Genomic DNA, 138,861 nt, shown 5'->3' with positions numbered 1-138,861 from the left:
CCCATTTAATAATATTCATTTTATTTATTTTCTTTTTAGATTTTTAAAGAAAAAAGTCAAATTATAATTACATTATATACTTTTTTTTTTTTAAAGAGACATATAAATTTAATGTTACTTTTTTGCTATTATCTTAAACTTTTATCTCATTTACCACTTAAAGTTTGGTATAAATATATAGAAAAAATACAACCCAATCAACCCGCCCAACTTGGGTTTAATCTAACCTTTACCTAATCTTAGAAAAATGAGGTTAGGATGGACTTGGATTGAGTATCCCGGGTTAGAAATCAGGTTGGATTGAGCTCGGGTTAATTGTTTCATAATTTGAGTTGGGCTTGGATTAGCCATAAATTAGGTCTAGTACCATTCAAGTTTGAAAATATGTGGTTGTTTCATCCAAATTTAAAGTTTTAGCCTATGGTGGAAAAAGTTTCAAGTTGAAGGGTGAGAAGATCATAAATTCACGAAAAGACTGCAATATCAAATCAAAATTGAAAGAATGGAATAAGATATCTTTTACAAACTTGAAGGAGAGGAAACAAATCTATCTCTAGAGCTTTTAGCTCTTAAGGCTTTTAGGAAAGGGGACTTGGAGGAGGTGCATTGAAGGTTTACTAGTAGGGAGGAGTAGAACTAGAGTGTCACACTTGCAGTTTGCAAATGACACCATCTTTTTTTCAAGAGTCAACATGGAAGATTTGCAAAACTTTAAGGTAATCTTGATGGATTTTAGGCACATTTCAAGTCTTAAGATCAGTTTAGACAAGAGCATATTATCCGATATCAATATGAGTCAGCATCAAATTATTGTATTTGCTTCCACATTTGAACGTAAAGTTTTTTAGTGATCCTTAATCTATCCACATCCTTTTGGTGGTGAGGATTTCATTAAGGAATAGAGTCCTCTTAGGGAAGTGGCTTTAGAGGTTTCCTAATCTAAGTGTTGCTCTTTGGCATAAGGTAATGTTGAGCATCTGTGAGACACACCCTAATGGTTAAGAGACCAACATTCTAGTCAGGTGGATGCATCGGTATCCTTGGAAAGCCATTGCACAGTTTTTCCAGGATTTCTTAAAACATACTTGCTTTGTGATAGGTAATGAGGCAATAATTTGTTTACAAGAAGACTTGTAGTGGGGAAATCAACCCCTATGCTCCCAATTTTCTAATATTTTTAGGGTTTTGACAGCCTGAAATACTCTTATTTCATCTATCCTTGGTCTCTGTTTTCCTTTTTCTTGGATCATTTAACTTTTGTTATAACCTTACTGATTTGGAGACAGAGGACCTTGAAAGACTTACACCCTCTGCTTTCTCCTCTCTCTCTCTCTCTCTCTCTCTCATGCACTAGCTTGGGAAGCTCCAAATTAACTTGGTGCATGAAGAGGGCAGATTGTAACAATTCCACAGCCAAACTTTTGGATAGAGTGAGACTCTTGGTATGATGGCCAGGTGAAAGTTTGGTTGACTTGTGTCCCCACTAGCCAACAGTGCTTTTTGCCTTAGTAGTGGGACTCTGCCTCTTCTTGGATAGTATTATTCAAGGCATAATCCACGGTGTGACCTGTTGATCCAGTGGGAGCATTGAACCTCCAACCAATCCATGAGTATGGCACTTGTGCACAATAATTCCTGCATGTTGGCTATCGGTCATATCTTGAGTTCATGACATCACTGCTACGAGTAATGGTATTTCTCTGACTGCCAGTTAGTATGGCTTTTGGTGATTAGATCTTGCTTGTAAGCTGGATTCCTTACTCTATTGAATTCCAGAGTGATAAATAGAGATCATTTTTTTTATAGGCCTGACAAATAGATATCGTATTGCTGACCAGAAGTTTAATGATGATCTTCAAAGTGATTGAAGATGGAAAGTAGTGTGGTGCAGAAAGTATTCTTTGTTACTTGTGCTCCAGATGTCCAAATGATCTATTGGGTTCTCAATGCAAGTCAATTTAATGATCAAGTTTCAACCATGCCACAATTGAATTCCATAAGCAGACACGTTTTAAGTGGTGATGAGTTACACTGACATACTTTCATAACAAACTGTCTGTGCTCTGGATTAAAGAAAAATATATGTTCATCTTACATCTGATAGAAGACATCACCAACTCTATATTTCTTTACTCAAACAGAAATATTACAATGTCAGAACTTCTTTTCCCTGAACTCAGCTATAATTGCATCTTCCTAATTGTCTTCTGTTGCAGGAATATAGTAGGCCTTTTCTTAATCTTGAGATCTAATTATTTGGTTGCTGATGTTATATGACCAGTTACCATTTCCAATGGACTGCCTTTATGCGGATCCTGACCGCAAGGTATTATATGTTATTTTAGCTTGTGATCATTTGTTCAATTTCTTCTCTTGATGATTGTAACCTCTGATGGGCACTCCTTTTGTTTCAGGCCTATGATGTCTTGGGCTTATACTATGGTCTTTCCCGTACACTATTCAGCCCAGCCAGTGTAAGTATTCAATCTTCTGGGGAAAGAAACTCTTTGTTTTTTTGGGTGAGATCTTATTTGCATAGCATATAAATTTTTTCCTATATTAAACGTGATACTACAGGCTAAGGTGTTTTCAAGATTTGAGTCACTGCAGAAAGCTCTGAAAAACTATACTCTGGAAGGCACCCCAGATGATAAAAGTGGCGTCTTGCAACAGGTTTGATTTAGCAGTGGAGTCCTCAAAAGAATTTATCTGAACTCATACTTGGATCCTTGAATTTGTTACACAGTCCTTATGTATGTAGTTTTGATTTGTTTTTATCAGGGAGGGATGTTTGTTTTCAAAGGGAAGCAGTTGTTGTATGCATGGAAAGACGAAGGAACAGGTGATCATGCCCCTTTAGATGATATCTTTGATGCCTGTTGCAGAGTTCCAGTAGCATGAAGCTTAACCGCATATCACCCTTTGGGATGTCTGATCCAGTGAAGTGAAATTTTGCCATGATGTTATTCAAAATATTCAATGAGTTTCTGCCTCGTGTAGTCACGCAAATATTCTGCTTTCTGCATAGCTGGTCAAATGTTGTATTATTGAACACAATATGTTTGTAAAATTGCAATTAAATGTATAAGATAGTGATACCTGTACCTTACTTCCAGGCTTCCAGCAATGACAAAGCAAATTGAAGTCTAGAGCTTCAACTCCCTTATCTCCTGTTAGCATTTGAGTCGAAATTCTCTTGTTCTTTTTCAAAAATTATTTGAATCTTCATAAATTACTGTAAATTTAATTAATTAATTATTATTGTTATTTACCAAAATCGCCAAAACGGGTCATTTACTTTGGGCCACTCTTCTGTAGTTCCTTAGATTTGGCCGAGGTACGACCCAAAGCCGAGACCCAAATATTTATTCACTTGGTCGGCTCAACCAACGCCATTGAGATGTGGACTTCTCAGACCCAGAAGCAACACGTGTACAGGCCCACTCCGAGAGTTGCTGCTGCTGCGTTTCTTATTTTCTCTCAGTGGTCTGAAATTTGAAGCAACTGCGACTCGGCAAAACCGGTGTGAAGAAGACTGAAACGATGGCTGTGATATCATGTGCGCAAGCCCTACAATTTCTACAACCTCGGAATCTTTCTTTTCCACCATCTGGCCGGCTCCCATCCCAATTCCCCAGGGTTTGCCATGTTAAGACTCGAGTTTCCTTTAAATCAAGGAAAACCACTGATATTACACCCAATCTCCTTGTAAGAGCTTCTTCTTCATCTTCCGATTTCACATCCACCATCGGTGAAATCCTAGGTGAAGTTAGCATCTTCACCGCCTCCGGCGAACCCGTGTTATTCAAGGATCTCTGGGATCAGGAGGAGGTAAACTTTATTCTTATGCTTGATTTTCACTATTACTAGCACCATCTCTTATCTTTTTAATTGTTGAACTTTGCAATAGTTATGAAAATCTTTTCAGTTTGTGGTTTTACGGTCAATACTAATGATTATATTGTGCTTGAGTAATAGGATTTCTTTACAAATCTGATTTTAGGTTTATCTTATTGATCATTGTTAGTGCCAACGGGAGCGCTAAGCTTCCATGTGGTATCTGAAACTTTGGAACTCCCACTCACAGCCAAAATAGAAATTAATAGGCTTTTGAGGTTAAATAATCTTGCATTCAACTGAAATTTTTTCATCCACTGAGAGTATATTTGGCAAACCAATTTAATGACTTAATTTAAGTCATTACCGTATCTAGTAAAACTGAAAACTTATATGAATTTTGCCAAATTTGCTTACTTAAATCTTATTATTTAGTGATTACCTTAATTACTGAGGTTGCATGCTAAAATTAACAATTTTTTAAAACTATTAACTCATCACAGTTTTCCTTATTAATCATCAAGTAATGCCTTGATGGGAGAGAAACAAAGGAGAAAAGAGTTGTTGGTTATGATAGAGGGTTGTAAGAAGTTGAGAGTTTCAGGGAATGAAGACACAAAATTATTTTGGATTTGGAAAATGTACTTTCTTTTGACTTATTACTTTTAAGTTAATTTTGATTTTAAATAATATTATTAAATTATTGTTCTAAACGTACTTAATATGCTTGATGATTTAATTTCAGTCATTAAATTATATTCACTCATTATGTAGAACAAAAGGGTATGGAAAGAAAGTAGTGGAGCACTGATTAGGTCTCTATTGGAAGGAGATGAGATGGACCCTAAGGAGTGATGAGATGCTTTATTTGTATATTCCCATGTGGTAGTATTCTGATGTAGATGTCTTCTTAGAATAGTGGAGGAGTTCAGTCATATACTGTTTGATCAGTTTTTGTATTTTTTGGGGGATTCTTTATCCTTCTCATATCTTATTATCATATTTAATACATATTTTGTTTATATATATATATATATATATATATATATATTAAGATAAATGGTAAGAGATTTTTTACATTACCATTATTATTATTATTATGAATACTATATGAACAGCTGGGGTCTTCTTGTCATTGTGAAACTCCTCATCCAATTTTCCTCTCTTCCTATCTTTGTAATTGATCGTATTTTAAACCATAAAATGTCTGTTTGGAAATCTATTTTTAGAAACCAGAAGCTCACTTTGATGTCTTCTGCAGGGAATGGCTGTTGTTGCACTTCTAAGGCATTTTGGATGCCCTTGCTGGTAAATAATTTCCACCATCATTTAATGCAAGAACTATTGTTATTTAGAATGCAAGATTTTGTTGCAAGTCTTATGAGTTATGACTCACTTTTTGTGCTTTCTTTGGCTTGCATTTTGAAGCTGGGATCTTGCTTCTGCTCTAAAAGAATCAAAAGAAAGATTTGATTCAGCTGGTGTGAAACTAATTGCAGTTGGTGTTGGTACTCCTGACAAAGCCCGTATTCTTGCTGAGCGGGTATTCTTTTTACCTCTTTGACTGTTAAATGAACTCTGCCAGAGGAAGTTTATGTTTTTAACTAGTTGAAGTTAAATTTTTATTTTGTGACATCTAATCTGAACTACTTTACATTGTTGTAGTTTATGTTGTGTTCACATTTGTTATTATCCCTTGGTGAATGTTACTATAGAGATTGAATATTTGGTTTAATTTTTGAACTAATATTTCTTTAGAACCATATTTCAGTTCTTTCGTTATTTGCTTTCATATTATCATCCTGCAATACCCAACCCTATCCGCTCCCACCTTGCTGCTACCATATCTATGAAGGAGTTTTAATTCTACAACAAGCTTGCCAACACCACATGCATCCTGTGAATTTGTGTTATCAGGAAACAAAAAGAAAAGGCCTTGGCCATGACTGACTTTAGAGACAGAATGACACCTATCTTATCCCCTTGTAAATGTACTGATGAGATGATATCACAAGCTAGTGTTATGATTGCAGTCAGGAAGCATGTGCTCAGATATGGTCAACTAATTTCACTCCATGTAGTGGTCTCATTTAATTGAGAAATCATCTGCCCAAAAAATCAGCATTATTGAATAATATTTGCCATTTGATTTTATTCAATTTCTTTGAATGGTTGAAGCACATTTAGAAACCTTTTGAAGAGGGAAGAAAGATTGGAAATCATTGTTCAACCTCCCTTCTTTTTTTCTTTTCTGCATCAAATTAAACCTCATTTAATCAACTTAACTTTTTGCTGGTAAAAGGTTGGTGTAGGGTTGTTGGAGGTTCCAGTTTCAAGTCTTAGCAAGGAAAAAAAAAATCAGCATAATTTTTTTCAAACATGTCTTTGATTGTTTAATAAGTATACCATCTGTCCTGAACATGATGAGCAATAGTTGAGAACTTGCTTCGTAACTAGAGGAATGTTGTTTTCAATTAATATTACCAAAATGTGTTACTATTTGCTGTATGCTTGTAGAATTTCATGGTGAAGGGACACTTAATCTTTTAGGTCGACACTTAATCTTTTAGGTCAACATTCTAAAGTTTCGAATAGGTTTTCAGTATTTTGTTTCTTTGTTTATTAGACAAATAATGGTTTTTTTAGTGTATTAATATGGCCATGTTTGTTTTTAATAACATAAATTTTCAGTTTCTTATAATTATTAAAAAAAAAAGGATCATATCCTTGTGTTGTGGCATCATGAATTCTGTAGGTTGATGTTTTAGACACCTATACACTTGGCACTCATGCCACATAGTATGCTAGCACTCTCCCAATGAATGATATTTCTGCTTTTTAAAGATTAGGACTGGGATTGTTATCAGTTTTCATATTCTTCATTGGTGCTTTGTACTTGCCAATCCGAGGATCACAATGTTTACACTCCAAATGGCAGATTTGAAGAAAGTTAACATAACACCATGCTTGTTATCTTTGTGATTATTATATTTATTTTGTCTTTTGTCAATTAGATCTGTCATGTATTATGGATTCATTAACTAATCAATTGCTAAGACTTGGACACCAAGTTACACAACAAAATTTAATTATGATGTTGAAAGAGTTTGAATACGAAAGGTAGTGTGGTTGGAAGAAATTCTTGATTTTTATTTTTTTCATTCTAGTTAGGACATCCAAGATTTCAAATGACCAATGGGGTTCTGATTGCAAGTTGGATTTGTGAATAAGTTTCATCAATCTTAAACTTGATTGACATCTGTGGCAACTATGGCCTGCTTCAGATGTGTTTCACAAGTCACATGGACATACTTCCATAACAAACACTATTCTGGTGCAACACAAAAAATAGGATGGTCTTACTTCTGACTCAAGACATCTAGACCTCCATATGATTCCACCAGAAATCTTGAAATGTCTGCTAACATTTTTTTCACCAGATTCAGAGCTATTTTTGCATCTTTCTAATTGTCTCTTTTATGTGGACCACTTCAGCCCTTTTCTGGATCCGCAGTCTGATTTGTTTTTTTCCTTATGCTTTATGGGCAGTTACCATTTCCATTGGATTGCCTTTATGCAGATCCTGATCGCAAGGTGAGATATTTGTGATTTTAACTATGCATATTTTTTAAATTCTTCTGTTAGTGATTTAAAACTCTGTTGGATACCCCTGTTTCAGGCATATGATGTTTTGGGCTTGTACTATGGTTTTGGCCGTACATTCTTCAACCCAGCCAGTGTAATTGTTCTTTTCTTCCTTCTAGAAAGAAGTTATTTATTTATGGTTTATCGGACACAACTTATTTGCATGGTGATGGTATGTTCATTTACCATGATATAACAGGCTAAGGTACTCTTGAGATTTGAGGCTCTGCAGAAAGCTGTAAAGAACTATACGATTAAAGCCACTCCTGATGATAAAAGCAGCGTCTTGCAACAGGTTTGATTCGTCCTCTCTAGTACTCAAGGGTTTGTATGAACTCGATATGAGGTCCTTGGATTGTATTACTTTGAGTACTTATTTGTTTACCTTTGATTTGTTCTTATTAGGGAGGGATGTTTGTTTTTAAAGGAAAGCAATTGGTGTATGCAAGGAAAGACGAAGGAACAGGTGATCATGCTCCTCTAGATGATGTCTTTGACGTCTGCTGCAAAGTCCCAGTAGCATGAAGCCTAACTGCATGTTTATCTTTGTGAAATGAAAATTGGCAACAAAGTAGTTTAATTAGATTTTATGAGCCTAGTGTAATGGTAGTGCAAATACCATATGGAACCACATGTTCTGCGTTATGTGTAGATAGTCAAACGGTGTGTACTCAGCAAAATATGATTGTAAAATTGTAATTTAATGTATAAAATAGTGCCCTCTATCTAAACTAGCTTTTTCAAGAGAGAGTTTGTTCTACATAGTCTTTGGCCAAGTTTGCTTGGCTACGATGCATATCGATAACGTATCCTATTCTCCTATGTTGGTTTAAGATGAAATAAGATATAAGTTATCACATCACTTATTATATCCATCAAGTATGGGATGAGTGTTTAGATGTATCATCTGTCTTTCTTTTACTAATTTTTTCAATAAGAGTTTGTTTTTCGTAGTCTTGGATCGAGTTTGGTTGGCTAAGATACATATCAATAACATATCATATTCTCTTATGTTGATTTAATATGAAATAAAATATAAATTGTGAAATCATTTATAGGATGATAAGTGTTAAAATATATGATTCACCTTTCTTTTTATATCTTTTTTACATGGGATATGATCCTATGTTTAGATCTAAGATATATGTATATTTTTCCATTCATTTAAAAAAAAAAGTTATATTATTCATTTTGTAAAGCAAGATATTTTGATTAAATAAAATAATTTTTTTTTAAAAGAAAATAGTTAAAAAAAAATAGATATAAAATATGACATAAATAATATTATGTACAAATTATATTATTTGTAAATTTTAAATGTTTTAATCGTGAATATTATTAATAAAGAAATAAAAGGTTATTAAATCATAAATTGTTGAACAATTTTTTAAATTGTAAATAATATTAAATAAGAGAGATCTTATTTTTTAAAATAGCAAATATTGATGTGTAATGTAATTTTTATTTTAAAAATTAAACAAATATTTTCAATTTCATTTATAATCCTTATAAACAAAATATAAATATGGTGTAATATACTTTCATTATACATAATATAGCATTTAAAGAAATCCTAAGATATCATTTAAAAAAATGGTACAATATTCTTTTCTTTAGGCAAACCTAGCTTCTAAGAATTTGCACCACTTGATGTTTTCTCCCAAGTTATAAGTTACCTAGCGGAATCCATCATAAAATGGGGTGACCCACACCCCAAAAAGAGTTCTCAATGTTCTAAATTTCTGAGCTCACAAATTTTCAATCAAGTCATAAAGGTACCCAGAAAGAGTTTTTGCGGGTTGGGTTGAGTCCCATTGCCAAGATCCATCTTGCCAACGCCAGTCAGAAAGTTTTCGGATATTGGACTTGGGCTTTGGACTTTGGGCCAAGTTTCAGGGGCTAGGCCGGGTTTTGATTCTCAAACTCTGGGCCTGATTGAGTAGCTTTTTGGGTTCATAAAAAGGATTTAACCAGCTTTAATTGCGTTTCTACAAAAAGAACAGGCATAGTGCTTTTCTCTATGGAGGAATTTTGAAGGAAAAAAACTTGGGCCTGGCCCAGGCCTCCGGATACAGCTGAAGGAATCATGGCTGCCAAGCTCCAAATATTCTAGAATTTATTTATTATTTATTTAGTTTATTGTTGAAAATATACTATAAAATAAACATAGACTAAAATTTTTAGATCCTCCCTTCTCTGTTAAAATAGGAAAATAATTATTGGAACGCTGTAAAAAAAAGAAAAAAAAGAAAAAAAGCTCAAATCTCTGTTAAATTTGTAGAATGATACCCCTTTATTTTTCTCTTTAACAAACATTTTTCTTTCCACAGAAAGGCGCCGTACAAGCTAGACTAGAGGCCCTAGTCGGTGTCCAAATTCAGGATAGGATACATGAGGCGTTAACAGATACCATCGCCGTATGAAACTCGAAAGTAGCAAAGGATGACTTAATTTACAAGGCAGAATAGAGGGCAAATGAATGGAGGACTAACCAACTAATCTATTGACTTTTGAGGGACAGCTAGTTGATGAAGCAAATTTTCTACACTTCATAATGATGGAGTTTGGTTGAGTGATCAAATGTTAAGGTTCTTTGAATCAAGTGACTTTTCTAGTCGTGCGTTGCAGGTTTTGTTGGAAGGATTCTAATTAAAATATGAGAGGTCGTCCTCAACATGCACCCAAGTTGAACTGTAGACTGATCATATCCTTCTTTTGTAGCTTTTAGGTGAAATATAAGACATATATGTGTAAGCTGGCTACCATGTCATGGTGTTAAATCAGTTGGGTGGCTGTCCTTTTCAATACATTCTGAGTCAAATATGCCCTACACACTCTCTAATGAAAAAGCCCTAAATGCCATAAACAGTCATCTCCCTCGGTTTCTCATTCTTTGTGCTTCTTGTGAAAGGCAAAGCAAAAGTGGAAATAAATTAATCCATACATCCAGGGCCATTTAGCAGACATGAAAGGCACCCCCCAGCAAGCTTTGTGTCCAAGGTGGGTTGTGAATTGCTATGGGGTTTTGGATTCTTCACTGAAACAAACCCCACCAACCCCTATATTAGATGTATTCAATTGTTTTACAACATAACTTTCTCTTCCTCTCACTCTCTTTCAGACAATAGAGGGGTCCAAGGAATGTGGGTATTTTGGTGATTGGTTTGCCATGGCTCAACACTCGATGGGGTTAGTGTTGCTCCAAGCTTTTCCTCTTTTTCTTGGATGTTTTCTCTCTTTGTGATACGAATCCTAGCTAGGCCTCTCCGGCAAGACAAGAGGGAGGAAAAGGATCTTATCAGAGTAAAGAAAATAAATGATTAAATAAATAATCTATTAGTAAACATTCCAAAAAAAAAAAAAGGGAAAAGAAAACTAAAAAGGGTATGCATAGATGTTGCACTGACCAAAGTAGCCCTGGGGAGAGAGAGAAAATCTAAGGTGAATATGACATGACACATATGGGATAGAGAATGACATATCAGAGACAGTGAGGGAGAGAGAAGTAGAGACTAGAGAGGAGGGGAGGAAGGTAAAGGGAATTAAAGAGAGTAATGAGGTTAGGAGTATGCAGAGATCTACTGGCTGGCGTATGGTAAATGGGGAGGGACACTTTAATGGTGAGGAAAAGTATTGTCTCTCTCTCTCTTAAAAGAGTGCCACAAGCCCTAAAGACCTTTTGGTCTCTCGTGCATACAGTAGTCGCTCTCATTTTGGTTGCTATCCATCCTCCACTTTTTTCCTGTTGACCCCTGTTGGCCGTTCTTGCGATCTTATTTAGATTTTGTTTGGATTTTATGTTCCCACGTGAAATACCAAACTGCTCCTTCCTCATTCAATTCCCATTATTCCTTTCCTACTTGTACATTTCTTCATTTCTTTGTTTTCCCTTTTCCATTACCATGATTTCTTATTTAGCATAGTACTCTGGTTTTCATGGAACTTGTGCTGTTCGTTGCAGGATTTGAAAATGGTAAAGTGAAATTGATGCAAAAATAAAATAAAATAAAATAATTGATTCCACTCTTCTGTATTATGAGCTTTGGGCACCTAATATTTACTAGTGGAAGCAGCTGGCTGAGTTGGCAGGATGATGAGCTTGATCTGTCTCCAACTAAGAAGCTCATGGTTTAGCCCAAAGACTATAAATAGATGGGGTCTCTGCCAAAGAGAGAAAAAGACTCTGCTTTGATGTAAACAGACGCTACAGCACTGCCAGATTGGCTCTTGTGGCTTTGTTCAAATGGACTCATATTTTCTTACCAAATACGAAGGTTCCAGACTGCAAGATGGCATCCCCACATCACACAAACGGCCAGAAGCAAAAACAAGCCTACTATAGCCGGCTAATATTTGATCCAGATAAATAAGTATATGCCTAAAGGCATATTCTGAAGCATACTCTTAAAACTATGAACAAGAAACACCTGGAAGGTCCAAACCGATCCCTCTGATTCTTATAAGAATCAAGAAATCAACCATGGTTACAATTAAAGAAACATGAGTGACCCTAAGGTTGTTCTAGTCACCGGCTGCGCCAAAGGGGGCATTGGCTTTGAGTACTGCAGGGCATTTGCTAAGCAAAATTGCCCTGTCTTTGCCTCTGACATCCCACAGCGGATGGAGGACATGTTAGAACTCTCTGAAGATAAAATTGAGACACTCGAGCTTGATGTCTCGGCGGATGAAAGCGTGGCATCAGCAGTGAACACTGTTTTATCCAAGTGTGGACGCATAGACATTTTGGTCAATAACGCAGGGATAGGAAGCACTGGCCCTCTGGCTGAACTTCCATTAGATGCAGTTAGGAAGGCTTGGGAAATTAACACATTGGGCCAACTGAGATTGGTGCAACAAGTAGTGCCTCACATGGCTGCCCAGCGTAGCGGAATGATCGTAAATGTAGGGAGTGTGGTTGGGAAAGTGCCAACCCCTTGGGCTGGATCATACTGTGCCAGCAAGGCTGCAGTGCATGCTATGTCAAACACTCTACGTGTTGAGTTGAGGCCATTTGGAATTAACGTAGTGCTAGTGATGCCCGGGGCCATAAGATCAAACTTTGGGAGTGCTAACATGGAGAAACTGGGAAACTGTGATTGGAAGCTCTATAAGGAATTCAAGGAGGCCATTGCAGAGCGAGCAAGGGCTTCCCAGAGTGGTAAAGCAACAGATGCTACAGTTTTTGCCAGACATGTTGTGAAGAAAGTTTTGAGTCCTAAACCACCAAAGCAGATTGTATTCGGTCATATGACTGGCTTGTTTGCTGTGCTTTCCTGCTCTCCCCTATGGGTGAGAGACCTCTTCTTCTCTACTCGATTCAATCTAAACAAGAAGGTCTAAATCAGTTTCTGTCATCGGTCGGAATGCTTTAAGTCTGGCTAATTGCTTTTATTTTGTACCAAGGCACAAGAATGAAATCTGAGGCTTATGATGGCTGGAATTGGAATTGTTGTCCTAAGGTCTGGAGTTTTGTTTCCCTTTTTCTTATAAATCATCGTTTGTAAAAGGGGCATAAAATTTATAATAAATGGGTGTTTATTAGAAAGAGTAGACATTCATCATATTTTTCTCATAATAATAAAGGCATTTACTATACTGAAAAATGAAGTTATTAAGGATAGTCCTTTTCTTATTCATGTCTTGTTACTTTTCAAAAATGAGCCTAATGTCACAGGATGTTTCAAATGACCCTCCCCATGGGCTTATATAGGAGGAGGGAAGCTTCTGGAGACTCCTGGAGCCATCTACACTAAGCTATTGATGGGAAGAGTGTGGAAGGTTCTAGAAATGCCTAGAGATGTCCACACATTTCTACACCATGGTGGAAGGCATGGGAGGAGTCCAAGGCTTTCTAGAGACTTCTAGGAAACTCTTGTATATTCTTGTACATAGGGTTGTACATAGAATAGGGTAGGATGTTCTAGAATATTCTTGATTTGTAAGGAACCCTCCAAGGTTCTAGAGAGTTCCCTTGGTGCCTATAAATAGGTGAGGGCCTCATTTGGCCAGGGCACCACCCAAATCACTTCCTAACCAAGCAAGTGAGCATCCAAGCACTTGTAAAGGCTTCTTTGAGTAATAGAAAGCTTCCATTCTTTAAGGAGTTGCCTACCAAGCTTCTTAAGCTTTTGAGTCGCGAGTGTCTTAGCCGGGTGAGTTAAGTATTGGGAGCAAGGCTGACTTAGCAAGATCAAGCGTCTTGGCTTGTCTAAGTGCCGCACGAGCTTAGTGAACGACTAAGTCCGTGACAAGTGGTATCAGAGCGCGGTTACGAGGTGGGCATAGCAAAGGAAGCATGTCGGGTTCCAACGTGGAGGAGACTAGTGAGCAAACCCGTGGGAGGGAGACCGAGCCTACTGCACGGGGCAGGGGCAGGAAGGATAAATCTCGTGATGCCGTTGCCAACATGGAGGCAAGGTTAGCCAAGGTGGAGCTAGCCATGGCGGACACTCGGGAGGGGTTGGACTTGATCGAGCAAGGCATGGAGAAGGGCTTAGAGGATCTAAGGGAGCAGATCCAAGACCTTCGTGAGAGGGTGCTAGTCTCACAAGTTCAGCCAGTGTCGCACGAGGAGTTTGTGTCCTTCCAAGGAAAGGTCTTGAGCATGCTTGCTAGCATGGAGTCAAGGATAGAGGCCTTGGCCACTAGAATGGAGTCCCGAGACCAGGAAGTTAGGCAGGAGTTGGCCATCTACAAGGCTGCTGTGTCGGCACGGGTCATGGCCACACAGGAGGCATCTAGGGTGGAGGTGCCGAAGCCACATAGGTTTAGTGGCAATCGGGATGCCAGGGAGTTGGATAACTTCTTATGGCATATGGAGCGATACTTTGAGGCTATCGCATTGACGGATGAGGCGGCTAAGGTAAGAACTGCAACTCTCTACCTTACTGACACAGCTACTCTATGGTGGCGTCGAAGGTTTGCCGATATGGAGAAAGGCATTTGCACCATAGAGACATGGGAGGATTTCAAGAGGGAGATCAAAAAGCAGTTCTACCCCGAGGACGTGGCTTACCTGGCTAGGAAAAACATGCGGCGTCTTAAGCACACAGGCTCAATACGCGACTACGTCAAGGAATTCTCTTCGCTCATGCTTGAGATTCCTAACATGACTCAAGAGGAGCTGCTATTCAACTTCATGGATAACCTGCAAGGGTGGGCCGAGCAGGAATTAAGGCGCCGAGGTGTTCAAGACTTAGCCACTGCTATGGCAGTAGCAGAATCTTTAACGGATTATAAGAGGGGAGACTCCTCCAAGGTCGAGTCTTTGGAGGATAGCCACGCCATGGGTGGGGGAAACGAGGTTCCAAGGGACCACAATGCTCCTAAAAAGGGATCAGGCAAGACGTCTAACGTCCGAGAAGGAAGGGATAAGGCGGAAAGGAAGGAGTTTACGCCTAAAATCAAATGCTTCCTATGTGACGGACCACATTGGGCACGGGATTGTCCAAAGAGGAAGGCGCTCAGTGCCATGATCGAGGAGAGGGAGCAGGAGGACGAAGCACATATGGGCTCAATGCAGCTACTAGGTGCCCTCCAATTCAACCCGAAGCCTAATACGCCTGAGACCTCCTTACTAGCAAGGGTGCAAGTAAAGGAGGAAAAAGGGGAGCGAGCTGAGGTAGCCCGCACGCACATGGAAGAGGTCACCAAGGGAAAGGTGAACTCAATGGGTAAGAGGAAGCAGCACTCCAAGCGTCGGAAGCGCACGGGTCTGCATCCATCTGCGGCCTCACGGGAGAAGGAGGTGAAGAATATCCTAGCTGAACGGATCACTAGGAGACAAGGGGTCCCTCCTGTGGTAGAGTACCTAGTCCGATGGAAAGGACTACCTAAGAGGCGGGAAAGCTGGGAACATGCAGATGCCTTGAGAAAATTCTGGAAACACATTGAGAGGTTTCAGAATGAGGCAACGACGAGGACGTCGACGGCATCGGTGGGGGAGAGTGTCACAGGATGTTTCAAATGACCCTCCCCATGGGCTTATATAGGAGGAGGGAAGCTTCTGGAGACTCCTGGAGCCATCTACACTAAGCTATTGATGGGAAGAGTGTGGAAGGTTCTAGAAATGCCTAGAGATGTCCACACATTTCTACACCATGGTGGAAGGCATGGGAGGAGTCCAAGGCTTTCTAGAGACTTCTAGGAAACTCTTGTATATTCTTGTACATAGGGTTGTACATAGAATAGGGTAGGATGTTCTAGAATATTCTTGATTTGTAAGGAACCCTCCAAGGTTCTAGAGAGTTCCCTTGGTGCCTATAAATAGGTGAGGGCCTCATTTGGCCAGGGCACCACCCAAATCACTTCCTAACCAAGCAAGTGAGCATCCAAGCACTTGTAAAGGCTTCTTTGAGTAATAGAAAGCTTCCATTCTTTAAGGAGTTGCCTACCAAGCTTCTTAAGCTTTTGAGTCGCGAGTGTCTTAGCCGGGTGAGTTAAGTATTGGGAGCAAGGCTGACTTAGCAAGATCAAGCGTCTTGGCTTGTCTAAGTGCCGCACGAGCTTAGTGAACGACTAAGTCCGTGACACTAAGGTGTATTGCCTATTTATGATGTGCATAACTTGGTAGCTTTCTTGGATCACCAAACAAACTGTATGTTAACAAAATCAATCAATGACTAATTTATTACACATAAGAAAAGGAAAAAATCTTTAGCCTGGATGCTCAGATCTGTCAGTACCTATTTCTTGGAAGACCTTAGGCTTGGAAAAACAGGATCCAGCAACTGTTAGGTTGTACTTATACATAAGACAGGTTATAAACTAAGCAATTGGAAGCCTCAAGGTCAAAGGTTTAGAGAGAAAATATAGAAGTTCAGAGAAATGGGGCCACGAATATTTTGATTCTACATTCGGCTTCTCTTTTCTTATTTTGGAAAAGCCAAAACAAGAAAAGATGAGATTGCATATCCCTGTGGGAGTGATCTCCATAAGCCCATTCATGAAGATTATGCATTATTCCATGAGACAATTGTGAAGCCCTTTTCTTGGTACGTATCCAATTAGTGCTGAGTCCCTGTATCACAGCAAGACCAACTCTTAGGGAAAATTGAAAGTTTTGGGTCAGAGGGATTGAACCAAGTTCAGCCTGCTTTGGCATGGCCAAACGTCTTTCAAGTTACAAAGAAACGAACATACACAGAGGGCAAGGCAAGTGATGGGTGATGAAGGTATTGGTGCCCCAGTACCAGAAGGCATAATGGTCCTTGAATGGTAAAGAGGTTTGAGGGAAGCATATTGGTAGTAAAGGGGGTTAGTGCCTGCAGGCCTATTAAAAGCAGAAGAATGGAGAAAAGAGGCACCACCAAACCCTCCCTCATCCGCTTCCCATCAAAAGGATGGTGAAAATGAAAAAAAGCGTATGTGCTAAGGCAGCACAAAGCCCTTTTGCTAGGCCATGCACTATTTCTGGCAAAATTAAATTGGCCTCTAGCGCTCAGTGGATTTACTCATCATTACTTCAATCAAAAGAGGGTCTCCTCCACATTCTCTCCCCTCCACTTGGTACGTCTTTCCCTCCCAAACTCCCCACTCTCTTTTCAAACCAAATCATTCCCACTAGAAAATCTGTCTCCACCAACTTCCTCATGCAAAATTACATGCAACATTTTCAGATCATTTTGGATTCCATGTATAACAAAAGGCACCACCCTCTTAATTTCATAAAGTGGGAATGTTCAATTCACCAAGTTCTTGGGAAACTCATTTCTGCAACCACCTTCACAGAAATCCCATGTAAAATGTTTCTAAATCGCCTACTTTAAAGAAACCAATATACATGCCAAATCTCCAAAGAAATAAATTTTTCCAGAAAAATATAGAACTCACTGTTCAGGGCTTGCCTCTCAAAGACGGATGGATGCCTTTTACCACTGGAAACATCTTCAAACTCGACCAAAACAAAAGTACAAAAAAGAGAAATTCAAGTGCGCCTTGGTCATTCTTTTAAAATATTCCAAAAAGAGAGAGCCAGGCAATTTACTCTATTTGGAGCTTTGATTATATGGTAGATCACAAAATGCACATCCCATAGAAAGCAAGTTTTTCGAGGGCCCTCGAGGCTTTGACTCATCATTTTTTGGAACATTGCAAGTTTGAAAATCTTGTGCCTCATGTGAACTCTCACTTATCATCATCCATCATCCATCTGGATAAATTAACCCAGCAATCTTTATCCCAATTATTTTTGCCCTTAAAAAATGGACCAGAGAATATCAAATCCTGCGGCAGACCTCGCATGAGGCGGCCCTCTTCTTTATCTTTCTCTATTGTTGAAGTTTATCACAATGACCCACGTCTCCCTTTTTGTCTACAACAAGGTGTGTTGACTACATCCTCATCCATGGCTGATAAAAGCAAATTTAAAAGATATACTCTGTATCTTCCACATTAATAATTTTTTTTTTTTTCTCTTTTTGGACATATGGATAGATTATTCCAATGGGTTTTAAATTTGATGGGAAACGTGGTTTGGTTTACTTTCAAAAACACAAAAAAAAAGGAGAAGCACGTTGGGCCACATCTGTAGTCTGTACACACCACTGTATTGGGGTTGCTGTGGTCATTTTGCAGAAAAGGCAGAGGGTGATATGGTAATCTCGTCCATTGAACTTTTTCCTTTTTCTTTTTTTCTTTTTTTTTTTTATATATTTTTAATTTTCTTTATGATTTTTGTTTTGCTAGTCTTCTCTTTTTAACTTTTCTGCTCAAAAGACAATACGCATGGGTACTTGCATTGAATTGTAAATGGTCTTTTGTTAAAGTAAATTTGCATGCTCATATATTCCAAGTTTATTTTTCCATGCCTACTATTAGATGTTTATCACAAATGAAATCATTTTCTACTTACATAGAAGAAAGAAATAATAAATTTAGGTGCTTATTGGGAAATCACAGCAATATCTTGAGCAGGGTGAAGTGGGGAACTAAGTCCATGTCGGCAAATTTGAAACGGCGTCATCTAGCGGTATGGAGAGAGTGCTGATAATACCGCAGATGCAGATACTTATCCTGGGGTGGAGTCGCAAATGCAAAGTAATAGGTCCAGTACAGGAGCAGGGTGTGTACTGTGGTGAAGTGACTGCATGGACAGTTTGTCTTCTGCCCCCCCGTGAAATCTATAGAGGGGGTCCTGACTCCTGAGAGAGGGTGAGGCTGTAAAAAAAATAAAAATAAAAAGCAAAACCAGTTCTATGTTGTAAGTTGTAACTTGTATCATGTTAATATGGTCTCACCCTCCCCATGGGGCCATACCTTATTCACCAGCTCATATATGTTATTGGGCATTAAATTTGGAGGATGGGGGAGAGACTGGAGAGAGTTTGGCTATAGTTCAAGGATTTTGTAGGAGGTGCTTGTGAGTATTGAAGAGTGAAAGGGTGAGTCCATTTGAGAAAAAAAATAAAAATATGAGATTTCTTGGATTCTATGGTGTGAAGGAGAAGGGGTTACTCTTGCTAATCTTTTTACTGCATGTTTGATATTTAGAAATGTGTTTATTAAGAAAAGAAAAAAAAAGGTAAGGAGAAGGAGCGGAGGAAAAGCAAAAGAAGAGGTCTTTCTCATACACAGATCCCTATGGAATGCGGGAAGGATGCCCAGCATTGCTTGCTGGAACTCATTCTTTTTGTTTAGTTTAAAGGAACTTGCTTTGTTCTCTTTAGAAATCTTTTCACAGAGAGAGAGAGAGAGAGAGAGAGAGGGCGGGTGAATAGGCTCAGGAGTTGGGCTTCGCTTAGAGGGAAGGTTAGATGTGTTCCAATGAGTTCTGCAGCTAGAAAACAAAAAACCCAGTTTCAAAATGGAGGGAAGCAAAGAGATGTTGGAATGATTAGATTATTTGTTTCCCAATGATTGAGCTGTTGCCTTGCATCAAGAGAAACTTGCCAAGAATCTCCCCTTGTAGGTGGAAAGAAGATGAAGTCCTTGAGTAATGATAGCAACAACAACCACAACAATAGCTGGTTGGGCTTTTCTCTCTCTCCTCATATGAACATGGATGTTCCTTCAGACCCTCATCACCATCATCAAACACAGCCTCCTCCTACTCTTACAGCTGTTTCTACTCCAGTCTCAACTGGCTTTTTTCCTTCTCCTTCTCACCTTAACTACTCAGGCATTTACTATGGGGTTGAAGGAGAAAATGGTGGCTTCTATTCTCCCTTGTCTGTGATGCCACTCAAGTCTGATGGGTCTCTTTGCATAATGGAAGCTCTCAGCAGGTCACAACCGCAAGGTTAGCTTAAACTTCTATTGCATTCTGCTAATTTTTCTTTTCTTTTATTTTTTGGGTTCAACTCTTTTGGGTTTTCCTTAGTACTGTGGAACACTACTTTCTTACTCTTCTCTGGACGCTTCTGTCTTTGACTTTTTATACGAAGGGATGGTGCCAACTTCAACTCCGAAGCTGGAGGACTTCTTTGGTGGTGCAACCATGGGGACCCATCACTATGAAAGCAATGACAGAGAAGCAATGGCTCTTAGCTTAGATAGCATGTATTACCATCAGAACCCTGAGAATGAGCCCAACAGTCAAAATTGCCTGAATCAACTTCAATCCAACTCCCGGCAGCAGCAGCAGCAGCTAATTCAACTCCAACAATACCCATACGTCTCTGGATTTAGAAGCCATGAGATGTTCCATACACCACTGGTGGAAGAGACCAAGGAAACCCAGCTTGCAGCAGATGGCAATCTCCAGCTCCCAAATATGGCAGACACTGGGCTGCCTGGCATGAAGAACTGGGTTTCCAGGAACTATCCAACAAATGAATCACTGGAGCACAAGATGATTGGTTGCATGAGTGACAATGGAGGAGAATCTGGGTCTATGAGTACAATGGGGTATGGGGATTTACAGTCTCTGAGCTTGTCCATGAGCCCTGGCTCCCAATCAAGCTGTGTTACAGGTTCACAACAAATCTCACCGACTGTGACCGAGTGTGTGGCTATGGATACAAAGAAAAGAGGTCCTGACAAAGTGGATCAGAAGCAAATTGTTCATAGGAAATCCTTAGATACGTTTGGGCAGAGAACCTCACAGTATAGAGGTGTCACAAGGTTTGTTCTTGCCTGTTTCTTTAATCCCTTTTATCTTCTTTTTGTTTCATCTAGGCGTTATTTCTTAAACTGGGTTTATTTATTTATTTGGTATTAAAAAACATCTCTTTCTTTGCACCTTATTAATTTATCCTCTTTCTTGCATCACCGTTTCAGATTTCCTACGCTTGTGTTTTTTTCCCTCATGTTTCCCCCTTTTGCCTTCCTTGTTTTCCTATCACATCTTTACCTTCTTTTTTTTTTTCTTTTTCCTGTTTTATGTCTATCAGGCATAGATGGACAGGTAGATATGAAGCTCATCTATGGGACAACAGTTGCAAGAAAGAAGGGCAAAGCAGGAAAGGAAGGCAAGGTTAGTGTCATGCCCTAGGAAGTTCTTCTGTCTCTGCAATTTTTTGTCATATTTTGTTCTTGCCCTAACGACTGGCGCTTGTTTCTGATTTCTATGTTCTTGCTTTCCGGGGATGTCATTCAAATCAACGTTGATTTTTTAATTTTCAGTTTATCTTGGTAAGCCTTCTTATAGAGAGGTTCAACATTTAATCATACACCCCATTCAATTTTTCATCATCTCATGTCCTGAAACTGATTTTAGGGGGTTATGACATGGAAGAAAAAGCTGCAAGAGCTTATGATCTGGCAGCACTTAAGTATTGGGGACCTTCTACCCATATCAATTTCCCGGTAATAATTTGAACCCCATTGGAGTGCAGTGATCTGTTGGTTCTTTGCAATTGAAATGCAGTCGTTTGTTTTTTGGCAGTTGGAAAATTATCAACAAGAACTTGAAAATATGAAGAACATGACCAGACAGGAGTATGTTGCCCACTTGAGAAGGTAAATGCTTCGCTCTGTTCATTGTAGTATGGTGTCTTGATTTGTACGCTCCATTTCATTTCTTTTCTTAATCTATCTTCTTTGCAGGAAAAGCAGTGGCTTTTCTAGGGGGGCTTCCATGTATAGAGGAGTGACAAGGTCTTACTATTATTTTCTGCTTATGTCTCATCTTGTAATTGTATTGTCATGTTCTCTGAGAGAAAAGGCGAAAAAAAATCCCCTGAAATCTCTTTCCTGCTTCGATTCTTAGCAGACATCACCAACATGGACGGTGGCAAGCTCGAATTGGCAGAGTTGCAGGGAACAAGGACCTTTATCTTGGGACATTCAGTGAGTTTTTTTTTTTTCTCAATCTTTAGTTTCCTGGGCAAGAACCTTTCATGCCATTGTTACGTATTGTGGTTGTGTTCTTCACTCATATTCTTAAATCTAAATTTTAACCAAGAGAATAAAGAATGTGCTTTATGATCCACAAAAGGCTAGTCTTTATCTCGTCTCCTTGAACTCGTGTCTTTTCAGTCACTGATGATACACTCCATAAGGCTGATCATGAGCCACTTTGATGTCGTACGGGGTTGGAATTTAGTGAGACCAAGCTTTTATAAGGCTGATCTTTTCAGAGAGAGTGTTCATACTTTAATCTCCAATTGAGGACTTGTTGTTGCCCTTATATTCATATTTAGATCTTATGGAAGTGGAGCTATTTCCGTTCTCGGTAAACTTACATATCCAAAAAGCTACTTCTGGTTCTCATACTACTGGTATTTCAGGCACCCAAGAGGAAGCAGCTGAAGCCTATGACATTGCTGCAATAAAATTCCGTGGGGTAAATGCCGTAACCAACTTTGATATAACAAGGTACGATGTGGAGCGGATCATGGCGAGCAGTAACCTTCTTGCTGGAGAACTTGCTAAGCGAAACAAGGACATGGAATCCACCAGTGAGGCTAAGAATCTCAACCCTTCTGTTCATACCAGCAGTGGGGAAGCCATTCTCTCCCAGGAGAACAATCAAAGTGAATCAGGATGGAAAATGGTGCTCTATCAGTCTTCTCAACAATCGAACTCCTGTTTGAAACAGCTTGATCAGAAGCCACTGAGTTTTGATCATTACAGAGCCCCATCTTTTCCGGTGGCCCCACACAATCTGATGGGGATGGACGCTATGGGTCCAGCTCAGCAAGAGGCTGAAGACTCGGCCAAGATGGGGACCCACTTGTCAAATGCTTCCTCATTGGTGACTAGCTTGAGCAGCTCAAGAGAAGGTAGCCCTGATAAAACCAGCCTTCCTATGCTCTTTGCAATTCCCCCATCAGCACCCAAGTTCTTCGCCACTCCAGCAAATACTGTGAATTCCTGGATCCCGTCAGCCCAGCTGAGGCCTGCAATCCCCATGCCTCACATGCCTGTCTTTGCGGCTTGGACTGATGGCTAAGAAACTTGTGTTTTGGCAAAACTGGTAAAAGTTTTTGCATTAACAAAACATGGGTGGAAAGGGAAAGGGAAAGAGAATGGTTTCATGTTGGTTTTTTCTGAATTACTGGTGGAAATTGGGGGGTTAATGGGGGTCAAGGGTGGGACCTATTGTGAACATGGTTCAAAATTTTCCAATCTATCCTTTTTAGCCGATCTTATGAAGATCTTGAAAGAAATGGTGGTGGAAACTTTAGAGGGGATGTTGATTGAACTCTTATGAAATGATTTCGGCAATATGGGAAAGCCCCAATTCATAATTAGATTCAGCTTTACTGGTCCTATTAAGTACAGAACCAGCTCAGTGTTCCCCCAATAATGCAAAGATAGTCTCTGCTCTGAGACTTTGACCACAATATCTCTGGCATCACCAGCACTTAGTTCTCCATCTCCACAACACCATCATTGCAATTTTCCTTTATTATCTTAGCTTTCTCCAAAGGCAAAAGACATCCCATCCCCATTATTCAAAAAAGGGTGGGAAGGGAATTGTGGGGCTGTAGATGGATTCCCATATGAAAACTTTGTGGTTTAATTTATTACTTAGTGACCCATAATTACTTGGATTTTTTCCTGTTATATTGCCCAAAGCTTTTCTGCTGAAAACCTTTCAGATCTTTCTTTCTAATCCCACTCACACCAAATCAATGATGGCTGAGCATAAAAGCAATGCCATGTCCTAATGTGGGGTGTCCTATTTACCAATCAAACAAACCATCTGTCGCACGTGCAGGGTCTCAAAATCATTTTCTAACCTCGTGCGATTTGAACTATGTTCTCTCAACGCAAAAGAGGAAAAGCTAGGAGAATGTTTTGAAGCAATTTGATTTTTAGCTTTTCCTTTCCATTTTTTCTATTAGGTGATCTAGATTAAAACAAGTCATCATGAGCTAGTTAGTAATTCCCTTGATGCTAGACCTGTTGTGCAATTCTGCAATCCAGATCAGAATGACAGTAGAAAGTCTTGACGGCTCAGTACAAACATGCATGAGTAAAACTAGCTTGGTTTGACACTCTGCCCTACACAGAGAGCTCAGACTAACTCCTTGTCACTGTTTCACAAGAAATGATGAAAAAAATCCAAATATTACAGGAAATAAGCAGGAGGTCAGGGCTCTATGAATCCCATTGTGACCCTGGGTAAACTCACTTGTGGGTCCAGTGGTATTGGGTTTTTGGTACAAGTCGAACACTGGTAGCCTTGGGAATTTGGCTAAAGCTATTCGAAGTTTGGCCATACCCCAAGCAAATACTTTACATGTCAGGACTTACGTATCTATATCATCATCAGTTCCAATATTAAAATCAAGAAAAGAAATGCTGGAGAAAAAGGTCGTCTGCAAGTTTTGCCTGCCAATAGGTAGTTGCATATCTAGCCAATATGGCACCCACCAAGCTGGCATTTCACTAATTTTTTTGGTTGCTGGCTGGCATGGTACATCACTTGATTGATTTTGTTGTTTAGAGAGCAAAACTCCATGGCGGGAACGAAGGAAGAGCTTTCCGCCATGTCAATTGCTTTAAAATTTTGGTCGAGGCAAGTGGTCCATGATGAATATCATAATACCAGACAACCCACCTATGAATGATGCATTTGTGAAAGTAAAATGAGTTCGTTTTTATCATCCTAGTCACAGGATACATTATCAGTGATGGTTGGTGGTGGCACACTATTTACAAGAGATGAATGGCCTTTGACGGGCAAAGTTAACTTGGGGAAATGTTTTTGAGTTCACAAGATTGTCAATTTCTCAGTACAAGACTAAAGCACTTGTGATGATTTGTCTTGTACATATAAACTTTTTTTTGTTTTTAACTGTGTAAATATTAATTTACTTTACTTACGATCATGTAGATATGAATACCGCTTTGTAACTTCAAAATATATCTATAAAATTAAAAAAAACTTTTATATATATACATAATATTAGGAATATTTTCATAACACCCATCTTATCAATCAATACAAAACACCAATGAGCATTACCCGACAACTAAGATATACCTTTGATCAAGTGAAAAATCTTTGAAAGAAAGCTTTAGCAAATTCTATCTAGAAAAAGAAACAAGGAGACATGCATGGGAGAAAAAATGCGCGCATAGAGCATACTACTACAAAAAAGAACAAAAATATGTTAGAAAGGTCAAAAGGGATAGCGACTTCTTGTTGAAAAAATGCAAAGTTGTAAGAGATGTTTGTCACTTATTACAGAAAGTTTGAGGAGGTTGAATAAAGTTTCTTCAAATATTTGGGTGTCACTTCAACAAAATACGCAATTATAGTGTCTTGCTCTCGTCTACCGAATGAAAATTGTCTGCAATGGGTTACATCACCGAATATGCTAGTTCGTGTAACGCCTCTTCGGGAAAACAAGGCCATTCATAACCATTGTACTCAAGCTGTAAAGACTTTCAAAGACGGTTTGTCACGAATTGAAGAAATTAATCATGGAAACGTCGGTGCAACTTTTCTTGGATGATGGGAAGGCTACATGGTATATAGCATTTAGAAATATGTTCAAGGAAGAATAAAACTCGTGAGTTCATTGTCACATTCCAATTACGCTTGAGACCCTTTAACAGTGAATATGAAGTACTAAATCTGTGTAAATGATGCTGCTTTAGTACGATAGAATCATGACTAATGGACTGGATCAACAGTCCCAGCGACTAAAGTTAAAAACCAATCCTGTTTAGGGATCTTCATGACAGCATATTAACAACCAATGAGCATTATAATCCCATATCGTAATGATGATATTACATGCATCTGAAATATTTCCCCCTCAATTGACATGAGAGTCTTAATAATTAATATATACTATGACCTTTTCAACTGCTTTAGTCACTTTGATTGGTATGCTTCATGATATATATAAACATGATTGACAATCACTGTCCCACCAGATCATTGAGATCAGCTTAAGAAATCAATATTTCTTTGCACTCATTTTTCAGTTAGAATATCACAATCCAAAAAAATTATAGAATTAAGAGCAAAATCGTGTTCTCCTAACAAACCATACTTAAATTCTTCTGATTTCACAAAGGTATTATGTGACCTGCCATGGATTCTTGAGAATGGAAAAGGAAAAAGCTTTCGACTTTGACCATGTTGAGTTGGGCACTAAAGCTTTGAGCACCAACCCAATCAGCCCAGCTGGAAACTGTAAAGATTCCCTCTGTCATTGACTTGAGCCAAAAATAAAAGGAGTAAAGCAAAGGCAAACAACTAAAAGTAGCAGGTGATAGGCTGTCAATGGGTTGGATCATGATACAAATCCAAATCCAATCTGTTTAACCCAATGGGTTGAATCATGACCCAAGTCTTTGTAGACTTGTGACTTTTTTCCTCAGCCCATAGAAAACCCAGTCTCCATTTTCCATGCAAGGGTCTGGGGCCAATGGCAATCTAATCGAGTGATTCAATTATTTCCAAATTTCTTCATCAAGTGAACATTACCCAAGCATCTTTTATACAATTTCAAAGATGTTAATGGGTTAGTTAAGATCATAATTAATTAATTATATATGTTATTATAAGAAACAAATGATGCTCTAATCTTAACAATTTAATGTGCAAATCAAGTTATTATCCAAGTAAAGAGGTAAAATGATTAAAACATATGAACTATAGTCTTAAGCTCTCAAGTAGTTCTAATTCATTTTCTTCTTTTCCAAACTATATTCTTTTAATTTTATTGTTTGTTTTTAATATTTTTTTAAACTCCTTGTGACATATCATATAAGAAAAAAAAATACTATTCATGGCAAATGATGGCATTAGATGACTTTCTGAAATAAATTAATTTGTGCTTCAAATTGATTGACAAAATAATTTTTACAAGAAAAAGAAAATTAAACATATTTTCAAAAACCCATTTTAAAAAATACTTGAAAAAATTAATTTTCGATTTTAAAAATAGAAATATTTAACAATCTAAAGTAGTATATTTATTTTTTTTAAGTAATTGAAAAAAAATCAATTTTAATATCTGCCAACAAATAACTCTTGCACTATCTTATGATTTCATGATTGTTGTGATAAAAATGATGAAAAATCAAAAACAAAATAAGGTCAAGCATGGAGTTTTTATTTGAGTAGAAAAGTGACCACAAGGTTGTGAAATAATAATAACAATAATGATAATAATAATACCATCACAGAAGCAGTTGGCACTTGCAGTGGCAAGGTGACTAGGTGAGGGGTCACACAATTCACCTGTTTGCTTTGGCCAGGTAAAGAAGTTCTCTTTGTGTGTTAGCCACCCTCCAATTCACAAATTTGCTTTGATCTGTAGAAGTTGTGTTTGTTGGAATCTGGTTTCTTTTTCACATTGTATGCGTTAAGGGTTTCTCTTACTGTGTAACTCAAAGGCATATTATGGTGGTGCTTTGATGACACACCCATTTATGGAAGAAACATCACAATTGGGTCTCTGCAACTGCCCTTTTTCTGTCTTTAGGAAGCTATTTGAGTATTGAATTTGAAGCTCTAACAACTCTCTCTTTAGCTTTTAAAAGAGGTTTTGTGGGTACCAAGGATTCAGTCTTATAATTGCTTCAACCCCCATATTAGCTTCATATCTAAGAAATCCAACCATGCCTTGAGTATTATTTTTGTTTCTTGAAGAAACAAAACTGAATCCACTTCTTTGTTTTGGGTGTTAAACTGGTGCCATTGTATTCTTCTCTATCTTCTTTATGCTCTGAAAGGTTCACTTTTCTTCTTTAATGGGCTTTATTCTTTATATTAAATCAATCACTCTTGTGTTGTCTTAAATTGATCTTAGGTTAGGTCTTCAGAAAGTGGGAGTTCACTAGCTGGAGGTGTTATAGATGTAGATTAGGTAATATGCCTTGGCACATTGGATTCCACCTTGCCTAAGGAAGTGCTGCAACTGATAATTTCTTTTACTTTAAGCTCCTCTTGGCTCTATAAAGCTGCCAAAGTTTCTTGTTCCTTGTTGAGTCCCGCAAGAAATTCTTTACCAGGTAACTCAGTCAAATCCTCTACTTTGGTTTTATTGAATTTGTTTTCTATCAGAAAGTCATAGTATCAGTTTCGCTGGGATTGTCCAGATTTGCTGGTTTTTTGAATTGGGGATTCTGTTTTGTCAAATAGGTCAGGCTCTATTGGTCTGTGGGGTTCCATTTTCTAAGGTGGAAAATGGATACTGATGGTAGTGGTGATTCTGGTTTTGAACATAAAGATGGGAGCCTTCTGGATTGCCCATCGTTGGGGATTTTCACATCTCTGTCATCTTTAAATGGAGTAACTTCAATCTTCACTGGTGATTACGACCCACCTGTTCCACTAGCACACAATGCAGACATTATAGGTCTTCCTCCCTTGAAAACTCACGATCAGATTGATGATTTATATGCTGGTAATGCACTAGAAAATCAAGGAATGAGTAGCACTATCCACCTCACTCAGTATTCCTCAGATCCCAGATTTGTTGAGCTAGTGCCTAACTTTCCCCACTTTAGCACTGCGGGCTTCTCAGAGATGGTTACTCCCCGTTGCCTGCCTAAGTGCCACAACATTGGTTGTCCTCCCGATCATCCTCTAGAGAAGAATGGCACCAGAAAAACTTCAAATTTACAAAACAAAACTAATAATTGTGCCCAGATGGAGGGGTGCCAGATAGCAGATGATGGAACCATGGAACTGTCACCTATTGAAAAGAAAAGGAAAAGATTGGCCGATGATCGGTCTCAATTTGCGCATTTAAAGGTATTTTTTGATGATCCTAGATAATCTGCTCATGGCTATACTCTAATATTGTTCTACCATGCATGATAGAATATGGAAGCAGCACAACCGAAGGATGAATGCCTAGGAAGGCAAGATGAGAGGAAACAGAAAGCTGAACAAAAAATAGTTGCAAATAATTGTGGTAAACTTATAGGTGAAGAAGTTAAAATGAGTTCCCAGACAGGGGAAGCTCCAAAAGAAGATTACATTCATGTGAGAGCAAAGCGTGGCCAGGCGACCAATAGTCATAGCCTTGCAGAAAGAGTATGTTTTAAACAAGATTTCTTTTTTCTTTTATAACATTTTTTACATATATATTGAATGTTAAAACTTTTATTGACTCATAGGTGAGAAGAGAAAGGATTAGCGAGAGGATGAAATTTCTTCAAGATCTTGTTCCGGGATGCAATAAGGTGAATTAACGAATGATTTGTCACTCTTAAAGAGCTTTTAATGTTGCTTCTAAATTGTAATTGACATGATGTGTTTTTACCTTTGAAGATTACTGGAAAAGCGGTAATGCTTGATGAGATTATCAACTATGTGCAATCACTGCAACGACAGGTTGAGGTATGCGCTTCTGATATCTGAAGAATAAGTTTCATCTCTTTATTATGAATATAAAATCACATGAAGAATTCCTCTGCTGACTTTTAAAGATCTGAAACTATTAATTGGGCAAGACATCTATTAGCTGGGGCTCAGTTGAAAATAGAATTATTAACTTCAGGGAACCCTGTTGAAAATAGAATTATTAACTCCAGGGAACCCTGTTGAAGAGACAATTGAAAAGAAAAGACAGAAAAAACAAGTAATAAGGAAAGGCAACTACTTTCCAGGCCTCAAAAAAAAATTTGCCGAGCAATTCTGATGCAAATTAAGCATTAGCGCCCCATCCAATTTCCAGCCATTTATAATTATGGTTTCTCCTAATCTTGTATTGATTAGACTCGGACTTAGAAGTTGATTCATTTTGATACAAGGCAATGTTTGGCATCAAGGGCAGATAGTTTCTCTTAATATGCGGCTAAATCTTCTCTCATTGATATAGTATTGGTAGAAGATGATTCTGTAATCAAATTATGGCAATATGCCTCTCCCACCCACCTATGATTTAGAAGTGAAAGATCTACTTTGCTTTTTTCTTGCAGTTTTTGTCTATGAAACTTGCTACTGTCTACCCTGAAATGAATGTTCAGATAGAAAGGATTCTATCAAGTGATGTAAGTTCAGACAACAGAATCAGAAAAAAAAATTAAAATCCAAGCAAACTTGAGTGCATTTTAATCTCTATTCATTCATGTGTAGATTCATCATTCAAAAGGTGGGACTGCCCCTATTCTAGGGTTTGGTCCTGGAATGAACTCTGCTTATCCAATCCCACAAGTAACTTTGCAAGCAATCTCACCAGCCATTGAGAGCTCAACCCTTCAATCGTCTCCCATGTCTCCAGTAAGCTAAATACCTCCTTAACATCCTTCTCATGCCCTTCATCAGAGCTTTAATCAGAAAAATCTACTTACAGATGCCAAATGTATGGGATAATGAGCTCCAAGGTATTAAACAGATGGGCTTTACTTCAACTGCAGACCTAGAGAATTTGGAAACAAGTGGTAAATTTTATAATTTGAGTTGGGACTTTTTTTGTGTTTGCACAAGAGTGCATGTTCCAGAGCATTAGTTGAATTGTGATAATAGCTAAGCTATTTCTGTTATTAATCATGAAATTTGTTAAATTTTACAGGTTGCACGAAAGTACAGCTATAGATTTCCTGATGCCCTAGGGCTTAGCCCTTCTAACAAAGGAAGTTCTCTATGATCCTTCAGTTATCAATAGCTAAGATTGAACTTCCTAACCAAAAAAAAAATTATGTATATCAATGATTTTAAGAAAATAGAAAGATTGAAGGATAATGGCACTACATAATTGTATAGGTATGTAGCTCCTAACCCTAGTTCTTCGGATTTTAGCAGAAGAAGGTGACTTGTAGAATGCAGATATGTAAAGTCAAAGCATGCTAGCATGGTGAGACCTGATTTGAAAGAATGATTGTTTCCATGAAGATTTTTATCCTATGAGGTTTCTTTTGAAGCTTGAGAGAAGTCTAGAAATGGTCGGGATGATAGATGGTTTGAATTTCATTCTTCATCTGTACTATCAATCTACCATTCGCAATTTCACTGCTTTTGGGTGTGGGTTGATGAATCTGACAAGGGAAGGTTTTGGTTATATTTGTTATATATATATATATAAATACACATGATTCATGATGATTGAATGAAAATTTAGATTCAAGGAAAAGTTTCTCATGGCCTTGTTCATTAAATAGAAATGTGTCACAGACTCATAGTTGTGTATGCATGAATAGCATAAGCAACATTTTCAGACCATTCATGAAGGTGTGCTCTTTCTAAGCCATAACCCATCAAAGAAAAGGTCACTTGGTTAGTTAGGACTGGTTCTAAAGCAGGCCAAAGGAAGAGGACACCGGAATTCCCTTTGACCTAGCAAACTCGGTACAATGTTATTTTATTTGATTTTTTTTTTTTTTTTTTTTTTCTGTGGGGCTTATTTCACTCTTCATATTGAGCATGACCACAGAGCATTGTCATAGCTTGGACATGCACACAGCATGCCTTTTTAAATAAAGATTCCCATATTATCTATATTACAATTTGATTGTTTTTATCCTCACTATTGTTATTATTGTTGTTGTTGTGCATCTGTTGTTATTGTTGTCTGTCTTGAGAATGACTCTTCATTTTTGCTGTGGAGACCTCTGATTTACCCCCAGATTCTCAAGTATTCTTGCGTTATCCTTTTGATTGGCAGGTATAATCAGATCGTTTTCGCATGGCCAGGGTTTGTCTTGCTTTGATGCAACATATTTTAAGTTAGGTGCAGTTGAAATCTGAAGATGTCCCTTAACTTTAGGCTGTGAAAGAATTAAACCTTAGATTTTGCCAGCTAGTGTGCTGGAAGGGTTGGTGACATTGGAAAAATGGCTAACCTTATTCAACCTTTGTTCATCTTGGGTTAGAACCGGATAAATCCTCAAAGCACAAGGGGTAGAATTGCAGATGGCCCGGATGTGGGCTTGGGATCAAGTTAAATTTTAAATGTTACTGAGCCCTCGCACAATGTCTTGATTAGTTACAAACCCGCCCAAATGATGTGTTACTTTGAATACATCCAATCAGAAGATTTGTTTAACCAACCCCTACAGCTTAAGAATAAAGGATTGTTGATTGGAATGGAGTTGATTGAAGACATCCAGCTGTTAGGATAGTGAATGGACTAGGCCACTGGCCTACCCAGCGTAGAAGAGCACACTTCAGTAGATATCAAAGCTTTTGCCCTAATCCTAATCAATAATTCGACTTGTATATGCCCTTTTCAATTGGTATAAGAATGTCTGCCACTGTATGTTCAGATCTTACTGGCTGGGTGTTGGATATAAAACGATGGAAGTGGGTCAGGTCTGAAACCAACCATCCAAGTGAGATCAGAGGAGATCGACTTGGGACACGGATCTAGTCGATGCAACAGCACTATGGCTGTCAGACCGAGACCCAGGGCCCCTTTGGACTAGATCATCATTGTGTTCTTTACAAAATCATGTGGTTGAGCTATAGTCTGATAAACCCAATTATTTGATGGGTAAGTAGCTGCTCACCGTTAATGAAAATGATACGCCTGTTTGTTGTTGGTATGTAGAGATAAATCCAAGAACTTTGCTGCTTACCCACCAAATAAATAACGGTAAAACCCCCAAAAAAAAAAAAAAAAAAAAAACAGAAGCAAGGCCAAAAGGTTTGGTACTTGAGGTTTTGAATGTCTGGGGGTGAGAACTACCACAAATGAAAGGTTTTTGATATCTTAGGCTTTTTGGACATTCCTGCATGCTTTTATTGAGAAAGTTGTTATGTGTGTCTGCGTTCGATTTGCGAATCGCCATCGGAACAAACCCTAAAGAAAGGCGTTTGTCGAGGATAATCCCACCAAAGTCCAACTCAAACCCATCATTGACATTGAAGGCTTGCACAAGCTGAATGTGAGGCTTGTCCCCACCCCACACACCATCTATCAAAAAGGATGATCTTCTTGTCTTCAGGGCCCATTCCGTTGAGATTGGACTCCTTGTTTCAAGGCCGAAACAAGGGTTTTCAAATAAAATTATCAACTTAATTAAATGACGCTCTAATTGTGTTAAAAAAAAAAATCAACTCAAATGTTTTCATAATGGGTTTGATCTTGGTGCTCATGGTAAAAATAGGATATCGCCTACCCAAGAAGGTACAGGAAAAGGGAAAGAAAAATCAAAGCCTTGATATATTTCTTGGATGTTAAAAGATTCCGTGCAATTAAAAATGGAAAAGGTAGCTGTCAAGGTGCCACCCATTTGCGCAAATGTTGAATGATGATAAAGTCCTTCTAGATTTAACAAAGCCATATGAACAAAAAGTGTACCTTATATTAAGTGAAGCAATTAACATTTAATTGCCACTACACTTCCTAAATCAGACAACTACATTCTAGAAACATAAAAAAAAATTCAAATCTTAAATTAAATACTAAAATTATTTTAAAGTATAAATTTCAGACCATTTTCACCCAGAATATAATTATACATTAATTTTGTATACATTTTGTGGTCCAAAGAAAGACAAAAAAAAAAAAAAAACCACTTTTTCTTAACATAATAGTGAATAATTAATAATATTCAAGCTAAAAAATTCTCTTAACATTTTCTTAACAAACAAACATCATTAAAAACTCTAATTACCAGCCAATTATCATTAATTTTTACATTTTTTTTTGTTATTCTAATAAATTGTATTCATTTTCTTTTTTCAAATTATGGTTCGCTAGTTGTAAGGTTAGGTTTTATTAATTAATGATTTAACACGAGGGATTGATGTCAACATTTGTACTATATTTTTTATTTAAAGGCAAGGTTAGGACGCAAAGCACCGTGCGGCAGCCTTCGGCTGGAACATTGTTACAGATCTGCACCACAATTATTTTAAGTTGATGAAGATTTTATTTTAATACGAGTAAAGGAGATGCAAATGAAGCGGAGGAGCAAGGCAAGTTGGAGGCGAAGACTGTTTTAAGTCTTTTTTTGTATTAAAACTGTAGGTTTACCTACCAAATAAGTACAAGAGAAAATGTAAGGTCGTACTCAACTCGAGACAGGCCCTGTTCCCAATTGGTGTAGGTCAATGGACAAAGGTCACATCCAGGTGTGACTCTCTCCATCTCATTCGCCTTCCATCTCACATACGATAATAATAATATATATATACTTGTCCAGTATATACCCACAAAAAGCTTGAATTGAAGTGACAGTTAGAGGACCAAGATGCCATCTAGGAGGGGAGAGATATTATGGTGTGGGAGAGGGGCAGAGTGGGGTGGGTTGGGGAGTGACCGAGTGAGAGGTGGGAAAAGCAGAAAGGAAGAGGGCCTCGGGATTGAGGGGTTTAAAGGCCCATTATTTGCATCACATCCACATATAGTTGATGGGGCCCTGAGTCCATAGTGGGGGTGCTTGTCTCTCTCGCTTGGTCTGGGTCACCCCACCCGTGAGTCCTTCTAGAGATCGAGTCACCTCCCAACAGTATGTTGGTTTGTAGGCAGGCATTCATGTTGGGCCCCTTTTGCTCCAGTGAAGGCAAGCTAAGGAACCCGGTGTTTGGACCTAGGACATGGGACCATCGTTTTTGTCCCTAGACGCGGCCTAGCCCATTGTGAGAGACCTGTGACCATCATTCCTTTACGCATCTGCTGTGATTCATGAATTTTTGGTTGGTGCACCATTTCCTGGGCAAAAGTTAAACCAAGAGAATTTAACCCGAAAGGGAAAACCGGTGTGGGTATGTTTAATAAATCATTAGTCAATTTAATATAAATTATTGATGGGTCATGGCTTATAGCTTTGTTCCGTGATCCTCAATCCTCAATCCTCATTATTCGGTGGAAGTGGGGGGCACAATCTGAAGAACGGTATTCGCTGAAATACGTTACAACTGAGTGAAGAAAAGGACTTGCAGTAAAAGACAATTTCATTCATAGTAGTTGAGCAAGCCTAAGCTTGGAAAATTCGTGTGAGACATCCTCAAATGTCCCCCTCAAGCTTAGATAAATTTAGAATCCCTTTTATCATGGAATGAGTGTTATTGTCAACGAATGTGTCCCTATGTTTGACCATGGCTTAAAAGAATTGAAATATGAATGAATATAATGAGGACAAGCCCCACCAACACTCCTTTGTTTTTTTCTAAAGTTACTAATGCTCTTAAGTAACCCCAACTCCCATATCAGGACAACAGCTCTAATAACTTTTCCCACGCCATGTGTTCTCAACTGCGCATGCCTAACCATATTATAATGTTTTGGGATAAAATATAAAAAAAGAAGAAGTGTCGTGCGTCAATTACCAAGTATCAAGGCTAGTATTTTTAGATGAATATGGATTTGAAGACGAGCGGTTAAAGGAAGGTTTTGCTTGTGGAAAAGTATATGGACCTCACACCCAAGATTTCACGATGTCACGTAACACATATTGGTTGAGTCAATGTTTGCACAAAATAAGTCAACTTAGTTGATCACCTATTTGGAAAAGTCTTGGGTGTTAGGTAAACGGGCTTTCATCCTCTGCACATGCATTATGCCTACATGTTTTGCATCTTTGAAAATTTGGTTACTTGATGGCTTGATGTTTTTATCTTTTATTTTTAGGACTTTTTCTAACATGGGCTTCGACCGCTAATACAATTACAGTGAAGAGTGAACACATCTCAGAGGTAATGGGACTTGAGAAAAAATTAACACTTATAAATTATATTTAAAAGAAAAAATTAAAAAATAAAACATAAAAAATCTCTCATTTGATATTGAATTTTGAAATACGGTTCATTCAATATCACGTTTATGTACAAGAACGAAAAAATATATGGAAGGGAAGAATTTGATCAAATCACGGGGAGAAATGAGATTGAATTAGTGAGGGACAGGTGTAAGAAAAGGGGGAAATGGAATGCAGATGAGAGGGCTGAAGTTATGGGGAAGGATAAGGGTGGAGAGTGGCGAGTAAATGAGATATAAACTAATAATGGAGAAGAAGGCATTATTCCTGGTCACGGAGAGAGTCCAGTAAATCTTAAAAATGTGGGTGGGGTTGGGCCATCCGGAGGTGAACGATCAATCCCATGCGGACAAATTTGCTTGCTGCTTCCCTAGATTTACAAAGTGACCAAACTGCCCCTGTGAGCTCCTCCGTATTGTCACTATCTTACGCCTTATTCGTGCAGGTCACCTCCCCCACACCCCTCTTCCATGCCCCACCTCCCACCCGTGTCTATGCTTTCGTTTTCACCGAACCCCCTCTCGCCCCTCAACTTAGTGCATCCTGTTGTCTCTCTCTCCCCACCACCATTTCCTCCTCCTCCTACATTTCGCTAACGTGCGCCAATTTTAGCAGAATAAAAAGGGGGGAGGCACGGTCTAAAGAGGACCGGACCACCCCTCCTCCTCTCCCTAAAGTATCAAAGGCTCAAAGCCAGCTTAACTTAAAATAAGTGAAAAAAAGGGGAAGAATATAGAGAAATTTTCAGACACGCCTTATCACTGCTGTCGCTCTGGGTGTCCTGCTAACGTGCGCTGTAACCCCACAGTGGTGGGTGGGAAAGAGAGAACAGAGGCCTGAGACTCTTTTATTTCGTCATCTGTGTGTTTCTGCTTAGCTATCGTTCACTGTGTTAGGGCTGGAGGTGAAAAATGGGTGTTTGGGGTGTGGTGCTAGTGTGCTTGCTAATATGCGCCAGAGTGCCGTCGTCGTGGTCAGATCCGGACGACGAAGCGTGCCTGACGCACCTCAGTGAATCCCTCGAAGACCCGACCAAGTCGCTCCAAAACTGGACCAAATCGACCTTCGCCAACGCCTGCAGTGGCTTCACCTCATACCTACAGGGCGCCACCTGCAACAATGGGCGAATCTATAAGCTCTCGCTCACCAACCTCTCTCTCAGAGGCTCCATCTCTCCCTACCTTTCCAACTGCACCAATCTCCAATCCTTAGACCTCTCCTCCAACTCTCTCACTGGACCCATCCCCTCCGACCTCCAATCCCTGGTCAACCTCGCTGTCCTCAACCTCTCATCCAACCACCTCGATGGAGAGATCCCTCCTCAGCTCGCCTTTTGCGCCTACCTCAACGTCATCGATCTCCACGATAATTCCCTCTCTGGCCCCATTCCCCAGCAATTTGGGCTTCTCGTGCGCCTCTCTGCTTTCGACGTTTCCAATAATCGGCTTTCCGGTCCGATACCGCCCAATCTGGGCAACCGAAGTGGTAATTTTCCGAGATTCAATGCAAGTTCCTTCGAAGGGAATAAGGATCTCTATGGCTACCCTTTGGCTCCTTTGAAAAGCAGAGGGTTATCGATTTTGGCCATCGTTGGGATCGGACTCGGAAGTGGGTTTGTGAGTTTGGTGCTTAGTTTCACCGCTGTGTGTATATGGTTGAGAGTTACAGAAGAGAAGATGGCTTCTGAAGAAGGGAAGATTAGTCAACTCATGCCTGATTATTGAGCTCAAAATGCTTCAAATTTCAGGTATGATTTTGAATATATGAGAGTATTTTTGTGGTTTTTCTTTTCTTTTCTTTTTTTCAGCTCTCTGTTTTTCTCTTCACTCATCTTTTGAGGTTTCTTCCCCTTTCCCCCCTTCATTGAAAAAAAAACCCCGAGGTTTAGCTCTTTAATTATTTTTTTTCTGGGTTTGTGTTTCTTCATCATTTTTCTTATGCCCACAATCAACAATGTACAAACAAATTCAAATATGAGTTTCCAGTGAAATACTGCAGCTCTTTGACCCTCCCATTCTCAATGCTGTACTGCAATTTCTTCCCCCTTTTTTCTTTACTGTTGAATATCTTCGGTAGGCTGAGGTCTGAGGTGGGAGAGAGTGTTGGGTAAAGCACTTGACTCTGGAATTCTGTGAGCCCAACACGCTAAAATATATACAAAACGGATTATGGCAACTAATTTATCCCAAAAAATTGCCATATTAATTGGAGGTTTGCTAGTGTGAGCTGGTGGGAGGGCAGCTGCACCACCACGTGGATCAGATTGAGTCCAGTTCACAAGTTTGATGAATTTGTCTTTGTCCTTGTCCTTGTCCTCGTGGGGTTTGCTCTTCCGGTTAAGCAAAGCATCCCTAATTTTCGAATTTCCTTTTCAAACCAAGTTTTGACGCTTTACAACAGTGCTTCCCTACACTAATGATGTAATGCAAATCTCAGACTCTTGATATTTCACCCACCTTACCTTCATCATTAGTGAACATGCTTGTAGTGCTTTCCATTATTGTTTTATGTGGGTTACATGCTCTATGCTCATCGTTTACTTCCCCCCTCTTTTTTTCCTAAATAAAAATGTAAAGCCTTTAGGTAAACGGTCTATGACTCTAGGCCCTCTAGCCTCTTATAGTTTGACTTGAATTAGTGGTCCATTTCTACTCTTAAACACATTTGCTTACTCATAAGTCATAACATCTCAACTGAATAGAACCCATTCTAGGTAAACGTTTAGTAATATGGCTTGTTATGGTAGAGAACAGAAAAAGGCCTCTTTCTTTAATGGGTCTGACTAAACAGAAAGGAAAATGACCAGAGTTGTCTTATTTTTCTTTCAGAGGGGGTGGAGTAGAGAGATGCTGACATTTCTCTACACCAATGTTCAAAGTGGGAAAGTATTCCGACATTGATTACCGGCAAGGAGGCAACTTCATTCGGATTCTCCAACTTTGTTTTGCTGCCTACAACACAAGATCTATCTTTGCATCTTCAACTTTGAGGGCCGTGTATAAATACAAATCATTTGTCTCAAATTCCATCTTAAAAAGATGAAAATGAAAAGTAACGCACTTGCATAGATATTTTTCATTCCCAATCTCTTGTATGTATAGCATTGCATTGATCAAACTCAATTCAATATCCAACAGGCACAGTGAGGCACACTAGAGGTAGAAAAAAGAGTGGATACCTTATTCCAATTATATGGGTATATGGGTTAAAAGGGAGGGGAAAAAAATTGAAAAGATTCGGGAGTCACCCATTGCTGCAAAAATTTGAGGCAGCAAGTATCCAATTATTTTTTCAAAATGGGCCCATAATTGCCATTTGCTAATCAAAACAACCGGATTGGACGGCTGTGATTGCAAATGATGCACAACAGACACACCCACGCACACCGAAAGCAAACGCAGTCAAACGTGCTTTAATTACTCTTACTAATGGATTCTCCGAGAATAGCATGTATGTCATAATGGAGATGGACCCATCGTTCTTGTAATATTACATTCAAATTATTTCAAAAGGGTTTCATGACAGTTCTGTTTTTGTTTTGGTTTTTAAATTTTTTTTTCCTTTAATTGCTATTGTCACAAGAAATGTGCTGTTTTTCATGGTTTCTGTGATAGGGTAGAGGTCGGTCCATGGATGTAGCCAATGACTGGATCCACATGGCTCCCAGCCACCTCGAATGGCGTGGCCCATAATGGGTTTGAGCATCCAAATGATGGGCCCTTCGAATAATGAGTTCTGCACATGTTTCTTCTCGCTGACACGGTTCGTCTTTTTCTGAATGTAATGGGCCACGTCCCTCCAAATGGGCTGAAGCTTATCCAACTGGACCTGACCCGCAAAAACTGACCACGTCTTTCCGATTCTAAAATGTGCATTTTGCCATTATTTTCATTTCCAAAAAATAAAGAACCTCTTATTATTTAAATATGATTTTAAATTTTGATTCAAAATGCTCCCAGGGTAAAAATTGGTACATGGTCGACTCTTATATTTGCAATCAAACCCGACCCGATACCAACTTCTGATGATGGAAGAATATATGGTCCACTTATACTATAATCAACCCGTAATCGAATCCAACTTCTAATAGTGGAAGAATTGAATTAAACCAAACAAATTAGGACCTTAAGCCTAATTAGTTTTTAAAGCCCATTTGAATTTTAAAGGATCGATAATTCTTTCCTTTGTTTCATGAGTTCTAGTCAGCCTATTAGTTGAATGATTCTTGGTCGTTTTTAAGGCTTCTTCAATCAATCTCATACGTTCTTATGCGTTATGACTTGTCATATAGGAAAAAGAACACAAGTAAAAGATGGTCATAGACTAAGTGTGAGGCGCACCATACCTATTCAATTGTGAATTGGGCTTCCAACAATAAGATACTGCTTCTGATCATTCTAAACAAATAGGACACTAGATTGCACACCATCATTGTTAAGGTGGCCAATCGAAATGAAGCAGAATAAGAACATAAGGTTTGGATAATCGACGAATCAAAACAAGTTGGTGCAATACGAGGTTTCGGTTTCCTCATCTAGTGGGACGAGAAAGGATGGTACTAGAGTTTCTATTGGAAGCACTCAGAAATAAATTCTACTATTTGGTTGGGACGAATAAGTGGTTGTGAAGCTTGCTAAACAAGAAATTGACCCTTCCTCTAGTAAGTCCACTCCACTCAAAGGTTTACGACTTACTGGTCCTTTAACTTTGTCGGTGTGTCTACTTATTCTTGGTGCTATCAAAGAAATTTTGAATTTTTTTTTTGTCTAAGGGCCTAACCGAGTCAGCCAGCAGCATGTGGTGCAACACCTTTTTGGAAACTTCTAGTAGAAATAATGGGAGAACAAAGACTACTTCATGGATCATTCCTAGGTAAACGCTCAATGGGCTTTGACTTTTTGTGGATTTGAAGGGGACAGTAACGTGCTTGGACCTTTTAAAATGATTTTGACGTGAGGCTTAGGCATGATTCACAACTTTTTTTTTTTTTTTTTAAATAGTATTCTATTTTTTCAGAAAAAAAAGAAAGAAAACATATCTAATAACTAAAAAAAAAAAAGAAAAAATTTATTCTTTAAAAATTTAATTATTTTTATTTGTTTTCTAATAATTGTTTTAAAACATATTTAAAAATATATATATAAAAAATTAAAACATATAAAACCACTATTTTTGAATTATCTTTAAAAACATTTTCCAAATAGAGCCTTAAACAATTATGTTTGATTTTTGAAAAATAAGAAAAAAAAAGTAAAGAAAAATATTTTTATCAGTTTTTACTATGAAAAATATTAAGTAAAACAAAATATTATTAAAAATAAGATGAAAATTTATATATTTTAAAATTATTTAATATTTATATTAAATAGTGAAAATAAGTTCTATGAGTTTAAGGTAGTATATAAAAATAATTTATTATTTTAAATTTTTTTTTCCTAGTATTCTCCCCTAAATTTTTTAGAAAACCAAACATAACTTACATGAGAAATGCAGCTTATTTCGCTTAAGGCAATCACTTCAAATACAAAAAAAGGAAAATAAAAGCTTAAATGGTTAGAAAGTATAAATCATAAACTGAAAATATGTCAAGTATCAATTCAGTTCAATCCTATGAATGAGTAGACAAAGAAACCAAAATTGGGCGCACTTAGTATAGCAGAATTCAAAACTGAGCTTAGACCATGGGCCTTAAGTTCGTCAAAAATTGGGTCCAGTTTGGGTATGGGCCATTCTTTTTTACATATCACAGTTTAGCATATGGGTTGGGCTTCTGGTGGCAACTATTGTAGCGGTGGCCCTTAGGCTCCTTACCCAACGGTGTTTAATCGATTGCGGCCCAATCGAACCCAAGCCAACCCCGCCTACTTCTCCAGCACTAACGGTTGAGAAAAGCCCTAACGAAGTCGTATGTCCTCTCTATCGCCATAAACCCTAGCGTCTTGTCCATTAGGTCACCTCTTTCTACTCTTTGAATTCCATGGCTAATGCTTTGGAGAGACAACAGGGTAATGCCGAACGCAGAGAACAAGAAGAAGATGAAGAAAGCAAGACCTTCGAAGAACTCGGGTTGGAACCTAGCCTTATTCGAGCCCTAATCAAGAAGGGTATCGAGAAGCCGACTCCAATTCAGGAAGTTGCCATTCCACTCATACTTGTCAGTTTGATTCCTTACTTCTCCCATTTCGATTTTCCATTCATGATGCTCTGTTTGTCTGGCTGGAAAATTTAGGAAAAGAAAATAACATTAGACTCCTCTCTCTTTCCCTCTCTTTTTTTTTTTTAGGATCAGAGTTAATTAATTAGTTATCTCCGTTTTTTCTTGTTGAATTTTCCACTGTTACAGGAAGGTAAGGATGTGGTTGCTAGAGCAAAGACTGGTTCCGGGAAGACGTTTGCGTACCTTCTTCCGTTGCTTCAGAAGTTGTTTTCTGAATCTGAGTCAAGGAACAAGCTTGCTCCGAGTGCCTTCGTTCTTGTGCCAACACGAGAACTCTGCCAGCAGGTATATTATTTATACCCAGCTTGATTTATAGTGTTTTTGCTGTAGTTCGATATATAAAAATGCGTTTATTGTGTGTTCCAGGTTTATTCCGAGGTTTTATCGCTCATTGAGCTATGTAGAGGTCAACTGAAAGTTGTACAATTAACTAGCAGCATGTCTCCCTCCGATTTGGTTGGTTCGTTTCCTCTTTATATGGACATAATAGTTATTGAATTATTGGAGGTAGTAAATGTTGAAATCCATTGCTAACTCCTGTCTAATTCTGAAATTTGCTTGTAGCGAGTTGCATTGGCTGGACCGCCTGATATTCTGGTATCTACACCAGGTTGCATACCAAAATGCTTGTCTGCAGGTGTCCTCCAAGCAGCATCCATCAACGAATCACTTGAGATCCTTGTTCTTGATGAGGTGCAGAGTTGGTGACAAATTTATTATGAATTTCACTTCTTAGATCTTGATTGGTCTCTTTACTTGTTGTTTCATTTATGATGTGAGTTTGAATGGCTGCTTAGGCTGAGCACCTGGAACAATTTTGCGAATTTCACTGCCTTTAAGTTTGTTAATTCTTTATTATAATTACAATATGGAAAACAAATTCAGTATATTCTATTGATGTAGGGCAGCAACTCAGAAACATCTAACATACTAATATTTGAAATGATTTTAGATGATCTAATTGCTAAGCCATCGTAGTTTGTTGATTTCTACATATCAACTCAAATAACAGGAGTTTGGAAACCTTCTATTATCTTGTGCATTAACTTTGTACCATCTTTCTTTTTCCCTCTGAAATACTGTTGCTAAGTTTAGTAATTCGTTTGTTGAGCTATTGATGATTTATGTCTTCAGGCAGATCTTCTTTTGTCATATGGCTATGAAGATGATCTAAAAGCACTCACAGCTCATGTTCCTAGACGCTGTCAATGCCTGCTTATGTCTGCTACTTCAAGGTATGTTATGTGTATCATGTATATCATTTTATCAGCGCATACAAGTTTTTCTCCATTCATTGTGGGTCATCATAGAATCTGTTGCTTCAAATAATGTCTGTCATTCCCCTGAGCTTATTTGACGTCTTGTCTTTAATGTTCCTTCTAACTGAAGCAGATGCAATGTGAAGTTGGTCTCAAGGTTGTCAGCTTTATTTTGTAGGCCTGAAGGCTGTCAATTTTATATGAGAACCTTTACTCCCTGATTCCACACCACTTAACTTTCTTACCATCTTGAAATTTAAGCCACTTTGTAATGAAATAATCCTCATTTGATGTTCATTTATTGATTACCTTTCAAAGTTAAAGGTGCATTTCATTGTTTTCTTCTCTTAAAATTTAGGATGGGTTGACTTAACTTAGGATGGTACGTCTTGTGATATTTTGCAGTGCTGATGTTGAGAAGCTGAAGAAGCTCATTCTGCACAATCCCTTCATTTTGACCTTGCCAGAAGTGGGAGATGGCAAGGATGAGATTATCCCCAAAAACGTGCAGCAGTTTTGGGTAAGAACCATCATGCCATTGAGAAATTATAAAGATTTTGCTTTTTTCCAAAGTATTTTCCCTTATTTGGATCTGTTTCTACTCAAAGTATTCTATTTTCATAAGAATTGTCCGATTATTATGTGATGAGAAGCTGCCTAATCTTGCATTTTTGTTCCTGTTGGCATGCTTCTGCCAACTATACTCCGTAGTTGAAATATTTCTGGATTCTTTTATAAACTGAGGCTGACTTGCTGGATTCCTCATATTGTCATCACAAGATTTTCATGTATAGATGTGCCCATTTCAGTCTTTCCCTGTCAAATTACAATGAATAAATTTTAGTTCTTTAACCTTTTAAAGATTTTTGTGATAGCTAATCTATTTCTTTAAGCTTTAAAGGTTTTTTGTGCTAGCTGGTCCGTTTTAAGTAGTGGTCCATTGAATGCCCAAATTTCTTTTTTTTTTTTTTTTTTTTGCCCCATAACCTGTTTTTGATGGATTTTTTTCACTAAATGTCCTTTTTGTGGGTGGAGTAGCCGTCATCCTTATCACAAACTTCTGGCATAAGTGATTTGCCATGTTCAGTACATGGTAATATCACCATAAGAAGAACCTCGTATTCAACCATAGCCAGCTGGTTGGAGGGGATTAAAACATGATTGGAAGACAAAAGGAAACCATAGTACCGGCTGACCATCTTTTTAAAATTAAAACACAGGCTTTATTGCTACCATAAAGAATGAAACACCTTCTTACAACTGAAACAGTTTGTCATGGTCATATTAATTACATGTTGTTTCTTTCCATCATTTTCTAATTCTTTTTCCTCTCTATTTATTCCTGGAAAATTTTAAAATGATATCAGTGATGTCATTGTCAAGGTCAACTTTCTATTGTATTTTCTCATATTGAACTATGGTTTGTTCTTCTTTTCGAGGTCTTGCTTGTGTAGAAGGACACTTGAATTTCATATAAGTCAATTTTTTACATCATTGTTGTACTTGGATCTGTTTTATGTTCAAATGTGTTTTTGCTCATTGCTTCCCAGTATAAGTGAAGTTCTTATATGTAACATGAATTTTGTTATCTGTTTAGATTTCATGCAGTGCTCGTGATAAGTTGCTTTACATCCTTGCTCTCTTGAAGCTAGAGTTGGTTCAGAAAAAAATACTGATATTTACTAATAGTATTGACATGGCGTTTAGATTGAAACTATTCCTAGAAAAGGTATGGTGACTTCTTTTTACTGCATCCTCTGGATTCTATATTCTATTTTTTCACTGTTTTTCAGTCTTCAAAATACTTCTAACATATAGGGAGTTGTCTCCCCATGGATGTGGGACATGCTCTAGATGAAGAATTGATGGAAGTAATTTATTTCATACACCTTTTCTCAAAGAATTGATACATGTGACTCATGCATCCTCAGGATCATATTCTTGAATTGGGTTTTGAGTCTTGACTATCTTGTCTCAAAACCAATTGGTGTCTAGTAAGGGTAAGCTAAACCTTTTATGATAATTGACTACCATCATTTGGATGACCCATCCTCGAGCTTAAGAGCGACATTGTTGTACCCTAACAATCCCTCCCCCAAAATGGCGCTCATTTGGCTCAAACCTATGACTCTGGCTTTGATACCAATTCTTGGATTGAATTTTGACCATCTCATCTGAAAACCAATTGGTGTTGAGAGAGGATAGGCTAAGCCTTTTATGTTTGTCAACTAGCATCATTTGGGTGACCTGTCTCTAGGCGTAAGAGTGGGATTGTTGTACTTGAACACATGTGTTTTTCTTTTGGTTATTTGTTAGTCTTCAAAGTATTTCTTGCACATAGGGGGTCTCTCCTAAACTCTGGGACATGCTCTAGATTTATAATTGATACATTTGATTTGTTTTGTAACTTCCTTTTCTCAAAGAAAAACATAGAGGAAGGGAGAGAGGAGAGGGAGATTTGATGCATGTCTCTGAGTTATCTGTTTGCATGCCACACTCTTTTGCTTTGATTCTTCATCTCTTTATTTCTATTGTTGATTTTTCCATGTTATCTGTGGCAGTTTGGAATCAAGTCTGCTGTTTTAAATGCTGAGTTGCCACAAAATTCCCGTCTGCATATCCTTGAGGTATGCCATCCAACTAGTCCTATTATTTAAGATACTAGCAAAGAATAATTTTAACGTCATGCTTGCTTTTTCTTGGCTGCCAGTTTAATTAATAGAGTATGTTAATTGTAGTAATGGGTTAATAATTACCTAATCACTAAACAAATTCGGGAAGTTCCTTATTTTTTATGTGGTTACTGCTTTTTATCAGGAATTCAATGCTGGACTTTTTGATTATCTAATTGCAACTGATGGCAGCCAACCAAAAGAGAAGGAGCAAGCTGACGAGGGCAGTCAAATTGAGCCAAGGAAGTCCAGAAAGCACTCCAAGCAAAAATTGGATTCTGAATTTGGAGTGGTGCGGGGAATCGACTTCAAAAATGTGCATACGGTAAAATAATTTGGGATTATTATTATTATTATTATTATTAGATCACCATCAAAACATAAGATGATGATGATGATGATGATGATCATCATCATCATCTTATTTTTAAGTTCCATTGCGTCAATTTTTTGGTTGCTGTAATTCTTTGGAGATTTCATTGATTTTCTTAATTCTCAACTTCAGCCAAAAGGCCATTCAGGCTGTGGTTTAGTCTAGCAGTTAGAAATCTTCTGTAGACTAAAAGTTCTAAGATTAGTTTTGGCCTAGCATATGTTAAATGTAACATTTGACTGCTTTTGCCAAATGAATGTGCTAGGCAGATCTTTGGAGGGACACTTTTGGGTTTCAAAAGAAATGGGAAAAAAAATGGTTTCGTTGGGGTTTTAAAGTCAGCATACACCATGGTGATTCTCCTATTCTATGAGCTATGAGGGCTTATGAAGAAAGATTCAGCCTTTGAATATTAACTGGGTCAAAGTCCCAATCCGTTGAATGCACACTGTATTAATTGAGTATGATAGAGTGTCAATTGTCAAAATGCACATGCCTCAAAATTTGTTATGAGTTTGATCTAAACTAAATGCAGCTCAAAAAGAGAAGGAAGAAAGATACATGGCTTATGAATTTCCATTGGTAGTAAATAAGCTTTGGTATTAGCTGGGTTAGAGTCCTAATGATTGGAATGCAAATCTTTTGTATTGTGTTTTTGCTTACTGATGTCTCTTCTAATCTTTGGTGCTCTGGATTTTACTTGATGACTGCCAGTTGTGAAATCAGTTACATGTGAAAATGACATCCTTGGTTAGTATTCCATTTAAAAACAGATGTGTTGCCTTTTAACAGGTTATAAATTTCGAAATGCCTCAAAATGCTCCAGGATATGTACATCGAATTGGACGTACTGGAAGAGCATATAATAGTGGTGCATCTGTATCTCTTGTAAGTTTGTATAAACAAATTGCAGACCAGTTTTGCTTAGAGATAGCATCTAAACATAGTGGCTTTAGTCTCCTTCTTGCTTTTTACCATGTTACTCATGGCTAGATACATCCATCATTAATTTTAATTTTTGTGCATGTATCAATTCACAGTATTTTTCAAATCACAGTTCTTGAAATTTTGTAAGGTATTGACTTTTATGTGTGCAATAAATAAAATTGTTTATTTGATTTAACTCTTCTTTCTCTTACGTTTTAAATGATTTTTACTCATATAGGACAGTGCTTTGATGAGGATCAGAATCTTCTCTTGTTGGCAGTGGTTTGCAGGGTTGATTTTCATTCACCTACTTGTTTGTTGACAGGTTTCTCCTGATGAGATGGAAATTTTGGAAGAAATCAAATCTATTTTGGGTGATGATGAAAACAAGGAGTCAAACTTTATTGCTCCATTTCCTTTGCTTACTAAGAATGCTGTGGAGTCCTTACGATATAGAGCTGAGGTAATGATTCAGATCCTTCTTTCACTCAGAATCCAATGACTGAATCATTTACATGTTTTTGTAGGGAAAAAAAAGAAAGATTGTTTTTTGTTCTGTTATATTGATAAATTAATAGTCTAATATATATATTAATAAACTAAAGGCCTCAACTTACTCTAATTGTTGTGTACATTGAGAAGAATTTCTGAATTATACCCCAGAGATGGAAGAGTTGCAAAGGTTAGGTGTCTTGATTAACAGACCTTGCTTGGGCTTCCTTCTTTGTGAAATTGCCAAATTATACCAGTTTTAGGGATTGTATATGAATATTGACATTTAACCATTCGTTATTATTCACTCAAGGCTCAAGTGAATGCTTAATCTCATTTACTTTAGGTGCTTTTATTATACAGTCATTGGACAAGGAGTCTTTTTTGAGTTCTGTAGGGAAGCTTTTTAAGGATTTTAAGTAATGACATCACTCGTAGATTTCAGTTTACTGTTGGTGGGCAATGCTATATTTTGCCATGACTGCAGTTTTGTTCTGTGACAGTTTGTTTTAAGTGGTTGTGCATAGAAAGTGGAACTACCTTTCATGTTTCAGTTATTTATTTATTTTTTATATTTCTATGACATCTAAAATCTTGAGTCCCCATAGGAAAAAGAAAAATGATGGTTGCAAAAAGCTGATTATTCTATTAATTATCCTGTGCATATGAAGTAATGTGTGAATTACTTTTGGTAATCATCATTGTTTTTAATTGCTGTGATGTGTGGTGTAAGTCTCAAGCCATAAGTTGTGAGCATTTAACTTTGAAATGATTAAAAAACCAATAAACTCTTACTCTCTCTCTCTCTCTCTCTCTCTCTCTCTATATATATATATATATATATATGTAAGTTCCAGCTAATTTTTATCTTTCTAATGTTAGGTTCTCCATCCTGTATTTGAGAAGAGACATTGAATAAGTTATCAAAGCTTTGGGATAAATAATGAGTAGCCTATATATAATTTGTCCTTTTTTGGACTTGAACCAAAAGTAACATTTTTTTAATTTGTCCCTATTGGGACTTGAGCTGAAAGCCCTCCAACATCCCCACACCAAAACCTTCCCACTTGAGCCAGGCCTGAGAGCAACATGTTTTTATAATTTAGGACCATATAGCATCATAGATAAACATAGGAAAATCTTCAATATTCCATCATATATTGATTAACGTTAAAATTATATCTTATAAAAGTAATTTATATCAGCAGTTATCAAGATTATAAGTAGATTATCTAAAACAGATGCAGCACAGTTCCAGCAAGAAATATGATTAAGCATTAAAAAAAAATTAAAACAAGAGAAATAGGGTAGAAAATCATTAAATAATAAATACAATCAAATGGCAAAAGGGGCATAGTTAATGAATTTTTTCAGAAAGAAAATGTATAAGATGTGCTCATGATTTGAGGTGTAAAAGCTGAACCTTGACTATGCCTTGGCTCATGAGGCATTGGCCTCATGGTAATGGCATGGGAATAGCTGTATGGTCATGTGATTTAATGCTCAACAGATGCTAGAGAAAGCACAAATCATTGATCCGCCAAGGTGGGTTTTGCAGGATGTTTCAAAGAGTGTGACAAAACTTGCTGTAAGAGAATCCCGAGCACAGGATCTGAGGAATGAAATTCTCAACTCTGAAAAGTGAGTGTTTTTCCGCTATGGCTTTCCTCCAACTATCCGTGACCTATCTAGTATGCTTAGATTGTACGAGGTGTGCATTTTGCATTTGACCCTTGTTTTTTTTGGCTTGATGCTGGTTTTTTGTGATCCTAAAATGGCTGAAGTATGGGTCAGATGTTTTCAGAAAGAACTGTTCTCTAACTTCTGCCACACATGCAAAAGCCCCTTTTTCAAAATTGAAAATTTCTTTTCCTGCTCACTCAAGTCCACATGCTGGCATATGCATATGCTCAATTGCATGTAGTTCCACAGATAGATTGGGAGTGGAGGGAGGGAGGGAGGGAGATTTCTAGTGAGATGCATCATAGATTTAACTTTTCCAGCCTCCACTTTAACCTCTTCTGCTGCTTCCTTTTTCTGACGATTTATTTTTAATGTAGGTTGAAAGCTCATTTTGAAGTTAATCAAAGAGACCTAGGTAAAGAATTTATTGTGCTTGTGCAAATTTCACATGTCAACATTCCCTTCTTTTTTTCTGTCTCGTGCAAAGTTCAAATGTTAAGAAGTGATACTTTTATTTGAACAGACCTATTGAAACATGACAAGGTGCTTAGCAAGAAGCCCATTCCTACTCACCTTCGTGATGTTCCAGACTACCTATTGGACCCAACAACACAGGAAGCCAGCAAAATTGTTAAGCTAGCCAGAGCTGCAATGGGAAATACTAATCCTGCTCGCAGACAAGGATCCAGGAGAAAATTCAGAAAAAGTAGAGACCCTCTCAAAACTTTCAGTGCTGAGGTATTTTGGTGACATGTTACCATTCTTATTTATTTTTTGACACTATGCCAACTAATGGTGACTGAAGAAACTCTTGATAAGTGAAGAAGTGCTAGCTGATACTAAGGGAAAAAAAATTGCTAATAGATTTGATTAATTTTGTCTCAGGCACCAAAGAAAGCTCCCAAAGGTGGGGTGAAGAGGAAGGAAAAAGACAACGATGATAGCCATAAACACAAAAAGAAAAAAGCAATCTGAATCTCCCCTTATCAAATGAGAGTAGAAAAGAGTAGTCAGGAATCATTTTCCAAAGATAAAGAGGATCCCAAAAACCTGGGGTTATTGACTTACCCTTACAGTTTTGTATCATGTTATTGGTGCTAGTATGCCTTTTCTTTTAAATGCCTCTATATCTTGATATATGTTAGCTGATTACTTTTGCTAAGCGGAAAACTCCTCTACACCTTGAATGGCCTGGTTGCATAGTTTCTAGTGGTTCGTTTGAACGTACAAATCTGTGGAGTGGATCCATGGTGGTGGCACTGGGCTGTTGAAGTACCACTTGTTAAATTAATGTTTTTTATTCTTAGGAGGAACATAGTTAACCATGCATTTTACTAAATATGAGCCAGTTATTGTGAGTAATTTGGACATGGATTGCAAATGGGGAATCGAACAATCCATCGTGTAGAAACTTTTGGTTGGCATAAATTTAGAGTGTATTTGGTAGTGATTTTAGAAAGTATTTATAAGATTTATAATACTTGAAAATTTTTATCCTTCAAGTATTATAAAGCTTAAAAACATTTTCTAATCACTGTTAAACACACTCTTATACACGATGGAATTGGTCTACCAATATGGTATCATGGTTATTTCCATTCTGAGTTAGTAGAAGAAACAAGCAAAACTACCTTTGGCTTAGAATTATCCCCTTTGCAACAACCCATGTTATGAGTTGGTTCATTTCTGAGATTGGTTCCTGTTATGATATTTTTTATTTTCCTCATTTTTTCTTGCCTTAGAATTATCCCCTTCGAAATTTTTGGTGGTAGTCCACAGCCATCTTTTTTAAATCATACCAAGTGAACATGGAAGAGAACAAGACAGTCTAGAATAGTTCATAATTTTCAATAATAATTATGCACAGAAAGGAAGGACCTAGAAAACTCAACTTGGTCTAGCTTATGGCACAGGAACTGAGTACTCCAATGATCTAAAGGGGACTGCTCATCTAGCATAACTAAAGTGCATACGATCTTTGAATTCTCAGCAGGCAAAGTTAGGTTAGGAAAAAAAAAATAGTAAATTGCACATTAGCATGTAGGGAGGATTGTGTCTTGATCTGGTTTCTTTTGGGTTGGAAAAGGTAACACTGATGATAGGGTTGGTATGTGGAAGTCATCGTGTCTTGATTTGTTCTCTCTTGGATTAGAAAAGATAACATTGATTATATCCATATAATTAATTAATGGCTCTAATACAATGATTTCAATCCATCTTTCTTCATCTTAGAAAGCTTTTCAATTCTGGGTGTTTCCTTTCACCATAATCCAAATTGGTCAGCTTTCGATTTCTTGGCATCGATCCACTTAACCCGACTCTTCTACCCTATTCTCTCCCTCTCTTTCCTCTTTTCTCTTTAGAACTATTCTCTTTTTGGAGATTGGGACAACCACGGGATTACGTACCGATCGAAGATCCAGAAATAACCATAACCACTAAATTTGCGAGTGGACGCCTGGACGGTATGCCTGCTCTTTGCTTTCTTTGGCATGGCACTGGCAGTGCTGGTGCCCATGCCACTTTCCATGTAGATATCCCCTATCTTTTTTTTTTTTTCGTCTTCTTGTATAGCATCTAGTAATAAAGCTTTGTCGTGCTTTATTAAATTAAAAATTAAAAATACTAAACTTTACATACAAAAGCAAAAAAAAAAAAAAAAAAACCTTAAAATTAATGTTTAAAATTATGCATATTTTAAATTTTCTTTAGTAATATTATATGAATAAAGGATCACAAATATTCCTTCTTAAATAGTTCAAAATAATTAGATTATTAAAAAAAAATAATATAATTGAATGATCAATCAAAATATTAAAGTATTGCTTTTTTTTTTTTTATTGTTTAAAATAAAAAATAAAAAAAGTGAACTTATTCAGCCCATTAGATATACTCAAGATTTAATCATGGAATTTGAATCAAATAAAACTTTAAATACACGTTCACACAAGAAAAATTATAAAAGGAAAAAAAATGAGTACATTTTTATTTATTTATTATTTTTACCACGTCATTGACCTAGTCATAGGATGCTAAACAGTCATATATTTAATTTTATAATAATATACTAAAAAAATGATTGAAAATATCTTAAACTAATTTTCCCCAAAATTAGTTTCGACAAAAAGAAGGTCGTCATGATTCACTTAGCATGGAAATGATCATTGCATTAGTTTCCAAAATACTTGTGGTTGCATATGGATTATGGGAGGAGAAAGCATATTCCCTAAAGCTTAAAACCAAGCTAACATGTTCAACTTTGCATCATGTCCTTTAACCTCAATCACCTTACTTTAGTATCTGAATATGACTGAAGGCGACCTTAAAATTGTGTATGAATGACGTGTCATTGTCCAGTCTGTTTCTATTTTCTGTGGCCATAATGGACACGTGGTCCAGAGTTGATGAGATGGATGATTGCGGTGGCTGCTACGGACATGTAACATTGTAACCCCGCCACCTCTAATTCTTATATGTTTTTTTTTTGAGTTTTATTAGATATTATTAAATTTTAAAATATATATACAATTTTTTTTTCTTTTTTCTTTTACCTTTTATTTATTACCTTCCGTATGTAATGAATTTGCAAAAGAAACCGAGAGAGAAGCATTTTCCATTCAAACATGTGGGGGTGCCTGGGTCCAAAGACCCCAAACCCTCCATATCTTATTTTATCTTTCAGACACACATGGACAAAGGAGGGATTCGTTAAAGACAACGCACCCTGTTCAAAACCAAATCCCATCTTCAAACCATGAGTCCAAATGTCCTGTGCTCCATTCCCCTCCAACATCTGACAATGCCCAAATTTCAAAAATTTCAACCTTTTTTTAAAATATTCTACCGTATCAATTTAATATTTATCGAAATTGTAATTTTAGTGGTTAAAAATGTGTCGTTTTTTGGGTCCTTCTTGCTTTCAAAGTTGAAGCCATCTGATCTGTCATGTACCAGTTTGGATCATCTCAAATTTATTGATGGGTCCATGCGTTTTTTATACTGCCAAGTGGGTCGGGTCGGGTCTCTTATGTATGTCTAAAATATAGGGTGTTAGTTTTTTGACTTTTTCGGTTGACTTGAATTTTATTATGTAAACATTTGTTTTTAATTCTACAAAATATTTTGTGTTTGAATAGAAATCACAAGTTCACAACGCTCGCGACTCTTCTTTTGAGAACACAAGGAGACAATCAACTAGTCTCGCAGTCCAGTCCTGATAAGACAAATCAAGACGAAACTATTTCTTTGTTTATAATTTTAGTATTATTTTTGTAGGAGAAATCTCAGCCAATGAGGTACTTCGACACGCGCTTAAATGATATATCAAAATCACTTGGGCCCCACTCCCTTGGACGATCCACATGCTGCCACGTACGTTTCCACATATAGACGTGCGGCCCGTGGGGGTTACGGTTGAATTTGGAGAAAGTTGTTCGTGTATTTTGGTCGGAAAAAATATGTAATTTTATAAGTTTATAAGCTGAGCTGTCTTCTAGTTCAGGCGAAAGGAATGGGTTGTATCATAATCAAATCAAATAGCGTCCCCACAAAGGAGATGATTAAAGGCTAAAAAAATCCTACAAGTTTAAAAAGGTATTAGCCTAAAGCCAACTCAGCAGGCAGAGGCAATCGAGTGAATGAGTCAGCCAAACCAAATGTTACATGCCCGAGTCTACACCACGCTGACCCACCACCGGCACCGACTGGAACGTCGTTGCCACTGGGCTGGACTTTTCTCAATAGTACAGTAATTTAAAACAGTTATGCTTAAATTATTGTAGTAGAAGAAGTTATTACAAATATACGGTAGTTTTTACCACATAGGAGAGAGGAGAGAGAGTGAGAGAGAGGAAAGAGGAGATAGGAGAGAGGAGAGAGGGTGAACGGATAAATTTTTAAAAAAAAGGGAATCGTCTCTTGAAGACACGAGTTCCATGAAAAAAAAATATATAGGAAACTCGTCTCTTCAAGAGACGAGTTCCCATTAAAAAATATATATATATTTTTAAAAAATTCACAAATTAAAAAAAAAACAATTTGGAACTAAAGGGAACTCGTCTCTTGAAGAGATGAGTTCCCATGGGAAAAAAAATATTTTTTTTTAAAAATATATTTTTTATTTAAAAAAAATCCCAAATTAAATAAATAAATAAAAAATTTCCTAATGGGAACTCGTCTCTTCAAGAGATGAGTTCCCATGGGAAAATTTTTTTTTTAAATATATTTTTTATTTTAAAAAAATCCCAAATTAAAAAAAAAAAAAAAAAACAATTCCAAAGGGAACTCGTCTCTTGAAGAGACGAGTTTCCATGTAAAAAAAAAAATATTTTTAAAAAAAATATATATATTAAAAAAAAAAAATCAATTCCTCAAGGTAACTCGTCTCTTCAAGAGACAAGTTCCCATGTAAAAAAAATATATTTTTTTTTAAATATATTTTTTATTTAAAAAAAATCTCAAATTAAAATAAAATAAAATAAAATTTCCTAAACGAGTTACCTTGGGAATTTTTTTTTTAAATATATTTTTTATTTAAAAAAATCCCAAATTAAAAAAAAAAAAAAAAAAAAAAAAAAAAAACCAATTCCTAAAGGGAACTCGTCTCTTCAAGAGATGAATTCCTTGGGAATTTTTTTTTTTATTTATAAAAATCCCAAATTAAAAAAAAAAAAAATTATTTTTTTTATTTTTTATAATTTGGGATTTGTTTTAAATAAAAAAATATATTTAAAAAAAAATATTTTTTTTTTCCCATGAAACTCGTCTCTTCAAGAGATGAGTTACTTTGAAGAATTGTTTTTTTTTTTTTTTTTTTAATTTGGGATTTGTTTTAAATAAAAAATATATTTTTTTCCCATGGAACTCGTCTCTTCAAGAGACGAGTTCCTTTAGGAATTTTTTTTTTTTTTTTAATTTGGGATTTTTTTTAAATAAAAAATATATTTAAAAAAAAAAAAAAATTTCCCATGGGAACTCGTCTCTTCAAGAGACGAGTTCCCTTTAGGAAATTTTTATTTTTATTTATTTTTTAAATTTGGGATTTTTTTTTAAATAAAAAATATATTTAAAAAAAAATATATTTTTTTCCCCAAGAGACGAGTTCCCTATAGGAAATTTTTTTTTTTTTTTTTTAATTTGGGATTTTTTTAAATAAAAAATATATTTTAAAAAAAAAATATTTTTTTTCCCATGGGAACTCGTCTCTTGAAGAGACGAGTTCCCTTTAGGAAATTTTTTTTTTTTGGGATTTTTTTTAAACAAAAAATATATTTAAAAAAAAAAAAAATTTCCAAAGACGAGTTCCCTTTAGGAAATTTTTTTTTTTAATATATATATTTTTTTTAAAAAAATATTTTTTTTACATGGGAACTCGTCTATTGAAGAGACGAGTTCCCTTTAAGAATTTTTTTTTTTTTTTTTAACTTGGGATTTTTTTTAAATAAAAAATATATTTAAAGAAAAAAAAAAATTTCCCAAAGAGACGAGTTCCCTTTAGGAAATTTTTTTTTTATTTAATTTGGGATTTTTTTAAAATAAAAAATATATTTAAAAAAAAAATATTTTTTTCCCTGGGAACTCGTCTTTCCCTTGTCTTTTTTCATGGAACTCGTCTCTTGAAGAGACAAGTTCCCTTGAGTAAATGAGAATTTTTAAAAAAATATATATATATTTTTTTCATGGAACTCGTCTCTTCGAGAGACAGTTTCCTTTTTTAATATCCGTTCACCCTCTCTCCTATCTCCTCTTTCCTATCTCCTCTCTCCTCTCTCACCCTCTCTCCTCTCTCCTCTCTCCTATGTGGCAAAAACTACCATATATTTGTAATAACTTCTTCTACTACAATAATTTAAGCATAACTTTTTTAAATTACTGTACTATTGAGAAAAGTCCCCGTTGGCCAGAGCCCATGTCACCACCCCATTCTTTTCTATAAATTGCCACGCTCTCTCCTCCTCACCCACACCAGAAACACCACAGCTCCACAGAGAAACGTTGTCGTTTCGACGCACTGCTCGATCTCGTCTTCAGCCCCACATTCCCACAGGCGCTTGAAGATGTTCCACCCCTACATTCTCGGAGCTTTCTTTGCTTCTGTGTTGGGGTTTCTCCTTTACGCTTTACGTGATAAAGAGAGGAAAGACAACCGCCACCGCCACCATCGTGCAGATGGGCTTGTTACGAGTAGCTCCGAAATCGGGCAATGTCGCCAGGATGACGGCTTCGGCACCGATATAATCATTGTCGGCGCCGGAGTTGCCGGTTCGGCCCTCGCCCACACTCTCGGCAAGGTGACTTTTTGTCCCTTTGGTTCTGTTTGCTTCGCTAGAGGTTTTATATCATTTTATTTTATTTTTCCTTAATGGGGATTTGATTGTGTTTGGTCACACATGAAATTCATTTTGCCCTCTCGAGAAAATGAAGATTTCCAAGAAAATGTTCCTCTGAATTTTCTTCTTCTTTGATTTCTTTTGATATTGATCATGGTTGATGGGGCTCTGCGACCTTTTTTCTGTTCCTTGGATGTCCATTTCCACTTTCTTCATGATTTCAAGGTGCTTCATTCACGTGTTATTGGTTTGAGAAATTTCTGCCAATTTAGAAAGCGTGTGATGATGGAACTTGGGGAATCTTGTGACGCCTTCAATGGGTCTTCTTCTGGTGGATATAATAAGAGTTTATGCAGTTACAATGACAAGGTTTTCGGCTGTTCCATTGTTTCATGAGGTTGGAATTACGTGATGAAGTCTTCAAATTATCAGCTAACCTGTTTGATTCCAAAACAATTGGGGTTAAGGCTAGAGTGGTGATCATGAAATTTGACGAAAATATTAGAATTAGCAATGAATTATGTTAACCTAACTAGTGGGGAGTGCTCTAATGTTTTAGCATGGAATGAATTATGTTAACCTCTAAACCATGGGTCAGCTTCCAATTTACTTGCCCTTTTCCTGGAAATGGAAGATGCAAATGGCCATCAGTCTTTTGATAAAAGGCAGCATTTAAACTGGGAGAAGTGATAATTTAGGTGTAGGTGGGTTGAAGGTGATATCTGACCAATCTGTGTTAAATTTTCTTAAATTCTTCCTACTCCATTACTCCCAATTTCATGCTTCGCGCTTAAAAACATATGTCATCAATTTCAAAGGGCATAAACTTGTGCTGTGTTACTATATTTTGGTTATTTTCATCTTTTACTTTAGTGCTGCAAATGTTGTCAACTCCAGTCTTACATTTTACTGCTGATATCAGGATGGAAGGCGAGTTCACATAATTGAAAGAGACTTGACGGAGCCTGACAGAATTGTTGGTGAATTGCTGCAGCCAGGGGGGTACCTGAAACTAATTGAATTGGGCCTTGAGGGTAAGCATGAAAGTTAGCATGCATCTTTTTGCTTATACTAGCCTTTTAGGAGGATACAATTTGGGACTATTGAAGAAATTGGTTCTGACAAACTTCTGAGTGGTCAATTTAACATTGGGTTATTGAATTTTCTGGCTTCTTTTCTCTGAGAATTGTTTTAGCTGTGAAATATAAACATATGTGCTTGGGCTGCAGATTGTGTGGAGGAAATTGATGCTCAGCGGGTACTTGGATATGCTCTTTTCAAGGATGGGAAAAATACAAGACTCTCTTACCCATTGGAAAAGTTTCATTCAGATGTGGCGGGAAGGAGCTTCCACAATGGTCGTTTCATACAGAGGATGAGAGAAAAAGCTGCTTCTCTTTCCAAGTATTCTTTCTTGCCCATTTTTGTGTATAATTTTTCTTTTTTTTTGTTTTGGTATATGTAATTCTCCATATGATTTGAAGTAATAATGGTATCATCGTAAATTACACAAGTGGTAAGCCTGCATGTTTTTTAAACTTGGCTAGATCAGACCAGAAAAACTGCAGTCAGTTCTCTGATTCAGATTCCAATTTTTTACATTTTTGTTTTGGAGAATTGGAATTTTCTTTGTTTTGGAGAATTAGTTTGCTTCTAGTTCAAGATCTGCAAATATGTAAGTACTCGTATTATTTTAACCTGACTGCCACCCTTAAATCTGGAAATGCTTGCTGAGATCTACTAGTATTCTGTTGATTTATTTGTTGGAAGGTGGTTTAAATATGAACAGCATATTAATATCCAATTACACTACTGTTTATTGCTTTCCTTGTGCATAGCTTCTGGTTAAGTTGAATATTATTCCCGTGGATGTTCCATATTACCATGTGTTATCTTTAAGTATAGTTTATTGTTCAGTTTTTTATCATCTTGCCAACATGTTACGTTCAATTTTCCGTCCAGTGTACGTATGGAGCAAGGAACAGTAACATCACTCCTTGAAGAAAATGGGACTATTAAGGGGGTTCAATACAAAACGAAGGCTGGTCAAGAACTTAAAGCATATGCACCACTTACAATTGTGTGTGATGGTTGCTTCTCAAATTTGCGTCGCTCTCTTTGTAACCCTAAGGTGAAGTGCTCTCTTAACCTTCTTAATACTTTCCTTGGTTGGTTACTTAAATATTCTTTTGTGAAATGACCATTGGTGATACTTTCTACATTTTCATCTCATCCTCTGAATCTGGCACACAGTTCAATTTTTTCCCATGAAACAAACTTATTCATTTTTTAAACTTTTTACAGGTAGATGTGCCCTCCTGTTTTGTTGGTTTGGTCCTGGAGAACTGTCAGCTTCCCTTTGCAAATCACGGACATGTTATTTTAGCAGATCCTTCACCCATCTTGTTTTATCCAATTAGTAGTACTGAGGTCCGTTGCTTGGTTGATGTTCCTGGACAAAAGTTACCTTCTATTGCCAATGGTGAAATGGCCAACCATTTGAAAACCAGGGTGGCTCCCCAGGTATCTTTTGCTTTTTAATACATGATTTTAAATTGTCAAAATATGATGCTTTCATGGTTGCTTTGGTGGTTTTCCCTTTAGTTATTAACTTTGTTTTCTCATCTGCAATCTTTCACTTTGACTTCAACAAGAACATGTAACTACTCATACATCAGACTAATCAATTGGTTGTCCATTTCAGCTTCCACCTCAACTTTATGATGCCTTTATCTCAGCAATTGATCAAGGAAAGATAAGGACCATGCCCAATAGAAGCATGCCAGCTGATCCTTATCCTACACCTGGAGCCTTATTAATGGGTGATGCCTTCAATATGCGCCATCCTTTAACTGGCGGAGGAATGACCGTGGCACTATCTGATATTGTTGTACTACGAGATCTTCTTAAGCCGCTGTCCAACCTGAATGATGCGGTTTCATTGAGCAAATATCTTGAATCCTTCTACACCTTGAGGAAGGTAAGCTGTATCTACATGCTGCTGGTATGTTGTGACATTGTAACTGAAGAGGGAGTGAAACTTTGTTTTGGGGGTTATAATTTGATTCAAATAAGTTGTACACAATCTTCTGAATCAACTTTATGTGAGGCAGAGTAAAGGTCTAGTTTAAATACTGAGCATTTAAGGATTAGACAAACATTGCTTGATTATAAAGATTCAGATTGACATTGGAACAATGCTCATCATAAGAAAATGGAGTTGTTGGTAGGAGCACTAAAATAGTGAAAGCAGGAGTGTTAAAAGTTCTGAATCCTAAACCCCCAACACCAATTCCCCTGGCACTACACTAGATTACAAGCACACTCCAGGGCACACCTGCTACAGTGCTGCCAATCAAATTACTAAAATTCAAAATGCTCACTTTGTGTGTTTTTTTTTTTTTGCAGCCGGTGGCATCTACCATTAATACTCTGGCAGGTGCCCTTTATAAGGTGTTTTGTGCTTCCCCTGATCAAGCAAGGAAGGAAATGCGAGAGGCTTGTTTTGACTACTTGAGTCTCGGAGGTGTTTGTTCAGCAGGTCCAGTGGCTTTACTCTCTGGTCTGAATCCTCGCCCTTTGAGCCTAGTTGTCCACTTTTTCGCTGTGGCTATATATGGTGTTGGTCGCCTGTTGCTACCATTTCCTTCACTCAAACGCTTGTGGATTGGAGCCAGATTGATTTCGGTAATGTATATCCTTTGTAGTTGACAGAGTATACACCTATTGGGAGTAATGCTGATGATCTTGATTTTCTTTCCATGCCTTTATTTACCTTTATCGCCGTGGATTTTTGGGCATCCAAAAAGTTTGTTGCTTACTCATGGTTGTAGTGCTAAATATACTCTGTTATTATATCACAAAAATTATTTTATAAATATATAAAAGATCAAAACTGGGTGAAGCCTAATATACAAGGATCGTTAATAGGAGAAAAGAAAGGTCTGAATATGCTAATTTTTATAGTTGCAGAGATTGTCTGGTTTGCATTTATTTATATATTTATTTTTGTGTACTTCCCTGTATTAGAATTCAAAAATTGCTAGGACCTTTTTGTTCCCTTACAAATAAGGAAAATAACTCTAAATCCCTACCATATAGTGAACAGAAAGAGATTCCTTCTTATTAACAAACTCTTCACCTTTTCCAGGCTGCATCGAGTATAATCTTCCCCATCATAAAGGCAGAAGGAGTGAGGCAAATGTTCTTCCCCGTAACCATGCCAGCATACTACAGAGCTCCTCCTGCTAAATGAGATAAAAACCAAATGGCATGCTCAAAGTCGAAGTAGCTTTAGTTTGTTGTTTGGTCTTCATGTTGTCTCGACAAAGTAGCTTGTATCTATGACTATGCTCCCATGTAGACTTGGGATGCCAAATGTTTCCTTCAATGACCGTTGTGCAAGAGATGACTGTAAACGGGTTATTCAAATGTATAAATGAGCAACCACTTAGAATCCAGGAGTATGTGTTCTGCTGACTTTTCCAAATATAATTCAATGAAATCCTCCCCATTCTGCGTGTATATTAAATGGGTGTTGATAGTTTGCTTGTGTAAATGGATGCCTCTACAAATTGAGAATGATGGGTGCCAATGGAGCCAACATTTTGGTAGATCTTGAGTGCCGTTCCGGATTCTTAAACTGAATTTCCTTCATCTGAAGTTCTCAATTGGCCCATGCGGGCTAACTTCCTGATCAGATCATAATGGTTAATGACCAGTGGCAGTTTCTCTGGTCCACCCGTGAAAATCATGGCCTTCTCTCACTATTTTTTTTATTTTTTATTTTATAAAAATGGCATCAGTAGGATTTTTACCAGTTTTAGTACATCTTTTTCTTTTCCTCTTCTATTGGGCAAACAACACTAGGGTAAGGGGATAGAGGGCTTGACCAGATTCTTACCGGGATCGGTTGGAAGTCAGGTTGCTAATTGCTTTCCAGCTTAGAGGTCAAGTTGAAAAATAGGAAAAGGTTTGGAATAATTTCCCTGGTCTAATATGAGTTTTGAGGCACTAAAATATTTTGTGGGACTTCAAAAATTTACCATGCTCCCACATTCAAATTCAAGGATGACTGGGGTAATTAACAAGAGGGCATGGGTCTTGTGGCGGTGATAAGGGTAGCAAGGGTTATATGGATTTTATTGCCTACTTAACAATATTTTGCAAAACGATTTTCAAAAATAAATTTTAATAATAACTTTTAAAAATAGTTTTTAATTATTTTAAAAAACAAAATCCTACTAGAAAACTCAAATATAAATAATAATTTTCTATAAAGATATTATGCCTCTATATATAATGCAAAAAATCATAAATATTTTCTATATGTTCAATTTTTTTAATATTATGCCTTTATATATAATGATTTTTTTTAATATCTTCTATATTTATAATTTTTCCCTCAAATTACTCGAAAAGACATTGAAAAGTAAAAACATTTTTAATTTATTATATATATATAAAATTTGTTTTCAACAAAAAAAAAAAAAAATCTCAAAAGTCTATTTTCATGTATTTATTAAGTTAGAAAACTATTTTTAACATCCATTAAAGCCTATATCTAAAGATCATTCTTGAAATTGAGAGGCAGTCATGTTTCCATCACATCAACATGGGAAATGCACATTTAAATCAATCAGTTACAAAGATATATAATTAATCTCAACCATGAAGAGAACAGCTTAATCAATAAAAAACTATTTTTTATAATTATTTTATTGTGTACAAATTATCCTTTTTTTATTTATTTTTTATACAAAGGATTTTGTATTTATTAAAAGGATTTCTCATCCTTCTTCACATTTATTTTTCTTTGAATAGTTGTCTCTAATAAAAAAATAATAATAATTATAATGGTGGGCAAGAAAGAATGCTAGGGAAAGAGTTGCAACTTTTCTTTCATTCTATGTGCAATGTCATCATGGGAGCTCCTCGCAATCACTAGAAGTACGAAGAAAGACGCATGCTAAATTCCCTGCATACCTTCAAGCCCAATTCAAAAAGTTTTGAGACCAAATGGCACCGTAAGGTCTGTCATTTTCACTCTCTGTCCATCCTGCAACAGTCAGCAGAAAATAAGCTGTGGTTCACAGCCACTGAAGTAAGGGGAAAAAAAAAGCTTTAAACACTATGAGGACGAGTTTCTGGCCTCCTGAAACTGATTACTGTTTCATAGAGTAGAAGCATGGAGTTAGGTGAAGTAAGACTAACTGAAATTTAGAGTCTGTGGACTTTGTATTAAGAATAGAATACAAACGGCTCTAGACTTAACTGAAATTCAAGGTCTTCAGTAAATTGATCAAATACCTCCCCCAGTTTGTGCCTGCTCATTTGGCCTTGCCACAGCTTATCCTATTTCAGTTAGGTGGTTAAAGGCCTGATTCCTGCGGCTGTCATGGCCATCTTCCACTCCTGAAAGAACGCAAATAAAACCGCTAGTTGGTTACAGGTTAACTAGATGTAATTTACTACATGCTTTCACATTAGAGTTAGCAGAGACCAAGATACAAGGTTAACAAAGTTAACAACTTAAAATATTAACTTGGGTATATGTTAACCTTGAACCTTGGCCCCTGCTAACTCTAATATTCTTGCCAATTATGTGATCATCATCCACCCAAATCATTTTGGGATTAATTAGTGCTTTAACACCTTAGTGAATTCCATAGCCCACAACACCTAAATGTCTAAAATCACCTACACACCCACCTCTTACAAACTGACAAATGTGAAGGCTTTAATTTCATGCGATAGTGAAACCAACCAAGCACCCTTTCATGGTAAATGCATAAACAAGCTCTTATCATATAGGCCAAAGAAAAAAAAAGGCCAAAGACACCACAGGATTCCCAAAATTCCACAATCATGTGTTTTATATGGAGCAAACTCAAAACAGGACCGGATTCACTAAGAAAAGACCCTAGAATCTTGAAGAAAATCAACATTCATAAAAAGAAAAATACCAGAGAGCCTGTGTCAAAAGAAATCAAAGAAGATGATGATTGAAAGGCAGATTTTACGAGGAAATTTCCAGTGTAAAGATTCAAATTTAGAGAAGAAAATATGAAAGAAAAACTTTTCCTGTCAAAACAAAGAGAACCAGAAGGAAGAAAAAGTCACCTTGCTGAAAATGAAGCCAAGGGTGAAACATGATGACAGTGCCAATAATGATGATGTCCATGCCACGACATCAACTAGCCAGAATTGTCCGATGATGGATCTCTTAACAAATTTATGTCTCTGGCAGTGGTGATGGTTCTTCTTCTGTTTGTCAAGAAAAATGTAAAGAAGAAACAAACCCTAACAGAGAATGAAAGGAAGTTCCAAGAGCATTACTCACCAGATACCCAGCTTATATCTTGGAAAAGACTGAGATGCCTTCTCATTCTCACTTAGTAATTGCTCTAGAAGGTCTTATGACCCAATCCAACTGCATCCAGGTTGCTTCGCCACCCTGGTTTTCTGCATCAAGTCCCTTGTGTTAGCGGCTTCTTCCCATTGACCTGCAGCCGCATAAATATTTGACAAAAGCACATATACTGCTGGATCATTTTGTTCAATTTCAAGGAGAAACCCAGCAACAATCCTTCCAAGCCTTAAATTACCATGAGCTGCACAAGCACTGAACAATGTCCACCAGATACTGGAAACTATTTTCAGATGCTTACTGTTTATCAGTCTTTCTGCCTCTTCAAGATATCCAGCTCGACCAAGAAGGTCAACAATACAAGAAAGATGATCTGCTCCAGGCTCAAAACCGTAATCATTTACCATGGAGTTGAAAATCCTAGTTCCATCATCAACTAAGCCTGCATGACTACAAGCTGAAAGAACTGCTGTGAAGGTAGCCTGATCTGGTTTCACTCCACCTGAATCTTGCATTGCCTTGAAAAAATGGACAGCTTCTTTTCCTTTCCCATGCTGTGCATAAGCAGAGATCATGGCATTCCAAGAGACTATGTCTCTTCCATTCATCACATTAAAAATCCTCAATGACCAATCTAAATCCCCACATTTTGCATACATTGTAATGAGAGCATTTCCCAAAGATGTAACTGAAAAAACCCCAGATCTAAGGATATAGCCATGAATCTGTTTTCCATGTCTCAAGGCTGAAATGCTAGCACAAATGCTCAAAACAATGCTGAGAGTGTATGCATTGGGTTTGAGTGTGGACATCAACAACTCATAAAACTGCTCTAAGCCCTGCAATGTAAATCCATTAAACAGGAACCCAGAAATTATTGTATTCCAGGAGATCAAATTAGGGGAAGACATGTTATTGAATACTTGATAGGCCTGCTCTATTTGACCGTGCTTAGAGAAAGCAGAAACAAGTGCATTGGAAACTTCTATTTTTGAGTTCAACCCATTTTTTGATACAAGGGCTTGAAACATCTTCACAATCTCTAAGGACTCTGAGCTCGCTAACAGACTTCCAATAGTGAACTCATCTGGTTCTATCCCTGCTCTTTGCATTTGCAGGAAAGCCAAGATTGCCAATCTATAGAAATTCCCCTGAGCATAGTTCATAATAATGATATTCCATGAGATGAGATCCTTCTCTTCCAGTCTGTCAAAAACCATGTGAACAGCATGTAAATTCCCACAACTGGAGTACATGGTCATTGCCGCGTTACTTACAGGAGTACAAGCTTCAAAACCCATCTTGATGGCTTGTGCATGTACTTGATGGCTAACTCTTGCAGATGAACATGAGCTCATAACACTAACAAAAGTCAGTTCAGTGGGTCTGAGACAAGCTTCTTGCATTTCTTTAAACATTATCAGGGCTTCCTCATCTCTTCCCACGCTTGCTAGGCCACCTATCATCACATTAAAAGTAATATCATCATGTACTGTGGATTCTGCTTCTTCAAATACCTCATATGCATCTGCAACTTTTCCAGAGTTGAAATACATTGTAAGCAGAGCATTAATAACAGAAGCTCTAACCAAAAACCCAGTTTTGATGACCAGTGTATGCACCTCCCTTCCAAAATCCAGCAACTCCAGAGAACACAAGCTGAGAACACTAGCAAAAGTATACTTGTCATGTCTAACACCCAATTGGTGCATTTCCCGAAACAAGTTCAAAGCAATCTCTGTATGCTTATTCTCTGCACATCCTGTGATTATTGCATTCCACACTACAGGGATCATCCGGGGTGTTTGATTGAATAAGTGGCAAGCATAACCAATTTGCCCTAACTTGGTACAAGCTGACAACAGAGTTGTCCATGAGTATACATCTGGATTTTCAATTTCATTGAATACCCGTTGCACAGAAACTAAGTCTTTTGATTTTGCATAGAAGGAAAGGAGAGTATTTCCAACATGTGTATAGGCTTTGAGACCTGTTTGGATGGAATAGGCATGAAGCTGATTACCAGATGCAGCGTAGCGAAGATTGGCACATGCAGTCAGGGTGCTAGAGAGGGTAAAATGGTCTGGTTTGAGATAGTTGGAAGAGTGAATTTGGACAAATAACTGGACAGAGGCTGAGTTATGGTGTGAGCGAGTCAACTCTGCAAGTAGCTGGTTGATTTTAATGAGTTGTTCAGCAGCGTTTTTAGTTGTCTTTACAATATTTATGTATTCCATGTAACATGGGAGTTTCATCTGTCATTCTGTCATTGCAATTTCCAGAATGACAGGGCTCACAGAAACTTCAGCAAGATTTCATCCATTTGCTAATAGTATTGGTTAATGTAACAGGACTTTATATAGCATTACCAAAAACCGTGTGGAAAGCAGGCATCCTCTAGGTAATATACCATTGAAATGCCATGATCTCTCCTGCGACGAGGCCATCTGAGCAGGTCTTGCATAGTGCTCCACATCAAGATAAAAACCAAGCACATCATTGTTTACCTTTCATCTCTAGTGCCCTGAAATTGCAAGTTAAGAGAATAAGAACTAAACTGCTTATTTAATGACAAATTCTTTCATATCCAATGGCAAACTTGAAAAAATAATTGTGTCTATAACAAGATAACAAACAAACAGAAACCCAATATCAATAACATCCAACCTTGACAGAACCAAGAGACAGTAGTACATGAAGATTTAGTCTTGTTATGCCTCTAGGTTTCAGTGTTTCGCTAGAAAACTTTAGAGAAAGAAAAGCTAGTGAATATGGCATAATGATGCCAATTCATGAGGCACCAAGAATTGAATGTATTCACGTACCCCAGCCAGCATTCTTCCTCTGGTGTGAACTGAGAAATGAAACCACCACCCACTCCAATCGTTTTTTTTTTTTCAACTGTGTTCAATAAACACAAATATTTTTCCTAATCAATATCCATGGTCAACCTACGTCGCTTGCAGCCTTTCAAAGAATGGCCATCGCTGAACCTTGAGATAAGATTAATTGACAGTAATTGAAACCCAATAGACAAGATTAGAGGACGATAAATTAGGGCACGAAAAGAAAAAGGAGTAAAATAAGAGCATCTCAAATTCCATACAAGTTATCAAGTCTGCAAGTTTTTTGTTACTCCAAGAAAAAGAAATAATAATTCATCCCCGGAGACCAAACCCATGATTTAAGTTCAAAATACCACAAAACGAATTTTGAAATGAAGACAGAAAATAAAGAATGAAACCCAAAAAATGGACAAAGAGTTTTTATTTTACAAAAAGAAATAGGAAAAATGCAGAAGAAGGAGGAGAAGGAGAAGATATTACCTTTCCTTAACGGGTTGGAGATCGTCGGCGCATCTGATCTCAGCTCTGAGTCGTCTCCTCGGTGGCATGTAATCTCACTGCGGACTGTGGAATGCTTGTTCCTGCTTCTTGCGCGCCTCTCCCTCCGGCCTTCTAGAAATTTAAAAATAAATAATAAATAAATAAGAACATGTTTCAAGGTATTTATAACTTTTCTAATAATAATTTTTTTTAAATATTATAAATATTAGAAATTTTTCTTAAAATCATTATAAACATATTTTAAATTAAAAAAGTGTTTGAAAAATATATGAAATTAATTTTTTTTTTTTTTTGAAGAATATCAACAAATTTGAAATTTTAATAAAACAAATAAGCGAATTTAATAGTTAATATACTAAAATTAGTTTTAAAAAGGATATTAATGGAATAATTGGGCCAAGATAAACTAATAAATAAACAGAGACAGCCCTTCGCCCTCGTCTGTTCCTTCAACATTTCTCTTCCCTTTTGCTGTGTACTGGGAGCTTGTCCCTGAAAGACTGAAAACGCAGCGTTTGATTCCCTAATCGCCGTGATTTTTCCTTCCTCCAAGGAAATGCAAGAAAGGAAGTTGACTTGAGTGGTAGAAATAACACGAGGAAAATGCAGAGGTTATCTTCAAGAACAGCTGCTTTCTGCTACAAAACCCCTATTTTTTCATTTTCCTCCAAACTAAACACTCCCTTCCACCTGATCTGCATTGAAACATATGTTTCAGGTCCTCACAACCTCGACCCCCATCTCAAACCCACTCATTCTCAAATGGGTTATTCCCAAAACACAGATCAAGTCCATCCAAATCACAGACTCTCGAATTTTGGTGATAAAAACTGCACAATCAGTGAAAGAAGAGGAGGATTTGGACTTGTACGCCTGGAAAGCAATCGAGAAAACTGTACTTATGATCAGAATTATGATGAATTTTCAGCTGATGTCGAAAAGGTCTATAGAATTCTAAGGAAATTCCACTCTAGGGTTCCAAAACTGGAACTGGCTTTGCAAGAATCCGGCGTCGCCGTGAGGTCGGGGTTAACCGAACGGGTTTTGAATCGCTGTGGCGATGCCGGAAATTTGGGTTATAGGTTCTTCGTGTGGGCATCAAAGCAACCGGGCTATAGACATAGTTATGAAGTGTACAAAGCAATGATCAAGATTTTGGGGAAAATGAGGCAATTTGGCGCTGTTTGGGCATTAATTGAGGAAATGAGGCGGGAAAATCCCCAGTTTGTATCGCCCTATGTGTTTGTTGTGTTGATGAGGAGATTTGCGTCCGCAAGAATGGTAAAAAAGGCAATTGAAGTCTTGGATGAGATGCCAAAGTATGGTTGTGAACCTGACGAGCATGTTTTTGGGTGTTTGTTGGATGCATTATGCAAGAATGGGAGTGTTAAGGAAGCTGCTTCATTGTTTGAGGATATGAGAATTCGTTTTACGCCAACTCTTAAGCATTTTACTTCATTGCTGTACGGGTGGTGTAGGGAAGGGAAGCTTATGGAGGCAAAATATGTATTAGTACAGATCAGGGAAGCGGGTTTTGAACCAGACATTGTGGTTTATAACAATCTGCTTACTGGGTATGCTGCAGCTGGGAAAATGGTGGATGCTTATGATCTTTTGAAAGAGATGAGGAGGAAGGAATGTGAGCCAAATGTGATGTCATTTACGACTTTGATTCAGGCCCTCTGTGCAAAGAAAAAAATGGAGGAGGCAATGAGGGTTTTCTTTGAGATGCAGAGTTGTGGCTGCCCAGCGGATGCTGTGACATACACTACCTTGATAAGTGGATTTTGCAAGTGGGGAAAGATTAGTAAGGGTTATGAGCTTTTGGATAATATGATACAACAAGGCCATATCCCTAATCCAATGACTTATTTGCATATCATGGCAGCCCATGAGAAAAAGGAAGAGTTGGAAGAGTGCATAGAACTCATGGAGGAGATGAGAAAAATTGGTTGCACTCCTGATCTCAATATTTACAACATAGTGATCCGGTTGGCATGCAAGCTGGGTGAGATTAAAGAAGGCGTTCGAGTTTGGAATGAAATGGAAGCAACTGGACTGAGTCCGGGCCTTGACACCTTTGTCATTATGATTCATGGATTCCTCAGCCAACGTTGTCTGGTTGAAGCTTGTGAATTCTTCAAAGAAATGGTTGGGAGAGGTCTTCTGTCTGCTCCTCAATATGGCACCTTGAAGGAGCTATTGAATTCTTTATTAAGAGCTGAGAAGCTTGAAATGAGTAAAGATGTTTGGAGTTGCATCATGACAAAAGGATGTGATCTCAATGTGTATGCATGGACAATCTGGATTCATGCACTTTTCTCAAATGGGCATGTGAAAGAGGCTTGTTCATACTGTTTGGACATGATGGATGCAGGGGTAATGCCACAGCCTGACACTTTTGCCAAGCTCATGAGGGGTCTGAGGAAACTGTATAACAGACAAATTGCTGCTGAGATCACAGAAAAAGTGAGGAAGATGGCTGCAGAGAGAGAAATGACCTTCAAGATGTATAAAAGGCGAGGTGAGAGGAACTTGAAAGAAAAAATTAAGGAGGCAAAGGATGGGAGGAAGAGGAGGGCTCGCAGACGCCGGTGGGGTGGGGGGCATGGTAGAGCTAACATTTTGTAGTTTGAATGGGAGGGATTCTGTGAAGTAAAGAAAGTTTCAACTGCAGATTGCATGAAGGGGACTGATGCCCAGCTTATACTTGGACATACAATTTTCATGGCTGGGAAAACACAGAGTCTTTTATCCCATGGAAATCTTTCATTCAGATGTGTTTGGGATGAACATCATGATACATACCTTATTGAGAAGGTGAGGGAAAAAGCTGCTTCTCCTATCTAGTATCTTTCCTGTCCACTTTTACACTGGTTTGTTTTTGTTTAATTTGGTGCTTTAGAAAATAAGACACTTCTTTACAATTCATGAATGTAGCCTCAGCCAGGATTGGAAACTTTGCAAAATTAGTCCCAAACTCAGCTGTCAGGCCTTCAAATCATGTTGGAAAATCTTATTGATAAGACCCCAAAGGCTTCAGTTAATCATCCGAGCAACGGCTGGTCTTCTAAGCATTTTTATAATGTTATTTGAATATATGGAACAGAATTTTACTTTAAAACTGTACAAATATTTTGCCATTTTGCATTCAAAAATGTCATGTGATTACATTGTTGCTACCCCGTTAAAAAAGGTTTTGTAGGATTTTCATAGACCTTTTCTTTTAAATATTCAAGTGATGCAGGACAAATTTCTATGACACAATCTAAATCAGATATTGCTTTGGTTTTCTCAATTCAGATGATTTCATGATCACTTACTACTTATCCATTTGGCACTAGCTTTTTCCAGTTGTTCACATATTTCCATTACATTGAAATTCAGGAAATCTCTGCTCATGGATTTGGACAAATGAATGTTTTAGTGGGAGGACATTTTGGTTAATGCTCAAGCTTCATCTATCTATTATGACAAGTACTTTGCACAAATATCTCAGGTTCTCCTCCTAGTGTGCACACCTAAAAATCAAAAGGAAGTGCTTATGGAATATAAACCATCAATACACTAATTAGTAACAACTAACAACTTAATTTGTGTATAAAGAAGTTAACTACTTGTAATTGCCAAGCAAAGAGAATTTGTGCAAGAAGGATTAGGTCCTGTGAAGATACTCTATTTGCATGATTCCTTTTGCAGTTGCTTGTGCCATCCCAAGGTGAGGTTGCTCTCCCAATTTGTCAAATATTAACACAGTACCTATGATCAATGATCAAATTAGTGTTATTTTTGTATCAAGTTATTTATGATTATGTGGTGTTCACCCGAAGCATCCTTTTTTGCTGTCGATTAGGTATACATATACCCTTATGATTTGTTGTTGTTCCCGGTACCACTTTTCTTGTGCAAATTATGGACATATTGTTTAGCAGGTTGTTTGTCCATTTTGCCTTATCCAGTAAGTTGACTTGTACATAAACAAAAGACATCTTCTATTTTTAAGATAGCTGACTGTTCAAAAACTGTCATGGATGGTTGGTTGTCCAACTTTCATTGGGATTTTTGAACAAAAGTGTATAGGAAATGTGCATAGAAGTTACAGCCTTTATTTTAGTTATCTCATCATTGTTCTCTCTTATATGCTTGGAGAAGTACATCTATGGTGCCTACAAATGAATGGCTTTAAATGGATAAAATAGTTATCTGACCTATTCATTTTTATGTTTTTCCTTTTGGTTCTGTTGGTTTTCCATACTTGTTTCTGGAGCAAACACTTAAAAGAAAAAAATGCTCTAGTGTGGTGAGAGAATTTGTGTATGATTCTCTGCAAACAGGAGAATAACTCAGAAAGTGCTTCTCTTTTCCAGGGTGCGTTGGGTCTAATTTTCCCCATCTTAAAGGCATAAGATAGGAAATCTTCCTGTAACTGTCCCAGCATATCATAGAGTTCCTTATGTTGATTGATTTGCTGAAAAGTCACAAAAATAAAAAGGAGAAAGGAGCTATCAATTTTTCGCTGTCAAGATGAACTAGTCTCTGTCCACAACCACTTTCCCTTGCCAAAAGTGAAAGGGAGGCTTTATGACTATTGCTTATGTGAAGAGACCATATGGAATTTATTCTATTCTTTTGGGTGGTTCAGATGGATTCAAGTGTATCAATAGCATTTCTACTTGTTGCTGGAATGTTTTTCTCTGTGTTTGTTGGAATATAAATCTAGAATAAGAAATTTCTCGTTCACTGTGTTATTTTCAGCAGTATTGTGTCCATAGGGTATAATGCATGAAATAGATTAATGTACAGCTATGAGCCTATGACATATTATGGAAAATAACTTAAACAAAAGAGAATCAAGGAATCTTCTTGGCAGCTGAGTATCGATTCCTTTCCTCTTCAGCACAGAGAGTAGCCAAGATTCTTTGTACTTGTACTTTTACTCGATGCCAACCTAGATTATGTTTCTCAATGTGGAAACTATGCTAAATTTTCACATACCTTGCTTCTCAGGGATCCTCAAGATTGCATCAGTATTTTTGTGTTTGGTGATGACGATATTAAATAGGAACGCCTAGACCGAAAATTGTTTTTTTAAGAAATCTGTTTTAAAAATAAATTATTTTGGAAAGTAAATTTGTTGTGTTTTCATTTGTTTTTTATAAAATGTTCTAAGCAATAATCAGAAATATGAAGAATAATTTTAAAACTTTTGTATTTTGTATATGTGTATAGTAATAAGTCCAAAAAACTGTTTTTCATATTTGATTCCTCAAACAAAATTTTGCTTTTGAAAATAATTAAACAATGTTTCTAAAAACTATTTTCAAAAATTGTTTTTGTGAAATGAAAGCTGCAGCTGAGGAAGAAGAGCAATCCTACTCATAGACACTTTGCTTAACTTGCATAGTAAAACTTATTTTTATTTTATTTTATTATTCTTCCTCTTTATTCTCCAATACATAAATCAGTTACATAAAGCAACCTGAGAATAACTACTTTTTTTCCCTCAGAAAATAATTCATGGTCATCAGTACAATTTCAAATCTCTTTACTGGCCCACCTGCTGAATTCCCGGCTCTTGGATAAGGAGTGGATTTTTCTTTCCCGTCCAGAGTAATAGTCTTCGTACTATTGTAGTGTGCTTGGCAACAGAAAAAACGAAACTATGAGCTTTCATGGCGATGATCTGTCTCATCAAAGATCTCCTCCTACATTAACGAAATCAATTGAAGATAAGTGATAAGCATATTGAAGGAATGCTAAAAGAATGAAGCACAACTAAGTTTTGTTCTCCATACTTGTAAGATTTCTTCAATGACATCTTCCATTGTTATTATGCCAATAGCTTCTCCTTCACTGAGCTTTGGAAGGGGAGTGTCATCAATATTCAGAACTTCAGGGTGCAAGCCCTTTCCCCACTTCTTGCTCTTTGAGGTTCCTCTCTCTGAATTATCTGTGTCGTCAGTGTTACTTCTACACTTCTTGAGTGTTCTCTTGGTCCTCAACATTTTCTCTTGGGGATAATGCTTGTCCCCATAAATGTCCACCCTCACATCTTTCACTGCATCCATGTTCTATTTAAATAAAGGAGGAGAAGAGCTCCCAGGGAAGCATATATATTACTCTGGAGAGAATTGGTGCTTACCATCAGTTGGGAGTTCACTGCCGGAATGCTCCACTGTGTGACTGTTCTGTCCTACAACAACAGCCATATGGCTGTGACCTTTCTGAAACTCATTTAGTATGTCATATAAAGGCATAGTCTCCAAGACTCTAGCAGAAAACCCATTATACAAACATCAGTCCTTTGATTTTATATTGTGCAGTAATGTTTATTTTCCTCAACAGAACAGGTGTTGATGCATGGCAAGTGTAAATCTCATTTTATTTTCAGTGCTGGAATTTCCACCAAATACCTTGGGATCCGACGAATAGTGACATTCTTTACAGACACTTCATCTTCTGGATGGATGCTCAATAAGTTCTTCACCTGCAATTTAAGACAACTATAATGGGAAAAATCATAACACCAAGAAGTAGAACAGAGGATCTAAGATTGTGTCACATGAAGCAGATTCAGAAGAAAATATATGAACTAAAGCTGCTCTTGTTGTATAGATGGAAAAAGAGGCTGGCAACACATTTGTTAAACGAAATGAAATATTTAGAAAGATCAAGTCAGTATAACGAATTAGTGAGTGAAATGAGGAACAGATCAACAAGAAATACCAGAATAAGTCCAATTATATTTCTTTCTTGCTCAGAATAAACTGGAACCCTGCTATGTCCTTTCTCCAAGATTAGCCTCATCAAATCTCTGCATATTACAGATTACCATTGTTTGATGCATCCCACTATCACAATATGAGAAATGCAACATAACTAGTCATGTTCACTTGCCCCAATATTTACATTATACCTGTCAAGTTTGGCGTTAATATCAACTGAAAAGGTTTCAGATATAGGAGTCATTGCATCCCTGGCTGTTTTCTCAGTGAGTTCAAGTGCTCCAGTGATGATCGTTGTCTCATCTCGTGTAAGTTCTCCTCCTTTTCCAGCCTGCATATCAGTCAATAGAAAGGATATGACCATCATTAGGTGTAATATATATAGTTTGAATTGAATAACCACAATATTATAGAAAATGATTTTGCGATAACTGACCAATAAATGGTCCCTGCAGAAGGAACTCTTTGATGAAAACACATACCTCATTTCCATGAAAATCAACTAGTGTTTTCAACTCAGCTCGACGAAAAAGAGCTTCATGTCCTTTCCCCAACAATCTGTCTAGTAGCTGGTAAAAGCTATCTATAATCAGAATTTAATTTGGGAAAATATACCTGTTTGGAATAGAACTATATTGGTCAAGTTCAAAACTACATAGGAACGGTATGTGATCCAGTTAACATCACCTTGCTTATTGGATATGCGACAGGAAAACAAATCCAAACGAGAATTCGAACAAATGGAGCCACTGCTGCACCAATTGCCAAACCATGTTGAGAACAAACTGCTTGTGGTATAATCTGTACATAGAAGTGCATATAACAATTAGAGCACATTAAAATAGAGAAATCAGCTTCATGATTACCCAAAAAAATTGCAGTTACTCAAGGAAACTTGAGAAAAATGGAGAAGCCAAACTTAAATAGCAGTGCCCCATTGGTACAATTCCATTGTCATGAATAGGCTCATCACTGCAGAATGGTTGTCTTCTTTACGGGTCATTGAATGAAATCTTAAAACTTATTCTATAATTGTTATTTATGGTGATGATCCATTTTCTTCAACTGCCAGATTATGAATGACAGAAACAGAATAGAGGAGCTCCAAGGCAAAGAACATTCAACCAATGTGGCACAAACAGAATGCAACCCTTTTGTCTTGAATTCAAAATTATGTATGTTTGTTACTGTTTATTACACCTAAAAAAAAAACTGACCTCACCGAAGAGTAGTATCAAGGTTACAGAAATAAGGATAGCTCCCCAGGTAGAAACCAGGCTATCGAGAAAAATTGGAAGTGTCTGAAAGAGAAAAAACAAGAAGTAAAATTTAGGACATCAAGTACCTTTTTCTTGCATATATAATATGTCAACAAAACAACTTGTTTACGAAATCCATAAGTATTACTTACCTCCATGGCAGCAGCATTGCAGATTAGAAGGGTACAGAGCAATAAATGTTGTCTTCTCACAACTGGAAGGATTTTCACTGCCATGATAAAGTAATATAGATTATCTTTTCTTCCTAGTAGTGATTCCAGCACTACTTTTATGTTCTTTGATGCCTTTCACGTTACCTTTAATTTAGTATTAAACTAATCATTTTCTATATCAGTAAGTGAATCTTGTCATGGGAATGAGAGGTCATGAAATTATGTTTATTGAGGACCTGCCCCAAAAGAAATGCAAAATGAACTAACTGACACATCTCTCGAGCTTGTTGAGATAGAGCATCTAGAGACAAGCCCAAAAGCATATATGCATTAATTCAATTACCCAAAACATATGCTTCCCTGGAGAAACATTGTCATGCTGATTCAGATGTGTGAAAAACAATGAAGACAATGCAGAGCATTTGGCATGAGAACTCCAATATGACATAAACTAAGAATGCAGAACAAGAATGAGCAATTACGAGCATGTTTCCGATCACTGGGTGTTCCAGACTTAGCAAGAACTTCAAGATCAACCAGGCTCATGGACATGAGGCCCAACGTGAGTCCAGACATCAATCCAGCAAACAACACTAGCAAAGCTATTATCGATATGTGAAGAAAGAACCCTGTTCCACAGCATCGGTATTCTACTGCCATTCAAATAATTGAAGCCCTTCTTTCTTCTTCTTCTTTTTCTTCTTTGCAGCACTGCTTTTATTTCATCAAATAGGCTAGGACAGACAGCAAACAGGGATGGGCAAGAAAGTCAATAATTGGAACTTGCTGGAGAAGGCCAGAATGAAATCTGATTCCAATCTGCTTTCACTTTTTTCTATGTATTGGGCATCTTTTCGGACTCAGAAAGGGAAAGCCAGAGGGAGATTGAAGCTGTGTCAACAGTGTTGGTTTGTCAGTTGGATTGATGGAGCAACTTCAGTGTCACACTCAGACGTGACTCATGAGAGAATTGTGGACCCCGCATTTCGACTGGCTCGAATGCGTTTCCCACTCGATGGCGAAACTCGATTTTTATTTGAAAAATGATTTTTTATTGATTATTTGAAAATGACTTGGAGTCGCCACTTATTTTTGTTTTATTTTTAAAGGGTAAACAAAATAAGAAAGAAAAACCCTAAGTGTGACTCCTTATTTTGGAAAAGGCGGTCTGTGAAAATCGGATCGGGTTCGGGGGTCAGGTTACTTATTGGGAAGGTACGGTAAAGACCGTAGCACCCCTCTAAGTCCCTAAAGTCGGGTCTCTACTAATAGAATGAAGCTGACATGACAATCAATGAGAAAAATCAATGAATATCAACATGATTACACACCGAGAATCAAAACATGCATGAGAGATGGACAAAATGAGAGAAAATGCGTACCTTAGCAGCAAACAACAACGCGCTATCATGAAAATGAGATTAGTACAAAACAATTATCACAAGATATAGCATATATGTCACTAAACTGAATACAAAATCATCAATAGCACATGTGTCATCTCACTCAATTTTATTTTAAAGAAAATTTATTTGATGTTGGGTCCCCACCAAAGCCCAATTCATTTTTGCATGAATTAATTTCATAAATTCCATTATTCGGAATTATGGGATTAAATCCTTGCTTATTTAAAAACCTTTTAAAAATAGAGAAAATGTGAAAATTGTTCTCCATGAAGAAAAATGGCGCCAAAATTTTATTGGAAAATAAATTTTTGGAACCTAAAAAAAAACTAAGGATGAAAAATGGAAGAATTAAAATCTGAAAATTTATTTGAAAAATGATATTTAAAACAAAACATTTCCAAGCGGCGCGTGTCCTAGAGGGGGGCGTGCCAAAAAGGTGGCCATGCATAGAGGGCTTTTTCCTGTAACTTCTCTTTCTAGGGCAGCAGCAGGTGTCACATGCGTGAGAAGATACCCATAATTTTCTTCCTTGGCCTGTCAATTATCCCAGCTGCTATTTGACCATTATCTGACGATGCCGAGATGTCCACATCAGCATCCGAGATCCTCTCTACAAATCCTAAGAACCAATCTTGTGACTCCATTCGCAACATTTCACCCAAATCAATGGCCTCGTCAAAACCAGTTCTTCTGATCCACTCTGTTGGAGGCAGGGGCCTTAGTTTCTGGTTTGCAGTGGGCCCATCCTCTAGTCTGCGTGAAGTTCCTGGTGCAGCAAGCTTAGAACCAACTGTCTGGCGAGGCTTGGCTTGTGTCTTTGCTGAGGCATTCTTAATAGAGTTCTCAAGGACTAACATGGGTTGATTTCCAGCTAGAGTCTTCTGGCTTTGAGCTGGAGCCAGCCCCCAAAGTGGAACAAACACTGGCAGTAGCTACCACGCTGCCCTATCAGCTGGAATCATCACCCGAGCCGCATGTTTGGGTTCCCAAGGAGGCAACTGCGTTGTAAAACATAACATCAAGTTTTCCATCCCGGAATGATTCACTACGGGCTGCATACATCTTCTAAAAGAGATCCTTATGGAGTCCTTCAAATCCGCATTACTCGAGTGTTGAGGAGAGTAGAAATTCCTCGTTGAAGCAAAGCTAGCAGACCCTGCATCCTTTACAATCTGCTGGCCAGAATCTGGTCATACTTTTCTGAAGCTGTTTCATCATCTTTTGGATCAATGAGCATGTTAAGGGTGACTATATCAAAGGGCGCTTCGATTTTCCAACTTTGATATTCTGACTGTGAGCAAGATGACTGTCTTGGTCCGCATCCTTGGCTAAAAGGTCTCAACAAGATTTCAATCGATCAATGGGATGATTTAGTGTGAGAACTCCAATTCTGTCACTATGGAAAGTGTCCAATCTGGTTGTGTCGTCGGCAGCGTTCATTCTTTATAACAGCACCTTTGAACTTGCTAAAAATGCCCAGAAAAGTCTATACAAGCGTCATGCAATGCTTGCCCAGAAATGCGGGGTCCAATGCTGATGATTACATCAACTGCACCAGCTTCGTTCTCTCCGAATTCTTCAACAACCTTGCAGTCATATGCAGCAGCCACCTTCGGGATAGCAACTATTACTTCTTTGTTCTTCTTTCCAGGTCCCTGAAGTCTCAATGCAATTTCGGCTGTAGTATTCGCTGCCATAATGACATTAGCCGCTTTACCTTGCATTGGCCCTTCTTGAAGGATTTGTTTGAGTGAAAGTGGACTCCAAAGCTCTCAAAATCAGGCCACTGACCCCACACTGAAGAGGCACCGACAGAGGATGACAAACTGTCAAAATCTGAAGCAAAAGTTTCTCCGAAAACTGTCCTGAAGCTTCTTGAGAGCTGGTGATGAAGGAGCATTCGGTGCGACTATAGAAGACTTCTCAAACATCAAGTAAGTTGAATAGAACCCCACACCAATCTGTACAATCGTGCCCACATCAATGCCAGTAGCTGAAGCTTCCATGAGTTCCTCATGAAGGTTACGTGGTGTGAAAAATATAGGCATGATGGGTTTCAAAGATATGGACATCTTTAGTGGACCGGGTAGTAGGAGAAATGAATGGGTAGGCATTGGAAGATGGTGGTGATATTAAGAAAGATAAATTGTGGGTGATATTAGTATGAAGAGATGGTCAGTGGGTATGGTGGTGATACGACATAGAGAGATAAAAGATGGTGAGGGATATAGAAGATAGGCAACATAGGTATGCATGGAGATGGGAATAGTGATAGAAACAAGAGAGAGGAAAAGTGGCATGTAGAATATTCCTGTAGAGAATCTGCCACATTCGGGTGAGTGCAGATATTTGATTGGAGGTGGGTACTGATGATGAGCAGAGCAGGCATGAAAGATGAGGGTATGGCGAGCTTGGAATTAGTATTCTGACAATCTCCAGTTAACAAAGCACCATTGGAATCGAGTAACCACTCAACTGTCGCTCCTTGCATCCTTGAGCCATCTAGCTTCTTGGGTATGTTAAGTTATGATGCTGTGATCCCTGAGCGGATGACCTTCCATAACAGCAAACTGACAGTATAGAAGACGATATTTCACGACTTCTCAAGGGAACATTATTGAGTATTTCAGTAAAAGGCAAGCTCCGCAAGTTCAAATAGAAACTGATAGCATCCAGAATATCCCGAGCTGCCTTGCCAAGTAGAGATAATGTAACGGGCAAGCCAGCTAGAGGGAACTCTAAACCACTATTTGATTCTGGAGGAGTTAAGCCTGGTCTGAAATCATAGGCTTCTTGTTACAGTTGCTGATCTGCATAATAACCAGAGGCATTGCACCACTCACGAGATTTATTGTTATGGATCATATCTGCAGTAGGGTAAGATGCTCTTTGAGGGAAGTAGAGATGAGCAGAACCCAAAACAGACTATAAAAGGGCTCCATCACTCGAAGGAAATGGAACGATACCAGCAGAATGTTGAGCTATTGATGGTGACAAAGTGGACACATATAACTTATAAGAATCAAAAGGAAGGCCTTCACAAGCAAACAGATCGCAGAGTTTCACACAACCCAGAGATGGTGGACCATTACCAACCATGGAACCCCTTCAAGTGACAACTATTTGAGAGTATACTAGATTGTATATACTGTCTTGACACTCAAGTCTCAAGGCACCAACACACCCAGTGTCCTTTTTCCTCCAAGATCTCTGCATCTCCTCACAACAATAGATACCCTCCTCTTTTTTTTCTCTGCTCTGTCACCTCAAACTTGCCTCTCAAGTTCCAGAATTCCCCTTGTAAAGACCCGCTCATTCAATATCACAGGTAGGACATCTCAATATTACACAGTCATATCTGGTGTTTCATAACCGTGCATAGATGAGCATAAATCCAGTCAAGACTCGTCAGTCCCATAGTCAAAGAACCCTTTTGCCCAGCAAGATTCTTTTCGGATGATAAGACGACTTTTCTTGTGTTACATGGCAACAGTATCAGGCAACGCATCAACCCAGCAACTGCACACTCAAGACCTCCTTACCCTGATGAACATGTCATCTTTGTGCCTGGGTATCCACCAAGCACTCTCCTACTGGAAATGATCCTCTCTGTAACTCCTTGCTTCCAAAGGTGGAAAGGAGGAAAATAACACAGTCCAGGTATGGTACCAGAAACAGGGTAGACAACCAAAACAGAGTGCATGCAATAGGAACAACATGAATTTATACAAGCCTCATTTCATATATTAATCAATGAGCTCATATGAGGATGGGTGAAATCAAATGAGTACCAAATAAAAATCAAAACAAGGTTACAAATATCTCATGGGGAAACTGGAACAGAGCCAAACAGGTCCTCAACAAAAATCATTAAAGAAAGAGATATGAGCATGCTTACTCCCAACCAACAAAAATCATCCAAGAATCAACAAAAACAAGAGAAGAAAAACTTACCAGTAGAAGCAAATGAGGAATCCACAATAAACATACCTGAAAATCCTCTCCAGCTAGGTTGGCCAGAAATCAGCAAACCATCTTTCTTCTTCAGCTGACCTCCCTCTCAAGCTAAACGGATACTCTCCCTCTCAAAAACTCAGTCTCAGATCAGCATCCAAAAGCTCTCTCTCTCTCTGGTTTTCTCTCTAAGCTCTTCTCAATCTCTAGCTAAGTCATCCTCTCAAAAATATCTCCTCCGTTTCCCTGCTCTGTTTTTCCTAAAGAGATGAACTCTCCTCTCACCTTTTTTCTCTCACCCCCCCCAGTGCAGCCGCCCCCTCTCTACCCCAAAGTAACCCAACAAAAGCTCCTCTCCCTCTCACTGCAGCTGCCAACCTTCTAAAAATATCTCTCCAACGACAGCCACCCGACCACCACTACCCTGCAGCCACTACTCTGCTAATAACAGAAGACGCTCCTCAAGACAACGGCCTGCAGATCCTCATGCCACCTGTCAACTTTCCATTGGCATCCTAAAAGCATCATCTGATTCTATGACCACCAACCACAAGGCGACACGTGGCCCTATGGGACTGCGACACTTGGCAAAAATGGCTGTAGAAAATGACGCCCAAATGGGGGTCTATTCGCCAAAATGGCGACTCCACTGGGGATCATTAGAGGGTCAAGCTTGAACTTAGGATGAAGCAAATGTGGCTTTTGATGAGTCGATTAGTGGATACTCACTTCTTGATTGCACATTGAGGGTTCCCGAGTTTTCACTTGGGACATTGACATGATTGATTGTATTGGTTGATTATCTTGATTGGAGATTCTGACACAGTGATTTTCTTTGTGCTTCATTGATATATTTGTTTGAGATATTTGACATGCTGATTATGATGATTGATTCGTATTGATAGAGGATTCCGAGATAGCTATTTTCTCTGTGCTTCATTGATATATTCATTTGAGATTTTGACATGCTGATTATATTGATTGATCATTTCGTATTGCTTAGCGCATTGATCCTGATTTTGCCATGATTATTCTGATCACTTCACATGCATACACTCACCACTGTATATCACTCAGTTTGACATGTTGATTCTCTGACTTGTATATCCTCTCGATCGTCTTTGAGCATGGTGTATATATTTATCATTTTTTTTTTTATCTGTTTATCATGGTTTGTGTGGACATGAGTGATATACCTGTACTTTGCTTGACTGTATGATGCATGACTGCCCTCCTTCTGCATGATTGCATGTTGTTTGTCTATGTGGGTCTCACTTCTATCCCCCTCCCTCCAACTCTCTTGGTGTCGGTCATTCCTTTCATCTCGGTTCTCACTATTGCAAGTGTGAGACCTTCTGTGTGCTTGCTCTTTGACCGAGCCAGAGATTAGGAGTAGGGTCTAGCGACGGGCTATATCGATGTACGGGAGCATTCTGGAGGAGAGCGACACTTTGATGTCGATTGGAGTCCGATCATTGAAGACCTATATAGCCCGGAGCTAGGTTTCATGGATATTTGTGTGGCCAGTGTGTTTCATATCCTGCTTTAGCTTCTTAGGGTTTCGGATGCACCCACACCATCACTGTGCACGCTAGTAGACTATTGAGTGTTGAGAGTTTGAGAGGTTTCACCATAGGAAACCCCCTGGGATGCGAGGTAGTGCATGTGTGGAGGTGATGACCACCTTGCATGGAAGCGCCCCGTCTCTTCGGAGGCGTGCAGAGGGTTGCGTATCGCCGGAGGGTACGATCGCTTCTGCTAGGGATCTTTAAAGTCCACCCATATCCATTTAGAGCCACCTTCACCTTGTAGTTTGAGCCATAGATCATTCGATTAGGACTCCCTCCCTACACGTGGGTGCATCTGAGGGCCTTCAGAGCCTCTTTAGTTACAGTTCTGATCCAGTGTTCCCTCTTTTTAGTCTCCAGTTGAGAGTGCTCAGAGATCGTTATTTGTTTGAGTATCGGTTGGATCACCTTTCGTCTTGTCATCTTAGTTTATGCTTTTTACTCGAGGAGTTTAGCATGTTTTCTCCATAGGGCTTTTCGTTCTCATTTCTTGGCTCGACGCACCTTTTCACTTTGTTGTCACTCACTCGATATTTTGGGATATGTTCATTGATCGTCTTTTTATACTGTACACCTATCACGGGCTCAGTACCTCATCATTTGTTTGATCCTTGGTTCAATTTTCAACTCGATGCTCATATTTTCATTACAGAAAGGTGAAAGGCATATTTTTCATATTCACACATTTTTCAAGAGATTCGCCTTGATCACCTTATCATTTTGTCTCTTATGGAGCTTGAGTTGAAGGTCGAATCGAGGATGTTTTGTTATTGATTGAGTATCGATCTCGTGATAGTGTTGTTTTTCACACCCCATTTATTTTCTGCACACCTCGATCATTTTCTGGATTATCAATAGAAATTCTTTAGTCATATTTGTAGTTGTCTCACACTGGACACTCATGTGACTCTATGAGATTCTATCGTCTATCCAAAGTTTGATTGTCACCATATGATTGTGTGTCGCACCCTGTCATGTATTGAGTTGTGTTGTATCATGCATTGGTCATTGTTCGTTACATCCTGTGTCGTTGCATGAGTCGTGTTTGAGTCGTTTTGCTCGGGTTCTTCTGTAGGAGTCTATTTGTAGTTCCAGTCTTGGTTCAGTGCCCTGGGTTGAGTGAGAGAGATGTTGATTCGTATCGTTGAGTTGCTATAGACAGATTCACAGTCAGTTTAGATTGGTTAGCTTATCGCTTCTGTGGTTTTGATTCGGGAGGCATTGGCCAGTTTGAGTTAGAGGATGGATAGTCAGCCGAGTAAGCATGTAGTGCTCGAGGACACGCCATCTGATATAGTGATGCCACCTATTATACCCGTTCAGATGCCAGCTACACAGACTTTGCGTACTACTTCATATGGTCAGGCTGCTGTCGTTCCACCTATTGTCGCACCAGTTACCATTGTTGAGGATCCTCGTTCTCGTATGGACAGACTCGAGCGGAGGATTGGACAGATGAGAGATCCTGATGAGATGATTCTGTGGGATGACCTTGACGATGTACCAGTGGCCACTTTGCCAGTCGGTTTCAGGATGCCTGATATAGAGAGATATACGGGTGTTGGATGTCCTCGTATTCATCTCAGACTTTATAGCACAGTTATGAGGGCCCTTGGTCTAGATGAGGCACAGTTGCTCACTTTGTTCCCATTGTCATTGAGCGGCATGACACAGAGATGGTACGCTTCATTAGAGTCATCTCATCGAAGAAGTTGGGAGGACCTAGCGCAGGAGTTTTTGAGACAGTATTCCTTCAGTGGTGATACGAGCGTTACACGTAGAGAGCTTGAGTCTCTTAGACAGGGATCAGATGAGTCTGTTTTTTCTTTTATCTCCCGTTGGAGGGAGAAGATTGCAGAGATGATTGAGCGACCTACCGAGAGAGATCAGATGAGCATGTTTTTGAGGAGTTTGCATCCTAGTTTCGCTCGACATCTGATAGGAGTCCCATTCCAGGATTTCAGATCATTGGTTCAGGCTTTGTTTGATGTAGATGATGGCATATCTAGAGGATTATGGTAAGATATTATTCCTTCCCCAGATACTGAGGGGAAGGGAGTTGGTGGATCATCTGAGAGCTATGGAGACGTATGTTCTGCGGACTTTCAGCATCGACGACCTGGTTATCATCCCTATGCGAGATCATTGCAGATACCCAGGAGTGATTTCCCACCTTTACAGCATCGTCATCCTCATCCAGTTCAGCAGTACCCTTCTGTGCATCCTCATACTTTCACAGTACGACCTTCATTCCAGTTTCAGCGTCCACAGACTAGTATCCCACGACATGAGCAATCTCGTCCCCATCGGCGACATCATAGGACTTATTCTGATTTGGGGATGCCTTTGGATAGAGCTTTTGAGCGACTCAAAGCTACTGGTTTTTTAGTACCATTGGCCCCTAGGCCACTCCCGAGTACCTTGCCTCCACGTTTTCGTGCTCATGAGTTCTGTGCATTTCACCAGATGGCAGGCCACCGTACTGATTATTGTGCTTCTCTACGTCACACCATACAGGATCTTATTGACAGTGGCGCAGTTAGCTTTCCCATATTGACCACAGATACTGATCTTGGTCCGGATATGACTGTGGATTCCTTTCCAGCTTATTCCACACATGCAGTTCCTTCTCCTTCGGGCTTATACCATCATGTTTGAGACACCCAGGGCACTGATATTCACCAGACACCTTGATATTGCATACCTTGTTGGTGTATTTTGGGACTACATTGTTAGTTGGTCGTTTGAGTTTTTGTTCTCTTTTATTTTGTATTTGAGTCTTGTTTTGTAGATAGTGAGTCGAGTCGTACCCTGTGTTTCGAGAGTAGACCTTATTGTCTTATTTTTCGCATGATGTACTCTCATTTCACTTAGTGATATTGTTGTTTTCTTGGGTATGTGTTTTTGTTTTCTTTTTATTATTATCATTGTTTCATATCATGCATTTTATGTGTTGTTATCTTGGGTAGCATTGTGTGTTGCTTTGTTTTGTCTCTTGCATGTGTTTGTTTTAGAGTCTTGGACAGTTTTAGTGTCGTGACTGGTCCCCAAGCAGATATTGATGGTATGATGGTTATGATACAGAGTACATTGAGATTAGACTTCTTCAGCTGAGGTTCACCATGTCGGACGAGATCGCACCCATTACTCTTACTACTCTTTATGAGATGATGATGGATTTGACACGGAGGGTTGAGAGGATTGAGCTCATTTTGTCAGGGCATCCATCGTCATCGAGAGGAGCTCCAGGAGTAGCAATGCCTTCATTGCCACATTTGACTTCATCGATGTTTGCTACTTTGGGTGCCTCACATCCACGACCTCGCCCACATTCAGTGTTCCAGCAGCATTCCTCATCCATTTCGCTGGCTACGCCGACACGACCTCCGCCCCAGTTTCAGGGCCCTCCAGTTATCACAGTTCCTCAGGAGCGATTTCCCCCCCATCGACGATGTCGGAGACACTTTTCAGATTTGGGCGCACCCCTGAGCAGAGTTTTTGAGACGTTCCAGGCCATGGGATTTTTGGCTCCTCTGGCTCCTAGGGCACTTCCAGATCCTGTGCCTCCACAGTTTCGACTTGATTTATATTGTATGTACCATCAGTCAGTAGGACATCACACTGATCGCTGCACTGCTCTACGACATGCCATACAGGACATTGTTGATTCTGGGACGTTTGGGGATCCCCAGTCCGATATGTTTCCTATTCCTACCTCAGCTCATGCCATGCATGCAGACGCCCCTTCACCAGTAGTCCCTGATCTTATTGACTTGGGCGATTGACTCATGATTGGCTTACCTTGGTGCAGTGGCACTCAGATTTTGTTCATTCTGTGGCCAGAGACGTGATGACAGGACCAGTCACTGTTTTTGTTCTTGTTTGTTTAGTCTTGTTTTACTTTTGACTTTTAGAGACTATAACTTGATTCTTGAGTATTGTCTTTGTTGTCTTTCTTTTACATGATGTACTCATCGGATTATCCCATTGGATGCATTTTCCTTTATGGACATGTGTTTGTGTTTTATGATATGATGTGTTGTACTTTTGACTTGGGGCATCTCTTCACTTGCATATTGTGGTCTTGAGGCTTGACCTATCATGGAGGATATTGAGCCTATTAGCCTAGGATCAGAGATTTGACCTAGAGAGTTCGAGATTGTGATCCATCTTCTTATGATCAAAGTTGTACCTTGCTCACTTCCCGCACTTTGACTTTGCTTTGACCTACATCCATCCATTGTGAGCTTTGCACAGCATCACCCTTTGAGACCATTATATGACCTTTCCATCCTCGGCTTTTCTAGTTTTGCACATCCCCTCTCTGATCCGACCAGGTAGAGTGTGAGGAGTTTGAGCCCAGGGTTGATCTTGCATGGCGAGGGATATCTTATGATCTTTGGGTGGTTTACGATATGTGGATTGGTTGATTGCTTGATGGGACTATTACTTATTTTGCCATGAGTATAGAGATTGATATTGTATGATGAGAGTTGGCTTGTGATGGGCACTCGTGCCTGATGAGATCACCGTTCACTTTGCTTTGAGAGGATCATCTTTGAGATTATTATAGAGCATTTGGAGTACGATTTGATGCATGATTCTAGAGGTTTGACATGGTTATATCATATGGACATCGATCTTTAGTATTGATCAGTTGAGGACTTGATAGCACGATGTTTGAGACCGTGGTCGCAGGATGGGTGGCCTTCATTTCGGTTAGCTCACACCTTATTACCTTTATTGACATCTAGACCATTGCTAGCCCTTTGAGCCTCTCATGAGCATCATAGCCTTTTCTTTCTTATAGCCTTGCTCACCTTCTACGCCGGGATAGGGGCCCTTCAGTGTATGCATGCATTGTTTAGGAGTTTCATGAGCCTTGGACTGAGGGACACATCTTTCTCATTATCTTTTCCTATCATTGCGTCATTTCATTTCATCACATCTCGTTGGTTCTTCATCCTCTTCTTTATTATATCTATCGTTTGTTCCGCTTCATCTTCTTCCACCTCGAGTGGTGATCATCCTCAGTTCATTACATGGAGGGTAGTCATGTCATTTCCACTATCTATCATACGGACGTTGATCCAGGGATCCTTGGCTTGAAAGGGTCACATCATTAGAGAGAGTTTATGCTACATTGGCATTTGAGAGTATGCTTATCCGTTTTTACTTCGTCTTTAGATCTTTCTTGGTTTGCTTCAGAGCATGTATATTTGTATATCTGTAAAAAAAAAAAAAAAAAAAAAAAAAGGCACATGTGTGTATTATTCTCTATCATTGAGTATGTGTATATTAGTGTTCGAGGGGTCGCTTTGTTGGATATGTCTATTGATGGGAGTTCGTATGTGAGCTCCTCGGGACCTTTCATTCTTCGTATTCATTTTGTTGTATGTTTTGAGAGCGAGATGAGTGGCCTTCTCTTAGGAGCTTTGGGTCGTTGTCCATTCCATCATTGTGTTCGTTATTGACGTGACCTCCTTTCATATTTGATTTGAGCAGATCATCACTTGTTCTCGTATTCTATGCTTCATCATCATCCTCGTTTTCACTCCTGTTTCATCATTTTCATTTCACCCCTTATTCCATTCTTACAGTGACCTCATTTTCAGGTTTGATACCCTCTTCGCGCCATCATTATACATCTCGTCATCAGTTCGATTTTTCTTCATTGCTACCATGTTCACAGTAGGCATCTTCAGGTCCATGGCTCACGATAGTTTCTATACATGTTGCATTTTATACATGAGGGCATGGGTTTTGATCATTGGGTATTTGGGCCTAGTTTCCCTTCATTTCTATCACCCTATCACCCTAGCTTACGTTACGTCCCGTGTCTTAAGACCACCCTAAGGCCATGACATCACACGTTGTGTTTGATAGCTCTTATGTGAGCGATACTTGGGATTGATTCAGGAGCATTCTGTTTGTGATAGACCGGGAGTTATGGTATGACCTTACACTGGGGCATAGCCATCTCAGAGAGTTTTATTATCGGATGACCATTATGTCGAGGCATACTCTTCTCAGTCGATGACGGATTTTTGAGTCATGTCCATTCCTCAGAGGATATCAGATGTCCTCTTTCACATTGGAGCATGAGACATGATTGGCGCATTTCATATGGTGTACTTTACACAGGGGCATACCCCTTTCGGTCGATGATGGTTTTTAGGCATAGATGTTCCTTGGAGGCGATTAGATTCATTTCACATTGGAGTACGGGACGTGATTGGTTGATATCTTTGACGTGATCACAGGAGCATAGCCTTCTCATCATTGTTGACATATTTTTGAGATGATTGGATCAGGACACTGACACTTATGAGAGCATGCAGCGGAGTTTAGTCATTTCAGGGTTTGCCCTATACTGGGGCATAACCCTTTCATCATAGGTTGATCTCAGAGACACCAGTTCACATCGAGACATGCTCTTTCTTTAGAGGAGGTCAGATACTCTCTTCACGTTACCACGATGACTTTGAGGAGCGGAGATTCATTTTGATCAGATGATGTATGATTGGTCGTGTTCTTCTCATTGATGTTTGATTTGGAGATGCTTATACTGGGGCATAGCCCACTCATCGATGATGATTTTGTGAGATGACAGTTTATGCCGGACACTTACTTTTCATAGATCATTCTACACTGAGAGCTTACCCATTCTGAGATGATGCATTCACACTGGGGCATAGCCACTTTGCCGATTTTGACATTGGATTCCACCTCCTGTTTATGATTGTTGCTTTCGATGGATCATAGAGTTGTTGACACCCTGGGCTCAGTCTCCTCAGCATACCTAGTTTGATTTGGGTACCCACTTTCCTTTGTTACACACCTATACATCCTACATTGGACACTGTTATACCTGCACCCATCTTATCAGAGCCTTACATCTTTTGAGCCCACATATTTCATCGTCTTACATGACCTTATCCCTTTCTCTTGATCAGGGGAAGATATGGGTTAGTCTTGAGCTTTCTGGTTGAGTTTTCACATGCCTTTGGACATTAGGTTCAACATCTCCCATGATGGTAGGACCTATTAGATTGTTGATTCACTTGTGATGATGTACTCATATTGATAGTTGACATGTCATGTTTTGATTTGCTTACATTTCAGACCTAGAGTTTCGGTCAGCGTTTGTGTGATCCATTATTTTAGTTTTGCTTTGTCAGCATAGTTTCAGTGATGTTTGGACTTGTTTTAGCATTGGTTCATTGAGGTTATGTATATCTTTTGCATTGCATCATCATTGAGCATATCCCAGAGTGTCTTGTATGGTGAGATTCCGTGTCTTATGTTAGCTACTATCTTACACTGGGGCATATCCCCCATCCTTGAGTTCATCAGGTCTTTTGTGTACTTTCTCACTGCTCGATCTATTTCTTGATCTTTGTGAGTCGTCATACTGGGGCATACCCCCTTTAGCGCTTTTTCTATTGGGGCATACCCCCTCTCTTTGGGTTTACCATGTCTCGTGTTGATTTCAGGGTTGTCAAACCCATTTGCTGATCTTTATGAGTTATCACCTAGGGCGTCCCCCTACTGTCATCTTGTTTAGGGCATCCCCCTTCTGTCATCTTGTATAGGGCATCCCCCTATTGTCATCTTGTTTAAGACATTCCCCTTCATTCAGTTATCACCACCATAGATTAGACATCTATGGGCATTTCATTTTCACCATCATAGATTTTCATCTATGAGCGTCTATTTCAGTTATCACCACCATAGATTTTCATCTATGGGCTTTCAGTTATCACCACCATGGATTTTCATCCTTGCGCTTTCAGTTATCACCACCATGGATTTTTATCCTTGGGCTTTTAGATTTATCACCACCATAGATTTTCATCTATGGGCATTTCAGTTATCACCACCATGGATTTTCATCCTTGGGCATTTCGAGATTATCACCACCATAGATTTTTATCTGTGGGCATTTCAGATTTCACCACCATAGATCAGACATCTATGGGCATTTCAGATTCACCATCATGGATTTTCATCCATGAGCCTTTGTTTCAGTTATTATCACCACCGTAGGTCTTCACCTATGGGCCTTCGATTTTAGTGTTTAGAGTTAGCTTTTTGGTTGGCTTCCAGAGCTTTATTTTCTTATTTTCTAGTTTAGTGTTTAGAGTTAGCTTTTTGGTTGGCTTCCAGAGCTTTATTTTCATATTTTCTAGTTTAGTGTTTAGAGTTAGTTTTTTTGGTTTGGTTTCCAGAGCTATTATTTTCTCAGTTTAGCATTTAGAGTTAGCTTTTTTGGTTTGGCTTGCAGAGCTTTATTTTCTTATTTTCTAGTTTAGCATTTAGAGTCAGTCTTGTCATGCAGAGTCACAGCTCCTAGCGTTCATATTCTCTGGCATTGCATGTCTCACCTTTATGGATTTGCGCTTATTCTCACTCTCCTCACCTCGTTACCCTGTGCTTATCGCCTATTCATCTTGTAGTCCACATAGGGCAGTCTCCTTTAGACGCATTCTTGTTCGTACTCCAGGGTGGTTCGACCGTTACTCGCCTTTGACATCGATCTTCGAGTCACTTTTGGAGACGTTTTAGAGGGAGCTTGGATCCTTAGTGTGGCTTCAGAGGCATTTTGAGGCACCCATCTTTCTCTATTAGGATTAGAGCCTTTTGTGTTCGTTTGATTGGCCGGAGTGACTTTGCGTTTCACTCGTGCCCCTATGGGGGTCTCCTTGGTTCTTCGGTAGAGTTCACTTCATTGCACTCACTATTCACACTTACTTTTCACTCCAGTGTTCATATTCTTTACACTCATGAACTCTACCGAAGAGGGGCATATTTGTAGACCCCCATTAGGGGCACATTTTTTTCTCTCATTTTGTGCAGCTCACTTGCCAGCTGGAGGGCTCCTACAAAGCCAAGTGCTGCCTCCTAGTTGGTTGCTATGGAATCAGCTTAGTGGAGTTGATGGACGAATGGGAAAGCAACACGAATAGGGGGATGCTGGGGATCTGCAAGCCGTTATGGGGTAGCAGGCCAGCTGCAGGAAAGAGAGGAGCGTCTCCGGCAAAAGAGGGGTGGTTGCTTTTAGAGGGGACTACAAAGATCTTTTTTTTGGGGGGGAGCTTTTGTTTGGTTTTTTTTGGGGGAGAGAGGTAGCGAGGTGAGTCTGTTAGGGCTAGCTACCAGGCTTGTGGCTGCCAGGGGGGTGCTTTTCAGAGTTGGTTGGAGATATTTTGGTAGGGGGGAAAAAACAGAGGAAGTTTCCGGAGAGAAAAGAGGTGGAGAGGATTCCTGGAGCTTAGGCTGCTACGGAGGGAAGGCTTAGAGGAGTTTAGCTAGAGAAAAAGAGGAGCTTTTGGTGTGGTGGTTTTGAGAAAAAGTGGCTTTTGTGAGAAAGGTGAGAGTGGGAGGAGAGCTTGAGAGAAGGATAGTTGAACTTAGAGGGGGGGAGCAAGCTGGAGAGGTTAGAGAGAAGGATTTCTGGAGAGCAACTAGAGAAGGAGAGAACAGAGAGAGAGGGAGAGTTACGGAGAGAAGGAGAGAACAGAGAGAGGGGGAGAGCTTTTGTTTGGTTCTTTTTGGGAGGAGCTTCAGGAAGGAAGCTGAGAAAGGAGGGCAGATTTCAGAAAGCTTAGAGGAACCGGAGAGAGGAGAGATTTTTTGGCTGAGAAGAGCAAAACAGAGGAGGTAGAGAGGTATTTCCAGGGAGTTTTCTTATCTGTTTCTATAGTTCTTTTGCTATCCACTCTCCTCTGTGTATTGCTGAGTATCATTTAGCTATTTGTGTGCGGATATCCTATGACCATTTTTATTGATTTCTGAGCATCCCCTGGACCTGCTATGATTGCATCACCATCTGATTTTTCTGTGTTTGTGTTGGAAGAAATAACATGAGTATAGTCCAGATTTATTGTGTGATGTCTGAAGGTCACTCTCGTATCCTTTAATTTAAATCCCTTCTTTCTCCCACCAGCTGGTAAGCCTGTTGATACTTTGTGAGAAAAGGTTTTGCTTAATACACTTTCATCTCATCTATTCTTGCTCTGTTTTATCAATTTTTCCCTCTGCACTCCTCTGTATTTTGGTGTTTATCTATGGTATTATGTGGTGGAGCCAAGTGTGTCCATATACTTCTACAAGTCTTGCAGTCATTGTAGAAGGATGATATTAGATAGGAGAGGTTACAGGCAGTTTGTGGGTACAAATGTGGGAATTGCAAATAAAGTTGGAATTGATGACGCTATTTGTCAACCCTACAAGGTTTGGGCGACTTCAAAAGGGTTCAAAGGTTGAGAAGGGAGTGTTTTGATGCTGATTATAACATGGACCACGTTCAGGAGTGGAAACATCTCATCTGGCCCTCATGATGGCTTCGGTATTTGTGATATTGTTGCTAGTTCCATTAAGGCTGTTCCAGTTTCTTCAATGACCACTGGCTCAACCAATTGCTGTGATCTGCGCTTCCAGTAGTGAAGAATGGTATGTTGCAAATAGGAAGCGGTTCACCCTTATGAAAAATCACCGATGAGCGAGTAATGCTTTGAGTTTTGGGCAGAGGTTCACTACAACTCAATATATTTTAAAGGAGATGTACCTGAATTTGAGACTAAGAAGAAGAAGAGATTCTAGAAGTTTGTGCTTGTTTACTATTATTTCTTCTACTGCTACTGATCTTGATGATGCTCTATCAGTTGAAAAGTAATCTGGTGACAATTTCAAAGGGATCAATCTGTTGGGGGAATTAGATCTCATGGTGGCTAAAACACTCATGCACAGGAACCTGAAAGAACACATCTGTGGTTAGCAGTGCCCATGCCAAGCACGACCATTCCTGGGATTTATTAGAAATGGCAATGCTTGCATGTTGCTGTGCAGTTCATAAGCATGGTTTTGTTTCATCCTGCATTGGGTTGATTTCAGATTGAGAGAGGGGTAAAAATGGCATTATTAGCGGACTTTCTTATGGTCCTCATTTATTTTCCGCATCTCACCGTGTACCCATCCTATCCTCCAATATCTCATATAATGGTCACCTCTGTTATGTCCTATACCCATCAACTATGCCTCATACCACCATGCATCACATGTCATAATCATCTCCATCCCATCGCTCATAAACCTTATCACCATTCCCATGCAATTACCTCGCCAATCATCATCCCATTCTTCAGGTTCGACATATGAAATTTACTTCACCCAGTCTCAACACCCTGCCTCCACTTCTTGATACCCATTTCCACACCATGCAAAGGCCACCCGAAACCCATCTCCGGGCTCATCACCCTCGAATATTCATACCCGTTTCTTGTAGTTGGGCACTGTCCCAATTCACGTGATTTCAATGGAGACTGTGTTGAGGAAAGCAATGCTTTGGCTCTCGCCATAGTTCCATCTGGGTCTGCAGTCGCACCAACATTCGACTCCGGTGTTTTTTTAAGCAAAATACTTTGATCCTACTGTCTGGGAGTTTGCCTTGGTGACCACTACGAGCAGCAATATTTTCTTCAGCAAAGTAGAGAGGAGAAAGAGGCTGCGACGGTACTATATGCTATCCGTTCGTTCCCGGATGATAGGCGAAGGGTTGTTGATGCTGCATTACTGTTTGCTGCACTAGCAATTGGTTTTGCATGGTGGCGGCAGAGGAAGCCACAAGAACAGTTCTTTGATGTATCTGCTGAAGACGACCCAGAAGTGCACTTAGGGCAATTCAAGGGGTTTTCTCCGTGAGCATTACAAGTTGCAACAGGTGAGCATGTCAATGAGGAAATTGGTGATGAAAGCCTTGTTACTGGGTGTTGCAATTAGTGCAGTGTCAGAAACTCAAACTGGGAGGATGTTATGAGAGTGGATTTTGTATTCAATCTGATGGAGTGAGTCTTCAACTGGAGTACAAGGCATTCCGATGTATTCTGGGTTGATTTTGGTGACTTCTAATTTGTGTGTATTTGAACCAAAAGTAGCAGCAGCAAGGAGCTCCAGGTGCTACATCCTTGCCCACATCACAAGCAGACCAAGTCCCCATCTGGAACCGAAGCAAGGCCAACACTAACAAGAAGACATACAGATTCAGTAGAGACTATCACAGTTACAACTATTGAAATGCAGTTTCAGTCAAAGGAGGGTCTTCAGGAATGCCTTTAGGGATGTTTCTGAACAAGGGTCCTCACCATCGACCTCCATGCTTGAGCATGAAGAAGCTACAGCAGTCAAGTCAGATTCCTGGCTCCCAGCTGAAGGCTTCAATCCAAGCAATTCTTTTCTACGCATACATCAAAGTCCAGGGTAGTAAGTGCATAGTCCATCAAACTTTTATGCACTACATGGTGGTGTATCTCAGTCAAAGGAAGAAAGGTTCTGGGCAAGGTAGATGCTCAGATGACAGGGACATTGAGCTGGGCAGATTTTGGCATTGAGTTGGGCAGATTTTGATGCTGAGGTGGCAAAGACGTCGGGCCAAATGAAAAAGTGGGAGATTAGATTAATGGCTTGAAGATTACTCCAATGGTGGCGCCTGTGATGAGTCTTTGCTTTATTGGCTTCGTCATCGCTCTTCATGTCTTCGGTAAAATCTATCGCCATAGAATCTGGTGGAGTGGCTTGACCAAGGGTATGATGTTTTCCTTGGAAATTTTCGTGGCTTGGTTTCTAGGGAACATGTCGACAAGAAAATTTCTTCAAGAGAGTACTGGCGATACTCCATCAATGAACACGGGATTGGGGACATACCTGCAACGATGGAGATGATTCATCAAATAAAGACTTCAGAGTTGAAGGGTAGCAAACCTGATCCTAAGGAAGAAACTAATGATGATCCTGAAATTCATGGCATCCTTGCTCATTTGCCTTTACCTTCTCATATGACGAGCACCCTATGGAAGTAGACTAAACATTCCGCAGGTCAGCTGCCTGACCAATCCCTATGTGGGACCCGGGCTCCATTGCTACGTTGGTGATTCCCTTATAAAGAAAGAGACCCATCTGTAATTCAGGCCTTGTGTAAGTCAGTTGTGCATAGCAAGGACTACATGTAGAAGAAGTTGGAGAGGAAAGGTTATGATTTCTTCAGACCCCTATCAGTGATACCTACAGATGGCTATCCCACTTGTGCACTGGACCCACAAGCATGACCCGTTTTGCATGGCCACCTTTGGCATGCAACCAAGGGGCCACGTGTCGTTTTCCATTTTCTCCAATCCTCTTTGATTTTGAAAAAGATTTTTCCAAGCTTCGTTTTGTAAATAATTTCCTAAATTCCGGTTTTTAAATAACTTCAAGTTTCCAAAGCTTTCATCCTTAGAGTTTTTAGGACTCAAAATCCCATTTTCAATAAAATTTGGTCGCCTTTTTCTTTTTGGCGAGCCACTTTCGAATTTTCCATGATTTTAAAATGTTTTAAAAAATAAGCAAGAATTAATTCCGTAATTCCGAATAATGGAAATTATGGAATTAATTCATGCAAAAATAAACGGGCTTTGGTGGGGGCCCCACATATGTGAATTGACGATTGATTGATTGTTTGATTGATTTACTGATTAGTTGATTGGCTTTCCCGGCATGATTGATTTGCTCTGTTCTTGATATGCGCTTAATTATATCTGTTCATAATTCACTAACCCTGTTCCATGATAGCGCGTTGCTGTTTGCCGCCCGGGTGCGCATCTATTCATATTTCGCCTATTCTTTATACATGCTTTACTTCTCATATTGTGCATGATCGATTTGAGTATTCATCGTTTTCCTCATTGATTGCCACGTCAGCTTCATTCTATTAGTAGAGACCCGACTTTAGGGACTTAGAGGGGTGCTACGGTCTTTACCGTACCTTCCCGATAAGAAACCTGACCCCCGAACCCGATCCGGTTTTCCGTAGATCACCTTTTCCAAAATAAGGAGTCACACTTAGGGTTTTTCTTTCTTATTTTGTTTACCCTTTAAAAATAAAACAAAAAATAAGTGGCGACTCCAAGTCATTTTTCTTAATCAATAAAAATCAATTTTTCCAAATAAATAATCGAGTTTCGCCATTCGAGTGGGAAACGCATTCGAGCCATCGAAATGCGGGGTCCACAAGAATCCTCAACATTCTTTGATGAAAAACACAAGCCACATCACTGGTCTTCCAACTCTACTTCTGGACGATTTGGATCTTTACGCATGTCGACATGTGGACTATCAGGTTGATCGGAATTTCTTAGTTAACGCATGAATATCTCTGGCATATCTCACATCAAAAAATTTGTAATGACATGACATTCGAAAAACATAATATTTTACACACATATTTGGAAGCCTTCAAAAATTTGCCCAATAACAGTTTGAATCTCCCAAACTCATATTGACTCCTTGTATTTTCCCATCATTTTGGAGTCGGTTTGCCTCCCTAACATGCTTCCACAATCCTCGGACCTTTGAACTCTATATTCAACAAATGAATTAGTCCTCAAATGAGGTTTAGCATCAGTCCAAGCTAATGAGAAACAATTAACACTCAAAATGGCTTTTAAAATCAGGTTTAGCATCGTCTTCTAATCTATAAAAACAAGACAGCTTGAAGGGCAAGTTTTCTGGAAGTGAAGACAGAAAACAGGAGTAACGGGAGAGAGCTTTTGGGAGAAGAAAAGAGAGGTATGGATACCATAAATCCTGGGGATTTACTTTATCAGTATATAGTCTTGTTATTTTTCTCTCAACAGTGGTGGTTAATTGTTTGATTATGTGTTTGATTTCATGATTCATGTTGGAGTTAATGGTTTATTACTGCTACATTCTTCATTTCTCTGGTTGGTTTTGAGAGTGGCTCTGTTTTAGCTTCACCATATATCATATAGAAATCTTTGTTTTGTTTTCTTTTGTTTGCAACTCCAAGGGATATTTGGCTTGATTTCACTCACCATCATCAAAGCCCGTTGATAAAAATACGGAACGTGGCTTGTATGAATTCCTTTTTGTTTCTACCATGTGTGCCCTGTTTTAGCTATCTTCCCCTGTTTCTGATACTTGTCCTGGGTGAGCATCTATTTTCTCACCTCTGCCCGAAGGAGCAAAGAATATCCAGTAATGTATTTCAGCAGTAATCTTGGGGACTCTCATGATATCTCTCTTAAGCGTCCACAGTAATCTTTGATACCGGTGGCTCAAACCTGTGGGTTCCGTCATCCGAGGAAGTATTCTCAGCTGCCGTGCTCTCTGCATCTTGTTGTGCAAGGCTTGCATGACACTGTTCATCTGTTGGTAGAGCCTATCATTATTTATACCTAAGTGTTGGAGAAGGCATTCCCTGGTTGATTGGTCGGGCAATAATATTGGAATATACTATTGATAGCTCAGTTTTTGCTCGAAACATATTTCTGAATCCGGCTTTATTTTCGGAGACAAAGAAGAAAGCAATTCCCCATAAAGCTGTTGGTCAATCGTGGGAGAGAAAGGCTCAGGATTTGGAAAAGGAGCAAATCAGTTTAAAAGATCCCGAACCGCATCAGTCTGAGTGTATTAGTACATCCTCAAGTGAAGAGCAATTGTCCCTATGCGCACTTCTTCTCAAACAATGCCTCGGCTGCCATACCTTGGTGTGGAGATATTATGTGGAAACTCTGTTTTCCCAAACATGTCTGCTGGAGTATTTCCATCTCCCAGGTCTTTTGTAAACCTGCCTAGGTTTGGCCCAGAAAAGTCTTGGCCTAAGGGGCCTATAATCTGGACAAGAGGGGAAGCTTCTTACTTCAAGCTCACTGGTCGTATCATCTACAACGTGCTAATCTCAGCGTAAAGCCACTTGCTAGAACATGTCCATTCCTCATGCGTGAGGTTCGCCATTGTGGCGACAGATTCGGTCATTTTGCTTTAAATCATCACTGCACTAAGGAATTCATTTGATGGAGATATCTCAAACTGCTGAGAGTGTTCTTTATTGTAAATGATGTATACCGATGGGTTACTATATGACTGAATCTCTTTGATAGAGATCAGTGCAGCAGTTGTAGCCAAGAAGTCACCATGCCCATACATCCACCCTTCATGCATGTCATTTCGTCATTACACCCAGCGTTCCAATGCTAATACACCCAGAGTCTCTACACGCCTCCTAAGAGACGGGGCGCTTCCATGCAAGGTGGTCATCACCTCCACACATGCACTACCTCGCATCCCAGGGGGCTCCTATGGTGAAACCTCTCCTAATGGCTGGCGTATCTCACAACTCTGATCACTCATCGACGATCTAAGGTGCACAGTGAGTGGTGTGGGTGCATCCGAAAATCCTATGAAACTAAAAAAAAAACACACTGGCCACACAAATATCCTGAAATCTAGCTCTGGGCTATACAAGTCTTCAAAGTTCGGACTCCAATCAGCATCAATATGTCGACCACCTCCAGAATACTCCCAAACATAGATATAGCCCGTCGCTAGACCCTACTCCTAATCACTAACTCGGTCGAAGAGCAAACAAAGTAATAAGTCTCATATCAAATACGAGAGCAAGGAAAACAATGTTGACCGAGACTAGGGACTTGGAAATAAGAGGATAAACGTGTGTCCCACATAGACAGGCAACTCATGCAATCACATAGAACGAGAGAAGTCATGCAACAGACAGTCATGCAAAACAGGTATATATCATCCAAATCTACACATAAGCTAATCGAGGAGAATATCTGGCAAATGATAGCATGCTCCATGATAATCAAGATAATATATAACCGAGAAAATCAATCATGTCAAATCAAATGTTATACAATGGCGAGTCTATACATGTGAGGTAATCAGAACAAACATGGCAAAATCAGGGTCACTATGCTAAGCAAGGTAAGATAAACAATCAACAACAATCCAACATGTCAATGTCTCAAACAAATATAGCGATGAAGCACAGAAAAAAACACGGCATCAGAAGCCCCAATCAAGATAATCAATCATCAAAATCAGTATGTCCATGTCCCAAATGAATACAATATCTAAGCATGCCTCCAATGATATCAAGAACTCTCAATGTGCAATCACGAGGCAGGTACCCATTGATCGACCTATCAATTGCCACGTTTGCTTCATTCTAAGTTCAAGTTTGACCCTCTAAAAGATCCCCAGTGGAGTCGCCATTTTGTGGACCCCACATTTTCGTGCTCATGCGTTTCCTACTCGATGACGAACTCGATTTTTATTTGAAAAATTGATTTTTATTCATTGTTTGAAAAATGACTTGGAGTCACCACTTATTTTTGTTTTATTTTTAAAGGGTAAACAAAATAAGAAAGAAAAACCCTAAATGTGACTCCTTGTTTTAGAAAAGGTGGTCTACGAAGATCGGGGGCTCGGGGGTCAGGTTACTTATCGGAAAGGTACGGCATGGACCGTAGCACCCCTTTAAGTCCCTAGAGGCGGGTTTCTACTAATAGGATGAAGCTGACGTGGTAGTCAATAAGAAAATTAATGAACATCCAAATCGATCATGCACAACATGAGGATTAGAATATGTATAGAGAATGAGCAAAATATGAATAGATGCGTACCTGGGCGACAATCACCAATGCGCTATCATGAAACATGGTTAGTGAACAATGAATAAGTAAAATTAAGCGCATATCAAGGAATAGAGTAAACCAATCATGCATGACAAATAAATCAACCAATCAGACAATCTGTCATGAAATCACCTATGTGGGGCCCCCATTACAGCCCAATTCATTTTTGCATGAATTAATTTCGTAATTCCATTGGTGGTGTTTGTTTTTTTACTTAATTCTAAATAGAACCTTAATACTTAATAGTATTAAATATTAGGTTGTTTGTTTTTATAGTATTTTATTTCTATTAAGTATTAAAAAGTAAAAAAAACCATTGTGTTATTTTTTCTATTTAGAAAAAATCATATATTTTGACTTTTTCTATTTAGTAAAAAGTTTATAATAAGTCATGAAAAAGTAAAAAAACAAACAACCTAAATTCTAAAACTAAATGGTTTTCAGCAAAAAGCCAAAAAAATAAACACCACCTAACTAACATTGTATGACATTTCTTTTCTTTTCTATGGTCTATAATTATTCAATTTTGATGAATTTTTTTATATTTATTATTATTATTATATATGTATACATATTATATTTAAATTAATTTATTATTATTCATTCATGATCAAATTAATTTAAATACATTTATTATATTTTTGTTTAAAAATTTTAAATTTTAAGTATAAGTTGATTTTAATTATTTTTCAAATAAATTAGATTTAAAATCAAAACCAACTTGTATTAAATCTATCATCTAAATCAAACCAAATCAAATTAAATAAAATCGATATTAAATAACTTTGATTTGATTTAATTTTTTTAAATCTTTGGTTGGATTGATTTTTCCTTAAAAAATCGGCCCAACAAGTAACAACTCGTTTTTACACCCATAACAGGGCAACGGACGAGGCCATAGTGCTTGGTAGTCTGTCTGGTCACTGAAGGCGCCTATCTCATATTGTCACGGAGCAAACCAAACAGAACCCATATAGAGAACTCCCAAATGTTCAGAACCATCTCCTTCTTACTGAGCCCTCTCAGGTCTCTCCCCCAAACCCTAAATTTCATAACCCAACCTTCTTTGTACTTGAAACCATATCACTCACCATTGAAACTACCTACGAACCCATCTTCTATTCCACCAAATCTCCAATTCCCTCCCATTTCAATCCTCTCTTCCTCATTCTCTCAAACACCATTGCTACAGAAAAAGGAAGACCCATATAACGACGCATCCTTGTTCAACAGAGACCCGAAAAGCCCTCCGAAGCTGTTCGTGGTCCAACCTCGTCTGCGGCCCGATACCCTATTGCAGGCGAAGCTCGATGAAGCTATCAACCTTGCCAATTCCCTCGAAGAACAGCGAGATGGATATTACGATACTGAGCTTTGTGAGAAGGGGTTGCCCCCACATGTTGTTGTTCAAAATCCAGCTGTTAGATCTTCTAAGTACCGGTCAGGTCGGTTTCTGAAATTGTTTCGTTGTGTAATTTAAAGCTTCTTTATTTGGTTGTTGAGAAAACGCAGGAAAAGAAAAAGGATTAAAATGGTTGATTTCTTATTAGCTGCTAACCGGCCGCTAAGAAACATGAAACTCTACTTGATTAAACTCTGTACAGCAATTCAACTAGGGTCAGCGTATCTAATGTATAGACGTATCTATTATTTTGTAATTGCAGACACATATTTTGGACCAGGGACAGTAGATACAGTTAAATGCCATCTTAATGCTGTGGAATCTAAGGCAAGGATCTTTATTTCCTAATTGTCATTTGATTCTTTATTTCAATGCAGAAATTTTGTGGCATATGATCATGGAACTTAAACTTTATTTCTGGTATTAACAGGGTGAAATTGACGCTGTTTATGTAAATACAATTCTATCCGGGATTCAGCAACGGAATTTGGAGGCAAGTTGTGATTATTGAATTTGTCTCTATGTATTGGTGGACAAGTTAGAAAAAGCTACTGCCTTGCTTGCATCTTTCTGAAAAGAGATGATTATGGTACATTGTTTTTCTTACATTCCAACTTCAAATGGCAGCGGGCCTGGGGCAAACCTGTTTTGGATCGTGTGGGCCTGATAATTGAGATATTTAATGCTCACGCCCAGACCAAAGAAGCAAAGCTGCAGGTATTGTTGTAATTCCATTTTCAGAATTACACTCTAGTTTTATCTTGTTGTAAATAATTGCTTTAATGAATCTCTTGGGAACTTTTTTGGTCCCTTTTGGTTTCACAGGCTGAACTAGCAGCTCTAATGTATAAAAGGACCAGGCTTGTCCGTGTTCGTGGTCCTGATGGACGCTATACTTTTGGAGCAACTGGGGAAACTGAAGTAGTTAGTGCCCGGGGGTGAGTTACTGCCAGAAGTGCAATAGAAAAGTGCTAAACCATAAATTTATTCAGTATGTGTGGACGCGAAGAGTAGGAGGCAATATATAGCAATGACTTTACCAAGAGTGTGTTGACACATATACTAACACACAAAAATTGAACTCTTTGTCTTCTTGGTGGAATAAACTGGGTCCAAACATGGTGTAGTTACTCTCAATCTTCCAGTTGACCAAAAATATCAAGATATGCAATTTCCCTGAAGTTTTGCCTCATAAAAAGAGATTCTTTTTACTGATAGGCTTATCTTATCTTGCCACTCATTGTTCATTTCTGATTGGGTATGATGTCAATAGCTTGGTACCCATTGGTTGCAGTATTATTTGACTCCAAATGTTTCTTAAGAAATCAGCTTAGGTTGTTACATTCAGGATGATTTAGTTTATAATTCTTTATTGCTCTTGAGTTATCAGTTTAGAACATTGAAATGCTACATAGACTGAGTTAGAATTAATTTATATTGCCCTCTCTTTCTCTCTCTCTCACTCACTCACTTTCTCTCTGTACATGCATATATGATTATTTTCTAATCCCTAGACCAAAATCTGACAACCATGAGTGTCCATCACAGGAGAGGAAGCGGTGGGCGTGGTTTTATTAGTGGTGCAGGAGAAACTGAACTTCAGCTTCAAAGACGAAGGTTTGTTCCATAGTATTTCATAAAATTATCTTGTTTCCTAGATGCTTTAGTTGTTATTTTCTTTGTGCACATAAAGATTGTTCCTCTATGTATGCTCAGTTCATGAGACCATAAAACAATTGCCTGCTATGTCAGAACAAAATTGTTTGCTACATCAGATGTTTGACAGTTTTTCCCAAATGACTTTCATGTCATTAGCATTTTTCTTTATGGTCGACTGTAAGAGGTATCGGTTTCCATCACAAAGTAATTCAATTGAGTTTTGGAAGCTCAGCTACATCCTCATGATGAGGTTTTAGGTCTGAGTGAATCCAAGTATTCGCGAGAGCTTTAGTGACTTTGGTCCATTTCAGCTTAAAACTTCTTCTTAGAAACACTTGGTCCTGCAATTGGGGTGCCTGGACCAGATAGGGCCTCACCCTGACCCAAGTTCCCAGCCAATCCTGATCTCTACGCACCTGTCAACTGGAGCTTAACTTTTCAAGATTGTGTCAAGCTTGGTTTAGGTTGGGTTGGGTGAATTGATTGAATTACAAGGAATATTCATTTAAGTTCACTCCTCAAAGTGCCCTCAGATGGATTTAATCCTATTCGTATAACTTATCTGATGATTGAACCCTGAAAGACCAGAAGTTTAACCTGTTTTGGAATTGCCCATAAAAAGAGAAGTATAGGCTAGTCTAGATCAATGAGATCCTGGGATACCTTTTTGAATGGCACGAGATCCTATCATCAATTCTCACATGTCATGATAACCTAACCAACATACGTGGGCCTATGTAAACAAAAACCAAGTATTTTAGCATTCAGCATGATGTAGAAGAACTAAGGAAGTCGTGCTAAGAACAGAGTAGGACGGGTTAACAGGAACAATGTGGGCAAACCACAACCTTTATAATGGGGGGAGAAAATTTTATAAGATGAAAGTGAAATGGTGTTGGAGAATACATTCTTTTAATAGGTAAAACAAATCAAGGCATGAAACAGATGTTGGCAATCAAAATTGTAGAAAGTACTCTGATGGTAAGACCAGGCTGCTTCTCACATTGAAGAAGGGATGTGTCACACACACCACACGCTCACAGAATCTGACTTGTATAGAGGAATTTGGGTGGGTTGTGATGATGTTTATGGGAGTGGGATTTGTCCCCATTGAACTGTATGCAAATCAACTGGACTTGTCATAAGAAGAATTGACAATCTGTTGAATTGGTCATCAACTTCTTTAGCTGTTAGAAATTTTGATTTATAAGTATTTCTTACAAAAATAAAATGTGATAATCAATCCTGTACCTGGAGTACTGCAATTATATCTTTTAACTGATATAAAATTGATTATTTTCTTAGTTATTAACTTCATGTATTATTTATATAAATTTGTATCTACTCTGTAATCGTGTACCCATGTCCATTAGAAGCTTTTTTGGCTGGTTCTCTATATCTTGGGATTTGGAGTGGTTTGGATTGGAGCATAGTGTCATAGGATGCTTCAAATGAGCCTCCCTAGGGGTTTATATAGAGCCTAGGAAGCTTTTGGAGACTCCTACACTTGCCATTGATGGGAAGAATGTGGAAAGTTTTAGAAATGCCTAAAGATGTCCATACATCTCTACACTATGGTAGAAGGCATGAGAGGAGTCCAAGACTTTTTAGAGAATTCTAAATATCTCTTGTATATTCTTGTACATAGAATTGTGTAGGATGTTCTAAATTATTCTTGAGTTGTAAGGAACCCTCCAAAGTTCTAGAAAGTTCCATTGGTGCCTATAAATAAGTGAGGGCCTCATTTGGCCAAAGCACCAAGCAAATGAGTTCCAAAGCACTTGTAAAGCTTTCTTTGAGCAATAAAAGTTTCCATTCTTTAAGAGTTGCCTACTACGTCTTCTAAAGCTTCTAAGTTGTGAGCATCTTAACTTAGCAAGCTAAGCATCGGGAGTAAGGCTAACTTAGCAAGATCAAGGGTTTGACTTGTCTAAGTGCCGCGCGAGCTTAGGAAAAGACTAAGTCCATGACAAAAGGCACACCTGCATCTGATACCTGCACTTAACTTCTATAACACTGTGGTGATACTTGGCAGATTGGATTCTGCGGATTTGGAGATTAAAATTGCTTAGAACAGTTAGTTATGGAGATTAGTTGCTTTCTTTTTACTTCACTGATGTTTATTATTATTTATGCATGGGATATGAGTAGTTTGTGCCGATAGAAATATTTCTAATCAATTGATGAAATATTAGCTACTCATTGGTTGCTGTCTAAATTTGCAATTTACTAACTTGCCTGCATATATATCCCAACTCTGTTGTAATCTTAGAATTTTAGAACGGCGGAATCATTTGTTATCCCAAATTGAAGCAGTTCGTCGTACACGAGCTTTGCAACGTGCTTCTCGCAAAAGGCGTGGAGGTTCAAATGGTCAGGGTTTGGCCACTGTTGCTATTGTTGGGTACACAAATGCTGTAGGTGGTCAAAATTCTATTGCAATTGCATTTTGCTTGCTACAATAAAAGTACCATAACATGGTTTCCACTTTTTTTTTACAGGGGAAATCTACATTAGTTAGTGCTCTCTCAGAGAGTGATTTGTTTAGTGATGATCGGTATTTCCAACTACCTGTGCTATCTGTTATTCATTTTTAGATACCATATCTTAATATTTGATTTGAGTATTAACTTCTAATTTTTTTCCTCTTTCGGCTGGTCGGTTCCATGTCAACCATACGAGACTAATTATTGGATCTCCATGTGGATTTTCACCTTATGCAGATTATTTGCAACAGTGGATCCTAGATTGAGGAGTGTTATTCTTCCTTCAGGGTATTTGATCACTACTCAATTCTATTTTTTTTTTTTTTTTGTTGGTAATGTTTGGAAAATTATAGAAATGGTGTTCCATTTATTACTTTTTTATGATAATAATAGAACTCTTCCTCCCCTAATCTGTTTGAACATTTAATGTTTAGGAGGAAAGTGCTTCTCAGTGATACGGTGGGATTTATATCAGATTTGCCTGTCCAGGTAGCTGGGGAGTACTTGCAACTGCTTTATTCATTTGATTAATCATTCTCAGTTATTTTAGCTATTCACATACGACTTATTTTTCTAGTTAGTGGAAGCATTTCATGCAACCTTGGAAGAAGTGGTGGAAGCAGACTTACTAGTGGTATTAATTGACTCTTGCCCTTTCTTTTGCTGTATTTGAGGATTTTGCTTCTCAGTTCTGTATACTATCTTGATCTTTTGACTTTATCGTAGTTACACAATATCAAATGAGGAGCCCATTTTTTCCCTTTGTGGACGCTATGTCTTGACTAATCAGAAAGTTTGCAACAATCTCCCCTTTACCATGCAAAAAGGTGGCATAAAACGAAGATAAAAGATAAGGGACACAGAACTCTTTAGAAGGAAAACAGACATGGGCATCTGTAATTGCTCTTTTCTAAGTCTACATGTTGGCCAAGAAATGAGTTGCTTAGAGCGTATCGAAAGGATTTCCTGGAGAACCCTTTTCCAGAAGGGTTTTCTATTTTCATGTTTTCTATTTTTTTTTTTTTTTTTGATAGAAAACAACAAAACATGCATAGAAAACATATTATCATGTTTTCTATGCATAAATTTGTTATTTTTCTTTTTTCTGGGATATGGTTGCATGTAGATTTTGTTAATTGAAAAACAGTATCAAGGTGGTTTCGAGAATAGACGCTCATGCTGATGAATGTGTTGTGCTCTAAACCAAATTTGACATTAAAAAATGTCCAAGAGATGAACTTCCAGATGATTTTTCTTCTTTATTTTTCCTACACATGTTTCCTCATGCCCTTGCCATAATAATCTTCTATGTATGAGTTAGCAATTGAGCTGGGATCTTTCAATTGAACTAGGTTCTTTCCTGGCTATGTGAGGTAAGATTTAATAAGATCTATTTTGTCTCCTTCACAGCATGTGCTAGACTCCAGTGCATCAGATCTTGATGAGCAACGGTCAGTTGTATTGCAAGTTCTCCAGCAGATAGGAGTATCTGAGGAGAAGCTTCAGAACATGCTTGAAGTCTGGAATAAGGTACTGCTTACTTCAACCCTACCCTCTACCCTAAATAATAATTTTCCCACATCATATTTTTTGAATTCTGAGAAATTCTCAGATTGATCTTCAAGAAGAGGAAATGGGCGCTGATAAATATCTAGATAATGGTGAGGATGATGTGGTTGACAGTTTATCAGGAGCAGAGGATGATGATATGCCATCCGAGCTACCAGCAGAACCTGTTGATGATGATGATGAAAATGATATTGTATCAGAACTGTCCTCTGGTGATGTTCAAGAGACGATGGATGATCATGAAGGTGATTACTCTGATGGTTGGCTGTCAAGAGGCGGTGAAGGGAGTGAAGATGACCAAGGCAATCCCTCTAGATGGAAGACTATGGATGATCAACAAAGTGAGTCCTTTAAGGATAGGAGGATGACTGAGAAAGATTCATGCTCTCAACCTCAGTGCATTCCACATGTCAAAACATCAGCAGTAATGGGAGTTGGCTTGCAAGAATTGTTGGCACTTATTGATGAGAAGCTAGAGACCCAGAAGGTACCGGAAAGAAATTACTTTGATCGTAAATGGAGGCCTCCCCATACAGAAGATGTCGGAGTGGCTGTTGAATGATAGCACGCTTTGATCCTCCCTGGCTAGTTTGAACACCTTACCAAAGCTTGTTGAAAGGGATGATCAGTAACTCCAGAATCCAGATTAACACTACTAAATATCTCTTGCCATCAAGTGCCTGGCATGGAAGAGAATGATTTTGGAGGATAATAACAGAGTCTTGCAGTAAGTTATCACTCATGGGTCTGCACCGTGCTGAATGGCACTCAAGACGGAGATGTTCAATTCTCTTTCTAATAATTCCCGTTGGTGTGTACTTGTATGGTATCTGATCTATCAGGAGTTTTGTTTTTTCAATGCAAGTGCTGATAAAGATGGGGCATTTTTGTCCTAAAAGAATGTATTGAGTATAAGCTCTCATTTATTTCGATGTAATATTTTCCTTGTTGCCATTCCCAGCAGTGGATCCGGATGCATATAATTTGCTACTGCATTCAAATCTGGTTGTTAAAAGGTTCCAGAGAAGTCAGTGGTGGGCATTATGCCTTCAATAAGTTACATGTACACAAATATTCTTTTTGATCATTTAGATTTAACATACATCTTTTTTTGGGTAAGTGTAGACCCCCATTAGGGGCACATTTTTTTCTCTCATTTTGTGCAGCTCACTTGCCAGCTGGAGGGCTCCTACAAAGCCAAGTGCTGCCTCCTAGTTGGTTGCTATGGAATCAGCTTAGTGGAGTTGATGGACGAATGGGAAAGCAACACGAATAGGGGGATGCTGGGGATCTGCAAGCCGTTATGGGGTAGCAGGCCAGCTGCAGGAAAGAGAGGAGCGTCTCCGGCAAAAGAGGGGTGGTTGCTTTTAGAGGGGACTACAAAGATCTTTTTTTTGGGGGGGAGCTTTTGTTTGGTTTTTTTTGGGGGAGAGAGGTAGCGAGGTGAGTCTGTTAGGGCTAGCTACCAGGCTTGTGGCTGCCAGGGGGGTGCTTTTCAGAGTTGGTTGGAGATATTTTGGTAGGGGGGAAAAAACAGAGGAAGTTTCCGGAGAGAAAAGAGGTGGAGAGGATTCCTGGAGCTTAGGCTGCTACGGAGGGAAGGCTTAGAGGAGTTTAGCTAGAGAAAAAGAGGAGCTTTTGGTGTGGTGGTTTTGAGAAAAAGTGGCTTTTGTGAGAAAGGTGAGAGTGGGAGGAGAGCTTGAGAGAAGGATAGTTGAACTTAGAGGGGGGGAGCAAGCTGGAGAGGTTAGAGAGAAGGATTTCTGGAGAGCAACTAGAGAAGGAGAGAACAGAGAGAGAGGGAGAGTTACGGAGAGAAGGAGAGAACAGAGAGAGGGGGAGAGCTTTTGTTTGGTTCTTTTTGGGAGGAGCTTCAGGAAGGAAGCTGAGAAAGGAGGGCAGATTTCAGAAAGCTTAGAGGAACCGGAGAGAGGAGAGATTTTTTGGCTGAGAAGAGCAAAACAGAGGAGGTAGAGAGGTATTTCCAGGGAGTTTTCTTATCTGTTTCTATAGTTCTTTTGCTATCCACTCTCCTCTGTGTATTGCTGAGTATCATTTAGCTATTTGTGTGCGGATATCCTATGACCATTTTTATTGATTTCTGAGCATCCCCTGGACCTGCTATGATTGCATCACCATCTGATTTTTCTGTGTTTGTGTTGGAAGAAATAACATGAGTATAGTCCAGATTTATTGTGTGATGTCTGAAGGTCACTCTCGTATCCTTTAATTTAAATCCCTTCTTTCTCCCACCAGCTGGTAAGCCTGTTGATACTTTGTGAGAAAAGGTTTTGCTTAATACACTTTCATCTCATCTATTCTTGCTCTGTTTTATCAATTTTTCCCTCTGCACTCCTCTGTATTTTGGTGTTTATCTATGGTATTATGTGGTGGAGCCAAGTGTGTCCATATACTTCTACAAGTCTTGCAGTCATTGTAGAAGGATGATATTAGATAGGAGAGGTTACAGGCAGTTTGTGGGTACAAATGTGGGAATTGCAAATAAAGTTGGAATTGATGACGCTATTTGTCAACCCTACAAGGTTTGGGCGACTTCAAAAGGGTTCAAAGGTTGAGAAGGGAGTGTTTTGATGCTGATTATAACATGGACCACGTTCAGGAGTGGAAACATCTCATCTGGCCCTCATGATGGCTTCGGTATTTGTGATATTGTTGCTAGTTCCATTAAGGCTGTTCCAGTTTCTTCAATGACCACTGGCTCAACCAATTGCTGTGATCTGCGCTTCCAGTAGTGAAGAATGGTATGTTGCAAATAGGAAGCGGTTCACCCTTATGAAAAATCACCGATGAGCGAGTAATGCTTTGAGTTTTGGGCAGAGGTTCACTACAACTCAATATATTTTAAAGGAGATGTACCTGAATTTGAGACTAAGAAGAAGAAGAGATTCTAGAAGTTTGTGCTTGTTTACTATTATTTCTTCTACTGCTACTGATCTTGATGATGCTCTATCAGTTGAAAAGTAATCTGGTGACAATTTCAAAGGGATCAATCTGTTGGGGGAATTAGATCTCATGGTGGCTAAAACACTCATGCACAGGAACCTGAAAGAACACATCTGTGGTTAGCAGTGCCCATGCCAAGCACGACCATTCCTGGGATTTATTAGAAATGGCAATGCTTGCATGTTGCTGTGCAGTTCATAAGCATGGTTTTGTTTCATCCTGCATTGGGTTGATTTCAGATTGAGAGAGGGGTAAAAATGGCATTATTAGCGGACTTTCTTATGGTCCTCATTTATTTTCCGCATCTCACCGTGTACCCATCCTATCCTCCAATATCTCATATAATGGTCACCTCTGTTATGTCCTATACCCATCAACTATGCCTCATACCACCATGCATCACATGTCATAATCATCTCCATCCCATCGCTCATAAACCTTATCACCATTCCCATGCAATTACCTCGCCAATCATCATCCCATTCTTCAGGTTCGACATATGAAATTTACTTCACCCAGTCTCAACACCCTGCCTCCACTTCTTGATACCCATTTCCACACCATGCAAAGGCCACCCGAAACCCATCTCCGGGCTCATCACCCTCGAATATTCATACCCGTTTCTTGTAGTTGGGCACTGTCCCAATTCACGTGATTTCAATGGAGACTGTGTTGAGGAAAGCAATGCTTTGGCTCTCGCCATAGTTCCATCTGGGTCTGCAGTCGCACCAACATTCGACTCCGGTGTTTTTTTAAGCAAAATACTTTGATCCTACTGTCTGGGAGTTTGCCTTGGTGACCACTACGAGCAGCAATATTTTCTTCAGCAAAGTAGAGAGGAGAAAGAGGCTGCGACGGTACTATATGCTATCCGTTCGTTCCCGGATGATAGGCGAAGGGTTGTTGATGCTGCATTACTGTTTGCTGCACTAGCAATTGGTTTTGCATGGTGGCGGCAGAGGAAGCCACAAGAACAGTTCTTTGATGTATCTGCTGAAGACGACCCAGAAGTGCACTTAGGGCAATTCAAGGGGTTTTCTCCGTGAGCATTACAAGTTGCAACAGGTGAGCATGTCAATGAGGAAATTGGTGATGAAAGCCTTGTTACTGGGTGTTGCAATTAGTGCAGTGTCAGAAACTCAAACTGGGAGGATGTTATGAGAGTGGATTTTGTATTCAATCTGATGGAGTGAGTCTTCAACTGGAGTACAAGGCATTCCGATGTATTCTGGGTTGATTTTGGTGACTTCTAATTTGTGTGTATTTGAACCAAAAGTAGCAGCAGCAAGGAGCTCCAGGTGCTACATCCTTGCCCACATCACAAGCAGACCAAGTCCCCATCTGGAACCGAAGCAAGGCCAACACTAACAAGAAGACATACAGATTCAGTAGAGACTATCACAGTTACAACTATTGAAATGCAGTTTCAGTCAAAGGAGGGTCTTCAGGAATGCCTTTAGGGATGTTTCTGAACAAGGGTCCTCACCATCGACCTCCATGCTTGAGCATGAAGAAGCTACAGCAGTCAAGTCAGATTCCTGGCTCCCAGCTGAAGGCTTCAATCCAAGCAATTCTTTTCTACGCATACATCAAAGTCCAGGGTAGTAAGTGCATAGTCCATCAAACTTTTATGCACTACATGGTGGTGTATCTCAGTCAAAGGAAGAAAGGTTCTGGGCAAGGTAGATGCTCAGATGACAGGGACATTGAGCTGGGCAGATTTTGGCATTGAGTTGGGCAGATTTTGATGCTGAGGTGGCAGAGACGTCGGGCCAAATGAAAAAGTGGGAGATTAGATTAATGGCTTGAAGATTACTCCAATGGTGGCGCCTGTGATGAGTCTTTGCTTTATTGGCTTCGTCATCGCTCTTCATGTCTTCGGTAAAATCTATCGCCATAGAATCTGGTGGAGTGGCTTGACCAAGGGTATGATGTTTTCCTTGGAAATTTTCGTGGCTTGGTTTCTAGGGAACATGTCGACAAGAAAATTTCTTCAAGAGAGTACTGGCGATACTCCATCAATGAACACGGGATTGGGGACATACCTGCAACGATGGAGATGATTCATCAAATAAAGACTTCAGAGTTGAAGGGTAGCAAACCTGATCCTAAGGAAGAAACTAATGATGATCCTGAAATTCATGGCATCCTTGCTCATTTGCCTTTACCTTCTCATATGACGAGCACCCTATGGAAGTAGACTAAACATTCCGCAGGTCAGCTGCCTGACCAATCCCTATGTGGGACCCGGGCTCCATTGCTACGTTGGTGATTCCCTTATAAAGAAAGAGACCCATCTGTAATTCAGGCCTTGTGTAAGTCAGTTGTGCATAGCAAGGACTACATGTAGAAGAAGTTGGAGAGGAAAGGTTATGATTTCTTCAGACCCCTATCAGTGATACCTACAGATGGCTATCCCACTTGTGCACTGGACCCACAAGCATGACCCGTTTTGCATGGCCACCTTTGGCATGCAACCAAGGGGCCACGTGTCGTTTTCCATTTTCTCCAATCCTCTTTGATTTTGAAAAAGATTTTTCCAAGCTTCGTTTTGTAAATAATTTCCTAAATTCCGGTTTTTAAATAACTTCAAGTTTCCAAAGCTTTCATCCTTAGAGTTTTTAGGACTCAAAATCCCATTTTCAATAAAATTTGGTCGCCTTTTTCTTTTTGGCGAGCCACTTTCGAATTTTCCATGATTTTAAAATGTTTTAAAAAATAAGCAAGAATTAATTCCGTAATTCCGAATAATGGAAATTATGGAATTAATTCATGCAAAAATAAACGGGCTTTGGTGGGGGCCCCACATATGTGAATTGACGATTGATTGATTGTTTGATTGATTTACTGATTAGTTGATTGGCTTTCCCGGCATGATTGATTTGCTCTGTTCTTGATATGCGCTTAATTATATCTGTTCATAATTCACTAACCCTGTTCCATGATAGCGCGTTGCTGTTTGCCGCCCGGGTGCGCATCTATTCATATTTCGCCTATTCTTTATACATGCTTTACTTCTCATATTGTGCATGATCGATTTGAGTATTCATCGTTTTCCTCATTGATTGCCACGTCAGCTTCATTCTATTAGTAGAGACCCGACTTTAGGGACTTAGAGGGGTGCTACGGTCTTTACCGTACCTTCCCGATAAGAAACCTGACCCCCGAACCCGATCCGGTTTTCCGTAGATCACCTTTTCCAAAATAAGGAGTCACACTTAGGGTTTTTCTTTCTTATTTTGTTTACCCTTTAAAAATAAAACAAAAAATAAGTGGCGACTCCAAGTCATTTTTCTTAATCAATAAAAATCAATTTTTCCAAATAAATAATCGAGTTTCGCCATCGAGTGGGAAACGCATTCGAGCCAGTCGAAATGCGGGGTCCACAGTAAGATTTGATGTCTCATATGCTAGTCCGGCTCAACCAACAAGATGAACCATTGATGCTTAATGCTATCTCAGACACCATCTTAGAGCTTGAGCAACTCAGGATGTTATTCCGCCATCAAGCCAATGATCAGTAGTACTCTTTGGGAAATGCCATTCCGTGCCCCTCCAACTAAAAATGGGCTTCACCACGAAAACAATGGTAAAATAGTTATAATCGGCCTCCATTTTCTGCTGTGCAATTTTGCCCTCGCCTATCATTGCATTAAATTAAAAAGAATCCGGCGGCCCATCAACATAGACAGGATCTGGTAGTCATGTCATGTCGGTTATTAAAGGCTCCGGGAAAAACGAAGGGAATTTACAAATCTGATAACAACTGTACCCTCATCTCTAGTTAACATATCAAGAAACGTATGAGTAAAGGACAAAAGTACCCCTCAAAGTAAATCACCGCCGACACGCACATCCCAGTGGAATGTGAATTATCATGCGCCACAGTGCCCCGCCATACAACTCGCTCCTTATTTCAACTCTCGGCATCACCCGCTCAACACTCTCCACACGCTCACACCAATTCCAGATCCAGATCCAGCACCCTGTTGGATCTTCACTCCTCTTCCTCTCAGGTGAACAAATCTTCACTCCTCCATCCCCCAATTTTCATTATGTTTCCGCATTTTGATTTCTCCTTTCCTTGCTTTTCCTTCGTTTCCGATTGTAATCGACGCAAACCATTCTTTTTCTTTTCCTTGCTTTTTTCTCATAATAAACCGAAGGTTAGTTTCTCAGGAACAAACTAAATTTTCGATCCATGTTGTGATGCAAACAATTCGCGGATCTATGTGTGATACATATTCTACTCCCCCTTTTTCTTTTTCTTTTTTCTGTTATGGATTTCCTGATGTGATTAGATTTCTCCAGCTTGTTTTCAGAAATTTGATGCCTGTTTTAATTTTTAATTATGAAGTTTGCCAATCACACTTGCCGCTATACATTATGGATACGCTGATGATTCAATTATGTTAGCTTACACGTTGATTAGTTAGCTTTGCTGTCTTTAATTTTCTAGCATAAAATGGGAGTTCCCTAATTTATTTCATCTGCTGTTTGGTTGCTTATGGTTTCCAAAAGTGAAAAACGCAACCAACAGAAATACTCATGTTGGGCAGTTTGGCAGTCAATCTGATCCAAAATAATGAATAATTATAGTTTAAGATTTAAAATTATATTTCTAAATCAAATGAAAGTTGTTTCCACCACTTTTTTACAGCATGCAACGGGAAGGAGATGTATCACTAGAATAAATGGTGCTTGTTTGATTTTTCCTGGTCATATTTTGTGTATCATTAATTCATTCTTCTGTTTCTTGGTATGAATGGTGAGCTATAAGGGAATTTTGTTAAATTTTGATGAGCTTGTGTCCATCTTTATTATGAGAAAGTTTGGATGATTTCTTCCACAATCTGCTCCATATCAGCAAACAATTTAAGGCTATCTCTCTGATGTCTATTGAAAAAGGAAAGCTAATATTATGCTGTTTGTTTCCTTTGCACTAATTTATCTTTACCATTTGAAGTCCTTAGGCTGATTTTTGTATTACAAGAGTAGTCATGTCAAGGAGACAAGTAAATCCCTCACGGCGCTTTGTGGACAGTGGAAGCATTCCATTTGCAGGAGCCTTACATTCAAAATCACGCTCTTCTCCCTTATTATCCATTGGTCTTGTCCTTCTGGTATTTCTCGTCTCTGGTTCACCTTTTCCTTTTGACAATTTCTAGCATTGGTTATTACTTCATTTAAAGATTATGGTTAATTGGTTATTGTTGCCCAAATATTTCCCCACTTTGAGAAACACCACAAGTGGTTCTGGTTGACAATACAAGTTCTGATTCTTTTTTCTTGAAACATGCAGGGGGCATTCCTTCTTGTTGCTTATTCTTATAGTGGGTCAGGTCTGTATTTGCTTTTCTTTCAATCCAATGGACTAGTCATGGGAACTTGGCTTCTTGCTGTCATAGATAGCTATCTACATCATGAACTATTACACTTTTAATCTTAGGATGATTCTCATGTCTTGATTTGCCATACTTGCTTTGAAATTCTAGACAGTTGTACATTTTTCTTTCTTTAAATTGATTTCGATCTTGTTTTTCACAATACAGGTCTATTTGGTGGTGACAAGGAAGCTTTTAGTAAGGTTGAAGGTAAAAAAAATTTGGCTCTTTTATTCTCATCTTGTTGGATTTCTTGTTCAGGAGTCTGCAGGATGGAGTGCTATGACTTCTTGTCTAATTTCTTCAGTAATGTTGCTGCCCATGGATCTTTTCTTCTCTTGTAAATGGCCATACAGAAGACTAACAATTGTTTTTCCATAGTGGAAATGATTGAAAGGATATTCTAACTTTTGACTTGAACTCCAAAAATGTTATTCAAGATAATTTCTTGTATTATTATGTCCTTGTTATGGTTTCCTCGTGGATTCAGTATAACGAGTTGGTCACCTTGAAATATTCCTACCCTTTATCTTTATAGATAAAGGCTGTAACCCTCTACCAGTTCTTGAGACTTAGATTTTCATTTTTGTTTTTATTTTTAATTTAGCCATTTCATAATGCTAATCGGTTTTAGCTTTTTAGTAATATATTATTTCCATCTCAAGTTGCTACTGAAATTCTGGCCAAAAAAATGAGGTTTGAACTGGTATGGATAAAGCACTAGTAAATGTTTTGTGGTTAAGAACCATTAGCACTATCTTTAACCTTCATGATAGTGGTAGTTGGAATTTCATTTTATTAGGATGGAACTATTTATCTCCTGCAGAAAGACTCAAATATGTCAATGCATGTAGGTGATTTTTCATGCACCTTAGAAGTTCAGAGAGCAATACCTATTCTAAAGAAAGCATATGGTGACAGCATGCGCAAAGTTTTGCATGTGGGCCCTGATACCTGTTCAGTGGTCTCTAAATTGTTAAAGGAGGAGGAAACAGAAGCATGGGGTGTAGAACCATATGACATAGAGGATGCTGATGGGAGCTGCAAGAGTCTTGTCCGTAAAAGCATTGTTCGTGTGGCTGATATCAAGTTCCCTATGCCCTACAGGCCAAAGTCATTTTCTCTTGTTATTGTGTCAGATGCATTGGATTACCTTTCTCCAAAGTACTTGAACAAGACTCTTCCTGATTTGGCAAGGGTGTCCAGTGATGGTCTTGTTATTTTTGCAGGTAATTCCCTGAAATATTTATATTCGTCATAAGAGGCTCTTGAGGCCTAGCTCTAGTGGCAAGGGGTTGGGGTGGGGTGGGGTGGGATGGGGAATTCCAAGTAGAAAGAAAGAAAAAAACCTATAAAAAAAGTCATGCTATAGAAAATTTGCTAAATATAAATATGTCGTATTTGGTAGAATTTTTGTTTTACTTGATGATTTAGGAAATAATTTCATTCTAGCTACATCTTTTTTGGCCAATACACCAGCAACTTCGGTAACCTCCCAATTGATGCGATGATAAGCTGTTCTGGTCTCTCTGTCTAGCTATCCTTTTTGGTCAATGCATGAGCAACCTTAGTAACCTCCCAATTGATGTGATGATAAGCTATTGCACTCTCTCTGCTAGGTTGGTAATTTTGTGAATAGAGATGATATCATATATTTTCTCTTGCCTCTTAGCTTTGGTTTTGATTTGATAGTTGACGGTGAAAGAAACTCCTATAATTACCCTTTCATCACAATCAACGATTTAGAAGCAATACAAACTTCTTTAGTGTTTAGGTGACTTTCCTGTTGGACATAAATAGATTTCTAAATGATTGTTTAATTGCATGTTGTATATCTCCCAGGTTCCTCCGGGTGAACTTCAGTAGTTTGTTTGCTTGGGCAAATAAACTTCATCTGTAATTTTTCTAGCGCTAAAAGTTCAATTGACATAAAAAGTGGTTAATGTTAATGGGTTTTCACTGTTTTCAATTTCTGTGTAGGTCTTCCTGGTCAACAGAAAGCTAAAGTTGCAGAGTTATCCAAATTTGGACGGCCAGTAAGTGGCGATCTACTGCTTGTACAATTTTACTTGTTCCATACAAAATTTTTATGATTAGAACTTACAGTAAAACAATCAAATAATGGCAACTTGGTAATAACAACAGGAAGATACGGAGTGGAATATTTAATTTTATAAAGAGACCAAACAAAAGATTAGTCCAAAAAAAATTGTAACATTGTTACATTTCATGCTTGAAAATTGAAAAAAACATGAGTGCATCTGCTGAGATGATTAGTTTATTATGGAGTGAGACAAAAGGGTATGGAAAATTTTGTTTTTGGCAGGCCTTGTTTTATTATGGGGTTCGTTTCTGGTCAGTAACATTGAATTCTATCACTAAAACCTCAGTTTAATTAAAATATGACATATCCCAATGCCTTTTTTCTGTGTGAAGGCAAAAATGCGAAGCTCATCTTGGTGGATACGGTATTTTGTTCAGACCAGCTTAGAAGAGAATGAAGCTGCCATCAAAAAGTTTGATCAGGCTGCAGCCAAGAAGTCTTACAAGCCAGCATGCCAGGTGTTTCACCTCAACTCATACCATTGATTGATGAAAAGTCATCAAGTTAAAGTTCTTCACCCTTCGTGGGAGTTCTTGCAACAAATCCAAAGGATAGCAAAAACACGGCTTATGCAGAGTCAATTTAGTGAACAAGATATTCATCATATCATCCTATTCTATGTCCTGAACATAGTCAAATATTTATTAATTGAAATTTGATGGGAAGCTAGCTCACATTTTTCTCCTAGTAAATGCTCAAAAAATTTGGTATTCTTGATATGCTCTTTACAAGATCTGGAAGTTCAAATCCATTCTAATCTCCTTCTGGTTCCTTTTTTTTTTTCCTTGAAATTACCATGATATAGTCCATAGTGTCCAAATGTTCTTTCTCAGGTGTAACCGTGTAAGTAGGGTAAGGAAGGGCTGATGCTTAGCCAAGGGAAGAATGTACCAAACCCAAATGTCGATAAAATTAGTACAATGATGCCAGTGGCAAGAGGTTAGAATTATAAAGAACACAAAATCTATCAACTTCAATTTTACTATAAAAATGGTGGTACATGTTGTGTCTATTAATGAAGAAAAAAAATTCTCCCTGCCAGAATCAATCAGGGTTTTAACAGTGTCCGGCGAGCCAGCTTGGGCTTTTCCTAGTGGGGATTATTTGATCTGGGAAAAAAAGAACAAGATTGTTTCAAACTCGACCAGTAGATAAGGAACAAGAAGCCGCTCTTGACAAGGTTTTCATGAGCTTCTCCATCAATCAGTGCCATTTCTGGAACTGTGGTGTATCCCCAAATTCAGTGAGTCATTGCCTTCCCCAGGTGTCATATAGCCTTGCTTGCTTCGTTCAAGGCTCAAGAGACTTGAAAAGTTAAACGGACATGCCAAACCATCACCAATAATCCCCACAAGAGCATTGCCCTTCCTTGAAGCAATGAAACCTGTGAGCATCCCTAACAGTAATCTCCCTCCCAGCTATGGCAGAGATAAATTTGATCGCGTTGTGACAATCTCCACATATTCGAAGGTTCTTCACCACGAGTACAGGTTCCCCATCTTTAGTTGAGATCAACCCAAATGCAACAGCTAGCTTCTCACTGTGGTGCCCTAGCCGTATCTCCTTCTCTCCTCCCCTTGTTCCATCATCCTTGACCAAAGCCCATCTCACATCTGGCACATACCCAGCTCGCTTCATCTTCCCTGACATCTCCTCCAAGAACTCATAAATTTCCTTTATCATTGGATGTGAACTATCTTCAGCCACAAACACATGTATTCTCTTCTTCACCTCAATCCAACTGCATCCTGGTTTCTTCTTTACACCCCTATCTCGCATAAACTTTCTAACGGTTGCTACCTCCTCCCATCTGCCTGCACTCGCGTACATATTCGAAAGCACGACATAAGGAGCAGCATTTGAAGGTTCTAGCTGAAGAACCTGGTTGGCTGCCTTTACTGCCAGCTCTATGTTCCCATGGGTTCTACAAGCACCAAGCAATGATGCCCAGCCAATGGAGCCAGGGTTAAAGGGCATCCTCGCAATCAAGTTCTCAGCTTCGCTCAGTTTGCCTGCTCGTCCTAGAAGGTCAATCATGCATGAATAGTGTTCTGCTTCGGGTTCAATATTGAATTTTTCTTTCATCATATTAAAATAATTCCAACCTTCCTCAACCCTTCCGGTGTGAGCACATGCAGAAAGGACAGAAATGAAAGTTATACTTGTGGGAGCAATCTGCCTCTCCAGCATCCACTGGAAAAGATGTAATGATTCCATTTCAATCCCATGCTGTGCATAACCCGCTATCATTGAATTTAAAGAGACCGTATTATGCTCCGCCATTCTATCAAATAACCGTCTAGCATCTTGGAGATTTCCACATTTTGAGTACATTGCAATCAGGGCATTATCCACTGAAATTCGATTTGAAGGTATGTCAGACTTGAGTGCCAAAGAATGGATCTGTTTTCCCTGAGATGGAGATGACAAATTGGAGCATGCACTAATCACGCACACAAAGCTGCAATCATTAGGCCGATAACCAATCCCTTGCATTTGCCGGAAACATTCAAGAGCATCTTCTAAGAATTCCTCATTCTGGGAGTAGCCAGAAACCATAGTGTTCCAAAGAACCAAATCCGGTTCAGTAATCTCTTCAAAAACTTTTCTACAATCTGACATACCACCTCCACATTTGGAGTATAAATCAATCAAACCACTCCCAACATGGGAATTCTGATGGAACCCAGTTTTAATCAACTGACCATGAAATTGAAGGCCACCGGAAAGATCCTCCAAGCACGTAAACGCAGTCAAAACACTCGCCAAAGTGAACATATCAACATTTAGCCCTCTTCGAACCATTTCCTGAAACAATCCCAGCGCTTTTGATCCTTCCTGGTGTTGCCCATACGCCACAATCATAGAATTCCAAGACACCTCATCTCTTATCCCACCCATCCCGTAAAACACCCGCTTCGCGTCATCCAAATCCCCGTTCTTGCCATAATACGTGAGAAGCGCATTGTTCACCGAAACATAAGAATCAAACCCACTCGAAACCGCCACCGAATGCAACTGACCGATCAAACCAACATCATCACAGCAAGCCGTGATGACAGCAGAGAGAGTGAAGCCATCCATATCAAGCCCCATCTCTCTCATTCCGCTAAAAAGGCCTAGCGCAGGCGCGGTCTCCCCGCAGTCAGCATAAGCAGAGATGAGGGTGTTGTAGGAAACAAGGTCTGGTTCGGGAATTTGGTCGAACAGCTGGTGGGCAATGAGTGGGCGTGACTCTTTCGCGTAGGCAGCGATGATGGCGTTGAATGAAAAGACATTGGGGTCTGAAATGTCTTGGAAGGCCTTGCGAGCCCAAGCAAGGCGACCACATTTGGAGTAGAGGAGGATGAAGTGGTTGGAGAAGTAGGTCGAAGGAGGGATAAAGGACTTGATATACAAGGAATGAAGTGATTTGCCCGTTGACAGGTCTCTCTCGGCAATGCATGTTTTCAGTAGGTGGCGGAAGCGTTGGAGGGTCCATGAGATTTGGTTCATCTAACGTCTCAGGGCCTAGTGGCATTAGCCTCCACTCCAGTTTACATCTGAAAAGTCCCTCCACGTTAAGTCAAGTTCTCAAGGCCTCTTATTAATTCCGATGTCGTCCATGTGAGTTGGGCTTAGACAGACTGGGCCACTGGGTTTGAACTGCGTGCGAGGATTAATTATGGGCTGAGCCTCTTAGATACCATGGCAAGGATCTTTGGCTCAGCTCAACTCGAGGCCCACGCAAGCCCATCCTGAACCTAGCCCATGGGCCAAACTCACATCTAATTTCTGGTGGAACGGACTGATCCATTTGGCCCAATTTGCCTTCCCACCGTGTGAAAGTAATAAAATATTAAAATCTTCCAAGCGTTTGCAGAGGTTCAGGAGTCATGTCCATTTTTAATTAATAATGCCGCTCATTCAAGCGTGTGCAACACGCTCTCCTCTTTGAATACTTTTCAAAAACAACGATATGAATCATTTATTTTATTTTATTAAAAAAATATATAGAACGTCTCATTGAGTTGATATGAAATAATTAAGCAATTCCTTGGAGGGTCTCAGAGAGTACTATACGATTTTCTTTCAAGAACAACAGCAGAATTTCCAACCAATTTTAAATCAAAGACATAACTTCCTATGTCTTGAACAAACCATGGACATGCTTCGCTCAGGACTGCACTCAATTTCATCATTGTCTCCAGATTATCTGCTGACATATCCATATTAACTCCGAAATGTTTGAATTATTCCACAAAGTTAAAAAAATGACAATTGAAAATGACCAAGTGTTTAGGAGGCATGTAACATGGTGTGCCTGAGAGGGAGAATTTAGGGGTATTGGGTGTGGAGGGTGAGTAGCATGGAAGTTTTTGAATGTCGGGCTACCATATCATTTCAGGTGGGCAACAAGAGGGGTACGGACCAAAGCAGTCAACTCAGTCAGCCCTATGACTTGCAGCTGACCACCATATTTTCACCTATTGCAAGTGGCAAGGACATGGTGCAGTGCCTATAGCATGCCTCCCACGGGACTCCACATTGAAACATATGCTTTGTGCATCAACATGCTGGGTTTGTACACATTGGGTCCATCCCCTACTGGATCTGGACCCATTTGTGATAAATATAGCTACACACCTGACCCATCGAATTTGGTGTCCCCCGTTCAAGAACCACATCTGTGGCATCACCCTAGATTTCATATGGGAACTGTGAGTCTATAACCCAGTTAAAAATACTGGGCCCAAACCTTTATAACTTGATGGAAACCTCCTAAACCTGACTGATCTATATGGGCCCATATTGCCAGGGCCTCTTGCTCCCGATTAAATGGATTTGCGAATCCATGATAAGAACTAGTCTAGGGTTATTTGAATAGCATGCATGCACTACCAAAATGGAAAATTGCTCAAGGAAGTGGCTGGATGAACAGTTGGCTAGCTATAACTCATTGAAGGACAGATGAGTATTAGGGTTTTGAAGAGCAACCTTAATTCAATCTCCAGGCTGTAAAAAATCGATGGGCCCAGGAAGCTAAACATTGAAGTGTAGGCCATCCTTAACTAAGATCACTTTCAATCTGGGCTGGATGAGTCCCCATCTGAGGTGCCACAAGGCAAGATGCATGGCCTGGTTGGATTGCACCTGATTTGAATCAATGCTACAAATAATTATAAATCGACTCGGCACTTGATCATTTGATGTGTGAGTGAGACACACTCCATGCTTGATTATTACCTGTTATGACCCACTTGGATATATCGAGACAAAATTTAACTGGTCTGAAAGAAACATGCAAGACTACGACTTGCATACATGGGTCCTCAAGTTATTAATGATGGAGCGACTGTGAACTACTTGACTGCTTCTCGTGAAGTCTACCAACTTCAGTTGAATTGGATTAATTAATAATCCAATCAATCAAATAACATGGATAATTCAGCATGCTAGTTTCACATTTTGATTTTGAAGTGCTGCTTTAGTCATTGTCATAGTTGAAAATATTGCCCGAGGTTATGTCATCAGTCCATGGCAATAAATTCATAGATCACAGAGATCTTTTTTTTCTAAAGATTGTTTCCAGGCTAATAATTTCAGTGGAAGTTTGAACTGGGAAATCTATGGGTCAGCTTTTGGATTATAATTTTCTTTCTTCTTTTTCTTTTTTAACCTAATTTTGCTTTGTTTTTGTTCTCTTTCTTTTTCTGAGATGAGTTGCTACGACTATGGGAATGTGTTTTCTACCACATATCCTTTCGCAATTGAAAATGCCTATTTGATTAGAAATTGATTTTGGCAAGATCCATGTCTTAATGTCTTTTTTTAAGTAGTGTACTTCTTCACATACGTACTACTCTTGTTGGTAATTAATCAATGTATAGAGTCCATCATATTTAGTTAACAATATATGCGAAACCCACTAATCGACCTGCAAATTTTTATGCCTTGTGTGCCACTAATTTTCTAGGGTTTCACTAATCCTTGATGGAACAGTTAAATATAAGAGGATATATAATCACTAACCAAAAATAAAACCACTTAATTTTTTTAACAGGAGATGTTGGTAAATATTTGAAATTTTACGTCTTCATTTTAAAGTGGAAAGTTTAATGGAAAGGCAGCCTATATGATTAAGTGAAATATGAACACCAATCTTGGACCAAAGCAAAGTGACGTGTTGGGAACTCAGTTGTTTGGTTAGACCATCAACTAGTTTCTCTTTGGTAGGAACATGTAGAAGTCCATTAGAGAGTTGATTACAAATGAAATGATAATCAATATCAATATGTTTCATACAAAACTGAAATATTGTATTATCTATATATATATTTCAAAATATTCATGTGCCCACTCCATCTTCATATTCTTATCCTCATGACTTCGACCATGATATTTCTAATGTCACAAGGTTTAAATGTGGGGTAGGACATCAAGGAAGAGGCATAATGAGCGGTACTCATGAAACACAAGGTCCTTATCGAGCAAGTTCTCTTTGCCTTGATCCTGGTCTTTAATCATCCAAGGCAACCAACATGGTAGTTGCACCTCCTCTACAAAGATCCACTTGACAAATTTAAAAAGAATTCACATTGGCAATTGATTATGAATGAAGAATTAGAGGTTTTGACAAAAAAAATTCATACTTCGAACATTGTTCCTTGTCCATATGAGTATTGGCCAAGCAAATGGGTTTACTCAATAAACAAAAATCTGATGGATCTTTGGATCGCTATAAAGGTTGTCCAGTTGCTATCGGAAATGGGCAAGAATATGGAATTAGTTATCATGAGACGTTTGACCAAAATGACAACTATTTGAACTTTATTAGCTATTATAGGTTCACAAGGTTGGGTCCTTTTCCAAATGGATGTTAAAAACACTTTCTTACACTATGATCTTCAAGACATCTACATGAGCCTTCCTCCTAGAGTAATATCTAATTCCAAAACTCATATATGTCGTCTTTGACATTTTCTTTATAGGCTTTAACAAGCTCCTCATGCGTGGTTTGATAACTTTTGCCAATTGCTGTGAAAGTTAAACTTTAATCAAAATTTCAATGATCCTTTCATGTTTCTCCATTATTCTATTGCTAATATCACCATTCTTCTTATTTATGTTGATGACATTATTTTCCCTAGGATTGACAGTTATGGTATTGAATAGTTACAAGCCTCTTTACACTCTATTTTCTATATGAAAGATCTTAGGATTCTCACTTATTTTCTAAGACTTGAAATTTGTAGTTCAACTCATGATATTTATTTATTTTTAATCAACATAATACACCAAAGATTTGATTGCTTTGGTTGGACTTGAAAATTCAACTCCTATGAAGACTCTTTTGGAAGTCAATATGAAATATTCAAATTAGGATGGAGAATTACTTCCCGATCCAACTACATACCAACAGTTAGTTGGAAGCCTGATTTACATAACAATTGCCAGACCGTAATAAATCAATTTATGCATCAACTCGTCATTTACATCTTACAAGAGTTAAAAGGGTAATTCGCTATTTACTTGAGACTTCTAATCATGGGATATTTTACAAGGTTGGATCCCCTCTTACTGTCAAAGCTTACAACAATGCTAATTAGGTAAGGTGTATTGATTCTCGACAATCCACAATAGTTTGGAGTATGTATCTTGGTGATACTCTTGTTTCATGGAAATGCAAAAAACAAGAAGTAGGTATCTAAATCTTCTATGGAATAATAATATGAAGTTATGTCATTTGCATGTTCTTAAATTGTTTGGCTTCGTTGACTGTTATTTGAATTGGGTTTCCCTCAACCAAATCCTACACCTCTGAGATGCATATGCTGATCATACCATCACACTGTCTCATGTGTCTATAGTTTCAAATTGCTGATATATTTACAAAGTCCTTGATGAAGATACAACATCGATTTTTAGTTGACAAATTGATGTTTGTCATGCCTTAGCATAAATTTGAGGGAGAGTGTCAAATTTAGTATTTTGAGAGATTGTTTGGCATAATATTAAAGATATTATATTAGATTCTATACTTAATCTCATTGCATGATTATAAGAATTTGCTTGTCATACATACCTTAATTTTAGGTATCCAATTTCAGGGATTGTAAATTTAACTTTCCTTGTACAAATTTTCTTCTCAATATAAGAAGATTCCATCTCTAAGGAAGAGATACACCATTCCAGAAAAATTCCTGGTTTCTTCGAGTCTGTTTTATTTTTTCACTAACTTCTCGGAATTAAATTCTAAGTCAATGGACCCATTTGCATAAGAACCAGTCAAGAATGGATAAACTAAGAAACTGAAGTTGAATTCATGACATTTAGCCTGTCATTTCTATGAATATCTTTGCGACTGAGACATGCAGTTTTGACCGACACACTTGCAGCTATAAACATAGGTGTACAAATTTTCAAAAGTAGCTAGGCTGTGAAGATTCCGAACCAGTTTTTGAGCTATCTAGCTGTAACACTGGGCATCAATGGTACTTCCAAGACTTTTAATTGTTCAGGTCAATGGCTGAAAAAGTCGAAAATTTCCTGATTTGAGAAGCAAGCCTTGGGTTTCACGGGGTGACTTGGATTCAGGCGTTGTGTCTCTACAATTATAGTTAAGTTGGTAAGTGTTGTTTTCGTTGACCTCGAGGCATTTGATTGCTGAGGAATACATTGTTGAAGCAGTGAAGAGAGTGAGAGAATTGAGATGGATAGAGAGAGTTGATGGAGGGTATAAGCTTTGTGTGGGGGAGGGTGGGAAAGGGTCCCTACGTAATTGAAGAAGGGAAGCAAATGGGATCCATGTGTGTATGTCCTCGTAAGTTAGTGAGGAGTGGACTAACGTGAGCATCATGTTAGTTGTCACCGTGGACTAGGTCTCTTATATGTATATGTGGTCCCAAGCCTACATATTATGTGTTTTTAGGGTCTGGTGGGGGCATTTAAACGAGGCTTTCACATGTCCTAATAACCCCTCCTCTGCTACAAACCACGTGGCCCCCCTCAATTATTCCACCCTCTCCCTCACCCTCTCAAGAGGCTCTAGTTTTTGGATACTCCCCACATTAAAGGCCTAAGATAAGTTCAAAGTAAATCAAATTGGGTACTCTTGGGGTGTTCCATTGGGGACATTCCATAAATCAAAGCTAGTGATGCAGTGTGGGCTAGTCACAGTGCCGTCCATGTTAGGATCATCGACAATCCAATAATCTCTTGCCGGGGAAAGATGATATTGCCCTCTCAAACACAAGGTAAACCATCTTACCATGTATTTCGTTTCCTGCCGCTTTATCTACATTTTTGTATCATGTCTACCCTTTGTCGCATAACTGTGCTTGTGTCCATTAACCCAAATTGTCACTTGCATGTAGTATCAATTTGGATGATTCTGGCCTCAGGACAGACACCATATGTTTTGTGGTTCGGAAGAATTAGGACACTATCTTTTGGGTTGGCAACACCAATTTTGAATATCATTGTCTTTATTAAGCCATTGGTGGACATTGGCAAAAGGGGTAACCTTGACATTTCCACAACTTAATAAGACATGGTTTATATCTCAGTCCGCTATCAGGTGTTTTTTTTTTTTTTTTAAATCTTTTTATTTGTTGTTATTCCAAATTTAAGTTTTATTTTGTTTTGTTTTATACAATACATGTCTTTTAAAGCAGTTGAAAATACATGAATATAATGAAAAACATTATATATATATATTCAACAAAAAAAAAAAAGGTAAGTCTACGTACCCTTTCAAGTCTTAAGCCCTGACTTTCAAAATTTGTGAGATCGATGTTCGACGCGCTTCGGTTTTAAAAAGTCTGAATTTAGAGAAAGACACGGAGACTATCATAATAAGTTAGGCATATTAGACGTTTGTGAGCATTAGTCTTTATAGAGCTTATTTATTTTTGGCTATGGATTCAACATTTCCAAGTCAACAAAGGGCAAAAATTTAAGTCAGTCTAGGGTTTCATTTTTATTCGTAATCGAAAGGGTGCCCCACAAAGAACTGGTGTAATTGTGGGGAGCTGGAGGATACTTCACAGGAGTTTCCTTAAGTGAGTGACCACTGACTCCCTCTACATCAAAAGATTTAACAAAACCATGCGATCATGAGCTGTCCCTCACTTTTTCGAGTTTGCTAGCAAGATCCACACACAAAAGAAACCCTTGTTGCAAAATCGGGTGGCGCTAGCACCTCCACCAAACCAATATTCACCAGTCACCACTATCTCTCTCACCAAACTTTCCATATTATTCCACTAAGGACATTAAAATATAGACCAGTACCGGTGCCTTTTAATAATTTCTTTTATCTTAAAACGACATTTACATAAATTCAAGTTGGATTCTTCTTACCTACATTGCCATGTGATAATGACTCTTCATCATAACTTAAAGTGCGCAACATCTAAATCAGTTGGCTGAGAGCCTGAAACTAACGGCAGTCAATTTATTAGGGTTCCATGAGCCTAAAAGTAGGAAGTTTGGGCTGCCTCTTCGGAACAATAATTTATGGCGGTTTGTTTATGAGGTAATATTACAAATTACCGGTCAAATTTAATCTGTTAATTAACGGTGGAACCGACATTTTATCCCCGGTATGTTCTTGGCCAAACCTACTAAGTGATTAGAGTCAATCCTCTGGAATCGTTGGCACTACGTAACATGTATATTCGATGAATACGTGGCACTGATATTGAAAAGGTTGACTTTAGATGAAAAGGATCGCTTTCATGCTTTGTTCAAACAAAAATTAAGGGGGCTCCGATTGGAGGGAAAGGTTAAATAGAGAACAATGGCCGACATGGCTTTACATATGTCAATCGAAAGGGGAGCATATAGACATGAGCACAGTATAGGGTCCGAAGCTGCATGGGCTTTGTAGGTCAGGGGTGGCCACTGTGTCTAGATTTGCTTCCGGCTTGCTCTCTACTCTCAATTTCTTTTTTGTTTTTATTTACATTTTAAATGTACTTTTAATTGAGGGACACGACCTAAATCACAGCGTTTGGTGATTTGGGAGACCCTGGAAGGGAGTGGAAGTAGAGTTAAACATATCACATTTGGGACCCCATTTATAGCAACATTATTCAATTAATTCAGATTAATATTAGGAATGCAGAAGCTTATGTCCCTTCTTTCCAAATTGTTATTGTCAAGTGGTCTTGTCATTCCCAAGGCTCCAACTATATAATATAGTTGCAACTCTACTCATCACCACAGCAACACACCCACAACCACAACAATCCTCTTCACCACTTCAATTCTCTCTCTCTCTCTCTCGCTCTCTCTTCTCTCTCTAGCCACAACCACAACAATCCTCTTCACCACTTCAACTCTCTCTCTCTGTGTCCCCAAAACAATCGTTCTCGGTTGTTCTTTCTAGCTTTCGCTTTTGGTCTTTTTCCTAAAAGCTCGTGTCTGGACTGCTCCAGAGACCACAAAATGAAGATGCTGTCTAGAAAAGCCACCTTCAATTCCCATGGCCAAGATTCAGAATATTTCCTGGGATGGGAGGAATACGAGAAAAACGCATATCACGAGGTCGAGAACCCGAGTGGAATTATTCAGATGGGTCTGGCAGAGAATCAGGTTAGAAGATTTTCCTTTTAAAAAAACTACAATCTTTGATTTCTTGCCAAAAATGCAGTCCCTTATTTTCATCTTATTGCGTCATGCAGCTCTCTTTCGATCTTCTGGAGTCCTGGCTCGCACAAAACCCAGATGCAGCTGGGTTCAAGCGAGATGGAGAATCGATATTCAGAGAGCTAGCTCTCTTCCAAGATTATCATGGCCTTCCTGCTTTCAAGAAGGTAAGCATCCGGCTACTTATATTATAAAATTACAAAGACATTCTGGCTTTCCAAGTGAGTAATTAATATCAAAGTCTAAATTTATTTGATATTGATTGCAGGCACTAGTAGAATTCATGTCAGAAATAAGAGGAAACAAAGTGAGCTTTGATCAGAACAAGCTAGTCCTCACTGCTGGGGCAACGTCCGCCAACGAGACACTCATGTTCTGCCTTGCTAACCCAGGCGAAGCTTTTCTCCTTCCCACCCCATACTACCCAGGGTAATTACCTTGCTATTTCTGTTTGCAACTGCTATAAAGCCTTTAAGTTGTTTATTGCTTTACGCATGAAATGTAGTTAACTGACTTTTTTTTTTGCGATTCTTGCAGATTTGATAGAGATCTCAAGTGGCGTACCGGAGTTGAAATTGTACCGATACAGTGTTCTAGTTCGAATGGCTTCCAGATTACTGAATCCGCTCTCGAAGAAGCTTACCAACAAGCTCAAAAACGCAGCCTCAAAGTTAAAGGCGTATTGATCACCAACCCCTCAAATCCGTTGGGCACCACAACCAGCCGAGATGAGCTCAATCTCCTGGTTAACTTCATTACCGCAAAAGGAATCCATCTAATTAGCGACGAAATTTATTCCGGTACTGTTTTCGACTCACCAGGCTTCGTGAGCATCATGGAGGTTCTAATGGATAGGAACTACATGAACACTGAAGTTTGGAAAAGAGTTCACATTGTCTACAGTCTTTCGAAGGATCTGGGTCTTCCGGGTTTCAGAGTTGGTGCAATTTACTCCAACGATGTGGCAGTTGTATCTGCAGCAACAAAAATGTCAAGCTTCGGACTAGTCTCTTCCCAAACACAATACCTTCTCTCTGTCATGCTCTCCGACAAGAAATTCACCAAAAACTACGTTTCAGAGAATCAGAAAAGACTTAAGCAGAGGCATCAAATGCTCATTTCTGGACTTCAAAACGCTGGCATTGACTGCCTCAAGAGCAACGCCGGTTTGTTTTGTTGGGTTGACATGAGACACCTCTTGAGCTCCAACACATTCGAAGCCGAGATGGAACTCTGGAAGAAAATTCTCTACGACGTCCGCTTAAACATCTCTCCAGGATCTTCCTGCCATTGTACCGAACCCGGGTGGTTTCGTGTCTGCTTCGCTAACATGTCCGAAGACACGCTAAACCTCGCCCTGCAAAGAATAAAGGCCTTTGTCGACTCCTCAACCACCACCAACAACAACCAAAGCCGCCACCAATCTAACAAAAATCAAAGAAGAAAGTCATTCACCAAGTGGGTTTTCCGGCTATCTTTCCGGGACAGAGAGGCCAGCGAACGATAGTCCAGTGTGAACATTCCCGTTTGAATTTCTCCCTTTTTTCCAATTTTTTATTGTTGAGTTTCCTTTTTTTTTCTTTTTTGTAAATGTAGACATAGCACTCGGTCCACGTCCATGTGGATTAGAAGTGACTTAACCTACGTTTGTAAACTTTGAGTTCTTCAGTAAAATCTATTGAAATATTCGAAAGATAATGTGATCATGATTCAGCTTACTAAAAATATACCTCTTTCAACCTCCTAATTTACACGTACCATGTACATATCCATAGTATATACCTATAGACATTGCTTGCTGTAATATCAGTAATGGCAACTGCGAGATTTACGGCTACAAATGGTGACTCTGGTTGCCGACGTCCGGTTCTGTGTCAACCCATCTCCTCCACCGACTTTTTTTTTTTTTTTTCTTTTTCTCAGTACCACTGATATTTTGGTCATGACTTTGACGTTTTTTATGCCGTATGAGAAGGGCGCTGGTGAATGGAATATAGGGGTGGTGGTGTTTGGTGTGGGTTAGACCTTCATTGAGTCAAAAAGACATTTATGTTGGTATTAGGGTTTCACATTCCATCCTGTTTTGGTCTGAGACAAAGTCATATTCGAACGGACCCACGTTTCTCCTCCCTGACTCTATCCCAATATTCTAACCAAAAGGGAAAATTTTAAAATAAATCTTCAAGACTGCGAGTTGGTCAAAAGCGTCACCAACTGCGCAAGCAAGATAACTTGCTTGCAAGCAATCTTAAAGTTCAAAGCCCGGCCCGCTCATCTTTCCAGGATTTTTACTACTGCATGCTTAAAAGTTTTTTGTCATTTTGAGGTTACGCAGTTTTGCTGACAAATTCCAATTATGGGATCATGAAAGTAGCACTGCATTATTGGATCTCCCATTTATTTTCTGAAATATATATGTATACAAATAATTTTAAGGTTGTGGTCCTATGATCCTATCAACCTCATTCTACCCATTAAACAACATTCATTCAATAATGTTATGACTCTTATCGAGAATAGGGTTTATGAGACATGTGACCATCACCCACAATTTAATAGGGATAGTGATGTGATTAGTTGTTAATTAAATTTTTATAAATAAGATTATAGTAATGCAGATAGATCATCTAAAAATTAATTAGATATTTCCCATTAAATATTATGGTCATAGATGGATGCAGCTGGACGGTAGGTTTAAATTTAGAGAAGAACAGAAAGAAGTGTATGTTTATAGTAAAGCTTTTGGACAGGGCATTTGCTAATTTCAACAAAAGAAAAGAAAGATGGGGCAAATTGGGTGAGCAAAGTGGATGCTCCACCACCAAAATTTCCATTCAGCCTCTTTTCAAATTGCTTGTAAATGTGTTGTCAATGTCTTAAAATGGGATGGGGATATGATCAGTGGCGGCTGCAATCTCGTCCTATCCGATTTGGATAGGCCAACTTTTTGGTTTCATATACGTACGTACGAAAGGTTGTTCCAATTTAATGGATTTGATCTGATGCATGCGGCAAAATTCTCTTAGTGCATGCTCTAATAACCTGATAATGACATGACATTGTTTCTAGAGAATCATTGAGTGGCAACTTATTAATTTATCAGGCCACTGAAAATATGGAAGGTGACTGCACCTGAACAATCAGCAATTATTTCAGTAAGAACGTAGCAAGAGTTCTTTGCTTTATCTGCTCTGAGTCATATCATCATTCATTCCATGCATATCATGGATCCCTGATTTTAGTCAGAGCCTCCAAAGAAAGCATATTTCAAAACTTCATTAAAAATTGTGGTGTTAGTAAGGATGAAAATATAAAAAATTTCTGATGAAAATTTTGAAAAATAATTTGGGTTAAATATAAATTAATCAAAATTTATGAAAAATATGTGAATTTTTTTTTTTTTTAAAAAAATTGGTATCCTTCACAACTACATCATGCATGTAATCCATGTGGTTTGGAGGTTGATTTAAGCTAAAGCCGGCCCTTACATCTGTAAGCTGAATCCCATTTTTCTAATCTTTATCCTATTAATGGTAATGGGTGGTTGACAAAAAATTGCAACCCTTCTTGGTAGAAGAAAAGGAAATATTTTTATACAGAGTCTTCCTCTTCCTACAAATATAATAGTAATACACATTTTCCCTATGAAATTTTATATATGTTCTTTATGCGGCTAACAGCTTCCAAAATGATCCATGAGACTTTGCATGTGGAGAGTCTTTTCTCTCGTAAGCGCATGGAAGGGAAGGAATATTGAAATCAAATAAAAAATATATGTGAGAATTTTGGTCGATTTCCATGCATGTTCTTCTTGACTCCAACCTCCGGAGTTTGGGTTTACATAATTGATCTTCATCATATGATATGTTTTTCTAATCCACATGCTAACGCGGTTTCATTTGATCAGTTAATAGCTTCTGACACATCTGACAATCTGGGCGGTTGATGGGGGCTAAACTCGATCCTAACTTTAATTTTTTTTATTCAACTACTTAATCAAAGAAATATTTATTTAATTAAGCCGGTAGTTGAAATGACAAAATCGAACTTAAATTAGAAAAATGTACAACGTATTGATGGAAGACTGCCTGTTCATGAACATGAATCAAAATGCGACTAGCATCATTCAATTTATAGAACCAAGCAAAGAATGGAGCAAGAAAAATCAAAGAAAAGAAAAAACAAGTTTTGATAGTTCATGTTGTTCAAATGTAATATTAAGTCCAAAACAAACATTAGCTGAAATGACTTGCACCAAGACATGAAAAGAAACTACAGACATGATGTCATTGATTTAGAAGGTTGTTTCTAGACAAAATCTTAGACACAACATCCCAATTAGTCGGTAATCACCTCCATGATGACATCTTTTCTATCAACCGGGGGGTCCATTGATGCGAAAAGCATAGATAGATGATGTATTATGCAAACCGCGTCAACAAGGAGTAGGCAATAATCCTTTGATTTTTACCATCATATCCAAAATCATCAGTAGCAAATAATGTCTCTACTAAACCCCCAATCAAGTGGATCTTTTATTTTTTTTCTTTGGATTTGAAGGTAAGACGTGACAAATTTGGTTACGTGTGTATGGGAGTCATGTGGGATTCACATGAGGCAACACATGCTAGGGAACATAGAACACCTGCCAAATCTTTGAAAGGGGTGTGAAGGGGGTTGGGTATAAGCGTATAATCCTCGTGCCTCATTCAAGGAGCAACCTGGTATGCCCTCCATGAGGTGATGCTTACAATGACGGAGACAAACGGGTCCATTTGAACATGACTCCTTGTCCTGCACCTACTTGCCTACACCCTCCCTTACCCATTTCCCATACTTACCATTAATTTTTTTTGTATCTTGTTTAAGGGCCCCCCCTGGGCCTCCAAATATGGATTGGTATGTTGTCTATGCATGAAGTTTCCATGTGATTGATTTTGAGTAGACGCGTGACACCATTTTCTTCTAGGTTTGTCTGGTTTTATTAATTTACAGTCATGAAAACAAAGGGAAAAAAGAAAAATAAGAAAATTATGTGATTTCAATTTTCATCCCTTTGGTACCTCTATATATAGCTATGGATATTCTTCTTTTTTTAAGTCAATAATTTCGATCAGTGTGAATTGTGAAACATGCTTTGAAGTTTGAACGATATGGGCATTTAAAGAGTTTCGTACGAAACTGGCGTGAATAGTGAATACTACCGCGGATGCATTTATTGGAGCCTGCGATTCCTTCATTGTTGGGCTCCTTCCCCATTTCAAGTATGGTTGGTCTGGCCATAGCAATGATGCACATGCCATGACGCTTCATTTTCTTTCTTCTCTTTCCCAGTTTCCCTTCATATATAATATTCATCCAAGTGGATATATTGCTTGTGTTTGTGACCCAATTTTAATGCCTAATATAATTCGAAGCAAATTACAATCTAAAATTAATCCCCTAATTACATTTTTTCTGTTTCCATAATCTATATATGTTTCTTATTTTATGAATAGATGACACTGTGTAGTCGGTGCAGTGGTATCACTGTTTGTAATGGTACCTCAAGAAAAGTTGGAAACAGTGTAGATCCAAAATCGGAGGCAGCTCGTTTGTCATTACTGTTGGATATGAAGAGAAAAACAGACTTCTAAGGCAGGAATCATAAAAGCTTTAGGTTCCATAAAGTACGCGACACAGCTATTAAGCAAAAGGTACGAGCTACATTCATTTGATCATTTTTTATGGTAGTGAAAGTAGCTTTTCCTGGTGTTTAGTGAAACCAAAATTCATAGCAAGTGAACACTGAGCTAGAAATCTATAGATGGAATGATAAAAGGCCTTTGAGGTGACGTCCCATTAACATACTACTAGTACATTGCCATTCTTCAACTACATTGAGGAAGAAATTATACCAGTACAGGAGAAACTTGAATTGAAAGATTGATTCCAACCAAAAAGTTGTTTTGATAGTTTGAACTTTGAAGCATGTCAAGGGAAGGAGGGGATGAGTTTCCTTAGGGGACCTCTCTTTCTTTTTCCCAGCATACAACTTTCTTTATTGCTTCCTAAGTGGTGAGAGTATCCCTAATATCCCGCTCAAGTATCATGCCATTGTGATTTGTTTCACTCAATCCAACTATTTTAATTCGGTGCCGCCCAAGAAAATTTCCCTTGGACTTCCTCCATCTCCACGTATGTCCTGATTTGGAGGGCCCCAAACTCATCAAATTCACCCTAACTACCAACCTTTTCAATTCAGTATTATGGCAAATGCCTGTACCTTTTTTTTTATAATAAATTTAGATATTCTCTAGTTCCAGATATTTCTTGCCATCCTCTCATCTGAGCCTATTAATTTACCTTAAACTATTTTTCATTCAAATGATATTTATCGGGACCAACTCGTTCATCAAAAATGTGAAAAACACCCATGGTTCAGCTGAATTCTAGGGTCCGCAACTGAGGTGGGCCTATGGTCTGCGCCCAAGCGCCCTGCAGCCCACACCGTTTTAGAGGGCCTTACTTTTATGGGGGTAGCTTAACTTTAAGTCATTACCTGTTGAAGTCTGTAGGTTCACAACTAGGCTGGGCCCAACCTTACAGTATACAATGTAATAAATCCATTATTTTGGCCCATTGGCCTTTGGGGTCGTCCTTTGGGCTCTTGAGTATTTAAACTTGGCCCATATTGTTCAATGTTTCACGTTAGCAGTAGACTAAGGCCCACATCCATATATTAAAGGCCATAGAGTCGCAACTGGGCTGGGTCCAACCCTACAGTAAGTAATATAAGGAATCCATGATTTTGGCCCATGGATCATTGGGCTCTTGCGCATTTAAATCAGGCCCATTTTGTTCAATATTTCATTTTAGAAGTAGACTAAGGCCCGTATCCATACAGCGCTCGCCCAAGTTTCAACATTGAGCTAATTTCAAGGCCCATACAAACTCTGTACGCTGACATGACAGAAAGCCTGGCCCATTGACCCTTCATGCCTACCTAAAGATATTTGTAACCTTGACTTTGTGCTAATAAAACATGACTAGATGCTGCTCAAGACTCTTCATTTTTGGCTTTTCATGGTAAGAGAATAAATCCCGGTAAATAAAAAATTATTGTGATGAACTATCATATCAATCTTGTTGCACAGCCCAATCAAAAGCAGTAAATTGCTGACTTCTTCTTTCTGGAACCAGAATAATTGAGAGGAGAAATTAATAATGAATTTGTTTGATAAAAACGAGTCTGATAAAGTTTAAAGATCTGACTGAATTAAAATAAATGGCAAAGATATTCTCATATTAGTGAGTGTCGGCATCACTAAATAAACAAAAGAATGTGGGAATAATTTATTTGATTTGGGTTGTATATAAAAATGAAAAAGATGCTAGAAGGTCGTCGCATGGCTCTTGTCGTGGCTTGGATGACCCTAACGACTTGATCATGGTGCATTTGGTGTTTATTATCGTCATGGAGTTGACAGAATGTGCTCTATAATTTACTCCAAAGTTTGAAATTTTTGGCCCTTTCCTTGAGGGCTCTTTCTCTCCTGCTTCTCATCCCTATTCCTCCTCACTTTACAGATCTTCATTGCTTAATTCTATGCTTTGTACTTAAATAACCTTTTTTTGTCACCAACTGGGGTCTTTTGGATTCTTGGGTATTGTATGGGACACAAAATTCCGAGACAATCCACTATATAACCTTGAGCACCATGTCGGGAGTGTTGAATTAAATAAAGATGGTGTGTAAATAGGCTCTGTGAAGCTCATTTGGAGCCGTTTCTAAATTTCCCGCTGCTTCATGATATTAATTCTTTTTAATCTAAAAACTTAACAAGCTGACAGATTATTTTGGCTATGCATGCCGTACAGCAAGTCAAACCCCGTATATCTACCACAAATGCAATTTTTCCAAGGGCAACAACCCGGCAGCCCCCCATCTGTCAAGTGGGTCCTACTCCTCCATTCATATTTAGGCAATATTAAACCGGAACCTTGGATGCTTGCTGTTTAAATTAGTACAGGATAAGATGGGGTCTTAGATAATGAGGGGGTGGCACAGGTTACAGTTTACACCTCCATTTTAAATTCATGTTTCAGAGGTCTTTTGACATTTTGCATTGAGATGTTAGTGCCTGGTATAGACTCCATTATTGTTCACTCCATCTTATTTTCTCCTCCCATTGATGTCACAACTTACATAAGTCATTTTATTAATAGTAACTTTTTGAATTACAGGTAATTTATATGACATTGCGCTATAGCCAAGGCTAAGTTTTCTTTGATTCTACGTCTCCAGTTTTGAATTATTTTCAATCTTTTAATTATGTTATAAGGAACTTTGTATCATATATATGTAGTCAAATCCTATACCTTGAACTGGACAGTTAATGAACCATGAACCATGAACCAGGAACCAGGAGTGATTAATTAGCTCGACCCGATTGCGTCAAGAATCCATCATCCATAGCTCATTATGTCGAAGTCGCAACTTTATAGTATGGTATGCATATGTTGAACCTTTTATGAAATAAAAAATTTAACGTTCCTAAATTTTATATAGTTTATTTTATTTGTTTTGTTGCTGTTTGTTGAAAATGATTGGAATAGCTAGTTGGTTTTCGCTTTCAATAATTGATAGCTGTTGTCTATAGCCTCAAAAAAGTCTTGTAACAAATTTCCTCGAGCAGCCTCCACCTTCTTTACAGGATGGAAATTACATAGAGGCATACATTTTCAATTAAGCAAGCACAAATGAAATGAAAATTATGAGTACAGATAAAAGATACATGGACCCAAGCGCTTTTTATTTAATTTTTTCTGGTTTTGGCAGGCCTTTTTTCAGTTACTGTACTTCGTTTCTTCATCATTCAAGGTGGAATCTACTGGACGGTAGGTGCGGAAAGGACAAGAAGTTAGATTAATCAATGGGAAAGATGTCTTAATCCTAGCTAGCTACTAATTAATTTTTGCAAGCTACACTTATCTGAGAGTTGGTTTGAGAATAGACTCTGACATCTTATTGACAAAATCAAGTTTCGGATTCTAATCATCTCAACCAAATTTTAACAAAAAGATGTTAACTTGGTCCACCAAACAAGCAGAAGTCAAGATGGAAACTAGTGGTTTGATCCAGTTTGTAACAACTACATGAGAAATGGACTACTTCAATTGCCTCATTTGGCAAAGTTGAGTACAGAAGGGAAACTCAATGATGAAAAGTAAAGAGAGGAATCCAACTATTTTTAGTTCCATGTGTAAGCATATATTTTCCTTGCTATGTACTATTGCCATGTAAAATGCAGTAAGCCTACCTGCTACGGAATGGCTCTTCTTGATAGCCAGGAACCTCTTATGACTAAATCTCTAGCGATGTTTATAGAGAATTGGAATGGGTATAGATAAGTAGATGATCTCCCTTAGATCAATTAGATTACCTTCAAGGCTGCTTGCCAGTTAATTAGTTATATATGGATGATCCGGTAAAATGTTGATCAATGTTGGTATGAATCTGTTCAAGCATATATATGTGAGTCACGAACCTGGTTACAGCATCTCTAGGCTTCTAACCACTTCGAAGCAGCGACGATATCATGACATCATGGTTCATTTACCACTGATCATATCGAATAGATGGTGATGGAATGCCAAATAAAAAATGTCGTAACAGGTGATTGACAAAATCAAAGCATTGAGGGTATGATATGAGTCTAAACAAATAGGAAAGGGAAAAAGGAAACTTCCAGTTTTAGAATCCATATGAGGAGAAAAGTCTAGCACTAGGCACATTTTGTTTACTGAAGTCCCTCCTTTCCTGTAGCTTACTATTAAGTTTTTTGTTGAGTGCAAAAGAGCTGATTGACTGAGCAAATAGCTGAATTCCACTTAGGCTACAGAAGACTTGGTCAATTTTTTTCAGCTGAGTGCTTCCATCTTCTTT

The 138,861-nt window shown here is 38.6% G+C and overlaps 15 protein-coding genes across 34 annotated transcripts in view; 12 read left to right on the top strand and 3 right to left on the bottom strand.

Annotated features, from left to right (window-relative positions):
• The window catches only part of LOC100245543 (uncharacterized), a 6,516-nt gene extending 3,350 nt beyond the window's left edge, over positions 1–3,166 (top strand). Inside the window, exons 4-7 of the mRNA XM_002268966.5 lie at positions 2,282–2,326; positions 2,415–2,474; positions 2,578–2,673; positions 2,782–3,166. Of these exons, the coding sequence (XP_002269002.3) occupies positions 2,282–2,326; positions 2,415–2,474; positions 2,578–2,673; positions 2,782–2,901 (321 nt within the window). The 3' untranslated portion in view covers positions 2,902–3,166. The remainder of the gene's footprint in view (positions 1–2,281; positions 2,327–2,414; positions 2,475–2,577; positions 2,674–2,781) is intronic.
• A 343-nt stretch (positions 3,167–3,509) lies between these two features.
• LOC100256614 (type II peroxiredoxin 1) lies at positions 3,510–8,284 on the top strand. The gene is made up of 7 exons (NM_001281083.1): positions 3,510–3,831; positions 5,099–5,145; positions 5,266–5,380; positions 7,387–7,431; positions 7,517–7,576; positions 7,682–7,777; positions 7,888–8,284. The coding sequence occupies exons 1-7, from the start codon at positions 3,544–3,546 to the stop codon at positions 8,005–8,007; spliced, it is 771 nt and encodes a 256-aa protein (NP_001268012.1). The 5' UTR covers positions 3,510–3,543; the 3' UTR covers positions 8,008–8,284.
• A 3,645-nt stretch (positions 8,285–11,929) lies between these two features.
• On the top strand, positions 11,930–12,947 carry LOC100853128 (short-chain dehydrogenase ptmH). Its single transcript, XM_003634795.4, has one exon. The coding sequence runs from the start codon at positions 11,983–11,985 to the stop codon at positions 12,820–12,822; it is 840 nt and encodes a 279-aa protein (XP_003634843.2). The 5' UTR covers positions 11,930–11,982; the 3' UTR covers positions 12,823–12,947.
• A 5,843-nt stretch (positions 12,948–18,790) lies between these two features.
• LOC100257805 (AP2-like ethylene-responsive transcription factor ANT) lies at positions 18,791–23,117 on the top strand. 2 transcript variants are annotated; one of them, XM_010646996.3, is made up of 9 exons: positions 18,791–19,720; positions 19,866–20,544; positions 20,814–20,896; positions 21,046–21,054; positions 21,140–21,228; positions 21,308–21,381; positions 21,469–21,519; positions 21,635–21,711; positions 22,152–23,117. In XM_010646996.3, the coding sequence occupies exons 1-9, from the start codon at positions 19,402–19,404 to the stop codon at positions 22,814–22,816; spliced, it is 2,046 nt and encodes a 681-aa protein (XP_010645298.1). In that variant the 5' UTR covers positions 18,791–19,401; the 3' UTR covers positions 22,817–23,117. The 2 variants fall into 2 exon arrangements, with proteins under 2 accessions (XP_010645298.1, XP_010645297.1); XM_010646995.3 differs by having other exon boundaries at positions 21,632–21,711.
• Positions 23,118–27,045: 3,928 nt separating this feature from the next.
• LOC100853160 (transcription factor bHLH74) lies at positions 27,046–30,942 on the top strand. 7 transcript variants are annotated; one of them, XM_010646998.3, is made up of 10 exons: positions 27,046–27,093; positions 27,648–27,849; positions 27,980–28,594; positions 28,664–28,879; positions 28,963–29,028; positions 29,117–29,185; positions 29,767–29,838; positions 29,924–30,067; positions 30,141–30,228; positions 30,360–30,942. In XM_010646998.3, the coding sequence occupies exons 3-10, from the start codon at positions 28,025–28,027 to the stop codon at positions 30,380–30,382; spliced, it is 1,248 nt and encodes a 415-aa protein (XP_010645300.2). In that variant the 5' UTR covers positions 27,046–27,093; positions 27,648–27,849; positions 27,980–28,024; the 3' UTR covers positions 30,383–30,942. The 7 variants fall into 7 exon arrangements, with proteins under 7 accessions (XP_010645300.2, XP_019073110.2, XP_019073109.2 ...); XM_019217565.2 differs by lacking the exon at positions 27,046–27,093 and adding an exon at positions 27,100–27,289 and having other exon boundaries at positions 27,648–27,704; positions 27,779–28,594; XM_019217564.2 differs by lacking the exon at positions 27,046–27,093 and adding an exon at positions 27,100–27,289.
• Positions 30,943–35,967: 5,025 nt separating this feature from the next.
• LOC100268080 (receptor-like protein 44) lies at positions 35,968–39,437 on the top strand. 2 transcript variants are annotated; one of them, XM_059738630.1, is made up of 2 exons: positions 35,968–37,234; positions 39,102–39,437. In XM_059738630.1, exon 1 carries the CDS (start codon positions 36,399–36,401, stop codon positions 37,209–37,211), a length of 813 nt encoding a protein of 270 aa, XP_059594613.1. In that variant the 5' UTR covers positions 35,968–36,398; the 3' UTR covers positions 37,212–37,234; positions 39,102–39,437. The 2 variants fall into 2 exon arrangements, with proteins under 2 accessions (XP_059594613.1, XP_059594612.1); XM_059738629.1 differs by lacking the exon at positions 39,102–39,437 and adding an exon at positions 38,316–38,556 and having other exon boundaries at positions 35,970–37,234.
• Positions 39,438–41,338: 1,901 nt separating this feature from the next.
• LOC100263736 (DEAD-box ATP-dependent RNA helicase 16) lies at positions 41,339–50,229 on the top strand. The gene is made up of 15 exons (XM_059738627.1): positions 41,339–41,641; positions 41,831–41,989; positions 42,071–42,160; positions 42,269–42,397; positions 42,839–42,939; positions 43,369–43,483; positions 44,561–44,692; positions 45,525–45,590; positions 45,781–45,960; positions 46,801–46,896; positions 47,261–47,398; positions 48,986–49,068; positions 49,488–49,525; positions 49,634–49,848; positions 49,996–50,229. The coding sequence occupies exons 1-15, from the start codon at positions 41,465–41,467 to the stop codon at positions 50,083–50,085; spliced, it is 1,809 nt and encodes a 602-aa protein (XP_059594610.1). The 5' UTR covers positions 41,339–41,464; the 3' UTR covers positions 50,086–50,229.
• A 5,768-nt stretch (positions 50,230–55,997) lies between these two features.
• Positions 55,998–60,962, top strand: LOC100854014 (squalene monooxygenase SE2). Its single transcript, XM_003635298.4, has 8 exons — positions 55,998–56,399; positions 57,361–57,472; positions 57,668–57,842; positions 58,401–58,569; positions 58,743–58,961; positions 59,143–59,418; positions 59,847–60,125; positions 60,589–60,962. The coding sequence occupies exons 1-8, from the start codon at positions 56,166–56,168 to the stop codon at positions 60,691–60,693; spliced, it is 1,569 nt and encodes a 522-aa protein (XP_003635346.3). The 5' UTR covers positions 55,998–56,165; the 3' UTR covers positions 60,694–60,962.
• A 1,160-nt stretch (positions 60,963–62,122) lies between these two features.
• LOC100242428 (pentatricopeptide repeat-containing protein At3g49740) lies at positions 62,123–67,319 on the bottom strand. 7 transcript variants are annotated; one of them, XM_002263668.5, is made up of 5 exons: positions 67,134–67,319; positions 63,781–66,331; positions 63,561–63,704; positions 62,713–62,852; positions 62,123–62,496 (listed from the first exon to the last, which is right to left on the bottom strand). In XM_002263668.5, the coding sequence occupies exon 2, from the start codon at positions 66,060–66,062 to the stop codon at positions 63,855–63,857; it is 2,208 nt and encodes a 735-aa protein (XP_002263704.2). In that variant the 5' UTR covers positions 66,063–66,331; positions 67,134–67,319; the 3' UTR covers positions 62,123–62,496; positions 62,713–62,852; positions 63,561–63,704; positions 63,781–63,854. The 7 variants fall into 7 exon arrangements, with proteins under 7 accessions (XP_002263704.2, XP_059594608.1, XP_010647149.1 ...); XM_059738625.1 differs by adding an exon at positions 66,633–66,800 and having other exon boundaries at positions 62,123–62,852; positions 63,561–66,331; XM_010648847.3 differs by having other exon boundaries at positions 63,561–66,331.
• A 258-nt stretch (positions 67,320–67,577) lies between these two features.
• LOC100264711 (putative pentatricopeptide repeat-containing protein At5g65820) lies at positions 67,578–71,894 on the top strand. Of its 3 annotated transcripts, XM_010648852.3 has the most exons (3): positions 67,578–69,974; positions 70,542–70,872; positions 71,522–71,894. In XM_010648852.3, exon 1 carries the CDS (start codon positions 67,758–67,760, stop codon positions 69,783–69,785), a length of 2,028 nt encoding a protein of 675 aa, XP_010647154.1. In that variant the 5' UTR covers positions 67,578–67,757; the 3' UTR covers positions 69,786–69,974; positions 70,542–70,872; positions 71,522–71,894. The 3 variants fall into 3 exon arrangements, with proteins under 3 accessions (XP_010647154.1, XP_010647155.1, XP_003635394.2); XM_010648853.3 differs by lacking the exon at positions 70,542–70,872; XM_003635346.4 differs by having other exon boundaries at positions 70,542–71,894.
• A 646-nt stretch (positions 71,895–72,540) lies between these two features.
• On the bottom strand, positions 72,541–76,144 carry LOC100259537 (DUF21 domain-containing protein At2g14520). Its single transcript, XM_002263749.5, has 11 exons — positions 75,794–76,144; positions 75,291–75,367; positions 75,097–75,180; positions 74,567–74,680; positions 74,362–74,448; positions 74,071–74,210; positions 73,881–73,968; positions 73,568–73,641; positions 73,297–73,424; positions 72,950–73,212; positions 72,541–72,859 (listed from the first exon to the last, which is right to left on the bottom strand). The coding sequence occupies exons 1-11, from the start codon at positions 75,969–75,971 to the stop codon at positions 72,815–72,817; spliced, it is 1,278 nt and encodes a 425-aa protein (XP_002263785.2). The 5' UTR covers positions 75,972–76,144; the 3' UTR covers positions 72,541–72,814.
• A 24,487-nt stretch (positions 76,145–100,631) lies between these two features.
• Positions 100,632–107,966, top strand: LOC100260987 (GTP-binding protein At3g49725, chloroplastic). Of its 2 annotated transcripts, XM_010649011.3 has the most exons (13): positions 100,633–101,176; positions 101,396–101,460; positions 101,564–101,626; positions 101,761–101,850; positions 101,959–102,071; positions 102,682–102,750; positions 105,065–105,209; positions 105,294–105,349; positions 105,516–105,566; positions 105,713–105,767; positions 105,856–105,912; positions 106,689–106,808; positions 106,891–107,966. In XM_010649011.3, exons 1-13 carry the CDS (start codon positions 100,720–100,722, stop codon positions 107,407–107,409), a joined length of 1,860 nt encoding a protein of 619 aa, XP_010647313.1. In that variant the 5' UTR covers positions 100,633–100,719; the 3' UTR covers positions 107,410–107,966. The 2 variants fall into 2 exon arrangements, with proteins under 2 accessions (XP_019074173.1, XP_010647313.1); XM_019218628.2 differs by lacking the exons at positions 105,065–105,209; positions 105,294–105,349 and having other exon boundaries at positions 100,632–101,176.
• A 5,682-nt stretch (positions 107,967–113,648) lies between these two features.
• LOC100255908 (probable pectin methylesterase CGR2) lies at positions 113,649–118,016 on the top strand. 3 transcript variants are annotated; one of them, XM_059738621.1, is made up of 7 exons: positions 113,649–113,827; positions 114,810–114,934; positions 115,114–115,153; positions 115,364–115,405; positions 116,050–116,424; positions 117,176–117,231; positions 117,632–118,016. In XM_059738621.1, the coding sequence occupies exons 1-7, from the start codon at positions 113,689–113,691 to the stop codon at positions 117,782–117,784; spliced, it is 930 nt and encodes a 309-aa protein (XP_059594604.1). In that variant the 5' UTR covers positions 113,649–113,688; the 3' UTR covers positions 117,785–118,016. The 3 variants fall into 3 exon arrangements, with proteins under 3 accessions (XP_059594604.1, XP_059594606.1, XP_059594605.1); XM_059738623.1 differs by having other exon boundaries at positions 113,680–113,827; positions 114,785–114,934; XM_059738622.1 differs by having other exon boundaries at positions 113,712–113,827; positions 114,778–114,934.
• Positions 118,017–118,245: 229 nt separating this feature from the next.
• On the bottom strand, positions 118,246–120,867 carry LOC100241399 (pentatricopeptide repeat-containing protein At3g49710). Its single transcript, XM_002268771.5, has one exon. It carries the CDS (start codon positions 120,792–120,794, stop codon positions 118,635–118,637), a length of 2,160 nt encoding a protein of 719 aa, XP_002268807.2. The 5' UTR covers positions 120,795–120,867; the 3' UTR covers positions 118,246–118,634.
• Positions 120,868–128,527: 7,660 nt separating this feature from the next.
• On the top strand, positions 128,528–130,513 carry LOC100258512 (1-aminocyclopropane-1-carboxylate synthase 3-like). Its single transcript, XM_002269744.5, has 4 exons — positions 128,528–128,879; positions 128,969–129,100; positions 129,202–129,362; positions 129,471–130,513. Exons 1-4 carry the CDS (start codon positions 128,733–128,735, stop codon positions 130,438–130,440), a joined length of 1,410 nt encoding a protein of 469 aa, XP_002269780.1. The 5' UTR covers positions 128,528–128,732; the 3' UTR covers positions 130,441–130,513.
• The last annotated feature ends 8,348 nt before the right edge of the window (positions 130,514–138,861 follow it).

Source organism: Vitis vinifera, chromosome 7, assembly GCF_030704535.1.
Source record: "Vitis vinifera cultivar Pinot Noir 40024 chromosome 7, ASM3070453v1".
NCBI classification, from domain to species: Eukaryota; Viridiplantae; Streptophyta; class Magnoliopsida; order Vitales; family Vitaceae; genus Vitis; species Vitis vinifera.
This window is presented reverse-complemented; position numbering and strand designations above follow the sequence as displayed.

What these genes read in the sequence shown, in the direction of transcription:
- LOC100256614 (NM_001281083.1), top strand. Translation starts at nt 3,544, where the DNA reads ATGGCTGTGATATCATGTGCGCAAGCCCTACAATTTCTACAACCTCGG. An exon ending in ATCTCTGGGATCAGGAGGAG is followed by an intron (nt 3,832 to 5,098) that starts GTAAACTTTATT and finishes TGTCTTCTGCAG; the next exon opens with GGAATGGCTGTTGTTGCACT. An exon ending in CCCGTATTCTTGCTGAGCGG is followed by an intron (nt 5,381 to 7,386) that starts GTATTCTTTTTA and finishes CTTTATGGGCAG; the next exon opens with TTACCATTTCCATTGGATTG.
- LOC100853128 (XM_003634795.4), top strand. Translation starts at nt 11,983, where the DNA reads ATGAGTGACCCTAAGGTTGTTCTAGTCACCGGCTGCGCCAAAGGGGGC.
- LOC100257805 (XM_010646995.3), top strand. Translation starts at nt 19,402, where the DNA reads ATGAAGTCCTTGAGTAATGATAGCAACAACAACCACAACAATAGCTGG. An exon ending in TATGTTGCCCACTTGAGAAG is followed by an intron (nt 21,382 to 21,468) that starts GTAAATGCTTCG and finishes TCTTCTTTGCAG; the next exon opens with GAAAAGCAGTGGCTTTTCTA. An exon ending in ATGTATAGAGGAGTGACAAG is followed by an intron (nt 21,520 to 21,631) that starts GTCTTACTATTA and finishes TTCGATTCTTAG; the next exon opens with CAGACATCACCAACATGGAC.
- LOC100853160 (XM_010646998.3), top strand. Translation starts at nt 28,025, where the DNA reads ATGGATACTGATGGTAGTGGTGATTCTGGTTTTGAACATAAAGATGGG. An exon ending in AAAGGATTCTATCAAGTGAT is followed by an intron (nt 29,839 to 29,923) that starts GTAAGTTCAGAC and finishes ATTCATGTGTAG; the next exon opens with ATTCATCATTCAAAAGGTGG. An exon ending in AGAGAATTTGGAAACAAGTG is followed by an intron (nt 30,229 to 30,359) that starts GTAAATTTTATA and finishes TAAATTTTACAG; the next exon opens with GTTGCACGAAAGTACAGCTA.
- LOC100268080 (XM_059738630.1), top strand. Translation starts at nt 36,399, where the DNA reads ATGGGTGTTTGGGGTGTGGTGCTAGTGTGCTTGCTAATATGCGCCAGA.
- LOC100263736 (XM_059738627.1), top strand. Translation starts at nt 41,465, where the DNA reads ATGGCTAATGCTTTGGAGAGACAACAGGGTAATGCCGAACGCAGAGAA. An exon ending in AAAACGTGCAGCAGTTTTGG is followed by an intron (nt 43,484 to 44,560) that starts GTAAGAACCATC and finishes TTATCTGTTTAG; the next exon opens with ATTTCATGCAGTGCTCGTGA. An exon ending in AGTTAATCAAAGAGACCTAG is followed by an intron (nt 49,526 to 49,633) that starts GTAAAGAATTTA and finishes TTATTTGAACAG; the next exon opens with ACCTATTGAAACATGACAAG.
- LOC100854014 (XM_003635298.4), top strand. Translation starts at nt 56,166, where the DNA reads ATGTTCCACCCCTACATTCTCGGAGCTTTCTTTGCTTCTGTGTTGGGG. An exon ending in GCTCTCTTTGTAACCCTAAG is followed by an intron (nt 58,570 to 58,742) that starts GTGAAGTGCTCT and finishes AACTTTTTACAG; the next exon opens with GTAGATGTGCCCTCCTGTTT. An exon ending in AAACCAGGGTGGCTCCCCAG is followed by an intron (nt 58,962 to 59,142) that starts GTATCTTTTGCT and finishes TGTCCATTTCAG; the next exon opens with CTTCCACCTCAACTTTATGA.
- LOC100242428 (XM_059738625.1), bottom strand. Translation starts at nt 66,062, where the DNA reads ATGAAACTCCCATGTTACATGGAATACATAAATATTGTAAAGACAACT.
- LOC100264711 (XM_010648853.3), top strand. Translation starts at nt 67,758, where the DNA reads ATGCAGAGGTTATCTTCAAGAACAGCTGCTTTCTGCTACAAAACCCCT.
- LOC100259537 (XM_002263749.5), bottom strand. Translation starts at nt 75,971, where the DNA reads ATGGCAGTAGAATACCGATGCTGTGGAACAGGGTTCTTTCTTCACATA. An exon ending in ATTAACGCCAAACTTGACAG is followed by an intron (nt 73,969 to 74,070) that starts GTATAATGTAAA and finishes TGTAATATGCAG; the next exon opens with AGATTTGATGAGGCTAATCT. An exon ending in ATATAATTGGACTTATTCTG is followed by an intron (nt 73,642 to 73,880) that starts GTATTTCTTGTT and finishes CTTAAATTGCAG; the next exon opens with GTGAAGAACTTATTGAGCAT.
- LOC100260987 (XM_010649011.3), top strand. Translation starts at nt 100,720, where the DNA reads ATGTTCAGAACCATCTCCTTCTTACTGAGCCCTCTCAGGTCTCTCCCC. An exon ending in CTTCAGCTTCAAAGACGAAG is followed by an intron (nt 102,751 to 105,064) that starts GTTTGTTCCATA and finishes TTGTAATCTTAG; the next exon opens with AATTTTAGAACGGCGGAATC. An exon ending in TGCTTGAAGTCTGGAATAAG is followed by an intron (nt 106,809 to 106,890) that starts GTACTGCTTACT and finishes AGAAATTCTCAG; the next exon opens with ATTGATCTTCAAGAAGAGGA.
- LOC100255908 (XM_059738621.1), top strand. Translation starts at nt 113,689, where the DNA reads ATGCGCCACAGTGCCCCGCCATACAACTCGCTCCTTATTTCAACTCTC. An exon ending in TTATTCTTATAGTGGGTCAG is followed by an intron (nt 115,154 to 115,363) that starts GTCTGTATTTGC and finishes TTCACAATACAG; the next exon opens with GTCTATTTGGTGGTGACAAG. An exon ending in TGGTCTTGTTATTTTTGCAG is followed by an intron (nt 116,425 to 117,175) that starts GTAATTCCCTGA and finishes ATTTCTGTGTAG; the next exon opens with GTCTTCCTGGTCAACAGAAA.
- LOC100241399 (XM_002268771.5), bottom strand. Translation starts at nt 120,794, where the DNA reads ATGAACCAAATCTCATGGACCCTCCAACGCTTCCGCCACCTACTGAAA.
- LOC100258512 (XM_002269744.5), top strand. Translation starts at nt 128,733, where the DNA reads ATGAAGATGCTGTCTAGAAAAGCCACCTTCAATTCCCATGGCCAAGAT. An exon ending in TGGGTCTGGCAGAGAATCAG is followed by an intron (nt 128,880 to 128,968) that starts GTTAGAAGATTT and finishes TGCGTCATGCAG; the next exon opens with CTCTCTTTCGATCTTCTGGA. An exon ending in CCCACCCCATACTACCCAGG is followed by an intron (nt 129,363 to 129,470) that starts GTAATTACCTTG and finishes CGATTCTTGCAG; the next exon opens with ATTTGATAGAGATCTCAAGT.